The sequence below is a fragment of the Periophthalmus magnuspinnatus genome, chromosome 9 (genome assembly GCF_009829125.3).
Source record: "Periophthalmus magnuspinnatus isolate fPerMag1 chromosome 9, fPerMag1.2.pri, whole genome shotgun sequence".
NCBI classification, from domain to species: domain Eukaryota; kingdom Metazoa; phylum Chordata; class Actinopteri; order Gobiiformes; family Gobiidae; genus Periophthalmus; species Periophthalmus magnuspinnatus.
In genome coordinates, this window is record NC_047134.1 from 16,637,260 (window position 1) to 16,781,438 (window position 144,179).

Here is a 144,179-nt window from a genome sequence, read left to right on the forward strand (position 1 = left end):
GTCCTACAGGGGCAAGGCATCCTGCACAGAGACCTCAAACCCCAAAACATTTTGTTGTGCCATGGTGAAGGACGAAGAACAAGCTCTCTCAACACCTGCATCAAAATAGGTAAAAAAAACAAACAAACTAATGAACAAACTGTCTGATCCAGCTTTTTATATGTGCCTATGTTTCCATATAAGCCTTGCCATATTCTGATGCATTTTTTGTTTGATTTACAGCTGACTTTGGGTTTGCTAGGCACCTCCAGACAAACACTATGGCAGCCACATTGTGCGGCTCTCCCATGTACATGGTAACTATTATCATCATTTACTTTTCTTTGAGGGAATTAATATGTGCCTTATTTGGAATAATTGTGTTTTTGTGTACACAGGCGCCGGAAGTCCTCATGTCCCAGAACTATGATGCAAAAGCAGATCTGTGGAGTATTGGAACCATTGTTTACCAGTGTCTGACAGGAAAGGCCCCATTTTACGTAAGTTTTAAATTGTAAATAAATAAAAATAACATTAGATGTCTTCTACAAGAAAATATATGATAAACACAATTATCCAAAACTACAGGTAAATATGTTTGAGTGTTAAATATTTAACTATTGATCAGCATCTGTTATAGAAAGACTTGTTTTCCATCAACATGTCTCTGATTCAAGAGCATACTGTTGTGTCACAAGTTCACAACTGACAGTATCACCTTCTCCTGTTCATATGGCAGCCGCATCACACTACATTATTGCTGGAGATCTTCGAGTGGTATTTTTGTTTAGACAGGCCACACTGCGGAGCTGAACTGATCTCTTTTGGCCAGGCTAAATCCTCTTTATGTCTTGTCGACAGCTGAGGAAGTTCCTGGAATATGCTGTTGATTTGACCCTTTTCACCTAATTTATAGGCTATACCAGTACTTTGAACTCCTCTTCCCTGAAAAAGAAAGGGACTTTGTCCCCCCCCCCCCCCCCCCCCCCCCCCCCTTAATATGAGTATTAACATATCTACTGATCTAGGAATCATTCCCCTTTGCACATGTTTGTATGTTGTTTAGGCCAGCACACCACAGGAGCTCCGTCTTTTCTATGAAACCAACAGGACCCTCTTACCCAGGTTAGTGCTTTGCAACAACAAACATTCTAACACGTGCTACAGAGACAGATTTATTACAAGGAAGCTTACACATGTTGTAATGAGTGCCTCTGCCTATAGACTTCTCAGTTTACTGACGATCAGTTTACCATGAACTCTGTGACACAAGGAAATGGAAATCATTAGCTTGGTACATGAACACATGTGTCAAACATGCACACAACATGCATGCACAGCTAGGGTAACATACATGGTATCTAACACCTTATTGTTTGCATGCCTTTATTTTATCATAGTTTATATTTACTATTATTATTCATTGTTTCATGCTGCACCATATTGCTGAAGCAAATTCCTAGTTTGTGAATTGTGTCCACTGTCAATGGGAATAAAACTTATTCTGATAGCAACAAACAAATGGCATAACCTTGTTTACATTACCATCGGAAAAATGTGTAGGACCTCTGAACAGTGAATGCTTCTATAAAATATAGTTTGTATACATAAACCATTTATAGACAATACTGAAGCATTGCAGTATGATTTGCATACATTCCCAAAATGGTAGTAAAATCACTGTTTAATTAGACATTATATAAAGCAGCAAGTCTGAGAAATTTCTAGATTGCTTATTTACTCATACCTGTAGATGTTTTGCTTCGATGAAAACAAGTCTTATGATGTTTTAAAAAAGACCTGGAGGGTGTTCAGAGTGAAGCGTAGATTGGTTCCCTACTGTTGGTGGCTGCTGTCCAGACTTATCTTTGGAAGAGATAAAGTTTGTTGTATTCCCCTGTTTGTGCATGTGTTTGGCCAAGACCGTTGTTTCCTAATCATTTCTATTTATAACCTTTAAGAGCTGCATGTTAGAGGGTAGTGCGGCTATCATTTTCCACATGACCCACATAACACCACAGTTGTTGCTAATACATATACATGGTGCTAGCCATGCCAAGTGTAGCCATACATATACATAAAAATAATACAATTTTGCAAACTATGGAAATAAATGTGAATTTGTTTTATTCCTAGCATACCAAAGGAGACATCTAGTAACCTACGACATCTCTTGTTTGGACTGTTGCAGAGAAACCCTAAAGATCGCATGACCTTTGGTAAGTCCTGATATCGAAGGGTACTTTTTATATTTCTTGATCACCCAGGTCTCACATATTCTTTACCCTTACAGATGAGTTTTTCCACCATCCTTTCATAAAAATGGACTCATCATCCAGAAAATGTAGGTACAGTATCCTATAATTATCTTAGTATAAACCAATGCCTAATTCAGATATTTACATCTATACATACTGTATTATTCAACAGGTACACCAACTACAGTGATGTCATACCCAAGCAGTGGCTCTTCCAGTTATGGCTCCTTAGCCTCGCGTCCTGCCTCCTCTCCAGTTGGTTTCAGACAAATGCTTCTTTCCTACTTAAATAGTTGTTATTTGCAATAAAATGTGTTAAATGGAAATTCACAGGACCCTTCAGGATTCCCTGAACAGACAGGAGCTGAAGAAGATCATAATAGGAATGTTTCATCCTTCACAGACGAATATGTCATGGTGCCGACCCAATCTCCCAGTAAGATTGACCATAATGAATTATTTAATTTTAAAACCATCCCTATTTCACTTGCCCTTACTCATGTGCGTGTTGACAGTATGAATATGAATGTTGAGTGTGGGCAAGAATGGAAATTTGGCAATAGTTACAATGTATTGTCTTTACATGCAGGTGCCTCACGTAGATCAATTTGCATGCACTGTCCTGACCAAAGAAACTAATTATAGTAATAATTTACTACCACATATCAAGTCATATATTTAACTTCTCAGGTGAATACATAAGTGATGTGGAATCTGAATCACCCATTGCAAGTTGTCTGATCAATAGTGGGTGAGTTTCACATGTACTTTTCCCAATTCTATATAACTACTATATAACTTCTATATAAATATTATTACAGAGGCTCATTGGTGTTGGATGTCAATAAAACAACACTAGGTAGGACACCACCACGTTCTCCGCTCCTTTCCCATCCCTGTACTTCTGACAAGTAAGAAAACATCTAGTAACTACAACTGCTATTGGGTTGTCTTTTAATTATTTAAAGTACGTGCTCTTGATGGTCTACTCCCTGCTTCCATTTAATCAGCAAACCTTTGACTGCCACTCCTCGCAAGTGGAACCGTTCCTTGCCCATTCCTGTGCCCACTCAGATTCACAATTATCAGCGAATGGAACAGAACCTGCAGCCAGCAGGTTTGCATGGCTCTACCAGGCATGTGCCACCCCATCAGCTATACAGTGTATCCCTTATTGTAGTTGGTATGTATGTATATATGTAGCTATTTACCTTGTTTTCAAACTTTCAGAGTCAAGCTTTGTTGTGCTAAAAACAGCAGTCTGCCTTCAGAACCACAGCAATCTTCTCCTGAAGGTGTGTTAAACCTAGTAATGCCTTGCACAGATTAAGGGCTCAAAGAGTCTTGTCCCTTTTTTCTTTCAACTGTAACATAAAACATGTTCTGTGTATTTTAGATGGTGCTACACCACAAGTCCTTGAGCCGACATTACCGCTCGGCACCAGGACTTTGTTGCTACCTGATATAAAAGATGGTCTACTGGGGGTTTGTATTTATTATTTAATTAGTAGAACGTCTATGTAAAATTATTTCGTGAAACTAATTGCTTTTGAAAGAAAAGTTGTGTGTTGTTTCATTTCATTATTTTCATCAGGCCCCCAGTAACTTGCACAAAAGGAGAAGAACAGTTGGGGACTTGCCATCACTTCGCCAGTGTCTTCCCTGTAATAACAACGAAGGGCATATTAAAAGGTCAGGGCAAATACATCTAATGTACCTTATTTCTACAGGCCTTAAGTTTACACTAAACAACTGAAACATTTATAGAGCAATAAGCACTGCCAGATTATCTGACATGCTTCTGAAAGCAACATATGAAGCTACTGTTTTGGATGGAGGATCACAGGACAGCCTATTTGAGACTGATATGGGTAAGAAATTAATGAAGTACCAGCTGTTAAAAGGACTAGAAAATAAATGGCATGTTGCATTGTTTTAGCACCATCTTGTGGTTAAATTATGTTTCTTTTTTACTAGATGGCTCCCCTGTAACTGTCTTCACAATTGAGTCCCCAAGACGAGCAAGTGTTCCAGCTGACACAAGGCTGCTACATGGTATGTTCACTGTTAAGTTTTAGGTGTTCTTTATGCTGTTTTTTGCTTATTGTTTATTGTCATGAAACTGTAGCTGGCTCACCCAACTATAAGAGCTCTCCCTGGCTGAGCAGTCGCCCCCTTCAGAAAGGAAATCGTAGAAATAGTGAAACTGAAGATATGGATGACAGTCCACTGACCAATGTGGTGTTTCATCTTCCACAGCTTCCTGAAGATACACTGATGGAGGTATAAAATCATATTTATTGCCCTGAAAGTGTATTTCTGTACTGTAAATATTATATTGTTCATTCAAGTTCTGCTATTTAAACTGTACGTTGTTATTGTGCTTCTTTTCCAGCAATCCCATACAGATTCCCTGAACAATCTACGTTTTACTCTGGCTTTTGTCCACTGCATTATGGAATTGGCCATGTCAAAGGATCCAACTTTGAATACAACCAGCAGTCCTGATGTGTCTTTTTTGGAGCAGAGCATATTGACCGATCAAATCACCCTATTAAGTCGAGAGTGGAGGTATATATTATGGAAATAGATGCTGTTTTTTCCTGTTCTGTACTTTCATCATCTTGTCCATTTTGATATATCTTTGCAGTTATGCCAGTCAATTAGTGCTGTACATGAAGGCTGAAGATTTTCTTTCATCAGCCTTACATTCTGCCAAACAGGATATCAAACAAGGCCAACTCCTCCCCTCTGCAACAGTAAAACAAGGTAATGATGATGGCAATATTGAATATACCTCTTGATTAGGTCAACATTTATATTTTTGGGATATTATGTTTCTTCTAGTAATTCGGACACTCAATGACATGTACAAGTGCTGTGTGTCCTACTGTCGCTCACTCAATGATCAACTGCAAAACTTCCTTCTTGATAAACAGAAGCTCTTTGATCGCTTTAATGGACTAACAGCAGAGAAGCTAATTTATAGCCACACTGTTCACATGGTGAGCTCATAATATTTAAAAACGGCTACATACAACAGGTTATATGACTTGTTTTAACAATATGTGATGTGTTTAGGTACAGTCTGCTGCTCTTGATGAAATGTTTCATTATGGGCTAGCTTCGATACACAGATACCATAAGGCCCTTGTGCTTATGGAGGGCCTTTCAAGAATCCTCACAGAAAAAAATGACATTGACAGTGTGGAGAAATGTATGTATTACATTTATTGTCATAATATATACAATTTTACCTTTTTATTCTCGAGATTTGATTAGAACTGACTTTTTTTAACAGGTAAGCAGTGCATTGAGCGGCGCCTGTCAGCTCTTCACACCTGATGTTCTATGTGTATGTCCAGAAATATTTGCCGTTTTCAGTCCTTTTGCTGATTCAAGCACTTTATCACAGGAACTGACCGTGTAGCTTATGTTAATTTCCCTTGTATGGCTTTTGATTTATATTTTATTATGCAGGGCATACTTGAACTCAGTTGTTGTAGCCTAATTATTTAATTACTAAATATGAATCAAGTTAATAATATAATGTGTTAGATTTGTGTTTAGCATTTTGCACAGGCATACATCTGAGAAGGTTTTAAGTGGAGTTTACTTGAAACAAAATGTTTATTGTACAGTATTTATTTTTAACTGAACTGAGCAGTGGAATTGTACTTGATTATGTGTGTTGTCACTTTCAAGTTTGGTTAAATTCAGTCTCACACTAACTCTGGCGGTGTGCTGTTCCTTTTGCAATTATATTTTTTGTTTTATTGTGAAAATAAACATTTTACCCATATTTGTATATTTTCCAGTTGCTATGTTTGATTATGAGAGTTTAATATCTAGGCAGGTATTTACACGAACATACGTATTTGTCAAAAGGAAAAGTAAACACAAAAAACATCAGCATGCACACAGAACTACTTCCGGAGTTCACGAAAGGTTGTTGCGGTCGCCATGTTGCTGAATGAAATTAGCTTCAAAACATTAGGTAGCCGCTAGCAATATCTTTATTTTATTCAATCTCATAATGACGCTTGTTGCATCAAATACTCGTGTGTAAATATGACTTGGGACATAAAGAAAGACTAGAAAACTGCTTACTCTGTAAGTACGCCCCATTTGTATTTTCATATTGCCTTTATTACCCGTTAGCAAAAAAACAAGCTAACATCCAGGGCTCTAGTTAGCACGCGCCTGGATTAGGGTTATTGTTTGCAAAAAAGAGAAAATGGCCATTCGTGGTGCCCTGCCATTAATTTTAACTGTTTTTTAACATGAATCTAGGGATTGTGCTTGCATACAAATCTACCACTTGTTTTGAAATGCCTTTGGATCGTTTATGTAGCTGCGTTAGCTGATACACCCCGCGCTCATACAGAAAACGGTATTGCCGTATGATATTAGCAAATTTATCGGCTGCTGAATGCTTTTATGCACAAAATTCAGGATATTTATAAATTTTGAATGGAAAAACCCAATTAATGAAATCAACCATTTGCTCGGTTTGTACACACATCTACGGGGTTATTAATAATTAGTTGGTATTCCGTAAATTTTTGTCTCACAAAGCTTGTAATACACGATGAATAATCAAGAATACATAATTCCGTCAATACACATTTGACTGTTTTTGTTCGAGTATATCATTTAGGATAGCAGCGTTGTAAAATATTCGATATGCGGTCAATTATGTTATTAATTATGAAAGTGGGCTTTCGGTTTGTCAAATGCCACATAAGCCACGACAATTTGACATGATAAATGGCAACGTGTGTTTTAGCACATTTTATGTAGTGTTTGTACTAATCTATGTTGAAACCTAATGAGCATTTTACTTTTATTTCGCAGTTGTGAATAATCTTTACAGCACCAAGCAATGCACCATGGAAGTGGATCACAAAATATTCAACGACAACTTCAGAGATCAAAGTCAGCCAGCGGATCTGAGGCTGAGGAAGTGCTGCCGCAGCAGCAGCCTGCCCTGGCAGCTACACAACAGCAGGCTACAGCTAACCACCCTCAGTCCCCTGTGACCACATTTACCTCTGCTGCCAGCCCCTCTGCACCCCAATCGCCCAATTATCAGATAATCATGAGCCGAAGCCCAGTTACTGGCCAGAACATGAACATCACTTTACAAAATGTAGGACAGGTGGTGACTGGAAACCAACAAATTACTCTAACCCCTATGCCCCTTCAATCCCCTGCTTCCCCTGGTTTTCAGCACACAACACCACAGTGGAGGTTTGAGCCTGCTCCATCCTCGTACATCCAGGTCACTTCACCTGTGCCTCAGCCCATTCCTCCACAAAGTCCTACACAGCACAGCCCGGTCACAGCAGTGACACGCCCCGGGGCTCCAACAACAGCCTTAAATGTGTGTGCGCAAAGCCCCACTCGCTTTGTTGAAGCTGGTATGTTAGTGCGACAGATCAGTTTAGGCAGTCCTTCTGGAGGTAGTCACTTTGTTTATCAGGATGGGACTGGGCTGGCTCAGATCACATCGGCCACAGCGACTCAAGTGCAGCTGGCCACAGCAGCTACACCAGGCTCTGTGCGGGAACGTCGCCTCTCTCAACCACATTCACAGACTGGAGGCACCATCCATCATCTTGGACCTCAAAGCCCTGTGGCAACAGGGAGTGCTCTCCCCACTCTGAGCAGCCCTGGGCACATTACTACTTCCAATCTACCTCCACAGATCAGCAATATCATACAAGGAAAACTAGCTCGCCCTATGATGTTTGAGAAAACTCCACAGGGTGTGGTTGCTGGTGTAGGTTCCACAGTCACACCGTCTTTCAATATACCCACTTCTATTCCACCATCAAGCCCTTCCCTCACCAGTCCCCCACAAAGTATCCCCAGCAATCCTCTGGGATCCAGCAGCATGGCCGTGGGTGCAATAAAGAAGCAGGTTCCTAAGAAGTTGGAAGAGATTGCACCGTCTACTCCTGAAATTGCTCAGCTGAGGAAGCAGTGCTTGGAGCATCATACAAAGAAGATGGAGAACCTGAAGGATGTTTTTAAAGAATATCTGATAGAGTTATTTTTTCTCCAGCATCTGCAAGGAAACATGATGGACTACTTGGCTTTTAAGAAAAAACCTTGTGTTCCCTTGTATACATACTTAAGGCAGAATGACTTGGACCTTGAGGATGAGGAGGAAGATGAAGAGCAGTCTGAAGTCATAAATGATGAGGTAGTAGTTGTTTTGTTTTAGCTGATAAGTGTGTGTAAGTGTTCTACATGAGTTTTTTTCTTTCAGGTGAAGGTCGTCACTGGAAAGGACGGCCAAGCTGTGACACCAGTTGCCATAGCAACACAGCTTCCACCTAACGTTTCTGCAGCTTTCTCTACACAGCAGCAGTTCCAGGTGATAAAAATGTTTTGAATAAGAATCAATCATATGTTGTATAACTTTAAAATTCTTGCATCTAAACCATGTTTACATACAGGGAACTGCTGCTGGGGGCATTGCCAGTGCTGGAGACATGGAAGCCTTTAAGAGGCAGCAGGCGATGGTGCAAGCAGGTAGGGCAAGGGCTACTGACTCCTGTGTCTCTTTTGTTGCTCTGTTTCCTCCCCGTTTGCTTTTTTTGTTTCTTTTTTTCTCCCCTCTAATTGCTTCTGCTTTTAGAATTTTGGCATCATGTTCTAGCGTTCAATGTTCAAGTCTTAACTGGAGGAAGGAGAGGTGACCTATGTGGTCTTAAGCCGGTCATTGCCTTATGCCTAGTGCTTTTTTCCGTTTTGAGGGTATTGTGTGTTTTAAATCCCAGATCAGGCTAAGAGGTCCCGGATTGACGTTGGTCGCCATGGGCTGATTTTCCAGCATCCTGGTGTAGCTCCTTTAGGATCACCTGGCGTTCCACTCCAGCAGCTTATGCCAACTGCGCAAGGTAGGAGTGCTACAACCAGGCCGCTCTTTGTTCTGCCTGATGCTGCTGGACATATGCCCCTTAAAATCAAAGAAGATCACAAACTGAATTACAGTGTCCTCTTCTACAAACAAGCATCAACAGGCAGATCCCAACAACAGCTTGAAGTCCTCAGCAATTCAAATTCAGGTTTAGTTCTACCAACAGAGTAAATTGGGATGAAGATAATTCCAGTCTGAAGAAGAGTAGCCTCTCAATGGGAAGATGCCATGTCTTGTGATATTTTTTTACAGCCTTTTTGTTATTTTTTTTTTTTTTCTCTACTGATCATCAGTGTTATCCATTTCTTCTTTATAATGTCTTCTTTCTTAGTCTTCTTTTTTGGACAGACCTTCCATACTACTGGACTTTCATCTTTTTGTGGAGCCGGATCATTGAAATATTTGGAAGCTTTATGGAAAAAAATTAACTCAAATGGGTTAAACCTTTTTCCATTTTATGGAATCATACTGCACATACAATTCTTTTGGTTTTACATTGTCATCCATTCACTGATAATTTTTATTCCACTTATATTTTGTAATATTATCAAGGATACAAAATCCTCATTGTCATCATTTGTGTCTCCCATCCTGTGGATTTTTTTCATGTTCATATTTGGTTTCTTCCTCCATGTCGTTCATGGCATTTTGTTCTGACTTGGCTTCTTTCCCTCAGTCTAAGTAGGCGGGGAAACATGTGGAGGAGTTGTTCACGGCTCAGGGTTTTGGATTGTGGTGGTTGGGTGAGTCAGGGCTGTGTTGATGCCGTCTAGGCCAGGTGAAGTCACGTTCAGGGAGGTAAGGCAGGCGCTGCTTTAGTGTGCACAGCTCCGCTCAGGCCTGCTGTCTGCAAGACCCCATGTGTGTCTTTGCTCACCTCTGTGCTCTGTGGCTCTGTGAGGCATTTACATGCCTTTATATTGCTACATTCCTTCATGCATGCTGAACCATATGGTCTTTTAGTGTCTGCTTTGTATTTTATTTTCCCCTTTCTTCTCCCTGTCTGTTACTTGTGCCATTTTCCTATGAATCATTACTATTTTGTCCTCTTAAAATACCTTTATTATTGCATGTATAGTTTTTGATGTTGAATTACATTTCTCAACATTTAAAATGCAATATTTTGGTTTTCTGCATTAATCAAAGTAGTATTTTATTTGAAAATGTTTAGATGATCATATTAATTTAATTTCTTCTGTAATCATTGCTGTATGAGTTCCATTAATTTTTGCTCGGATCATCAGAAACTAGTACTTTGCTGTTTATTCATATAGTATTCATATCTATTTCATTAAAGCAACATCCTGAGGAGCTCTAAACAGTCAACAAAAATATTTTCAGCTATTTAAACCTAAAATTATATTAAGGGATCAGTCTGAAACATTGTAGTAAACCATTTTAGATAATCAGAAACACACAACAACTAAAGTGAATAATATTACTGATAACTGATTATTTCTCTTTGTGTTACTCTCTTTACCACCCCTATTCTGCCTATCATTTTATTACCTATATATAGGAGGGATGCCACCTATTCCTCAAGCAGTACAGATTGCAGGGCAGAAGCAGAATCAGCAGCAATATGATCCATCCAAAGGACCTCCAGTGCAAAATGCTGCAAGTCTGCATACCCCCCCACCACAGTTACCTGGCAGGTTACCGCAGGGGACCCTCCCTATGGCAAGCTTGCCTTTGGCCCTCTCCCAGCAGGCTCAATTGGTAGATGGGACTGGCCAGCCCGGGGCTCAGCTCCAGGCACAGGTGAAGGTGCAAGCCAGTGGGGCTGTCCTGGCACAGATGAATCCTCATGCTCAGCTCCAAGCTCAACTCCAGCAGCAAATGCATCTCCAGATGCAGCCTGGTCAACAACAGCCTCAGGCAATGCTCCAAACAGGACAAGCAGTAAGTTAAACAGCAAAGAACCTGTTAAAACTGTCATTGTTGTGGTTTGCGTTTTTTATGTATTAAATGTTCTTTCTTTCAGACTGTGGCACTTACTCGTCCAACGACAGAACCCAATCAAGTCCAGAGGTTTATGGCCAACTCAGTGGTCAATGTGTCTCCTGCTCCTCTGTCAAATGCTGTGTCTGCTGCTCATAACGCAGTTACTGCACGACCACTCGTCTCAAGCACAAACCCAAGTTCCCAGTCCAAACTCACTGGTACTAACGGCATTTCTTCAGTGAAAATGGGAGGTTTTTGTCAAGGTGGTTCTATGCAGACATCACAGGATGGTTCTCAAGACAAGCAAATTGAACAGGCCAAGTTGGTATGTTCAGAATCCGAGTTATTCTGTACCCTGAAGTATGGGTATGGATATGCTAATGTTGTTGTTTTATCATCCCTCAGGAAAGTCAGGTGCATCAGCGGATCTCTGAACTGAGGAAGGAGGGACAGTGGTCCTCTAGTAGGCTCCCCAAACTTATGGAGGCCTCACGACCCAAGTCCCAGTGGGACTACCTTTTAGAGGAAATGCAGTGGATGGCAGCAGATTTTGCACAGGAAAGACGATGGAAAGAAGCTACTGCTAAGAAGGTAGGACATTTTTATTTGTGTTCAGTAACGATAATGCACACATGGACTAATCAAATTATTTGTAATACCACAACAGCTGGTTCGCACTTGTGCAAGGTACCATCTGGAGCAAAAGAAAACCGAGGAGCGATCAAAGATCGATCAAGAAATTCACCTTCGTCATATTGCCAGTACAATTGCCAGAGAGGTGGAATTTTTCTGGTCTAACATTGAGCAAGTACGTTTTAAGTTAAAAGCTTAACTAAATAAATGTATCATAACTGAATTATTATTATTGGGTATGTGCCTTTGACTGCAGGTTGTGGAAATAAAACTCCAGTTTCAAATGTATGACAAAAGACTTAAAGCGTTAAAGTTACAAAATATGTCAGCAAAAGGTATGCTACATATTCTTGGTACTATTTCTATTTATACATGCACAAATAGACTTCACTGAATACTTTCCATTCTACAGTGTCTAGTCAACCAACAAGAGAAAATGCTGATAAAGAGGTGGGCAGTGCATTTTTTTTTTTGTATAAAGAAAAGCTATTGCATTAGAAGATCCTAAATGTCTTATTTCTTTAAGGATGTGGCCTCTTCATGCCGAAAAAGAAAGTCAAGTTTATCTTTGACAGATGAGGATGGTAAGGAAAATCATGTTTTATTCATTTGTCTTGCATTTGTTTATTAGTTTCTAATAACAATGTTTTGTTTTGTTTTTCAGTTGCTGATGAAGAGAGCACCATAGACGAACAGGAGGCGATGGAGGGCCAAGCAGACCACAAAATTGAGCTGGGTGACCTGGCCAAAGAAGGTTGTTTTTTTTGTTTTTTTAGACCCTTTACATATATATTTTTGTTGTACACATTGTATTTGCATTTACCTTCTACACAGTTTGTGTGGAATATTATGAAACACCCTGCATTTTCACGTTTCTAGCGGAGATGCCTTTAGATGCTTTGAAGAAGCAATATGCTGGTGCATATGCTGATGGCTTTGAGTGGCCAAAGCCAAGTCCTCCAAAGGATGATGAAGACACAGACTCTGAAGGTGTGTTTCTTCTCACCAATGTAACTTCTGCTCTTTTTGTACTTATTTTTTTACATTTTTCTGTAGACACAGAATGTGAAGAGGGCAGTCCGCCTGAGGCTGTAGTGATTGACTCCTTATTGAGTGTGGAGCAGTATAAAGGTGGTGATAAAGCCACCTCCTCAAGTTCTGATGGAAAGTCTGCGAAAGATATTGCTGAAGTAGCGGCTGCAACTGAACTTTTGCTTCCAAAAGGCAGTTTTAGAACCACTACTTCTGTAAGACATTAGGTTGTTTCAGTCATATGGTCTTCCAGATTATACAATTTGTTAATATATCTTTTTGCTTTAGACCCGCAGTCCGGCTCCCATTCTATTACATGGATCATTGCGAGAATATCAACAAATAGGTGTTGATTGGCTGGTTAGTCTATTCAAAAAACGCCTCAATGGGATCCTGGCTGATGAGACTGGCCTTGGCAAAACAGTACAAACTGTTGCCTACATGGCACACTTGGCCGGCCAAGAAGGTACAGAAAAGTTCAGTCGTTTACCCTCTTAAATATTAAGATATTGAAATGTAACATTCTGTTTTTGCATAGGCATATGGGGTCCTCATCTTGTTGTTGTAAGAACAAGCAAGTTACTAAATTGGGAAGTTGAGTTCAAGCGTTGGTGTCCTGGCCTCAAGATTCTCCTGTACCTTGGAAACAGACGAGAGCGTAGATCTTTAAGAGAGGTATCTCATTTGAGTTTAACTTGAGAGTTTAAATGACAAAATTGAAGACTTATGGCTTAAAGGTTTATAATATTGGTCTCTCTTGTACAGTGGTGGGGTGAGACTAACAGTTTCCACGTGTGCCTGACATCATACAAGCTTCTCATGGCTGACCACAACCATTTTCTAAGAAGAAAATGGAGACATGTTGTTTTAGATGAGGTTCCGCTGATTAAAGATATGACTCAGAAACACTGGGAAACCATATTTTCTATCAAAAGGTGGGTCTCCTGTAAAAGCTCACTAAAGCAACTAATGTATAGCCTTTTTGAATATTTTAAATGTTCTGTCTTTTATTAAAACAGTGATCAAAGGATACTCCTCATCAACACTCCTCTACAGAATACCTTGAAGGAGCTTTGGACCATGATCCATTTTCTTTTGCCAGGAATCACACGGCCCTACTCAGACTTCCCAGTGAAGGCAGGCACAGACCAAAACCAAGACTACTGCCACAAACTGGTTATTCGTTTACACAGGGTGGGTTTAGTTGCTAGAATTTAAATGGTACATTTTCGCACAACTTCACAGTAACAGGCATGCGTTGCTTTCAAATTTAGATGATCCAACCGTTTATACTGAGGCGCTCTAAAAGGGAAGTGGAGAAACAGCTACCCAAGAAATACGAACATATCCTGAAGTGTCGCCTTTCCAGCCGTCAGAAGAGCCTGTATGAAGATATCCTCACTCAGTCAGGGTAACATCGATCACATTTTTCCAACTGGGATTGTAAAATTATGTCATCATGCTGTCTATTGGTCTTCATACACACCTTATTTATGATTGATTTTATTTGACTAGGACCCAAGAAGCTCTCAAGACAGGTCATTTTGTTAGCGTCCTACAAGTGCTGATGCAGTTACAGCGAGTATGCAACCACCCTGAGTTGGTGTCTCCCAGAAATGCCAAAAGTTCATTTTTCTTCTCAAATCTGCAATTCAATGTTCCCTCTTTGGTTCTTGGAGCAACACAGAAAGATCCAGATATGGTAAAACACTTTGATTTTGGTATGTTAATACATTTACAAATAGAATTTTCCAACACTGTTTCTTTTCAGACTGCAGATATATCCATCTTTAATTTAGTCAACAATGAAAACAAACTGACTCGTTATCAGACTGAGGAGGCAGTACCTAAACTAAAGCTCTCACAGCCACTTATAGAAGAGCTCTACACTGGCCCAGACCAACCTTCACGACCCAAACCATGTCCCATAAAACCAATGAGGTCTGTTGTAACATAATTCATGGCAAAGTACTCTTTAACTTTAAAAATAAAATGAAATTTCCAATTCTTAAATTGTATGAACTGTGCTTAGATTGTTCCAGCCAGTTTCATATGGGACAAAGCCAGAGGGGCGCCTCGCCTCTTTTACAAGTACGGCCAGCCAACGTCCTGCCTTGAACTCTTCTGTCACTTCTATATCCACCTCCGTGGCAAACCTGGCAGCACAACCCAGGGGAAAGTCCCCTGTCACCACTGGAGCAACTGCCCCTACCTCACATGGTAAGGTTTTTTCAAACGAGGACACATGAATGAACAAGGACACACTTTTCCACTCTGCACTGTGTTCAATCTTAGGCTCAAACTAAACAACAAACTCATACTTTGCGTCCCTCATTCATAGATGCTTTCAGAAATTTGGGCTCCACCCATGGTCTTGAATGGTTGTTTGACTTTGTATGTTTTTTTTCCATTTGTAACAACCTCATTAGTGATCACAATTAACCCGGCTAATAATTACTTGCATAGCTCCAGGATGACAATGCTCAGGTTTCTTATGTAGTTTTAAAGATGTTCCATTGAACATTTGAAGATGAGTTTATGTTTCTCAAAATTATTCCTTGACACCACAGTTTAGACAGTTTTACAAAGTTTTATCAATTGCCAAAACTGTGGAGTCATATTTTTGGTGAAGTCAGTCTTTTTTGTGTGCTTGCTTTATACTGATATCGTTTACCCTGCGTGTATATTTTGACCCAGCATATGACCAGCATTGAAGTGGATTATTATGGAAACCTGATGATTTAATTGCCCTTACCCCTAACATGTAGTGGCGTGCCCAATTGCCTTGTACTTCACAGTGTTTGGAACAGCTACTCAGAGAGCCCAGACTACCTCTCCTGTCTGCAACAGCAACAACACTGCCGCCTCCACTGTGTCCACCTCTGTGACAAGTGGGCCTGGACAGCATGTGCTGGGGGCTACCCCTGTGCCTTTGGGCCAGACCTTGGCCAATACAGTTGTGGGATCCATGGCTTCAATGAGCCAGCCTGGGGTCTCACAGGTGGCCAGACCCACACTAGCCCCCAGTCACGCCCTCCAGCCCAACCTGTTGTCTCAGAGGCTGGTTCTTACATCTCAGGCCCAGGCACGGTTGCCTAGTAAGTGGCCTCCCCTTCATCCCTCTCAGCATTTCCCCTCTACCTCTGCACAGCAGTATGGGCTGCTCTGATCTGAGGTTTTATTCGGGGCACTGCTGATATGTTGTTTGGGTGCGTTTGTGGTTAAAGCAATAGCACAAACCGACATTTTACAATTTTACAGCAAAATAACTGCTGAAAGTCGAACTTCATGGAAACCCTAAAAATACAAAGTCATATCAGCAGCATCTCCACAGCCTCAGGAGTTCCCTGTTTCTTTCTCAAGACCTGCATGTTCACTATAAACTATTGTTTTACTGCACTTGGCACCTCAGTTTTTAACCTTGATGATTTTATCCTCCCTTTTAATAAAGCCTCTTCCCAAACTATTACTAATTATTTTTCTTGCTTTAGCCCATCTGCAGGAAGAAAGCAACCTGAAGCCTTGTCTTTCTTTGCTAATATTTAATTTGTTTTAAGCATGGGAAAATGGTCCCACATTTTGCGAGCCTTTTCTCCCACGAATGTGAACACAGAAGCCTTTTCAAGTTCTTGATTTGGAATCCCTGAAAAAAAAAGCCTTGTTATGCATTGATTTGTTTATTTATGTTTTATGTGTGATGGTATTTATTTTTTGTTATGGTTTTATTTTTGACCTAAAGATCTATTAAACCATTCTTATTAATCACTAGTAAGGAAATACCATGTTTTTCTTTTTGTTGCCAGTGTTTCAGATGACTTAATGCTTTTATTCATATGTGTATTCATCCTACTCTGTTTTACCTGAGGACATATGAAGCTGTTTCTTTACCCCTGAAGGTTCATAATATTAAGCTGCTGTACTTGTGGAGGAACTTTGCCTGTTACACATTTTAATACACCTTGGTTCTGCATGATATCCTTTTCACCCTTAAACTAACTTTTATGTTTATTTTACACATCTTTGTTTAATTTGCAGAGCTGCTATATTATACCCTTTGCTGTGGGTAAAGTTTAATGTTCTGTTTTGAAGGTGGTGATGTGGTGAAAATTGCCCAGCTGGCAAATATAGCTGGCAATCAGACTCGAATCTCTCAGCCCGAGACTCCAGTGACCCTCCAGTTTCAGGGTACCAAATTTACATTATCTCCAAGCCAGCTCCGCCAGCTAACCACTGGACAACCTTTGCAGCTTCAAGGTACACTCGGTAATGTACTTTCATCATGGCCACTTTTTTTTTTTAATTACATTTTCCAGTTTTTTACATTTTTCTTTCATACCATTGCATCAAATACTCCACTCCACCCATACCCTTTGAGTAGATTTCATTTTAAATAATAGATTTTCTTTCCCCCAGGCAATATCCTGCAAATAGTGTCTGCCCCTGGACAGCAAATCATCAGGCCACAAGGCTCGATGGTAATGCAAAGTGTGCCACAAACTGTAGCTGCGGCTAATGCTACATCCACACCTGGCACCCCTCAGCCCCCTGCTTCAGCACAGCAAGGTGATCTTTTAGATAAACTAAATTATACACTACTTGTGTTGTGTGCTATTTTACTGATGTGCTGTGTTGAATTGCACATTTTAAATTATTTGTATCCAACACGTTTGATTTTCCAGCAATGGGTGTTAATACAAATTCAAATGCAGTTTCCACCAAGGTCACTTCAATCAATTCAACTCCTCAGGTAAGTAGTTTTTCCATGTTGATCATGCCAACAACAACCGATAAACTAAACGGTAAATGTTTTCCCTCGTGTGCAGGAGTCGTCAGAAGAGAAAAGCCAACAGATGAAGGAGCGTTTGGGCCGCTTGTTTGAAGCCAATGAGCGCCGCTGTAGCCGCAGTGTGCTGTATGGCGCAGACCTGGTACAGGCCTGTACAATTAGTCCTGAACCAGGTCACTCTGCACTGACTGCTGGTGACTGGCGCTGGGTGGGACTGGAGAGCTGCGTCCGAGCAAAGACCTCCTCAAAGGGAGCAACATCTGCCTTGAAGTTATGTTTATTGTCTGTTGAGGACCGCTTGGATGCAACTAAAAATCTTACCACAAGGTAAAATGTTGCAGGCTCATTAATAAAACCCTGACAGTCAAAATAACTAAATGCACTTTTATGTTTTTAGGCTGGCATGTGTGGTACCTCCAGCTGTAGCCCCGCCCCCTCAAATATATGCAGTCAATCCAACAGTGCCATACCGACTCAAACAGAAGTCTTTTCACCATCAGCTGCTTGAGGCCACCTCTGCCCACAGAGCTGACATCCAGCGTTTTGCACCGACACAACTCGTGCAGTTTCCTGATCTGCACTTAATACAGATGGACTCAGGTGCGCTGACATTTTCAATTTCAGTTCCAAAATATGTAGTATTAAGACTATTAAAACATATTTTTGAAAAACATTCTATAACCTTGCTTGGCTTTTCTCTAGGTAAATTGGAAGCATTGGCCATTTTGCTGCAGAAGCTGAGGTCGGAGAATCGGCGTGTTCTCATCTTTACCCAGATGGTGAAGATGCTGGACATCCTGGAAGCATTTCTGGATTATAGGCAGTTGTCTTATGTACGAGTGGATGAAAGCTTTACTGCTGATGAAAGACAGGTAAAATGCCACATGTGAATTATTTACAGAGCACTGACATCATCATATTTCAGTATTCAATAATCTGTATATCAACAAAATTCAATCCCCATCTTACACTAGGGCTTCCTGTGAGTGGAAAGGTCTGGTTTTCAATGGGGTATAATAAATTACTTTCTTCCCTCCCTACTGGATACTGTTCCTTTCAGGGCCTACAGACGAGTGCACATTTATTATTATTATTAAATTTTTTTCAATTTTTATTTTTTTCCCCATTTCGTATCTTTCAAAAGTATGTCCTCTGTCTGTCTCTGCAGGAGAATATGAAGAGATTTAACAGGACCAGGCAACTGTTCTGCAGCATCTTGACCAATCGCTGCTGCTCCTCAGTTGGTACTGTGTTTGATGCAGACACCATCATCTTCTATGACACGGACCTCAATCCAAGCATAGACTCTCGCACCCAGGAGTGGTGTGATAAGATTGGCCGTTCGAAGGATGTGCACATTTACAGGTTTGTAAAGCCTCCTGCTAATTGGATGTGATGTAAATATCCACGGTGTATCCAACCCTGTCTGACCCTGTTTAGGTTGGAGAGTGGAAACTCAATTGAAGAGAAACTGCTGAAGAATGGCACCAAAGACCTGATACGAGAAGTGGCTGCGCAGGGCACAGACTATACTCTGGCTTTTCTCACACAGGTAAGAGCCCCTCCAAGACTACCAAAAATGTATAGGCCAGTAAAGTGGTAGAGATGCTCATGAACCTTGGTGGCACTTTGCTAATCTGGTATTGCATACTATGTTCTCTGGTGCGGTAATATTTTTAAATAGCGGACAATCCAGGATCTATTTGAAGTGGAGGCCGGATCGGGAGAGAAAGTTGAGGAGTTTGTAGTTCTTCATCAAGAGCCTTCTGCCTCTGAGGTCATCTCACCCAAAGTGGCTCGACCATACATCCAGGCGCTCCACAGCATAAACCTGGATGATCTACATGAGGAAAACCACCAACAGATTGAGCAGGAAATGATAGACAAAGAGTCAGCAGAAGAAGAAGCAAGTGCAGAGGATCAAGTGGAGCCTGCCCAGATAGAGGAGCTGAATGCAGTCATGGAGCAGGTCAGTGGTGACAAAACAATATGAAAGATGTCTACAGTAGTGATGCTGAAGTCTGTATTTGCTTCTTTTCATTCAGCTCACACCAATTGAAATGTATGCCCTCCATTACCTGGAATACATACATGTCACGGACGATGAGACTGTGGTTAAGGTAATGGTGTTTTTTTAGGGTTTTTTTCTGGCATCTGTACAGATATTTGTTGTTCATTTGCCCCAGGAGCGTTTGGAATCATGTAAAAGAAGTTGGGAATTGCACCAGCTTCAAAAATTCAAAGTGGATGAGGAGGAGAGACAGATGAGGGAAGATGATGAGGATCTCTTTACTTACACAAGAGAGGATGCATATAACATGGTCAGGATCTGTCAGCATTTAATACTCATGAAAGATGCATATAGTCCAACCAATATGTTTTCTTTCTGCTTTGGACAGGAGTATGTATTTGATGCGGAAGATGGTCATACAGAGATCATGCCAGTAAATACACTTTTTGTAGCTGTGCTTTGGCATAGTAGGTCTATGGTATTATGTCATGGTCTGAGTTTACATTTTTTGTACAGATTTGGACTCCTCCCACGCCACCACAGGATGATAATGACATTTATATAGACTCTGTAATGTGTCTTATGTATGACACAACGCCTATGCCAGAGTCCAAACTGCCTCCAATATATATCCGCAAAGAGCACAAGCGTCTCAAGATGGACCCTTCTGGTATGTTGGGATACCTCTTTGCATACTTATAATGTATTTTTAAAAAGTCTTAATGTCATGTGATATACTTTATTAGCAGCTGCTAGGAAAAAGAAAAAGGGCCATGGGGAGACAGTGATTCCTCCACGGTCTCTTTTTGAAAAGGCCAGCATGCTAAAAGTACGACGTGACAGCAAAGACCAGAAGAAGAACTTCTCTCTGAAACAGCAGGCTCCTTTTGCCAAACCCCTGCCCTCCTTGGCTAAACCTGCCATGGAGAGCAGCCAGGACAACCCGGAGTGGCTCATCAGTGAAGACTGGGCACTGCTTCAGGTACAAGATAGTAGTCACACCAGGCATTTAGAGCTCTACAAGCTACAGTGGAAGTTAGAAATGTACATGTTGTGTCTAACTACTGCAGGCTGTGAAGCAGCTTTTGGAGCTACCTCTGAACCTGACAATAGTTTCCCCCGCCCACACACCCAACTGGGACCTGGTCAGTGACGTGGTCAACTCATGCAGCCGAATCTACCGCTCTCCCAAACAGTGTCGCAACCGCTACGAGAATGTCATCATCCCCAGAGAAGAGGGCAAGGTGGGCACTGTCAGCTTGTTTTCAGTCAGGAGTAATGTCATGTATGTTTGATCTAACTTATAATTTCACAATTTCAGTTGATGTATGAAGCAAATCCCAAGAAGAAAACAAAAAGCATATATAAGGTGACTTTTATACACAGCTACTGACCCTTTATGCAGTAACTATACATATCTATCACTTGGTGCTATTGGTTATCTGTCTTGTTTTAGTCTAAGAACAGTCGTCCTCTGAGAACTTGTCAGATTTACACACAAGATGACAATTCAACACAAATTCAGCTCTATAACAGTCGATTTGAGCTCATGAAAATTATTGCCAGCAAAAGGAGCCCACCAATCAAACCACTGTGAGTACCTACCAGGATGAAGTTGACCTTAATATAATAGGTGCTGTTTTCTATAGTATGAATATGTTTTTGTTTTGTTTTTTCAGCCTGGGAATGAATCCTTTCCAGAAAAATCCCAAACACGCCTCCGTTCTGGCTGAGAGGTCTGTTCACATTGATGTTTTGTATGACTTGTCAAAATCCTCAACAATACCTCATGTCTTGTATGCTGTTGTTCCAGTGGGATCAGCTACGACAAGCCCTTGCCTCCTATTCAAGTCGCATCACAGCGTGCTGAAAGGATTGCAAAAGAGAAAAAGGTTACCTATCAACACACATAACATATATTTTGTTACTTAATATTTTAGTTTTATTTATTCTAAATTGGAGAATAGTTTTGTTTATTGATGTTGTCTAATATAAGTTTCTTCTTTATTGTATTTGCAGGCTCTTGCAGAGCAGCAGAAAGCCCAGCAGGTGGCGCAGCAGGCTGGAGGTCCTCAGGCCACAGTGGCAGCCCCAGGCCAGGCCCCAGTGACAGCTCAGGTGCCTCAGGCCGCGGCTGTGTCAGGAGCCGCTGCAGTGCCTAATGCTGTTCTGGTAATGACAACTACTGTTAACATGTTTGTTTTGTTTTTTTTATCATGATTCAATAATGTCCAGTCTGACTGATGCACATGTTTTTACAGGCTGGAGCCATAAAAACAACAATTCAGGCGGGTACGTTGTAACACATGGTTCTCATTACAGAGCTGCTCTAGTGCAGTGTATAATTTATTTATCCCTGTTGCATTCAGCCACTGTAGCGGGTAATGTGATTGTCAACACAGTAGCTGGAGTCCCTCCAAGTCCCTTCCAGGCCAACAAACGCCTGGCATCTCCAGTCATCCCTGGCACCCTGTCGGTGAGTTGTTGATAATAATACCACAGTCTGAAAAGTGCTTCTTGCTTGGCTCTTCGCAGACACTGGTATTATTAGCTTATTGTTGTGCTGTTGTTGCAGCCCGCTGGAGCCCAAGTCGTACATGCTCAGCAGAGACCTGCCACAGCAGCTGCTCCTGCCGAGGTGGTTGCCATTGCAACAGGGCAAGGTGTTCGAGCAGTTACACCGATGACAGCATCAGCTGTAGTGTCTACTACTCTGAGTCCAGTGCAAGCCCAGACCCGTCCACTAGTCCCCCAAGTTACTCCAAGTATGAGCAAGAATCTTTTCTTTTTTTTTTTTCTTGACTTGACTGAGATCTGATCAATGTGTGTTTTGTTTTCAGCCACAGGAATTGCACTGCAGCCGGGCAAAACGATGACTCAGGCTCAAATGCATATCCAGATGCTCAGGCAACAACAGCTTCAGCAGCAGCAACAGCAGCAGGCTGCTTCTCCTCAGATCAAAACGGTGGGGAAATCACAGGTACAGGCATCACCAGGGTCACACTCATACACTGTTGTGGTTAGGGCTGAGGATAGGGCTCTGGATGCTTCACTCCTCTCGGATGAAATGTTAATATTGTACATGTGTCATCCATAGGAGCTGCTGAAGATGCACAAACACAAGTTGCAGCTCCAGCAGCAGCAACATGTGGCAGCGGCAGTGGCGGCGGCACAGGGTCAGCAGGCGGCAGGGGCCCAACAGTCCACTCAGGTCCAACCAGCTCCCAATGCTCAGGCCAGTCCTCAGCTGACCGCTGTGGCTGCACCCAGGCCTGGAGCTGTGCTCACCGGGACTACTGTGGCCAACCTGCAAGTGGCCCGACTGGTAAGGACCATGAGACTGAACATAGAACAAGGTAATTATTGACTGTTATAGAGATCTGAAGTCCAGTGTGTTTTCTTTAGACTCGAGTCCCAGCTCAAGGCCAGGGACAAGCTGCTCAAACGGCCCAGGTGACCCTCACTAAGCCCCCAGTAGTGTCTGTCCCAGCTGTAGTGTCTTCTGCTGGAGTCACCACTCTCCCAGTCACTGTGGCAGGGATCAGTGTTGCTATTGGGCAAGCACAGAAGACAGGTGTGTGTTGCATGCATGTTAGCATCACTGTAACATATTGAATGATTTGTCCTGTGATTTAACATGTGACTGTGCTTTGTGTGTTAGGGGGCCCTGTGCTCACCCCACCCTTCCCACAGATGCAGGTGCAGCAGCTGCTGCAGATGAAGAAGCAGCAGGCGGCGGTTCAGGCTGCAGCCGCCGCACAGCAGAAACAGCCTCAACAAACACAAGCCACTGTCCAGCAAAAGGTCTGGCACTTCACCATGGCAACAAATGACACATTCTTTGTTGTGAAAGTTGGCCATGAAATATTTTTATTTCAATATGATATGGATTTATTAAAATATGTGAATAGAGTATTGCTAGCTTAAACATCATGAGTTGGACTAGTGGCCAGTCCATTAGTATTGCACACAATCACAATGAAGGCATTTTTAGATTGGTTGAAGTCAAGAAAGCAAAAAAGAGTGGGTGTAACTAAACATTTGGCTAATGCTAGCTTGTGACCAGATTAAAGTCTTGAGTAACAGTACAATAAATACCTCCAGTTACCTTTACCCCCAAGAAATATTGATGACATCACTTTGAAGATATCAGTATTGCACTGCTTCAAGGACCTTCCTCATATTCCTTTGAGTTTTTAAATAGAAATGGTCTTTGATCGAAGAATTCATTTCAGAATGTTCAGCCTGGAGCCTGGAGATGGCCTTCATTCATCCCCCCTTTTCTATTATTTTATGTTTTAATTGTTGGTGTAGTCATGGTTCTCTCTCGTCCTCACATTGCCACACAACAGGTGACCGTGCAAGCTGCCCCAGCAGGCCAGCAGACACAGCAGAAAGTAGCCTACGCCGCCACTACGCAGCACCCATCTGGGATAAAGACTCAGATCTTCACGACCTCAATCGCACAGGCCCAGAAACCTGCTGGAGCTCAGCAGATTCAGGTGTGTATGCTCCCCTTTTCCTGTAACACCAAACCCAAATCAGCTGTTCATGTGAGACTTTCTTGTTTACAAGGTTGCTAAACTCCCACAAATAGTGCAGCAACAGCCGACTGTGGCCAATATTCAACAAATAGTGTCTTCTCCTCAACAGGTAAAGGGAATCATAAATTTATCATTGGATTTGTTGTTTAGCTACATTGCAAAGTTTTTAGTAGATAAGTCTCATGTCATTGACAGCAGTTAGTGGCAGTTTGTGAGAGAAGAAAATGTGTTTTATAACCTCCCAAAAACAATATAAATTACAAATATTCAGTGTAGTAGTGTAAAATATAAAATGGGGTCACTAGGGAAAGAATTCTTGTTTTTTCCATAGTCTTTTTGAAAACAATTAAGAGTTTAAGGTTACCACAAAATAGTTGCTCAGCATCAGCAACTATTTTTGATTTTTCAAAATTGATTAGAACATTGTCAACCCTTTGTAAACTAAAACATTTCACCAATTCTAGGAATTAGCAGTGGGGGTCTTGTTTTTTGTTTGAAATTGTAGATTTTGTGAATGCATAAATCACAGAACCTTATTGAAGCATGTTTTAGTTTCATACTTGAATGTTGCTTTTGCAATAATATGTGCATACTAAGTAAAGTCAGTATTGTTTAGTAAGGTTTATGTGGAAGTGTTGCCTGTAGAAGATTCTTCACTTAGTAAAATGTTTGTTTTTGAATGTCATGGTCAGATCCAGCCACAGACCGTGGCTCTGACGCAGGCGCCCTCCTCAGCTCAGGCCCAGGTGCAAATGATCCCTGCAGGCACAGCATCAGCGCAGGTCGTGCAGCAGAAGATCATCCAGCAACAGGTCGTCACGGCAACGGCAGCATCCCCTCAATTTCAGACTCCACCCCCTCACAGTCCCGCCCAACAGCAAGCTGCACCCCCTGCCACCTCAGAGTCCCCAGCGCAGCAGCCTGCTCAACCACAACAAGCTACCAAGGGCCAGGCCAGGCAGGGAAACATCCGGGCCAAAACACCGGCCAAACCCAGTGGAGGAAATGCATAGGCAGGCATTTGATTCAAAAAGAAAACAAGAAAGAATGTTATTAAATTGTAGCCAGCTAAATTGCCGTATTGTTGGCAGAGGAATCGCAGCATTTATGCTCATTTACTGGGGTCTGATGTAATGAATCATCACTTTCAAATCTCAATCTTTTGATCAATGTGTGATTAACAAATGGTCTAAATATTGTTTCCACAGCTGTCAACATAAGAAAAGACTTTCATGCATTCAAAGGCATGAGAACTGAGACTGAGGCTGTCTGTTAGATTAAGTGTACCCATTCATAGTCCCTTTTATGTATAATTTCCTTGTTGTCTATAGATACCAAACCAGAATAGTGCACGTTCCTTTAGTCATTTGTTTTTTATTGCAGCAAACACACTGTAAACATGTACTTTAGTATTTTGTGTTTTCTCATTATTGTCTTTTTTATTAATGTCAAAAGAAATAACTGTAAATATCAATGAGAAACATTTGTACTTGTAAAGTAGTTGTGTTTTCATTGGGTTTTTCAGCCTAATTGTAATAAAGTGTTTTGTTTTTATACACGGAATACATCGTTTTTCATTAATATTTATTTTCAGCTTGCTCATTAAATCCCTTGTAAGTATTTTGGCTTGTTGATTTTTAATTACACATCGATACACTGGGTTAGAATGTGTTTTCAAACTGCAGTGAGGGTAACATTCATGAAACCCACAATGTTGCGCTGCATATACATCACTGCCTAGCTTCAGAAATTAGACCTACTTTATCAGTGAGTGCTATTTTTGCACACTTCTATTCCTGTACATTCCCAGCTGTATTGATTGCTCCGACTGCAGCTGTAGACTGATGATTTGACATGCAGCAGACGATGTATTTGATGGATCTTGCCCCTGGCTCCGAGGGAACATTAGGGACCAGAAAGACCCTCTCAGCACTGTCTGGGCTGGCTGCTGACACTGGCTTTTGAGTGATTGATTCTTCAACAGGCTTCACACACAAAAAAAAGATGGTGATGGGATGTTTGAGTCCACACTTTACCCTTTATTATTTTAGACTTTAAAATTCATATTACTTATTACTAAATAGGCAACAACAATTCCTTGTTTGTCCACACAGGGGCGCTATTGTATTGTATTGCCTACTGTGAAGGCTCACTTGAATTAGATTTTCCATCTCATTGAAATTTCCCATCTGCTCTTTGGTGCACACCCTGGTGTAAGTGTCCAATCCACATTCATGCAATAATATTTTGCAAATCCTGAATCGTAGAGTAATTTATCGGTGGCTACAGCTTCCTGTCCATGCCCTCTCTCGTCAGATCTCTGAAGCTAAGCAAGGCTGGCCCTGGTTAGTACTTCAGTGAGAGACCCCTGGGAATAGTAGGTGTTTCAGTGGGGTGCCAGTGGCAAAATTGTCCTTGTGTCCTTTAGCAACACACTTCAGCCACATTGCCTAGTATGAATGTGGTGTGTAGATTAGCACTGATGGTGACTGGCATCCTCTTCCATCAGGCTGCTTCAGGGATTCTGTGGCTACTGTAGCTAACCAAAACTGAATGAATAATCAGACTCAGATTTTGTTAGTTTTTCTTAATAGCAGAGCTTCAGACACAGCAGAGCAACCAGTTATCTTCACCCCTCTGTCTATGTACTGCATATTAGAATGATATAAACAAAACAATAACCTTGCTAATATCTATATCAAGACATCTCCTTTTCCATCATGATTTGGCACTGGGTGAAGCAGCAGCAGAATCAGAGAGCATTGCATTGCAGATGTCTGTGAATGAAGCAGCTCTTGGGGCCTCATCACTGTCCTCTTGCCTTGCTGAGTGTATTTAAAGCAAGAGCTGCAATGGGAATAGAAAATGTAAACACTTATCATTTCAGTGTATCATTCATGCTCTCACTCCAACCCGTGTTTGAGAGCGCAGCCTGGACAAGTATAAACACTGCACATCTCACCCTGATTCTTAATGAAACACACTTGGATGCAACTGAGTAGATTTACATGTATACGACAGCTGAAGAGTTCAGAGAGCCCCCATGGTAGAGATTTCGAGAGAGGCTCATAGTTTGATATCTTTATTTCTAATGTTGAAAATGTGAATCAGAAAACACAGACTGCCTGAGCCTGAGGGTTTCCTATGTACTAGGACCCTCAGCCCTCTCTTCAGTGAGAGCTTTACCCCAGGAGGGTCTTCAAAGCCTCTTAAAGTGTGTCAAATACATGATGTGGGCGACTGCTGCTGTTGTGTGTTTTCTTCCATTTGCACAGAACCATGAAGAGCCCAGAGCCCAGATCCAGAGCAGCAGGAGCAGTAGGAGCGTGAATGACAGGCTTTAGAGGGATGATACAATCACCATGTGTTGACACAACAGTGGGATCAGCGTGGGATGGCTTTGTTGCCTCAGAGCCAGCTGAAAGCAGCAGATACACAGGTGTGTGGTAACGGTGTTCAGTGCTCACTACACACAGGCCAAACCTGTCTGTCATTGTGTCCACACACTCTAATGTCCCAGCCAGGCACCTATCACAGCCCCAGGGGCCGCCCGCTAATGATGCTCCTCCAGTGATGCTCATGATCACTGCTGTTGGAAAAGAAACAGGCCATCTATACTGAAAGGTTACCATGGCAACCCACAGCGACCCCTTTAGTGGAAATCACAGAGCTGGTGAACAATGGTTTATGTAGCACACTGGCAGTAAAGGTCTTCAGACATGGTCTGCATCAAATGCTCTTAAATAGTGCAGCTCCCACAGCATTCACCATCACTGTGCTGCAGACACTCTGCTTTAAGCTCCTCAACATAATCGCACTCTCTCTCACCAGGCTAAATGCTCATGGTATTTCTACGGTGTCCTTGTCTAAAATCTCCCTCCTTTACTGAGGGTTAGAGCGAATGTGGAAAGAGAATGTAAAGACTTTTTCTGACATGAACCTCCTCCTCTCTCCAGGCTTGGAACCTTCTCTAAAACACTTGAGTCAGGATGGATATTATACAGTGGGATGGTGATGGCAGTGATTGCGGGATGGGGCAAGAGGGCACAGGAGCCCCCACACTCCACTTCTCACTGTGATCTGAAGTATCACTATGTACTTTAAAATGCACCATACTTTAAGTCTGCCCCTCTTTCATCTGCCCACTCATTCTCTATGGACATCTCCTCTTTCTTCTTCTGCTATTCTCTCCTGCTCACATGCCATAGTAACATGGTAGTTACAGTGGTGTTTGAGTTAGGCACACAGTCACTGATTTTGGCATCCGCAACTCTTTCATGCATATTGTCAGTGTGCCATGGCCAGTCACTATTATTAATGCAAGATAGTCATATGTATTGAGGACTAGGTTGCATTTTATTGATTTGTATTTATGGAGTCGTCTTGGCACATGAGTGGGAATGATATATTCTCATAATATAAGCAACAATTTAAATTAATATAGTTTTATCATTAAATACAACACAATAAAAAGCTAATTATGAACCTAATTATGGTTAATGGCGATCATCTCATCTGGTCCTGGTATGCCTAGCGTTCTCCTATTCAAGTACTAACCTGGCCCAACCATGCTTAGCTTCTAGGAGTTGAAGAGATCAGACAAGGGCCACAGACAGAGATGTATAATGCCAAATTGTGGAACATTCTCAGCAAAGCAATAACATCTCCTTGTCAAGTAGGTGACAGACCCCCCACCAGAAGTTACATAATGCACCTGTGTGTGGAAGTTCTGTCCTTATTTGAAACCCAGTGGTTCTAACATTAATTCCATTGGCTGTAGTTTTTGTAATGGAGACATTGCATTAGGCATATACCATTACAAGGATTCAGCTAATTACACATATTTCCCTTGCATAACATATTAACACACTTCAAATCTTAGACACAAAACTCTTCTCCAAACCATCATTGTAGCCTGTTGTTTAGCATTATTCCCACTTTTCGCCAAATACAGTCATCTGTAATTAAACAAATCCACTGCCTCAGCACCCTGCATAAATCATCATCTCATTTCAGACAATTACAACACTTCCAACGCTCATCTATACTTTGAAAATACGCAAATGCATTTCATCACTGACTCATCTTTTTCCAGGATGTAATCCATTTGAACTCTTTATCTCTTCAGCTCTCTCTGCACCAGGCTGTACCAATGTTCCATGCATTGGCACCTCCAGCACCTCCCGCACCTCCAGGCCCCTACCCCCAAAACAAACTGGCTCACATGCTGAAAGATGAATGTCCAACAAATGGAGGCAAGAGGTGAGTGAGGGCCCCATATGAGAGCTGTATTGTGCAGCTGGGACATCCCACCACTACCGCCCCCCCCCCCCTTGACAGTAATCAAGGGGGCTCCCACAGTCTGCGGGACAGGGGCCAGGGGGGGTCGCGGTTTGGGATAGGAGGAGGCCGTGGTTGTCTCCCTAGGATGTTATTTATTGGCTTACTTTGAATCTCAAGCTCCCGGGTGCACTCGCTGTCACCGCCATTGATCTTTTTTGAGGTCCGCCCCCTCAAGTCTGCTCCCCCCCTCCTCCCCTCCTCCCCTCCTCCCACACACACCAACATCCTGTCTCCTCTTCCTCTGCACTGAGTCAAATACGATCCTGTGCCTGGACAACATGTACTCACTTGGGATGTGGATTATTTTGTTAAGTGATAATTCAGGTCACACTTTAATTGCAATAACTAAAAATTTAAGTCATTTGAATTTGATTATGGCGAAACGTAAGGAAATGTTGAGAGCTTTCTTATCTGTTTATTTCACACTTACTGCACCTTTTACAGAATGTTGGATTTCATCACACTGATCATGTACTACAACATTTGTATTTTCCATCATGTGACCCTGCAGAATTCACTCACTGCAGCGTCCGCACTAGCACTAATTTGTGATTGTCTGCAGGTGCTGGGGTTAAGATAGTGACAATTCAGATCAGAAAAACTCCATTTAGTTCAACTTTATTTGGAGTATATTGAATTAATTGAGTCTGTACGATTACATTGTAACCTGAATGATCATGATTAGTGATTAACAGAACAATCTTGACATCCCTCTTCTGTACAGTCTATACTAGCAGCTAACCAGAATATTCATATAATACAGTAATATCAATCTTTTTATGTGTTCGAGGCCACAGATGTTGAATAGAATTGAGTTTGGAGCTTATCGTGACATTCTATTAATCACAGCCTTTCAAAGCAGCCCTGCCTTTTGTTGACTGTGGGTTCTATTACACCTTAAGTTCTTTCTCATAGATATTTTTGACTTAGGGATTCAAATTACCCCAGAAACCCCCCGAGCTCAAGATCCCATGTGTGAAACTGCCTTTGAGCATTATTCTTGAGTTTGATCTACAATTACTTCCATTGAGTGACACTAAGACATAGATATCAATTGAAGATAAAAATGGTTTTATGTAGGTTGTACAGTCATTTCACTCTTGTCTTACGTTTTAGCATATTTCTATTGAATAGGCATTATTTTTTCAGAGTATTATCATTAAATATAAATACTGTGGTATGTTGTTAATATTGCCCAGTTTACATAGTCTTCTTATAGCCTATGTAAACTGAGCTGTATTTCTTCTCAGGTTTGCTAAGCTATTCTACAGCTGCAAGTCTGAACAAAGATTTTCTGTCTTTAACTGAAATGATCCACAGTAAGGCATTAAACATATCCATCTCTACGCAGGTGACACCATAAGGCAAAGTTACAGGTAAGATCTTTAGAGAGGTAACCCCGTGCCCAGTAAAAATGCATGTTTTCCCAGGTGATTTTGCGCATTAAAAACACCTGTATTGAGTAAACACAAGATAAGTCTAATGCCATCTTGTGGAACATTCCAGACAAAGCAAACACCAGAAAAGTTACAGAGTGCAGCTTTAACAAAGTCATGTGATGCTTTGCTAATGAGGAACATAAAAGTAACATGACTAGCAATTATATATCATTAATGTAATATAAAATCATGAGTTAAAATATGTCATGTTGATTAAATTATTTTGTTTCCAGAGCTTAATTCTGTTACTATTACTGTTACTTTTTCCAGGTACAAAGGAGCAGCTATGAGTTTGTCTGCATGCCTTAGTTTTGAGTCCTTTGCCGTCCAAGGGGGAGGGGATTTGTGGTTAGACAATGTGGTTAGAATATCAGCGATCCCCCTACTTTTTTGTTATATACTTAGTTGCACTTTTTGGAGCAATCTGTGGCCCCTGAACTATTGTAAAAGAAAATGGTTGGAGGAGACAGAGGAGAAGTGTACACTGTCCAAGGGTTTAGGCCTTTTAATGCAGACCAAGCAGCTGACCAACTTGTACGATCCACGTGCTGTATTTGGGGGATTCTGTGACAGGGAATTCCATTATCTCCCACTGACCAGACTTCATCCCACACACATGGTTCCTATCAGGCACGGGATGGTTCAGGTGCCCAGCATTCCTCACAGGGAGAAAAAAAAGGGAAGGGAGGCTAAAGGGAGGGAGAGAGATAGTAAACATACAAGAAAACCTACTGGCATTAATGCTTATATTAGATAACATTGATGTGCTGTTGTGGACACAGTAAATAGAGAAATGCTTGGAGGTCACTATTTTTTCACTTTTCACTACATGAAGGTACAAAAAAGGAGGTAAAATGAGTGCCAAAGCAGCAAACTGTGGTCATAAAACTATTCAAATTGCATTAATTAAAAGCAAAATGTAAATTCCACCCTTCATTTATTATTTACATTTGATTCTGTTTTGTTTCATTTCACACATTAACCAATTAACTATTAAATATGTATGTGGTTGACAAATAGCAAAAATAGCTCTGTGAATTAATAAGGTTTCTATCCACAAATCTGATAAGGCTTTTTACCAGAGGGTGTCTCATTTGTAGAAATAGCCCACACTAAGCTATGGTCTTTACTGTGACAGCGCTCAGGAGATTTATTTCACTGTGATAATCTTAGATGAGTCTCTGGATGCCTGAAGGCACTGTAGGAGTATTGTGTAAGTGCTGCTTTTGTTCATTCTGGCTGGAGACTTGCACCAACACTTTGTAAATAGATATGTATTGAGTAATATCAGCCACATTCATACTCAAGGGAATTTTTTCCTTTAGTCATATTGTCTAATATATGTTACTCAGATATTATTAAAGGGGCAGTGTATTATTATATATTATATTAATAATTCTTGTCTGTGTCCCCAGGTAAGAATGAATGAATGAATCTCTGTGTTTTGTATACAGATTGATATCAGTCTGGTCCCCATTCCAAATATGATCATGCCATCAGATTTGTCTTTTTCAATGAAATGAAGGAGCTCATTGGTCAACTATCATTTACAAATAAAATCTAATTTATTTTACCTCAGATTAACACAGTTTAGTGCTTTGCTCAGACAGAAATCTGCGCAGATTTTCAGTCCCCTGTGATATTATTTTGCTTTATTTTTCTGATACAGATGGACCATGTGTGCTCATGTGTCCATCTGTATTGACCAAATGTGTTTTCTGGATCCCAAGTAGCAAGGAAGAGGTAAATATGTCCAAATCAAATATAGCTTTTACTAATAACAACTGTAATGCTGATTTATTTTTTATTACAAAAACATTGGACATCATGGCCAAGTTGTTTGTCAAGACCTTTATCCAATCCAAAAGCAGAATGAGCCTGAGATGTGTGTTGCCAGTTTCAGTACTGAAATCTAGTTGTTTTAAACCTAAGTGTCACTGTTCTTGGGTTGTGGTAATCATGAATAATCATTACAGGTGCTCTGACTTTTCTGGTAGAGGGTGTTTGTTTGTCTTCATGAAGATTTTTCCACAGCCCAAGTTACTGGTCAGATCTATGGATATGCAACCCCCCTGACAGTTAAAAGGCATGTTTTTCAAGGTATATTTGAGCAATAAAACACCCAAATAAATAAAACACTGGCACATTTAATGGCATACTGTGGAACATTCCAGGCAAAGCAATAACATCTCCATGGAGACAAGCAAGTGGGAGACTCCCCACCAAGTTACAGAGTGCACCTTTAAATCTTGATGCTTCTTCTCAGATTATTTGTAACACTAAAACTTCATATCATGTATTCTTAGTACAAAGATACCAACTCGACAAATATAAGACATTCAAATTAGCCTGATGAATATTCAGACCCACAGCTCATAATTATACATAGATTCATAATGCAGCTATTTTCTCCTCATATTAACCGCACTGCACATTTTACACTAAACTGCACTGTATAGATCTAGAGTGTGTCTGTAGTCATGATGCCCACTCCTCTCCTGTAGCCTGGGATTGTCGATAACAGCATTGGCATCTGACATAATCACTTAGAGCCTGGAGCGCCCCACACCAGAGAGGAGAGAGAGTGCAGCTCCTTTAACCCACTTAAGCACAAGTGATCATGAGCCTTCTGCCAGATCCCTCAGTACGACTATGTAACTGTGGGCCAATAGAATAAAATGGGACAAATGACAGAATACATTATACACATAAATATGACAGGTCAGGGTACAGGTGAGAAGCCATTTGAGACACACTGTATCAAATGTGTTCTGGTTAAATATGGTTCAGGGTATGAAGCAAATGTCACTTTTGCACGATTTTTTTAATTTTTTTGCATTTAAAGTTGCACCTTGTAATTTGTCTTGTAGAGGGTCTGCTATCTGTTTGTCTCCATGGAGATGCTATTGCTTTGCCTGGAATGTCCCATGGTATGGCCATCAATTTTGCATTCAATAGTTTTTAAGCCTCAAAAATACCTTGAAAAACTTTCCATAGGGATAAATGTTGTATGTTTAATGCCATAAGGAGCGTAGCAATAACATCTCCTTGGAGACAAGGATGTGGCAGAACCTCAAGAGAAAAATTATGATTCCTCATTAAACTTTTAAAATATTACTAAAATCTTTCAATGATGTTTACTTTTTTAAATATATGCAAAATATTAACATAGTGTGACCATCTGAGCATACTTCCACGTTTCACTGTGTATTTTGAAACCAATACATAAAACTGCTTCTGCAACTTTTTTCCTCTAATAATTAGTCACTTAAATGCAACAGAGTAATTGTAACTTATCACCTGAGGGATCGAGAAGGATGCTCTTGGGTGTGTTTGCTCATGTCAGCGTATGGGATTTAAAGCATAAAAGTGCATTCTCAGGTGGTGGGTCTCCAGAGTACCTGCCCAAATCAGGATGGAAGACAGCTCTGTGTGTATACAGCAGTGCAGACATGACAAATGAAAACAAGCCTGTTACTTTAAAAGGTAATGCTTTTAACTTTGGCTTGGGTGTGTGCTGTCAACTCAAGAGCTATAGCATGGTTCCACTGGCCACTGTTAATTCTGTTCAGATGTGGTCTATGAGTTATTCTTGCAAGAGTAACAGTATCAGCACTGCATGTTTAAATTTATGACACAAATCTATCACTTCTGCTTTTACACAAACTTATTTGAAGTATTGTTTCATTAGAAAAATCCTTTCTAGTGAATACCATATGCAATTGAAAGAATGATGCATTAGAAACTACGGTAAACTTATTCATGCTTCTTACTAAAACTGCCTTCTATCTGTTATCATCCTGTTGCTAATGGCTGTGCAGCTAATTAGTCACTTCATCATGCTTCAATCCTTTCAATTTCCAACAGAGGGCAACAATCTAAACGTTTTCTGCGCCACAGCAGGACCCACACCTCAAACAAAAATTTCTATACATTTTCTATTCATGACTTTCTCTCAAGTTATAAACCATGTAATAATAAAATGTCACGTCCCTATTTCAAAATATCTGAAAAAAACCTAAATTTAAGACCTTTGTACAAGTTTCCATGTTTTTCTGATTATTACTTTGTTTGTTGGGAGAGTGAGTGTACCTGTGCTAAATATCAACCCGTTTTGTAAGAGTCTCATGGCAGTTTGTGAGGAAACATTGACAGTACACGAAATTTTGTTCAAAATGCAGAGACCTTTTTCTGATAGTTTAAACATTCATGAAATTAAATTGTGTTGTAAATTTAAATAATATGTTCTTTTATTGGAAACGTTAACATTTGGCCCTTGGTTGCTAGGTAACAGTTATGGCATTACCTCTACAAGTGCTGAATCTGCTGCCTGTGTCCAACCAAGGAGTACAATTAAAAACATCACCAAATTTTATTTTGACAAAACCAGGCACAAACCCTAGCAATATCTTAAATATTTAATATAATTAAATATAATTTAATATATATTTATTTTATTTATCTTTATTTATACAGGGGGGACCCATGAGAGCACTTGGGCTCTCTTTTTCATGGGTGCCCTGTTTAAAATACAACACAAACCGAAAAACAATCAAAACAAATAAGTCCATAAAAAACATCAATAACAAGTGCAGGTGTGTGTATAAAAGTTTGTGATCATATCATTAAATTGCAATTGTGTCACCAACGTGTCCAGTTTTGCTTTTCCTTGGAGCATATTCCATTTCTGTGACGCAAAACAGCCAAAAGCCCTCTTTCCCATCTCAGTTCTGGTGTGGCTCGTCCTTAGCCTTATGCAGTCATGTTATCTGGTGTTAAATGTTCCGGTATTAATAATTAACAAGCAGGTGAGGTATTCTGGCAGTTTTTGAAGTAATCCCTTATAGATAAACTTAATGCAGTGCTGTTCTCTTCTAACAGACAGTGATGGCCAACCTACTTTTTCATAGAGCGTACAGTGATGAGTTTCAAATCCATCACCTGTAACAAAGCGAAGGGCTGAGTGAAATAGTGGATCCAGTGGTTTCAAAGCAGAGGCTGAAGTCTGCATATACACCACATCCCCATAATCCAGTACAGATAGGAAGGTTGCTTGCACTATTTCTTTTCTGTAACTCATTGGGATACAATATTTGTTTCTGTAATAAAATGATCATTTAGATTTTAAACTGTTACATAATTCTGAGATATGTTTTTTAAAGGACAAGTCTTCATCAAGCCAAAACCCAAGATATTTATACGTTTTGACTCTTTCAATGAATGTACCATTTAGTGTGTAAAGGTTTGTAGCTTGCATGTTACTGAAATGTTTTTTAGAAAAAATCATATACTTAGTTTTACTTGCATTCAAAAACAGCTTAAGATTTATGAGGGAGTTTTGGATTTCATTAAAATCTTGCTGCAGTATATGGGTTAATATATGATGTGAAGTATGTTCTACTCAAATGGGCATAGTCCAACCTGTTATATGCACTCCCCAGGGAACCCCCTGTTCCCCTTAGTACATTTTTAGACAGCTTTGTCGGCCTGCAGACTGGTGGTTCAAAAGTGGGGGTGGGGTGAGGGGGGTGTAGGGGGTATGGCTGTAACCCTTCTAGGCCTGGACAAGACACATAAATCACATACACACATACACCAGCACTGCTATGTCACATAGGCGATGGGGCTGGTATCTAGGACAGGGGCCTCTGCACCTTAAAAAAGTGCAGGGGGGGGGGGGGGGGGGGGGGGGGGGGGTCTAGGAGGCTAGGAGGCAGGAGACAGTGGAGGAAGGAAGAGGAATTGAGGAAGGAAAGGGGGAGGGTGATTCATGGTTATTGGGGATTTTCTGCTACGCATCATGTACCAGACTTAGCGCAGTGGTGGTTTCCTCTGGTGCTTTAGTTTGAGCCTCTGTTTACACGGGCCCCCTGGATTTGTGGCATAGGCTATATATATTCTTACTATTCTTATGTTCCGCAGACCATTCCTTACACAGTTGTCAGCCTATCGTCTGCTCCCTATTACATGCACTGATTTACATCAGATGCCCTGCCTGAGTGTAACTTGCATCCTGTTTTTTTAGTTACTGTATTATATTTTATTGTGCGACTATTAATGAACTACTGCCTAAAGAAAACAATTCTGCAGCTACAAGTGGCGTAGTAATACGGCTTGCTATGGCTACTTGCTGCCTGCTTAAAGGCAGTTTTATGCTAACATGACCTTTTGGAGATTTCTACTATGTTATAATGTTATTCTCTCACCCAAAACATGCCTGAAGTAGTTTTATGTGTCATTCATGCATGTTTGAGTAATCTTGCAATCTCTCCCGAGCACAATTCAAACTCTCCCAACAGTCATGAGTACAAGCTCACGACTCTTGTACAAGGTTCAACCCACAGGAACTTCTCTGCAGCACTCCAGCATGGCCTTTTTCATAAATGGCCAACAAGAGCAGGATACAAAACAACAAGTGGACAAATCTGATGTGATGTGCAATAGTTTGATTAGTGTGGACAATGTTCTCCCGTCTTGAAAGTGGCAGATACTGGTATTTAACATCATATTTAATTTCCTTAAATTCCAGCACATTTGGAACCACAAATGTGCTGACTCACTTTTCCTAGAATGTCAAATAAATAGGCTAATATATGTTTGAATTTGTTCAGCTGATATGCATTTTTTATGCTAGAGTTTCTGGTCACTGTCAGAGAAGAATCAAAATGACATCCTGGCTTGACTTCATAAATTATTTTACTTAATTTGTTCAGAACACTAGACCCATCTGCCTTATTTGCGGTTGCACAATAGTGACTTTATCTATTACGAGAAATTGCAAGTGACTGTAGTACTGTAGGGTTCATTCTGGGAAAAGGGTGGATTAAAGGGATTTTAGTCACTGCACGACCAAGTGATTTGAGACAAGCAGGAACTAAGTGTCATGTGCATCTAAATCTGTGTCATAGGCAGTAATACGGAGCTGTGCTATCATCAAACCAAAAACGTCAAAGGACATGTGGGAAATAAACTGTGAGTTATGAATATGCTCGGATACTGTAGTAATAGAGCTTTTGTCCAACCTTGAGATTTGTAGATTTCTAATGTGTTATTTTTGTGAGAAAGCATTTGCCCTCTGTCCAGAGAATAATAGTAATATTGAAATTCTGCTTTCATATATCACTGAAGCACTACTTTGTGGACGTCTTCCTAATTTAGAAAAAAACACATTGCTATGGATAGTACATAACCATTGCAAACATTGAAATATTAGCTTGTGCTTTCAGTTATTACCATATAATGGTGGTGCCACATATAGAAGCCAAATCCATGCATGTTTCACTTAAAAATAAAACAAGATAAAAAGCATGATTCAATTCAAAACAGACCTACATATTGGTTGTTACACTGAAGTCACTTTACCAATTTATGCTCTCTATATGCTGCACTCTACATGGCCATAGCCTCTTACTGTACAGTGTTGTAGCCACACAATCTATAGTTGTAGCCTTGTATTTTTGCACTACTTACATAGAGTTGTGTTAGATTTAAGTCTGTTTTTAATAGTTATTTATCTTTATTTTAGATTACATGTTTTTTCCCCCCCCCTGATGTGGAACTTTGCGTTGCAACCCACAAATTTCCCCATTGTGGGACAAATAAAGGTTCCTTATGTTACATATTTTTAAAGATTTTTGCATTGGTGCATAAATCAGAAGATGCAGATGACTCCTGAACTCAAAAGGGCATATGTGTGATATGTGTGTGGGGGATGTGCTCTGTGCTCCAGCCTGGCTGCCCTTAGAGACATTGATCTCCATAAATTCTGTCACCATTCCCAGACTGACAGGCCCTGCTCTGCACCCCTCTACTCTCCACGCTGCCTGACTCATCCTCTTCTTCACACCACTCTTTAAACATCCAACATTTTGACAGTGTAAATATGTCATCAAATATGCATAAGCAGGGCCTGCAGAGTCCTTGAGTGCATGGGTGTAGCTGACTGTGATGAAGGAGAGAAATGGTTGACATTTACCTGCTAAAACATGCATTCAGAGCAGGTATGCACGGCTCAAGACAAAGCCTATAAATCTTATGGTGACGCCACAAGCATTTCTAGCACTGATGAAACTCACTATACCAATGTTTTCTTACTCAAGAAAGGTGACATTTACTTCAATTCACCAAGTAAGACTCCACTGCAACTTACATTGTATTATTATTATTAGTGGTGTGCCTTTTACTATTGTAATTTCAATAAATATTAAATAAGTAACATTGCAGTTATAGCATGGATTTCAATAACTAACATTGCTTTGCTCATAGAATTCCAGACCTGATGCAGCCAACAATTCAGCAACATCACTAAAAAGACACAGTGCAGCTCTAAAGCTAAAACTGCCTATTGTTTTGGCCAAATTTAGATTTTTGTCTTATAATACTGTGCAGACCCCGCTGTCTCTGCAGGTTTCATTGACTCCATCCTCGGCCAATAAAAAAGATTTTTATAGCCAAAAAACATGGAGAACAGAACAGAAGTCAAATGGAAAACCACTAATTCAACAGAAAAAGATTTTTTTTGGGTCTTTTTTGTTATAAAATATAGTAGTTTTCTATAGAAATATTTATATTTTCCCAAAAACTTTGAAAAAATACTTAGGTAACTATGCTATGAGGCTAATGTTGTTAATACTAATACTACTTCTAGCATCACTATTTTTTCATATTAATTCTCAACTTATCTGTGAATGCAGTTTCACACTTAGTCTACAGTACTTTTGTGCAGTGGCTGTTTCTATTACCTTTAAATATATATATATTGCTGCATTTATTACTATACACATAGCTTTTCAGTCCCTGTTCAAATGTACTATTCAAGTATTTTCTTATTCAACAGAGACAACTTGTACTATCGAAGAGGCAGGATTCCTAAAAATCATCTTTTTTCTGTGTCTATTTGATATTTAAAGAACATTTGAAATGTATTAGCAGCAGCAGCACTTAAAGCCCCTAGTGATGACACCTCAAAAAGAGCGTCATTAATTCCAGTGCCATTATCGGAGCTGAATGGTGCTGAAGAGATGAATGCTGCAGGAGCTGTGAGTGAATGAAAGGTCACATCCTGGGTGTTAATCAGCCCACAGCCCTGACCGCTCAAGGAAACACACTCCAATGGGCACATTATTCCACCGGGACGTGCGCCAATCACTACCAACATCACCACGAGGACATCTGAGGGGAACACTTAGGATTATTGCTACAGAAAAGTGATGGGGGAAATTCTACACCAGATCTGTATTTTCAAATCAAAGTACACAACCAAATGAATTTACAGTTACTTTTAATATTGTTGTTGTCACTATGTTAATCAGAAAGATGTATTGCTGTGTTGTCAGTGAACAAATTCACAAACTAGGAAGTACTTTGCTGATATTGTGTAATGAAAAACAGGTAATAATAAGAAAATAGTATTCAGATAAACCATACTAGAGAAAACAATTGTTAATTAAATACAAAATATACAGCATGTACAGAATAACAGGGCAAAACAATACGACATTGCTACAATGCATTGTATTACTATTATGATTACTACTATTACTACAATACCATAATTTTAGTACGATTAGCCGAGTTCAACATGCTAACAAAGCGGCACTGTACATTCAACAAAGTATTTCATAATTCTCATCTTGTTCAAATCTTCTGTCAGTCTTATACTTTCAAACTAGTTGTCTCTCATTCATGTAGCAGCAGAATCATCATCCTCTCCATCTCCTCTTTACAACCACAACAATCTTGACTCAAACTGTTCTCGTCAACTGCAACCACTGGATACATTTGCATGGCCAGAAAAAAAAAATCAACTGCAGTTGTTGGTGTGTTTTTCAGGCCTGGGTCTACAGGGGTGCAGTGCAACCTCATTTTAAAATGTTTGCATCCTCAGTCAGTCCCAGACTGGACTGACTGAGGATGCCACTGGTGTGTTTACAAGGACAATAGAAATCTGATCATCAAAAACCCCTGGTGATGTGTATCAGTACATTAGTGGATTTTAGAATAACTGTTAAATTACAATGAATTTTAAAATAGCTTGAATGTCTTGAATGTTTTCTCCCTCATTTTGGTCTTTACCAGATTAGTTTACCTTTTTTGCATAATTTTCCTTGTTAAACTTGCACAGGTGTGAATAATCAGGAAGAAATAAGATTATTCAGATGAAATCAGATAATGATCAGATTTTTTGGTGTGCATGTAAACATAGACACTGTTGTTGCTAGGCTTTTCCACAGCTGAGATCTGGAGAAGGGTCCCCCAGCCTTTCCAACCGATCACTGCACCTAACTGGATATGCATCATGAGCTCAAAAGGAGGTCATTTGAGGAAACACAGAGGAGGAAACAACTCTGGATGGTAATGTTGAAAAGTGATGTTTTCTGTAATTGAAATGATTTGAAAAGTCATTGAGTGCAAAAGCCATGGCTCTGGGGCTGCAACTATAGCTGGTGCTGTCAGGTTTCTCTTTAGCACCTTTTTGTGACTATTCCGGACACGCGCACGCGCGCGCGCACACACACACACACGCACACACACACACACACACACACATGTACTAGCTGAGAATCACACATCGCAGTGGTGTGGTGTGAAAAGCCTGGAGGACTTTCCAAATAGGATGGGTTTGTTTCTATGTGTTGTGGAGAAAGCACTGGCAGAGGAGAGAATCTTTTCTGTATCATATTTCTATAGCAGCCCACACACCTCCTACAGCTCCACATCTGACACGAATCTGTGCGATCGGATGTGACTCACACACTTTGGCAGTCCAAGGCTACATTCTTCCTCTCTTAGTGCGCGTTATGACGACCACTGTGCTCTATCCAAACCACTTTAATGCATCTGATTCTCTCACACCAATAATGTTTGTGCTGTGAAAACTGTGCATTTTACAATATATTGCCTATAAAAGAGCAATATTGACCAATTCTTATCTATATTTGATTTGATTTCTTATCTATATTTGATATGAAAATATTGAAGTGAAAGTACCATGTGTAGAATTAAAGGCTGTATGAATTGAATAATTCACTGCTTGCGCTTCTCTCACTTCCATTACGGCAATCTGCATTGCGATTTTTATTAGTTCTACTACTATTACTACTACTACTACTACCACTATTACTATTCCTACAACTATGGCTGCTAATAGAATTGCATTACTCTTACTTGTGCTAGAACTATTATTTTAAAAGCTGCTGCCGCTACTACTGAAGGTTTTACTGAGACATAGTCCACTGGTACTAAGAAGCCAAAAGGTAAAGACATCAGCAATAAAATGAATGAATGAACATGACTGAATATAAATGATTATCTTCCCTGTGACTTGGACACTCGTGGTAGCGAAGAGTAGGAGAAGGAAAGGTTGTGGTGGCTGATGGCTCTGCTGCTCTGACACAGATAGGGACGAGCAGGCTTATTAGTATTTCTTATGTGGTTTCTAAGAAGATTACTACTATTGTCAGTAACAGTTGTCCCTAGCAACTCACACTATATTTGCTTTGAAAAAATACCTGAATAGACACTCTCCACTGCTATTGTACATTGCTTTCACTTGATTTTCTTTCTTCCTCAATGTCAGTGCTTTGTGTACACCCCGCCAGCTCAGCCAATGTAAAGTGTGTGAATGCTTACAGAGCGCCCTGTATTCTCAGAGGACCACAGCCCTGCGTCGATGCTTTTCAGGGAGCAGCCTCGTGCTCCGCTGCCTGCCTGATGGTCTATTCGCACTTCTCCCTGTGCACATTTTGACCTTGGTGTCAGCATGGCCAGACACAAGCTGCTGAATAGGATATCTCCCTCCTCCACAGCACAACCATCTCAACAACGCTGCCTTTTTGTTTGTTTGGGTGGCTATGAATGAATAAGCACTGGTGTGTATCATTCATTATCAGGGTTTAGCAGCTAGACGCATTACAGTAATCTTCTGGGAGCGACACTAAAGACAGCAGTTAACGCATGGAAGTGATTTCGATTAAAAATAGCCCATTCTCTGGTTTTCTCAGGCAGGGTGATTCACAGATGTGTTGGCTCTCTTACTTCTCATTTCCAAGGACAATCAAGTAAAGTAAAAATGTTGAGAAAAAATAAGAGGAAATGCCACGTTGCAGTACGCATACGCAGAAAATTTCCCAGTGAGTCGATTGTGCAAAATATGAAAATGCTGCATTTTTTATTTGTTCATAGGTTGTATTCATGCAACATTACCGTATTTTAGAATGGTTATATAGTTTAAAATCGAGCTGGAGCACAAGCCTGAATACTACTGTAGAATTTGTAACTTTCAGATTCACTATGATTATGATATCTCTGTCTCTCTCTTTTACAATATCTTCGACATAAAACATAATTGTTGTTAGCTGAAATTACTTAAAAGCCATAACATTAATATCACAAGTTTATTGAGGCTTCCTGTTAATGATAAGGTTCAATATTTGTGGGTCATTAGAGCGGAAACTTCTTTTAAAAACATGTAGATTTACACATGCCTCCGCCCTCCATGTGAAATGATATCATCAAATTGTAAAACTTGATGTGGACACTGCTCTGCTTTGGGTTTATACATTTTCTGATCACAGCATTCAATTTGGGAACATTATTTTACACAAATGGCAAACTGGCACTTGTCCATCAAGGGACTTTCAATCAAATCTAAGTGCATTATCATATACAACCTGCAGCTTCATGTACTTTGGATTATGACCAAAGTGAACTTAGTGTCAGTTGTTTCTAGAGTCTGTTTTCCACTGGTTTGTGTTACTTGGTCTAAGGACAAGCCTTTCTTCCAGTCCATTCTAACCTTCACTTTTACGATCAAAGTCTAGCACTGTGCTTATCTGACACGCAGAAAATGGCACTGGGAGATGTCTGGCGTGATTGATGGGGATTTGATTTTGTGTTACTCTGAAAAGGCCCTCTCCCTGCGGGCATCTCACTCTGCCCTGACACCGACGCCTCCAGTTCCTGCAGATTTGAGAGAAATGAGAGATACCAGCACACACACTCAGAGGATGACTTCAATCACACTATCAGCGCTTGCACTATTCTTATCGCTGTGTGCTTATCGGCTCCCTCTAGACTATAAACTCTGTTGACATTTCACCTTGTTCTGCGGTAAAGCGGTAAAAGCGGATCCTGCTCACATGACTTTTTTTCTTTTTTTCATTTATCTTTATTTATACAGGGAGAGCACAATGAGAATACCAGGCTCTCTTTTTCATGAGCACCCTGTTAAAATACAGAATGATACAAACAAAAACAAACAAAACAAATCACTACATATGTCCATTTAAAACATTAAAACAGGTGTGACAATAAATGTTTATCACCAGATTGTTAAAGTGCATCAGTGACACCAATGTACCGTATTTTCTGGACTATAAGCCACACTTTTTTTTAATAGTTTGGCCGGAACTGCAACTTGATGTGATTTATATGTGAAATATATGTTTTTTTCTTCATTATTATGCTTTTTTTTTGGCTGGTGCGACTTACACTCTAGTGCGACTTATACTCTAGTGCGACTTATTCCAGTGTGACTTATGCTCCGGAAAATATGGTATCTAGTTTGAAATGTCGATTTAGTGTGACCAGTTTCTAGACAGTCAGGAGATATTGTATTAAAATTTCCCGTATCAAAGCTCAACAATCAAGTGAGACATTCTGGCAATCTATCAAGTAGTCCCTTATACATACATTTTTTAGTGTTGTTCTTTTCTGATAAATAGGGATGGCCAACATACTTCTTCATCGAGTGTACAGTGATGGGCTTTAAATTTATCACCTGTCATGAAACAACAGGCTGAATGAAAGAGGCTGAAGTCTGCATGTACATTATGTCTCTTAAATTGCAATCAATGGAATTAATAAATATAGTCAAAAGTAGTGGGCCCAAAATTGAGCCTTGGGGCACTCCTTTGCTTACAGTTAAAACATTTGATTCAAAGCCATTGGTTACTATTGCTTGGATTCTGTTTGAAATATCATTTTGGGACCAATTACATGTAGTATTTTCAAATCCAACATGCTTCAGTTGCTTCAAGAGGATTATATGATCTACTGAATCAAAAGCTTTAGTTAAATTAATAAAGAGTGCTACACAATCTTGTTTGTCATCAAGGGCTGTAAAAATGTAATTTGAAACTTTTGTGGTCCCAGTGACAGTATCCATGTCCTTTCATGAAACCTGATTGATAAAACTTCAACACTGAGCCTTTATTTTAATAAATTGTAACTAGATTTGCAGTCAACTTCTCTCAAAGTTTTGCAAGACAAGGCAATTTAAACTATAGTCTTCTATTTCACAACTACTTCCTTATTTGAATGTCCCATTCCCACATGTCACAAAATACAAAAATAAAATAAAATAAATAATAATAATAATAAATCTGAATGGGGCAAAAGCTTGTAATCAAAAGTTACTGTAGCTTATGAAAATCTGGATATGTTTTTTGGGGAATACAACAGACTTACTGATCTTACAACATGAGCTAACCTTTGTACACACATACCAGCTGGTAAACCACAATGATGTCTGACAATATCATATTCTGATGCAGCAGTATTTATAATTTATTGTTTGAAAGCCAGATTAGGATTGTTAGTGTTAAAAGACATCATACACTTGTTGCGTGCCATGTTATTATCTTTATTTCAAAACAATGTCCTGAACTGATGCTATCGATCGGTTTGTTTCAGAATGATGAAACCTTAGGACTGTTGTCATGGCGATTAACAATTTAAAATAAAACATCCTATTATTTAACTGAATGTCCTCAAAATGTTGCCTTGCGCAGGATGTTTCAATTAATATGAGACCCCTGTATAGGCTAAATAGCAGAGGACTCACAGTGAATTATAACTACGCTTCCGTTTAATAATAATTCTTGATGATAATTGGATCTGTCATCTGACTCGGCATCTTTTAACCTGATACAAAATACCCTATACCCACACAGATAGCAGGTGAGTCTCCATTGGTCCCTTCACGCCTGATCAAATTCATATGATACTACAATGTGCATTATGCTGCTCTATATGTTGAGCTATACCCATGCCTGCACCTCCCCCACTCCCATCAGCCAAGACATTTCTGCTCTCTCTCCACTTCGATATGTGTGTTAGCGGCTACATTATGTTAGCCACCCCTCCCCCATACATTGACTGCACCCCGTGAGCTCGCAGGTCCCTGGGGTGGGGTGTCAGAGCCTTTCCCCCTGTCCTGTCCATGGGATGTTATTGATGAGGTGAGGTAATGGATCTCCCTGCTGTGCATGCAGGGACATCAGGGATAAATCAGACAGTGGCTAAGACCCAACCAGCCATTCCAGCTCTCTCCAGACTCAACTGCCATTTCATTAGCTTTATTTATGGGGGTGCTGCACTCGGCCGGACCCCTCCCCTTCTGTCCTCCCACTGAAAATGCCACTATTCTTCTTCTTCCTCCCTTATATAGTGCTATAGCAACACACATACACCCACCACACTATATCCTCCCTTTTTTCCTGGAAACACTCCTATCCCTCCCTCGCACACAGATCAGCAGCACTGCTCTACCGTTCACGGGTTGATCACTGGATTTAAGATATATGAGGAAGAAGTATTAAAACCAATGATATTTTGTTCACGACTGACGAATGAAACATGGCACAGAAATCTAGGTCATGAGCAACTTGAGAAGAGTACAAATGCTGTGATGATTATTTGAAGTCCAAATATTGTTTTAATTAAACAGATAAAAATCTCTCTGGCTTTTCCTATCCAGTGTTGCTACCTCAGCATGTCCTCTTTGACCCAAACCTCCAATGTGTTTTAACTATGCAAAAATGATGGTATAAATTTGTTATTACCTATTTACAATAAAAGTGAAAGATTTTTCACCTAGTGTTGTTAACAATACTCTCTCTGAACAGTACATATCACAAATCTAATCTCAATACAATAAAATGCATTTGATTTTTTTTTTTCTTACAAAATTGCGAAGGTTTTAGTTAAATAAGCAACATAAGTCATTTTAGGACACACGCCTTTTAACTGAGAAATTGAAGTCCTTGAAAAGAGAGAGAGTTTTGAGTTTAGTCCTTGGATACGTTAATGAGACCTTTATCCTCATGTGCGGTCAAACATGTCACATTTGACTGTGCAACATGAAAAATGTCTACACTGATGATGATTAAGTGGCTTAAATGTTCTCATATAAATGAAGGCTGTCCATCCAGCAACGAATAACCTTCAGTCACAGGTTAATAATCCTGGTGGTTACAAAGTGCAAACAATATTTTTAAAAGGGTAACTAAATATTTTGCAAATAGGTGTTAGGTGAGGTTCAGCCTGGATAATGCATGGCTACTATTAATATTTGCACATGCACAGAGCTGCGGTACACTTTGTAGCAATCACAATTTTAAAGCATTAACAAAGACATTAACAAATAGTTTAATAACAAAGATTCGGGTTTAGTACCTACTTAATACCCCTTAGTTAAGTTGTCATTAAGTGTGAATAGTTGTTAATTATATATTTCTTCATTATGAGTTACATATTTGTTGATGATTCATGAAGGCTAGTGAAGGTGTAGTTTGATATGAAAGTTGTACTCAGAGCTGCTGCTATCATTTGTAATTAGCAAATTGTCTTGTCAGCAAATTGCAATGTGACATCTTCTTTATTGACTTCTACACAGTTTAGAAACAAAATCACCATTCAGAAGTCCCAGATTGCCTCTGTTTTTGCATTTGCTTCTCTGGGTGACATGAATGTAGCGTGCATGTGTGCTGCGCTATTTACTCAAAGGCTTGGCACATGCATTAGTCACAACATGCGGAGAACAGTCCCCCTCGCTTTCATTCTACATCAGAAAGAACCAGGAATCGTCTCCCTTTGGTTAATTTCATGGTAATCATTGATGTCACGACCACCTCACTGGAACGCATCCATAGCGTCCACTGTGCTGTACTCCTGTAGTGTTCGCCACATGAATGCTGCTGACAGATGGAGGAGTGAGAGGAGCTCAGCCAGTCTCTTGGATATGGCACCAGTGAGAATATGTCTGTCACACCCACAGCCATCACATTCACCCATCATAACAACATGTTTCTATCTTCAGTCATTCTATATATTTCAGTGCATTATATTTTCTTCCTTTTGAACTGAAAGTGGAGTAGATGATACTAAAATTTCAAATGCTGGATACTCCATTTTTACACAAAATGAGAGACATTTCAGTACCCCGTTGTCTTCCAGTAGTTCTGACAGTGATCAAGATAATTCTTAAAGTATTCAGGAAAGGTCAAATTTTGTTCTATTTATGTCAGTCTTTTCCAGTACTGTATTCATACTTACTTAAATGACTATCTAGTTTTGATATAAATTTTACTAGCAATTGGTATTTTTTTATATATATTTTTGTCTTAAAATAGAGCAAACATCTTTTAAATTTAAAGTAATCTAAATATGATATGTAAAATAAAATTGTACTCAATGTGCTTACATTGCCCCTCGGGGACAAATAAAGTGATATTGATTGAAAACATTGTTGTCTGTTGTCATGTAAGCGTGCCTTCTCAGTTATTTCTATTGCACGTTTTCATCCACAAGCTCCAGGTGTAGTATAGACATGTGCTGTGAATTAGAATTAGGCCAGTGTTCGAGGCAAGAGAAGGTTCAAAATCCCCTTTCTAAGCATTTTCCACTCAGGCCAAAAACACAGTAAAAACAATATCAATGATAAAATAACTCATTCCCAAATATTGATATTACATTAAACATGGGCGAGTGGACTGGCCCTGTATTATGTCTGTGCAGAAAAATTTAGTCTACATGTGATCTTGATAAAAAGGAGGAGGAGAGGGGGAACAGAGGGAGAGGAGCGTGCGTTGGCCGCGGTCCAGCTGCAGACAGACTCAGGAAGTTAAGCCGGAATTCCAGCAATGCGGCCAGTCGTTAGGATCCTTCTCTGAGATACAGCCATTTTCACTCTCACTGCTGTCTTTGTTGTGGCGCGGAGGTGGCTGTGTGAAGTCCCATGGACACCAATACCCACATTACAATACAGAGAAAATAGCGTTGTGGATATGAGGGCTAAAATGATCCTCTCTTCTCCATCGCCGCCTCTCTCGCTGATATAAAAGATGATTTCCCAGGCTGTTTGGTCCTGACAGTAATAAATGCTGGCAGAGGTAGAATGAAATATGATTCGGCTAAAAATGTATTCAAAAGACGAGCCTGGTGTCTAATTATACCGACATTATAGAAAGCAGAATATCTATCAGCGAGATGACATGCATACATGGAACACATGATTTCAATTATAGATACCATGCAAAATGTGTAATTGTATTTTGACTTACTTAATGACATGCTGCTGAGGTGAATCTGCCACACAGTGACAAAAACTGATTGTACTCTTTGGATCAGTCACAAGCCTGGATAAATAATGAGATTTGCATTAGAAAGGATATCCTGAACAAGTAACATACTGCAGAAAGGAGATGAATCACCATAGCAACCCAGAGGGTAAATGTACAGGAAGAATATGAGCTGTTGTGGAAAATATTGGTAAATCATTTTCAGTGGTACCACTTAAAGTCCCCACCCCCCAAATTTAGAACAAAACATTACACAATGTGTGACAGTGTGTTTAACTGTTGAACCATTGCTTATTTCCTCTTTTTTGCTGCAAATCTTTAGAACCATTTTGCAATTTGATGTTTTATAGCCTAAATGAGAATACAGCCTAATGGTGCTGTTTTAAAACTTAAATTGTAGTGCTGTTATTTTTTCAAGCCTGTGGACCATGTGACCCATGATTCCAACTGATGAAAGTTGAAAAGCTTCTGCTCAGGAACATTCTGTATATTTCAACTGGTATATTATTTCTTGCAATTAAATGTATAAATTTTTTTTTTTTTTTTTTTTTACAACAATGCTAAAAATGAGACTTGAGACTCCTCATAGAGCTCTACATTCTAGTTAGTTAATCTTGTCTTTCTTGCATTTCCAACTGATATGGTCTATCTCTTCTTCTATTTATGTGGACATTATGGGTCCTCCTGCTGCAGATGAGATGCAGCTGTTGGCATCGAAACTGACAAGTGCGAAACATTTGTGCTCTGTTGGGGAGTTGACAAATTGGGCATAGCTGCGATGGGATAGATTAATTCTACATGTGTGTGTCCACTGAGCCCAGCTGAAGTAAACACACTCTTTCCTGCCACGGCTGATTGCAGACAAGGTGGTTACTAATGGTCGGTTCTCTCCCAAACCACAAAAGCAGAAAGAAAAACACTAGTTGAAAACAAAGTCTTTTAACATAATGTATCATCCCTGACTCGTAAAAGTGCCGTCTGGGTGGCTGTTATGGAAAGTGGTAGGGTAGTAGAGGTTTCAGCTCATTTAAAGGGCACTGGCTTCAGCACAGAGCCATGAACTGAGCGCAGCATGCATTGTTATGATCTCTCAGATACTATCCTTCAATGTTCAGAGTGTATTCACAGCTTGTACTTCTCTGTGGGCTTCAAGCTGCTCACACATGGAGGCTTCCTGGAGAGATAATGCTCGTTCTGACCCTTTTTGGAACCTCTGTGATTTGGGCCGTAGCAAAATGGAGGATACATGAAGAAAAATAGGCATAGTCTCTGTTAGTGGTATGTTTTTATATGGGGCCCCATCTATTAACTGTATACTAGATGTTTAGGCCAACAACACACAGCATAATGTTAGCTATGTTTCGTTGTGGTTCTTTGCTACTTTTTTCATTAAGAGCTGCATAATGAAAGATAGGCGTATGGAGCTGTGAGCTACAGACAAAAGCAGGTCATAATGATTTATAACAGTGGTTCGAGACTGACTGTTGTCTGTCAAAACTGAGATTATGATATGTAGACTCACAATCATCAAAAAATTAATTGTTATACTTATTGTTCATTTAAATGCAAAGGGAAATTTAGTTAGATAAGCAGATTTCACAGCAGAAGCCCCACACTACTTTTCAGAGCTTGGGACACTCCCCTGTTTTCTGGCCCAAGGGTTATCAACAAAATAAAAATAATTGAAACCACTTGTCTACAAGTTATGTTGTGCTAGAATTAATCTCTGCAGGTTTAACAGTAGGCTACACATTTTTGCAGAATAGTGCCTTTCTCACTGCATGTGTAAAGCAGTTATGTGTTGTGGCATGGGAAATGTGCAGTCTATGAGTAAGTGAAGAGGAGGGGCGAGTGAGCATGCGGACCTATTGAGAGAGAGGCGGTTCAGCTCTGCTATGGTCTCACAGTCTGAGCGGCTCGGAGTTGCACCAGAGCGCTGTGTATGCAGGAACAGTCTCTGCACAGCGTCTAAGCGAACAAATGAAAACCAAAACTACGTTTTCGTGTGGATTTATTTTGGGGCAACACGCTGAGTCGAAGTAGAAGGACTATTGGTGGATTTTTAGCGCCTGGCTTGGCTTTGGATTGTACCTTTTCTACCATAACACCACCGAATGATTTCTGTGGCTTCGCCGCTGAGGTTAGTTAGCCTCCATTGCTGCTGTCCGCTGTTTAGGGGCGGGGGGGTTTGTCTGCTCTGTTGTTGAACGGTAGGGTGTCACTACCCGATTTGTGCCAGGCAAGCTATACTCTCGGACAAACAACATCATTGTTTTTGCAGCTAATCGTGCTTTAACATGTATACAGGTATACAGTGGTAGCTTTGTCATAGCTGTCCGTTGCCAATGGTACACTACCACATAATGGTAATGCAGTAGCCAAGTTAATTTGAACAAAACTGAACACAGACTAATGTTTTACTGAATATTTCAGTGGATTCTCCAACAATAAACATCGTGCTTGAAGGCAGCAAAATGATAATATTTTATTAAATATACATGCATGTACAACTGCAATGAAGCTCGACACGCGAGAAAGTACAATTAACGCTGAATGTTGTTTGTCAAAGTAGAGTAGCCGTAACAGACATGGCAGACCGGCACACGCATGCGCAAAACTGTAGTGAAGCAAATCTGGAGGTGAGGCAAATCGGGTAGTGACTCGGGGTCCGGCTAATCTTTGGAGAAGAAACATAGCAGTATTGACCTTTTCAAGCTAGGAATTACAGTAACGCGGGTTATCGATATTCAAGGAGATGAAATTCCCACCAAACCATTCAACCATCTGGTACCTCCGCTTTACACCTCACATCACATCTGTCTAACAATTAGCTATTGTCTGCTGGTTAATGTTTTAAATTACTAACACGTGCTATATAGATGAGCTAACTGCTAACAGCGACAGCTAACCAGGCTAGCTGTCAGAGCAAAGGGATATCCTTGGTGATTCTGCCTAAAATCTGTAAATACAATTCATATCTTCACTTCGAGATAAACCGAAGTGCTTGATACCCTCGTCTGTTAGGATCTGCTTTGCTGATGCTGCTCCAATGTGATTTATGTTTATGGTGCACGACATAGTAGCTTACCTAGGCACAAAGATACATTTGCTTACGATGATATAGTGCTTTTATTGTATGTGTATATATATATATATATATATATATATATATATATATATATATATATATGTTAATTATACAGTTTGGCTTTGGATGTATTTTCACATACCTAAACTAAACGCTTAAACAGCATAACTGCTTAATAATGATTAAGCATTATGGCATTATGGCAAACAAAACAATCGGATGTTTGTTCGACTATGAGTAACAGTCTGGCCAGGTTTGTTTGTCAGTGAGCAATTAGCCATCTGTCTGTACTTACATTTCTGTAAGTACAGAAATATTTATTATATATTTATTATATAATGTTTACTTTAGTCTCCCCTGCATCATTCTGTTTACAAACACTTGCTTCACTATTAGTCTAAGCCATGTTTTAGAGTGTTTGGCTGGTGCATTACCTTATTTGACCAATGAAAGAAATAACAAACCTTTCGAATTAAATTATGAAATCTAATTAATGGACTAATTAAATAAAGCTTTGTTTTCAATCACCAGTTTCCTCTTGGTGATTGAAGATACAAAGTGGAAGTTGGCCAAATGAATCACTTGAATGTCTTTGGTGTCTTTTGTCTCTCTTGCTACTTGCTCTCTTGCTACTTGCACTTTTTGTAGCCACTTGATCACTCTTTGAGACTCAAAATGACTAAATAAACCAAAGGCACTCACATGATTGAATGTTCTATAAGTATAGTGTTACCCTATTAGAGTCAAACATCACTAGCCAATTAAGGTAAAACTCTAAGGGCTGTAATTACTGTAATTGTATTCACACATTGTGAGTGTTACAGGTACTTATAGGACTGTCACGGTGAAAGAATTTCCCTTGTGGTAACTTCATGTACCGCAGCACCGTGGTGTGCAGTGTATGCGTTATAGGACATAGGCCCATAATAATACATATAATTTGGGGTTGTACTTGAAAAATAGCTATATAAACTAACAACTGGGCATGAGTGACAGACCTGTGCGTGATCCTGCGTCACAAAAAGTCAATTGTGTTCACTAAATGTAGTTTTACAGATGAGTTACGAGTATATATTATTATGTTATGTTATAACGCTGTCTAGCACTAAACTTGTGGACACTTGTCGGCTCCGTGGGCAGAGCCAGGTTATCCAGGACTGGGCCAAACTTCACGCGGTTTTAGCGCTGCATGATGAGTGTGTCTGCCACTCCTCCAGTAAGGAACACATAAAGCCGGTACCCCAATGGTAAACCCATGTCTGCTCAATACCCTCTGATCAGGTTTGCCAGGATTCATTGACCCAACCCACACAAGAGGGTATAAACGGCCCAAATCCTGCGGAATATATGCGCGGATGTATTTTCCATTGTATTTATGAAAGTAGCACTCTTCCGGGTTCACAGACCCGCCCCTTCCCCTCTCTCTTGCACATATAAAAGTTCCACAGACTGCTGATGGCTTTGGATATGAAGACTTGTCACCAAATTTCAGGACTATCATTATTATTTTATTCTAAAATAAGTATGTTTTACATGGAAAATAGCTTTGGCCAAACCCACAGACAATATTTTTCAACCGCGCTAGCCCATATCTGCAGGAAAACCGCATACCTGGCAACACTGCCTGTGATTGAAGGGATGCACTAGCGTTCAGCTTTAGCACCTACACGTTTTTTTTTAATGTGGTGGAGGCACCTTTTCCTCTCTCACTGCTGTCCTCAGATACATATTCCCAGCGTCCCTGCATTTTAGAGTCACATAAACATGAATTGGTTCATAGTTAAATAGTAAAATTATGCTGGGCATGTGCATGAAGCCTCATTAAAATGCAATATGTGCTTAACGCAGTCACTTGAGCCCTTTTGCAGTTGATCATACCGCGGTATTGCAATACAGGGGTTACCTCAACAGCCTTGTCCTGATCATTTATTTGTGTTAAATAACTACTGAGAATCACATGTGGTTTTGTGCGGTAGTAATTTGTGCCCTTTTTTCTCAAGGAAATGGATGCTGGATTGTGTGAGTCACTCCACTGTTATGTAGGCAGTCTTTCATGAGCAAATTATTGTTTGACTTCTTATGTAATTATAAGATAATGCTGTAATTTGTGATGCCATATATAAAATGAATATGACAAATTGATTTGGAGAAAAATAACTGAAACATTTTAGGAAATTTGTATTTAAATCTCACCTAAACAAGAACACATTACTTGAATGGAAGTGTTGATGACTTGTGTGTACTAGCTCACTAAGTAACTGATAAACATTGTGCAAGGTGGCCAGGTTGTGCTGATATACTACTGATCTGCTGGTGTAAATGTTTTAAATCACATTATTTTGTATCTCAGTTGCAGATGAAACTCTTGTGAGATTTGTCTGTATAATAGCTGGACATAAAGCTTTGAGCTGCATTATGTGTTATGTGAATGGAGAGCTGTGTATCGGTGGGACTGAGCTTAGCCGAAGGATGGGAGTGGAGCTGAGGGAGAGTGAGGAGATGTCTCCCCTTATCCTGAAGCGAGTGGGGCCAAAGATAATCCGCCTCAGGGAGACATTTCAGTGCTCTCATTATGAAACACCACAGTTATGAAACAAAGCGCTCCCTTGAACTGTGTGTGAGACAAGTGTGTTCGGTCATCACTAAATACAAACACTATGACGTGGTATTTCTGCCAAATCTAATGCAGCCATCTGTGGAGAGATACCCAGCTTCATTTGGACCGTCAGTGAAATTCTCTCATAGTGTTGAAAATGGTGATCTGATGTTCAGATGAATTATAACACTAAGGTTTTGCACTATTGATTTTAGTTTTAGAACTTAGCTCCACTTACGTGTCTTTAATATTTGTGTGCCAAGCTGAAGGGAAAAGCTTTAAAGAAAAAGTGTACTTAATAAACAGCCACTATTATGTAAACTGAAAACCTTTATCACATGCAATGCTGTAATATTGTTATGGGTCATGCAGTTCCTCTTAATGACTTTTATTTTTGATTTCTTTACATTATGCTGTATTTTTTATTTGTCTTTACCCAAAATAATACATGTGCTTATCTGTACTATTGTTTTTAATAGGTCCCCAGAGGAAATACTTGATCCTTTTTGAATCTAGTCAACCAAAATGAAAACACTGAACACACTGAAGGTATGCAGGAATTAATCATCGATTGACACCAAACATAGCCTACAGCAGCATAGTACTTTTCAGGGTATTTGATAATAGTTCATTGAAGATCTTAGAAACTGTGTAAGGACACGAAAATGCATTGCTCTTGAAGTTTTTCATTCAAATGTGAGCAGTGTTTTTTTAAGTCACATGAACAGCCTGTAAATTCCCGGAAAGACCAGTATGAACCGACTTCACTTTGTTTGGCAGTTGTTCCACTAAAGGACTGCAGGAGAAATGGGAGGCAGTAACAACAGCTGTCCACTGTTATTAAGACACTGGACCTCATCTGGATGGCTTTATGCGTTTGGCCACCGATGGGTGACCCCTGAGTAAATTGACCTTTTTGTTTGATTTGTTTCTTGAATGCAAGTTTTTGCAGTGACATCAGTTTAGAATTCATTTACCAGGACTTGGGCCCGGACTCGGGGCCCGGACTCGGGGCCCGGACTCGGGGCCCGGACTCGGGGCCCGGACTCGGGGCCCGGACTCGGGGCCCGGACTCGGGGCCCGGACTCGGGGCCCGGACTCCACTTACATCAGACAAATCTACTTTAATCTAAAAGAAATCTGCACAATAGATAGGTTATTTTGTTCTTCTCAGCGTTATTATTGCAAAAGTATAGTATCATCACAGTGATGGCAACATGTTATGTGCTGTTACTGAGTGCACGTAGCGTCATATGTATCTGACAACTTTCAGCTGTGAACATCCAAGTAAAACAGGTTTGCATCTGCAGCAAGAGGCCCAAGGCAGATGATCTGACGTTACAAAGACTGTGACATGTCACAGGGAAAGGTACCAGGTTAAGTGTGTGTAATTACACGCTACAGAGAGCTGGCTGACAGTTAGGCCATGCGTTGTAGAGTCACAATGCACATTTACCAGGACGCTGTAATTAAAAAGTGATAATGGATATGTGTGTTGTTTAGAAAGCACATATTGTCAAAAGTCTTAATCACTAAGAGACAATGCAATGAGATTTTTTCATTAATCCAGACTTGAATGACTTTTGCCAGGATTAGGAGAGACAATCATCTGGACCCTGGAATGGTTATACCTTTTTGAAATAAATGAATAGTGTCTTTGAGAGTAAACACTTTATTGTATTATTTGGCTTAGTGTCACTGCAATTTTTATTTGCACTAAATAGGGATATCAAGATTTTAATCAGTTAATTTGATTAATCTAATTAATTAATTATTCAGGAACTAAAACAACATTTTAGAAGCAAAATTAAGTCATACTACACTTGTTTATGTCACATTACCTTTATTATTCAGAAAGTTTGATTTTAGTGGTCACACACTAATGGGACAGATAATATGGAAAAAAAACAAAACAAAAAACAGCTGTATTAGGCGTAACTGTTAAATCATGAAACTTCTTGATATGATTATAATAATAATTGTAATTAAATTTTTGGTAACGCAACATCCCTAGCACTAAACATATTACAGGTATTTAGTGCTAGTCGTATATTGCATAACACGTTTAAATTCTTCTGTTGAAACATGTGACTTATGGGATTTATACACATTTGAGAATAGATTTTCCTATATCTAAAATCTTCCCCTGTATTTTTGATGTTTCATGTAGTGTTTTGTAATGATCCACTGTATGCTCCAACAGGATTGCTCTCATCCATAATGTGCAGCGCTGTGAGGCTACTGTCATGAGGCTGTGCGGACACACTCGGGTTGCTCGCTGCATTTACACAGGAACATTTCAGAGCTGCTGAATTATTAAGAGGCAGTAAGAACAAGTAGGTCAGCCCTGGGCCCAGCACACAGGACGCCTATGCACAGGAAGCATATCATGTGAATTATATACATCCATGTACATAGAAGTCTACTAATGCTCTTTGAATGCTCTAAGCATGCACTGTAAATGATTAGGTCTGGACAATAAGCTAGAAGAGCAAATCTTATTGATGATATGCAGTACAGTATTTGCTTGATAATAATATTTTTTGTGTAAAAGGGGGATGCAAGAAGGTGCTGTGTAAAGTCACTCCAACTCGTTTCATCTTTTTGTGAGCCCACATGTAAAAATTAAGGCTAATGTGTTTTTAGTAAGGCTGTAGTCCTATTCATGGGTTTAGGATAATGATTCCTTCCTGATTTGAAGGATTTTCTGGCAACCTTTACCCATTCAAAAGATATATTTTGAATAGTCATTTATCTGATTAATCGGTTGATTTGTTAGTCGACTAATTATTTTAGAATTATTAGGATTTATATGGATCACAGCAGAAAGGACAATACATGGAGTGGGTTTTCCAGGAGTTATGGGAGCAACTGGACAGTTTAATCTGCCTTTTCACTTACAATTCTTTACTAGTACTTTTGATACATTGTAGTTTTTGCCCAGGTTTATAATAATTTCAGAGCCTTTCACTACACCCTTGTTTAGTTGCTCAATTGACAACACAGGAGAGAGGATACAGGTGCTGTAGCTTGACATAGATGCTATTGGGTTGACAGGCTTGGACTAGGCCTTGATTTATTTGTATTTTCTCAATCAAACAAGAGGACACGTAGTGCAGTGAGAGGAGTTTGCCTGTTCGAGCGGCTGCTGTGACTGTGTGATCTGTGTGCTCCATGTGCATTAAAATAATCCTTAAAATGCTTTTACAATTTTAAACAAAGCCTTTTTTTAACCTGATGTCTGTGACATGGAATGTTAGTGTACGCTATTCGAAGAGGAAACTGTTCTTTATTCCAAGAAAAACATAGTTGTGTGAAGTGTGAAGATGGCAGTCTTTTGCTGTTGCTGCCCTATTTTCCTTTATGTTATCTGCTGATTCTGTGAGTGAAAGGTTGCAATAAACACTAGTGACTGTGGCCAAGACAAATCCTTCTCATGTTCAATCATTTGAAATATTTTTTGTGAGGGTGTTCTTGTGTAAAGTGTGACATAGTTGAACTCATGTGACCTGTCTTGCCAAGATTCTTTTAAAATATTGCTCAGAAACAATTGAATTGGAAAATTGGAAATGTGAGACATGATTTTGTCCAACAAAAATTGGCCCACACATTTGTCACAACTGTATAGAAAACACATCAAACATCTATTGGTTTTGGAATCCTATTTTATAGGCAAGAAACCAATTATCTTCACATAGGTTAAGGAACATTGTATCGACCCCCTATGGGAAATTTATTTTCAGCATTTGACCCGTCCTTGCACTGAGAGGCGAGCCCTGGTACTTTCTGTTCAAATGCATGAGGGTCTGGAACCAGACCATATAAAGCAGGAGGCAACAGTTTAGTTTTGAGACCTTCTAATCACAGCCACTTATTTTTAGTGTCTTTCAAATGCAAAAGTCAAGGCAAATCTCTAGCTTATTTTACCACAGATTTATAAGGTTTAGTGATTTGCTCATTCATTCTGCAGAAATCTGTGCGGTTTCTCAGCCCTCTGTGTTTTGACATTAGCATACAATATGTTTATCTGGTTGCTTAAGCTAGACTGATAATCAGAAATGGAGCAGAGGGAGTACAATACAGTTCCAAACCATGTCTTTGTTACATATGGTAAAAGCAAGTGTTTTTTGCTGGCCAGGCCTGGGTCTCAGTGACTGCATTAAATTTGCAGAGAAAACCATTCAGAAATGCCTCTGACCTTTGCAAGGCAATACAAAAACACAAATCCTGTCTCAGTATTTGATCATATTCAGAAATGAATTTTGTGCATGGCTTGCCAGGTTATGGTAACCCATCGGGTGTATGTTGTAAAAATGGTGTGTTTGGTGGTGCTGGTGCCTCCAGTGACTTGAGTGTTAACTGGAGCAGTCTGTGAGAGGACTGTCAGACTGCATAGAGGGAGAGGGCCTTATGTCATTTCACACACAGTCGCTACTGAGGCAAGTGCACACGAAAGCCAATCTCACTGCTTTACTCTGGAGTATGTATCCAGCTGCACTGCACGACCACATCTGGAGGGAGTGAGGACTCAAGGCCACCAAATAGATATACTGTTTTTTTAATATAAAAAATTAAACATGCAGTATTGTGTGTGGTGTTCACCAGAATGCCACATATTTTCTACGGTCTTGATTTTGGAAATAATATTTATCCCAGGAGCTTCTAACCTTTTTTCCTCAGTGAGCCAATGGCAGAGGGCTACTCCTTTAGAGGCTGCATGAATGGGGTGCAGTTAGATGCCTATAAACATAAAATAAAGATAGACCTCTAAATTATACACAATAAATAGGGATGTAATGAATTAAGTTTGAATTATTTTGCATCATATTTGTAATTCCTAAATCCTTTGGGAAGCTGCTTGGAATAGAGTGAAGAGCTCGATTTATCCAATACCACAATCATATAAGATGTATTTATTCCAAGAAAATAAAGGTGGCAAGTTTGTTCAGGTTCTTTAGTGTCACTGAATCTGATTTATTTTGGCACACTCCATCATGAAAGCACAGACTTGGTTTAGAAGAGTATTGGCTACAGACATTACAATTTTTCACTTAGATCTGATGCTTGTGTTTTAGAAATCGGATGGTTACATTGTATTATGTCAGCCGTGATGAGGAAACAGTTGGGAGCAGTTTAGTCAGTAGTGGTTGTACTATCTGTCAAAGGAGGCCTGACTCTGGTTTATGCAGGCCTAATTATGACCGGTCACTATTCAAAAATGCAGTACACTCTGCTATGCTGTTTTTATTTTGTGCCTACTGTGTTTGCAGAAAATGTATGGCATTGTGAATATTTGCTTTAAAAATATCTGTTCCCTCTAACTGCTTAGAATACTGTCAGAGAGCTGTAGACGTCATGTGTAATTTTGTGTAAAGGTTTGTTCTGGGTTATAGTTCAGATTTTTTTTGTTTGTTGATTGGCAATTTATACAAGGCCACATTCCAGTATTGGGTATCTGCTCGATACCAGGTGCTTGTACTCATACTGGTCCCGATTCCAGGAGCCGATACCACTAACCACGTATGTACTTACTGTGTTGCATCTTCTCCTGACGCTCACAGCTCATCTCTCAACTGAGCAGTGAGTATAAGACCATAACTTGCCTAGAGAGATAAAAGCCAGCTGCACAACTTAGCTCAGTTTCCATGGCAAGGTGGGTCAAGTTTCTAGCTTAAGGACACAACAACATAAATTACTTTAAAATATGCAGTATATTAATATATTACAATATGTATTATTTTGTATTGATATTGCAGTACTTCCAGTTCAACATATGCAGCCGTAGTACAAATGTAAGAGTCCTTAAAAGCTCATATAAAGAGCATTGAAAGAACTGCATGTAGCCTGCACTTTTACTAGTTTAAAAAAGTATTATAATCACAGCTGAACCCGGGTTACCAGAGCCTTAACCTGCAAACAGAAGATATATTTGCTTTCTCATTCTCCGTAATGACAGGCCATGCATCATGAAAGCCCAGAACCTCCAGAAATCACTCATCAGTGCTAGTGCAGCCTCTGCAGCTCAGTAATGATTGGCTGCAGGTGCTGGGGTTTAAGTAGTGAGGATTCAGGTCAGGGAGTCTTTTTAGGTTTTAACTAACTGCATTTCAGCATTGAAACTGGCAACCCAAATGAGGCCCCCTTCGCTTTTTGACTGGATAGTCAGGAGAATCAAAACGCCAGCTTATCACACAAACAACTTGGCCATCATGTCCAATGTATTTGTAAATAAATTAGCATTATAATTGTTATCTATAAGATAAGTATTTGATTGGAACTACTTCGTGTCTAAGAACGTAGATGTCATGTTTATGGAACTGGTGATCATGGTTGGATGCACAAGCACAGCTGGGTGGGGTTGGTACAACATATTTACAGGTGCACTCTTGGCTGACTGCAGAGAATACCTAAAGAAAAAGTTAGAGATCACAATCAAGCAGATTGTGGAAATGTGAGACTGTAAGACTGTGTTCCAAGTTTATCTAAATTTCCTGATAAATTTAGGTTATGTCTGCAGAAAATAGAGTCCTCCCTCAGTGGAGATCTATCACCTGCATGAAAACTGCTGTTGGCCCACTGCTTAATCAGGAGGAGCTGATATTAATGAAGACACATTGTGCTTGTGTCTGCTATATAGTTATAATCTATGACACCCTTGGATCATAGATTATTTTCAATCTATGATCGTTATTGTTATTTTTTGCTCATTTTAAATCACAATATTCATCTAAAACAACGTAATAAAAGAAACAAGTTAGCTGACTTCCATGTTAGAAAACTGTGGTGCCCAATGGGAGTAAACGTCATCACAACAAAAAGCCATGTAGTTGTCAGTCCCTCCTATGGATAGCTGGACACACTAGCGAGCAATGGATTTTTGTTTTTCATTTGTAACAAAATGACTGCATGGCCCTAACAAATCGTATGTATATCATCAATTAAGACAATAAAATTGAAGAACAAAGTAAGTACAGAGCAGTGGGCCAGTGGTGGTGGAAAAAAAAAGATATTGATTGGCAATATGGCATCTTGGAAATAAGTGATTAAAGATTACTCAAACATGCACAGATTACTCCAAATACAACTTTGAGAATGTAAATGAGTAGAGGAACTGACTTTAACATGGTTAAATGCTCCACAAAGTCAATTTAAGACCTATAGAGACAGCAGTATAGCCGTTTGTAGAGGTCATGCTGTTGTTGTGATTTTTAATAAGATATGCCTTTATTAGTCCCACGGTGAGGAAATTCCAAATTGAATGAACATTGAATTAGTTGAACATTGAATTTGTTTTCATTGCAATTTATCTTTGTCTAGTTTATATGTGTTTGGAAGCCCAATTGGGTTGACGATGTGTCAGTAAAAATCTGCTGATCCAAAAGGAAATGTTTTCAGCTCTCTCAAACTTTGAGCAAACTATTGTTGGTGTAAAACAGCCTGGGGCTCAGAGCCAGAGCTGATGCAACAGAGGAGCTGTGGCTGGATTTCTCATCTGCTCAAAGGGAAACATTTTGAGTTATTTTCAACAATCTATTTTTTACTCTTCTTGCATCATACAAGCATCAGTCATTCTAATTTTCCAGGACACCTGTTTTTTTCTCTTGTTTATAATGTGTCTGTATATTCCTCAGAAACAGGACCAATTTCTCTGAATGTTCAGTTTTGCATAATTTCTGCTTTTGTCATGAAAGTCCTGTTTAATTTAGCTCTCCCTAGTAGTATTCTCTGCAAAGTACTTGGCTTTGTGTCAAGCTATATACAGTGTTTTTTGTATTTAGTTATAATCTCCCAGATATCAGGATTGGTCCAATATCGAATATGCTGCCGATATTTGGCACTGATATATTTTTTAAAATTGTCTCCTAGTTCTCATGTGTCATTTCCAGTTTGTCCTCAGTAGATTCAATTTGTGATTTTTGAATAGAGTATTGAGTGAGATATTATGGCTGTATGCAATAACTGATTTTATATCCCATATGGACAGAATTTATTATTACAAAAGCAAAAAGTAAATTTGTGAACTTTACTATAGCTTAATAATTTATTGTCCTTGCCATAGATAAAAGCTTAATGTCAGTATTGGCAAATATAGCAAGAGAATTATTGGTTATTTGGTTGGGACCATCCCTGCCTGCACTCGTGGTGCTGATACAAAGAACTAATACTACTTAATCATGATACGAGTTATTTGACGCTCATGGCTCACATGAAGAGTACTCATTACCTCTTCTGCACATTAAGCTCAGCTTTCTGACCCAGAGTTAATCACCTAAATCAGATCTGACTGTCATAAATGTTTTGTAGATAACACACAGATAAAGTTTGAATTGAATAGTTTACCAGTGATATCAGCCCTTGGCTTGTGTTTGCGATAGCAACAGGCTAACGTCGCTAGGTAGTGCTGACAATTCTTTGCTCATGCATGCAGTGCAACTTATTGTGAGTGAACACCTGAACAGATCTAAGAGATGAGCTTTTAAAAGGGTATTCATGTGTTTACATTGGTCAAAGTGTGATTAAAAATATGAAAATTCCTTGTTTATGTTAAAGTGTCCCCTTAGCAGTTAGCGCAGTTTCCAGATTCCCGAAGTCTGGTGTCCTGCAACCTCACAATCGATCACCCAGGGCCCCTCTAATAATATTTTGGCACTACATGTAAAATAATATGCAATGTGTTCTCCTTAGATTTATGTTAAAATAATATTCCAATGCCTGTGGGCTTCATATTAATATAAAGAAATACAAGCAAATATCTTATGTAAAGTTGATTTAAAACTCAATGTTCTTTTTTGCTTGTTGTGTGAACAATCTTTGGGTGCCCCCTGCAACGATTCCAAGGCCCCCAGGGCTTCCCGGACCCTACTTTGGGGAGTTGTGTTAATTATCTACTACAGTGGTTCCCAAAGAACCATTCTAAGTAGAAAAAAGTTGGCTACATTATGAAAATCCTATGAAATGAATGAGATTTACTTCTTTATTAGAACCCCTGTAAAAAATAATGCATGGTGACAGTAGTACTTACACTTGTGCATGTATCAGTTCAGAAAAACGTGGCATCAGTGCATCCCTACATTTAATTTTGAATTATGCTTATGTTTTGTGCCTGTGTGCTGTTAGGTGCTTGGGTCTCCTTGTCCCGGGCCCTTGGGTAATGAGGCTCCAGGGAGATAAATCCTTATGGGAGCTGACAGGGTGTCACATTCCTCGGGGCTGAGTCCTAGCAGCCCCCCCCCTCCCTCCTCCTCCCATCATCCAGGGCGCTTTATACTCGTCTATTGCCAAAGTTTACAGTGTACTCATCTGCCTTTTTCACATCTGCTTCAGAGGAACTGTCATCAAACTTTCAAAATGAACCAGCACTGTTGAATTTTCATTTATGAACTGTGTTGTCATAAAGGTTAAGATTTACTTTAGTTAAATAATTTCTATGACAAGCTTTACAGCACACAATTGTGAAATGTTTCTTGGTAGCGTTGGTTTGTTTAGTTGAGAGATATTTGGCAGTGATGGACCAAATGATGCAGATAATGAACATTGTTGATGTGGATCTGAACAACGTCTGAATCTGCTTTCTGATCTGAACAGGATTGCCAGATGTACAATATTGTATTTGTACAATAATATTGACCCCTGTGTGATCAATAATTCCAAAAAGGGTCAAATGCTCGATCATTTCAGTAAGCCAGATGCAATCATCTTTAATGATTGATTTCATTTATGCTATGCTTTGCTGCTTGTCTTCTCTGGAGTCAGACACTCCCTCCGTTTTTATACTAGACTTAATTTCTCCTGTTAAACAGAGAAATTGACCCAGGATCAATAGAAAACGGCCCTGTGAGCAGAGTGTGTGGTGGATCTCTGACACTGATGTGCTCTCTGTGATCCCCAAAACAGTTCAAAATAATGGCTCTTACAGTTGGACAAGTGTGTTTGTCTCGTTTATAAATGAGCCATCTGAAAGGCAGCGCAGAAGTTTCCAAAGGAGTTCAAACATTGAATGTGTTCTGTGATTTGTATTTGTGGACGAAATGGGGTGTCAAACTACTAAACAAAGAAACAACTCCATGACAAGACAGACAAACAACACTGTAAGTGCCAGTGCGGTTCAATGCTGGTGGTTAAGTTCTAAAGTGTAAGTCCTGCATGAGTCCTTTATGAAGGGCTGAGCACCAAAACTGTTTGTTCTGCACCAACTTTCGGTTCCTTGGCTTTAAATGCCAGCGTCAATTAGACAATTAATACACTGCACCGATTTATCAGCAGCGCAGGTGCTTTCACTCTACACAAACAAATGGCCCAAACAGCACTTATGTTTTAGCATAGGCCTACATGTGTTCAAACAAAGTACAGTGTATCATCTTACCAGTAAAACATAAGAGCTGAAGAAACGACATGTACAGAGTTGTTACATATACACTCAAAACATCAAGTATCCAGTGCGGGACCTTTATAATGTCTGAAAGTCAAATTGCATAATAATAAAGCCACATCCAGTCACAGTCTGCAGTGGGCACCGTAAAGCTGAAGCCAAACGGATAATATGAACAAAACTCTTCCAAAATCATCCCCCTCATCCTTCCTGGTAAAAGCATAATTCTCAAGTAAATGCAGTGTAGTAAATACATCCAGCGTGAAGCAGGCCTCTGTAAAGATGTATCAAAAGTACTCCATGTACAGCTCGCCATAATTCCCCTCATCTGATCATGTACTGCATAGAAAATGCATAAACAAAGAGCATGAGCTCCGCCTCTGATCTCAAATGCCACATACTAGAAAACTAAATTGAAGCTTAAGCATGTATAAGTTCATGTGAGGATCAGCTGTGCACTCTGGTTCAGTTGCATGTGGATTTGTTTTGAGTTATCATCATCATAACGCCTAGTACTATGTTTTAAAAATATGGATTGGGGGCAAACATATTTTAGCACTTTATTGTCAATATTTGTCTACAATACGATCATTTGGGACAAAATACTATCATTTTGGGCACTCTACGGTTTTATGACTTTGAGGATCTGGCAACACTGTATCCGAGTTACTTAATTATCGCAAGATATCCAGAATATACACTTCTTCAATACTTGACGAAGATGTGAGTGAATGTGAATTAGCTAGTCCAGGATGTGCATGGTATGTCTGTATCAAAATAAATGACAGTTTAAAGAAAGAAAAAATAATAAGGGAATGAAACATATTGAATATGTCTGTGAAGTTAATTAGTGAAGCACTAAACTCTGTTAATCTGGGGTGAGAGAAGTTAGATTTTTTATTTATTTATTTTTTTTTGTAAAGGATAGATGACCAATGCACTCTTTCATTTAACATGGGCCATTGACAGAAAAAGGTTTGATTGCATGGTCATGTTTGATTTGGCTCAAGACGTAACAGACCAGACTGATATCTGTAAAAAAAAACCACACAAAAATATTCTCAATTTGCCAGGCAAAGAATCGATGCCTTGTTAGATGTCTGTACCCTTCAAGTGTTTTTATAAGTTGAAATTGGCATGAGTTATCTTAATAATCAGATTTCAGGTTGGATTGTTTTCATTTATTAACTCAAGGTTCAAACTATTTTCTGTATTTTTTGCTGTTCTTACTATTGCATTGGAACAGCCACAACGCCTCCACTAACTGTCTAAGAAAACCCTCGTCAGGTTTGATTGAATGTTTATTTCAGTCAAATTTAGCCGTTGTTAGAAGTCTCCTGCTTTGGCATGCACTGAGCTCTCAGTCTCTGTGTACACTGCTCTGCTAGTATTTCCACAACCCAGCCTAAAATGGAGTGAAGAAGGGGTGGGGGTCTTCTAGAGAATGAAATATTGGCTCGGTGTGCTTTAAGCTGAGGCCCGCTTTTGGAGACGTCCCTATAAGCTCGCAAAGGAGAGGGAGAGGGGGGAGAGAGAGGTGAATGAGTTCGTGGATTGTTGGCAGTGGGCCATGGACTTGCCTGTGTTGCCTGTGGGTGTCTGTAGCAGTGCCAGCGCATGTGTTTAAGGCCTCATGCGCCTCAGAGCTCATGTCAAAGCTGCCTCATTGTGCTGGCCTTCTCATCTTGATTCAGGTTTTTGTCCTAAGCAGATCTTATGACTGCCTTCAGACTTGTTTTTCTCCCTCCCCTAGGACACTCTCCGGTCCCTGGATGCTTATCAAAGAGGATCTCTCATTCTTCGTTTCTGTGCTGTTTTGGTTGGACACCAATATGACATCATTGTATGGCCTGCTTAATAAAGTGCAGCCAAAGATGGGTTTTAGCAGGTCCTTGACATTTACAACCATGGGCAGGGTTGTTTTTTTTTTCTGTAAATGTTTATACTTAACACTGTGATACTAAGGTAAAGTGCTCATTGCATAACCGTCATATCAAGTGACTAGTTGCGTTTGTGTTAGTGGAAATAGAATACAGTATTAAGGGAATTTTGAGCTACTATGATGGGAATGTTTACTTGTGATTCAGTATTCTAAGCTACTGAAAGTCTAGGCTTTCTAGGGTTGGGAATCACAGAGTCCATTCCAATTGAATACAATATACAATACATGGCTCACTGTATAATAATGTGACAGTATTTTGATGATGTGACAATCATTACATTGCACATTCTGTGATATATAATTTTTAATGGGGAAAATGTCTTTGTTAAACTGCTACATACACATTCTGTTTCAAAAATACACTTAATGAAATCATCTAAACCGTGAATATGCCACCTGCATTACTGTACTTTCTTTAAATAAGGAATAAAATTGTTGCACACACAATAGATGCACACATAATATATCAATATGTTGTTTAATATTTTGTTTTCTTATATCTTGTTTTTTAACCTTTATACCATTCCCCTTCTGTTGCTGCTTTATCACATGTTTAACTTGCATATGGCTCACACAACCTGAGCTGTCTCAGAACAGTGTTTTGCCAAAGGCCTGTGGAAAATCTGTTTAAACTTTCTTTCCATTGGTTCACTTTGGGGTGGATCAGTACGGTCCAAAAGTGTCTCCACTATCTAAAATAAATCGTACTGGCCCGTTTCAATCCCTGAAGGGTATGAGCTCCAGAGCAGTCTAGCCTGGTATGGCTCCTGGATTGATTTAGTGAAGGCATGACTACACAACAAAATGAGATGATTGGACAAAAGAGAATGAAGAAAAAGATAATTTCTCACCAAACACTGACTTGATTTTATGATTATTTGCTGTATTTTCAGCGATGGCAGCTTATATGTTGAGCTGACATGTTCGACTAAACAAAAACTAGAATGAAGTTGCAGTTAAATGAAACGAGTAATTGAAAAAGCTGCAGATAAACCGGTAGTTTATCGCCAGCAGAAGTTTTGTGTTTACTTTACCTTTAGCCACGTCTCACAGCGCAACGAACTTTGAATTACTAAACGTAATTTTGGAAATTGCTGATGTCAGCCTTATGATTAATTCTGGTTACAATTTTGATTTTATTTGATAAAATGTTTGTAATGTTTGGGTGACGTCAGTTGCTCATGTAGCAGCCCTTTGCCCGGTGTATGGAGATAACTTGGCTGGTGCTAGTCCTACCTAATTGAGCTGTGCCAAGGTGGCCCCAAGCTAACCATGGCAATGAAATGATGCTTTAATTTTAGCAGTTGCACTGAAAATCATTATTGCAAGTTTTCTTTGAGTCATTTATGCCAGACCTTTCTAGTAACAGTGTAAAGGTAATCTATAATGGCTGGTTTTCATTTCATAAACCTACTGTGGGAACTGGAAAGGTACTGGGAAGGCATTTTTGACTAAAAAAATCAAATTGAAGAGAGGTATATGACTGGATATTTACACAAACGTGTAACAAATCATTTTATATCCCAGTAAATACAATTTGTTATTAAGTTTATCTGTGATTGTAACTTTAACTAGATTTGTGGGCCTTGCTATGGATTTTAAAAGCAAAATATTGGTATTGGCAAATATTGGTTTTCAGCCACAGCAGCAGACAAAATATCAGCTCATATCGGTATCAGCTCAGAAAATCCATATCGGCCCATCCCTAAACTAGGCTATATAGATGTGTTAATCTTGCTCTACTTAATCTTCATTCTCTCTCTACACAGTTTGTTGGCTAAGAGAAACAGCCGATAATGTGCGGCGCCTCCTCCGAAGCCACTCCCACTTCCTGTCTGTAGAGGAAGCGGCTGGGCCAGCATGTCCTCTCACCAGTCCGTGCCACCGAGCCGGAGGACTGTGGACACCAGGCACCTGCCCAACCCTGCCTCTCTACCGCTTCAACTCCAACGAGCGCATACGGTGAGTCCAGGAACAGATCAGCGACTAATATTACCATGATTGGAGTTCAGCATCACTCTGTACAACTGGAGTACTCCAGATGTGTTCATGCGGTTTGGGAGATTCAGTTCATGTCCTCCTTATTGAAGTTTTGCGTTTATATATGTATTAAAGATGCTCTTCAAACTGAACTAGAGTGAAAATTCAACTAGAATTTTGTCACAATACTCATTTCAAACTCATGTTTGCTACTGAGAAAAAAAGCTTATCTTTACTAATTTTGATACCACACTTAATAAATGAATACGTGTATTGATATACTAGTCTCATACATTGACCTCCTGGCTGCTAGACCATCCCCAGTGTTTCCCCTAAGTTTACTGATTTGGTAGGGCATGTTTGGCTGCAAACATGTGCACGTGCTGCAGAAGAAAAATACATACTTATAGATTATATAGATTTATAATTATTATCATTGGTAATATTATTATTATTAATTTTTTTTTTTTAAATCCCCATGTTATTTAATATTATTTTTAACAGTTAAGTTGGTGTAAAACACTTTATAAACATATTTTAGGAATTTAAGTAGGTGACCTTAGTCTGTTCAATTTTATATTCAGACCTTATTATTTGCTGTTATGAATCCTGTTTGATATGATCTAATAGGCTACAGTTATTTATGATGTGCTTCTAAAATAAAACAGTTGCAGACAAAATCAGCAGTCACACAGCAGCAAACAGCACCTCCATTCACTGCTTTACACAGCCTAACCATCCATGAGCCTAACCCATGTGCAACTCAATATATCTGTGAAACAAATTATGCTAACCGCTTTATGTAAACTGCTAGGTTTGGCTTGACCTTTCGTCTACTTGCAAAGTATAGTATGGATCGGACCTGGATGACTAAGGGATTACACAGACATACTTGCAAAGATCCACTAAGCTTTGATATGGATTTTTATCATCTACAAACTCTTGTATAACTTACTCCTGAGCTAGAACAGTTTCTGCATCTGTCTCTTTTGTGTTTTCTTTAGAAGCAACATCGTTACCATAGCTGGTGTTCCAAATAGGAAGTGATCATGGGCGCGCTTCCAGCTCCATCGACTCTCTAATTTACTTTACATTGAAAAATTGGTATACGTCTCTCTGAAACTGCTGCAGTGAGCCTAGTCATTTGAGCCTTAAAATGTTTGTATTAATCCGCTCTACATGATCCTGGTATTTTTATTTTGCGGACATTAATAACAGACAAATCAGGCGCCTTCATTCCCCAAAGTTGCTTCCACTAGCGTTAGTAACAGATTTGATTTACAAAGTCATGCTCCAGATTGGCTCTTTGGTTATTATGATACTCGTGGTTGGAATTCCAAATATGGAACTTGGCTCCAAAGTCGCTCTTATAAACGCTAGTCTCAATGAGCTTGATATGTCTTAAGCTGAACACTGTAGGTGACATCATACTCCCTTAGTCCACTAAGCCTAACCCTAGTATAAAGTCTATGGTTGCGACCGCTGCTGATAGCAGAGCGGTGCCGACTACGGCATAGTGCAAAACCCAGCCCGGATCACTTTGAATGGCAGGCTGGGTTATACAAGCAAAGTATGACAGAAAATACGGACTGGAATTCTACGAATACACTAGTTTTTATTGGAGCAGTGGAACAAATTTGGTGAAGACATTGCATTTTGACGATCGGTAAATAGCGCCACATAATTTGATTGACAGGGCAGGGGCCGGTGGCAATATAACTCTTACAATCTCCAGTATTTGTAATTCTGTACAAGATTTTGACCTTTCATAACAGAATTATGTGCTTGCTGAGAATGATCAAGATCTTTTCTGTAATCAGTACCTGCTCAAATTATCAAGTTTACAACCATACATTATAATTTATATTTTGACACCATGTTAGGGCAGAAAGGTGTTTTTTTTATACTAGTTATGTCACATTGGAATACCCCAGGGTTTTTCAGTTTAGTGCATGCATGTTTTAGAATATTGTGAAATCGTTAATAGGATGAACATCTTCCTAAATACGATATAGTGTTTTTATTAAGCGCTTACTAAAATTACAAAGTGTGCATAGTTTGTGAAATGAAAACCTTACAAACCTCACACAGAAAGTGTTAATAAATCAGTTGCTAGAGTCTGGCACTGTCTTCTGTAGTATTTTGTAAACATAGCATTATTCCTGACCCCTGACCCCACAGCCTCCTGCTGGGCCCCGGCAGAAATATTCCTAGGTCACTGTGTTGTGCACACAGTAGCTCCCCCTCATTAGATGTTGAAGTAGAAAGTTCATGTTGTCAGTGCAGGCCCATAATGGTGCTTTTCCATTGTTTCCAGTCACATCTACTAATTATCCAGATTATTTTGAGTCCGAGGAGAAGCAGCGCTGTCTGGACTTGAAGCAGGAATCACCCCCTGACCTCAAGTCTTTCTCTGTTATGTTCTTGTGGTGAAAATAAAATTCCCCAAAGTTGCACAAAATTCTTTTGCTGACATTTGAGGCTCAATTGGCAGGTCACATCACACTTCTTGGTGTTGGCTGCTATTGTTATTACTAAAAAATGACCATGTACTACACAAATAAGGCAGGCACTTCTTCAATCCCTGAAAAATGTGATGTCAGCATATTTTACACATTTTGTTGTTTGCTTTTCAGGAAGTGGGGCTGGTGGATTATCATGGTCATCATGCCCGGGATTACAGCTCCCACCTGGGGCAACCTCATCGCCGTCGACCCTCGCTGCTGTCGGAGTTTCAACCTGGGATTGAGAGGTATGCGCTATTAGAGCCTCTATGGACGTGGACATGCGTATGCATTTAAGAGTGGTCTGAAATATAGGGTTAGCCAACTTTACACACCAGACTCCATGAATATGGTATTCGCTTTTTAAGAGAACATTGCATTGCTTGCGGCGTTTGAGATTTACTAATTATGACCATTAAAAATCTTGTAGTGTTATATTGTCTTATGGCTATGTTTATATGAAAGCTTTAAGTGTGGCCCTTCTCACCAGCTGTATTTCTCTGACATAATCCCAGTGCAGTCCTTATGTAATTGGTGCCTGTGAGCCCTCTCTATGTGATGTTGCATTTAAAAGCTTTGTGGGCCAAAGGAGCTGTTTTCAATATAGGAAGATGCTGAAGCAACATATTGTGCGCTTTATACTCCTGCAGACTCAGGTCGTGTACTTTCTCAAGTGGTTTATTATTTATACAGCCTTTCTTTTTTGAGGATAGGTCTTTATAAGTACTTATGAATATTTTATTTGTATGACATGCATTTTGTATGATTCTCAGAAGAAACTATTTTCTGAGGCTGAAGGCAGATATGGATTTGGTTTTACTGACACTGATTTGGAAGTCTCGCTGTCTAAATGCTTAACTAACACAAATATGATTTCAGATGGCTTTAGTGTCAGACATACATTGACTCCAATGCACTGTGTATGAATTTTCAGTCATGGGTTTCTGACTTCTGCCCACATGCTCTTGATTTAATACATTTTGTTCAATTAAGGCAGTGTCTGTTGGTACTTTGCATTTTGAAGACTTTGTCTGACAAACTTTAAAATCAAAGTGTTTAACAAGCAAAAGACATTCACACCTTGTTAAGTGAAAAAGGAAGGAAAGGAACAATAGAGTAAATTCAAAGTAATTGAAGGTCAGGCAGCCACAACAGTGTAATCAGTGGTGAGCCACTGTGCTGTAGTTATTGGCCCCGTCCTCTTCCTCCTTTCTCCAGGCAAACTCCCAAGCACTCCGCCTTCTCCCATCTGTCTGAAATCACCAGGGCTACTCCAGAAAAGAGAGACCAAGCTACAAAGCAAAACAAGACACTCAGGGACTAGTAAACAGGGTTTTTTCACTTGAGTGGGAACATTTTATGTGCGACACAAATGATAATTTTACAAAATCTGTCATTTATCTCCTCTGCTCTGCTCAAGAAAATGTAAAATACTTGTAGCATTTTTTAAAGGGTTTGTGATAAAATAGGTTTCAAAAGAAAGCCTGTGTTTAGACAGTTTGACTATTGTTATTAGTCTAGTTTGTCAAATACCTCTAATCTGTGTCAAAGACATCGTAGCTGTTGCAGCTGTAGTTGAAAATAAATCCTCGGCCAACCAAAGCCAGGCCCTGCAGAGCGATTAGTCAGTTTTAAGGGGGTTTATGGGTGTGCACCGTGTGGCGCTGGCAAAAGCGCCCAAAAGATTCACATCTCTCAATGACCTGACTGAATATATGACCCAAACTGCACTCTCACAACCGCAAAATCACAGCAGTTCATGCAATAACTATGAATACAGAGAGCGTAGTACCAGATTCAACTTGCCAGTTACTCACTCCAAGGTTTCCTTTTTACTGTCCTTGTTTCAGTAACAGGCGAGTAGTCCTACTTTTCTAGCCTAACCCCCTTATAGGCTATGGACTCCAATACCCTCCATGATGCTCTGACAAATTTATCTGGTCACAAGTCCCTTGTCTTGACTTCATAATTTTTAATTTACCAGTTGTGGCGCAGAAGGAGAAGCACACTTCCAATACTTTTTTCCATAGATACTGAAGTTGCCAGACTGACATGCGTACAAAATATTTTTTGTTGAATCATGTTTACAGCAGATTAACAGACCCGTGCATTTGAAAAGGAAAGTTACATGGAGCCTCAGAACTGTCTGTGGAGGAGGGCTCCTTCACACAACTCCTTGGATCTTCTGCTTTTAACAAGTATTCAAGGAATTCTTAAAAGTGCAGCTCAGATAGGTTACATGTTTTATATTGAATCTGGCTCAATCTGTCCAATACAGACATACAGATATATTGATATTTGTCTTCATATTGATATTTTACAATCAATGACAATGTCTTATCTTACTGTCTGATACATTTTGCACTTCTTATGATTATGTAAACATTCAGCCACTTCTCATGCTTTATTGCTCTTCTTTTTGGAATCACTAAAATGGTGGAATAAATACTGGCTCTATATCAGGAAATTTTACAGATATTGACTGATATTAAAACCTCATAGGTATTTTCATCAATATATTGCACATCCCTAATCATTTAACTGAAGATCATAAGTATGAGCTATATTTAGTTTCTTGCAAACCAAAGTACACAAAATATTTGTGGTGTTTTGTGAAGTATTTGTGATATTTTGTGCTGCTCCAATATGTTTTATAAGGCAGGTTCTTAATAGCAGTCCCATCTCTGTGCAGTACAGCCCTGTCTTTTGGCTTGCGTGCAAGTCAGCCATATAAAGAGATGTAAAGGTGCGCCGCGTACATTTTCAATTATATGTTTGGCCTGTCTCCAGTTCCTCTTCTCATCAGTCCCAGTCACTCCAGCTGTAGTGCACTGCGCCGGGCTTCTCTTTCTGTTATTGGTCCCTGAGGTCCACACAGCTGTTAGAGGAGATTGGCAGAATCATAACCAGTGTATTTCTCCCACAATAATCACCATATATGCTTTCCGTTCTGTTGTCACGGAGCTCAAGCCAATGACAAACTACTGTTGTTGTAGTGGGGTGCTCTGCCTGTCCTCTTGTCCTAGTTGCTTCACCCTTTTACACACATCTTTCTCATCCTCTAGACAAATCCTCCCGAGGGACTAGATTATTCAGCAGGCTCACCACAGAGAGAGAGAGAGGGAGAGAGAGCGAAAGTCTGAGAGAGGGAGAGGGGGGAGGGGTGTAGTAGTTGATTATGTAAGCACAAACACTCAATGAAGATGAGGAAGTGAACTGAATCAATGAGGGGAAAAAGGTTTGAGAGCAGCAGTTACACACAGCCTACTTTTTGAGGTTATTTCCAGACAATTACACAAATTAAACCCCTACCGCCCACACTAGAGCTTCACACTATTAGAAGAAACGTTAAAGATGGACTTGCTGCATAGTCTACATGTCTGATGAAGAAGAATAGAGTTGGGCTGTGTGCCAATCTATCTCCACAGAAGGAGCCTCCACACTCCCTGGCACTCCACACACAAGGCCTTTGTGGCTCTGAGTTTGCAATTGTGGTTGTGTTTCCCACTTCTTTCCTCAAGCCACTTCCATGTGAACATTGGCAGCAGCAAAAGTGACGGACAGAGATTGTCTCCAGAGAAGACCTAAGAAGTCAGTTCCCCTGGGAAGAACAGAGGACTATTCACAAGTGGGCTAATGTAGTTTCCACATCTGATAGCCATGCCCAGTTAAGCTTTGAAAGGTGTCGTTTGACTACACATCAAGACTACAGTACATTCATAATTACTGTTGGCTCTTTTTCTTGCACTGGGCTATTGGGCCAATGAATGTGATGAGCACATGCTAGCTCTGCAGCTTGTGTTTCTTAGCAGTGTAACATTAACCATCCAGGTTACCATATATCTCCCCTGTTTGTAGTAGGTCAGCAGCATTTAAACAAATATACAGTGCCTTAAAATCAAGAGAACATCACATTTATTAAACTAATAGACTACTTATTATTAGCAGTATTCTTATTAGTGTTATTATTACTAGTACACAATTAGTATAATTTTGTTTTAGCTGACAGCATTATCTAAGTAACAAAATGCATTATAACATATAAAATCTATTTGAAATTGTAATCGGGATTCAGTTCACATTTTAAATCTGCCCATGAGCATTTGAGAGAAGGCTGAGAGGCTTTAAACTGCTAAACCAGTGCTTCTCAATTATTTTCTGTCATGCCCCCCCTATAAAGTATAAAAAATTTCGCGCCCCCCCTGAAAAAATAAAATAAATGAAATGATATAATGAAATTTAATTAAATATCAAATAAAAAATAAAATAAACATTAAATGACTAAATTAAAACTAAATAAATATCAAAATAATACATTAAAATTAAATAAATATCAAATTAAAACAAGTAATTTAGCAATTTGGTACACCACCTTACATGATGCTCGGTGCTTTCTGCTTTAAGTGACATTCACAAAGTGGATGATTGTTGTTAATATCTGGCACGTTTACACTGAAAAAACTCCAGCGTCTTATCAGCGTGACTGAGGTGTAATGAGGCGTCTTATTTGGCTTCACACTGTCCATTGCCACAGCAGACACCGGTCTGTCCTCGTGTCCCACCGGAGTCACGGTGAAGCCAAGTGCTAAATACGCTTCATCAGACTGCCTCGTCTTATTTTTCAGGTGACTTTACCTCTGTCTATATCCGCCTTTCTTCATCCCTTCATCCCTTTCATCCCTGTTAAAATGTTTTCCATAGTGTCTCTTTAGCAAAAGTGTTTCTTGTTCACTGCCCTGTGTCACGATCTGTTCGCTCTCTCCTGCTCTTTGCTGTGCGCGCACTGCGTACAGTACTACAGAGTACACTATTGAGAACCACTGTGCTAAACTAATACAAGAATCTCATGCATTTCAGAACAGGTTTATAGAGGTCTATACTTGAGGGTTAACACGTTTTTCAATTTAAAAATTACATATTGTCGGCAGAGAACATTCAGTTGCCTAAATAACTACAGCTTTTGAGATTTGAAAATGGTGTTGATTCAAATAGCAATTTGATTGTGATATATTTGACATCTACATTATTTTATGCACTTGACATACTGAGCCCAGTTTTGCCTTAGAATACTGAAGTATAGTTTGAAGCATAATAACATCTTGACAAAATTAGCCTGCTATCAAATTCAAGGTTTGCCCTTTCTTGCTGAATTCAAAATTGACTCTGGAAATGTCAATGATATAACAGTATTTACACCAATATGCTCTGTAATAGCTATTTCTCTGCTGCCTCTAATGAGTTTGTCTTGAAATGTTGCAGGGGACAAGAACAGCATATACGGTATGAGCACATCTACCTGCCTGAGCACAGCGGCCAATCAGAGGTGGAGTATGCCGAAATCAAACGCCCGCGGTTAGAGATGGCCCCGGAAACTCTGATACGCCCCACATCCCACCGGCCGTCACTGCCTCTGGGAGGGGCAGAGGACCTGGCAAAGGTGAGAGCTTCTGTTACTCTGCACATAAAGCACTGTTGAACAGTTGGACATGTGGCTAGTTGTGCTTTAATCTATGTTGAAATGTAGAACAGTCACCTGTCCAAACACCATAAGTAGGTACAGAGGCACTATGACTAATTTCTAACTGAAATGCATGCTGACTTCTTCTTTTCCATGGTTCATCCAACTATAAGAACTTGAAATCTGAGTCCAGGTTTGGCTCGCAAAAACCTACTCCTGCTCTGATCTCAAAAGATGCATTGCTGAGGTTATTAAAACTTAAATGCTGTTTTGAAGATCTGTAAAGTTCAAATATCGAGTATAATATAATAATATAATATGAGAAGTTTACAGGGTAAAGGTATGAAGTGATATTTCGGCACTTTTGTGAGGTATTTTACAGTCAGTGTACAGTTGTTTGATACCTAAACCTGTATTAATATTAAGAAACATTTCTATATATAGTCAATATGATATAAGACCTTCTTTCAGTAAATCATTTATTGGCATATAGTTCACTAGAACTGAGTGGCATTGGTTGAAAGATAGCAGTATTTGAAAGAGTAAACAGTCTTTGAAAAGGACTCACAGATTGAGTCATTTCCACAAAAAACTCTCTTTCCAAGGTCCCTGTCAATGCCACATAAAAAGATATTGTTTGATAAAAGACATCAGAAGAGGAAGAGGCTAAAGGCAAGTGAGTCTCGTGAGCTGCAGCGGGAGAGAGTTGTGAAACAAATTAATATATTATGGAGTTGGCCTAGATTTCAAAAGACTGGATCAAAGTGTATGAACTGCAGATGAATGCCTGGCTGTGCACAGTAGACCTGCTTCTGCTGCTGCTTCTGCTGCTTCTGCTCACTGGCCACTCTGTTATAAATGCCTGAAACTGACAGAGGAGGTCAGCTGAGGAATGATACAAAGATTATCCAATAATGGCAGGGGTACAGTTGCAGAATTACTTTAAAAGAAACTCTAAAATATTTAGGAATGCCAGTAACCCCCCTGCCCTGCACCAAGAGGCATGATCCATTATATAAGTTGTGTCAGATGAAATCACTGACAACAGATTTGACTAAAAGGAGGCAAAGGGCGAAAGTGTGGAGTAGCACAGATAAAGAGCGCGGGGGAGGAGCTACGCACAAAGGCTAACAGGAAAAGAGGGAGTCGGCTCGTAGTAGGCAACGCATGAGTCATTGTGAATCAGCCAAGAACAAAAGCGCATTTCACCAGTCTATTTGTACTTGCCAAATCTATGCATTCTCAAATCCAGCAGGCACATAGCGATGTTTGCTCTCAAATAGGACACACCAACTATCTATGACTTAAATATGAGGCTGGACAAACACAGATTACATTTGATCCCGTTTGGTCTGTCTGAGTTGGCTGACCTTTGTGACAAAAAAAACAAACTGATACTGAAAGCGAGTTGGTGATAAGAGCCCTGACTAATGCAGCAATAATGTCAGTCATAACGATTATTATGGTGGTCAAATAAAGACATAATTAACCATGCGAGCATTCTTAAAGAGGACATATTATCCTTTTCTCTGCTGTATAGCTATGACACTTACGATATTGATCTAAAATGACTGAATAAAAGAAACAAGTCCGCTGACCTCTGGTTAAAATACATCACCTTAAACCATGCTGATGTCCCTTTTTTTTGGATAGCTGCAGTTCATGGTAGAGAGCAGTGGATGTTTAAATTGGTGCTAAATAGGTGCTAAATCTTGTGTGTATCACTGTTTATTCTTGAGGTATTTTTTCTTAAAGTTAAGTACAGAGCGCTGACAGCAGTGGGTGTGTATGGGGGGTAGAGGAGACTATGAATTTTCTAACCAATGGCAATTTGAATGCAGGAGAATAAAGATTACTCAAACATGCATGAATCACTTGAGTGGGTACATTAAAAAAACAAAACATCTGTAACATCTTTCTAGTTACATCTATCTGGTTCAAAGCTCTTAAAAGTCTGTTTAACAAAATATGTCTCCGCATTAAAAGTATGTGTTAGTATTAGTGTTAGAAATAAAGCCAAATAATGGGTAATTATCAGTAATCCTCTTTGTTGTCTAACCAGTAATGTGTAACCGTGAAGTGGGAAGTAGGCTAATAACCATCAGGGATTAGCCATTTTACACAAGTGATGTGACTAGAATAGTTACAACTTGTGTGATTATTTGACCTGTCTGAGTTGACAATAAATTAGTACTGTGGAGTGAGTGCATTAGAGTATTTGTATCAAATATATCAACTTTGTTATTGTTAAGATGCTGACTTTTTGGAATAATTAACTGTGATTAAGAGATAACTATAAAAAATGTTGTAATTTGTTTAAGCTGTTGCTTATGGTTCAACTTTTGCCTACAGTCTCATGCAAGACCCTGTATGGAGATTTAGAAAGGGAAGAGCCCTCATCTTTAGCCCAATTCTTATCTTCTTTCTCATGCTGCTGTGTGTATCTTTGGTTGAATGGCTATAAAAACAAATGATTTCCTTCCTTCTGTTGGTCTGGTATGCTCATGCTGCTGCGGTTGGTGCTCTTTAAATAGAAAGCGTTTGCATTGACACACTACAACACCGACGCTAATAAAAACATGCATAGCTCTAGACATCATGTTGAGGAATGTTCTAAATGTGGCTGGGGTTGTTGAGGGCGCTGTAAGCTCACTGCACTGGGATAACAGCTTAACTGCGGGGCATTGACCTCTTTCTGTGCTACAGGTGTACAGGCTGTTGATGTGCAGACAACAAGACAACAGTGTCTTTTACATAGAGCTGAGACTTTGACTAGAGATGTGCACATCTTTTATGCCCGATTTTGCTAACCCTTGAGTTTCCTTAAAATGCTTCCCCTAAAATGTGCCTCTGTATATTTGTTTTCAGTAATTGGTTTTAGATGTCAGTAAGAAATTACAGATGAAATAATTATTATGATGAAATAAGAACACTTTTTGTCTAGTTGGGTGAGAAATACGCTTTCTAGTCAGATTGAAGTGTATATTTATCTCACATTGATAAATCATCTTACTAAAAGAGGCATCCTGCAATATCAGATCATTAAATCACTGAGGAAATATTCATATTATGTGAATATTGCAGATTTCATTCATTAATTTTATTTTAAACCATATTAATTCCTGGACCAGTAGTCTTATGTATTTCTAGTAAGCATAGAGCCACCTGCCTGTGCTCTTGTCCAGTCTGCAGCAGCTGTGAGCTCATATTCATTAGTCTGGTTTAGCACTGCTGAGGCTCAGCTGATAGCTCTGCCCACAGGACTTCATTATTGCTCAGCAATACCTGCCCTGGAATTACATAGTCCCACATTAGATTTTTTTGCACAATAGTAAAGATGCTGTATGATAGACTAACAGCTTGTGGTGTGTCAGAAGTTGGAGCTAAAATTGTATCTCTTAATCTTGTTACATCATTCTAATCTTGGCATTTTGCCCTGGGTTCTGTGTCTTCAGGAGCGTGGAGGTGGTATGGGGAAGCTGGAGCCCATCTCTCCTGTAAGTCCAGTCACCATGGACCCAGACTTGGACCTGTTGCCGGCCCGCTTTTCCAAAGAGGAGCTGATTCAGAACATGGACCGTGTGGACCGAGAGATCACAATGGTGGAGCAGCAGATCTGCAAGCTCCGAAAGAAACAGGTTGGTCTCATTATGAAGGCATCTACCCAACTAAGAAATTAATACTGTGGTGTATGCATTTAATGATTTTATGCATTCTATGTCAGTTTACAATAGCCCTCCTCTTGACTTTTAGTGCCATCAGTGCAGGACACTACACACTTTGTTATGACTGCATTTAAAGTGCAAGCGATTTTCCTTTCAGTGTAGCAGCTTAAAATGTCTAATCCAGCTGTGTCAGACAGCTGCTTTTGGTCGTGGCTTTGCCTTTTTATTTAGATGGAAAGTAAGTTGAAAATAAAAAAGAACTATAAATAAGATTCCCCTGGGAGGACATTATGACGGAGATTTTGTGACTGTTAAAGCAAACTATGACCATAGTTGTCTATTCCACAATAGACAATTAGACAATAACATTTAGTTTTGCACTTGTAATGAAGTGACTTTCATTGTTTTTTTTGTTTTTTTTTTGTATTGTTTAGATAGAAATAGGAATTACTGATGGCTACATGCTTGCAGCTGTTTGGTTGGGTTGCTGTCCGAATTCTGTCTATGGCAACAATGTGATCTTGCGTTTATTTAATTTGATGAGCTGTGGTAAGACTGGAAATTGACAGGGGTCTGAAAATGGTGGTTATCCCTGACCTGATACTTATCCAAGCCAGTAATAACATGTTGTGGTGGATCTCTGCTCTTGTGGGAAGTTTGGAGAGACTGCATCCAAACAATCACAGCATATCCACTGTAGGCTGTCAGGCCAACAGTAACCAACTAACCCAGAGGCTGGCTGTTCAGTCTCTGCTCTGACACTTTGAGAAGACCATTTTGCCGAGGAAAACACTTTCTTCACCTTGAATACGACATGGCAGCTGTGGCTCTCTAGACTAGAGTATTTAGAAAAGTGTGGCACTGTGAAATGCATAATGTTTTAGTTGTAGTGGTAAACTAATTTGACCTTGGCTCTGGAAAACTAAGGATGTCCCCCTTTTTTTCTCTCATCAACGCCTCTCTTATTGTGTTAAATATTCAGTCTCACTGCTGGCAATGAGTTTGTTTACAGCCTGTTGTGGTAAGCATTTGATTAACTAGACCCTAGGGAGTTAATAGCTATTAAAAGCTAATAGGGCAGTTCATCTGCTTCCAGCTGGGTTGTGGGGAAATGGTGGATCACTTTAACACAAGCCTCACAACATGGAGTGGTGATTGACGGGCTCTTCATGGAAAACCTGTGCAATTTGGAGTTCAGATAAATGTACTTAAGTTAAAATAATGCTTAATTTGGTTTGGTTTGTTGCAGCAACAGCTGGAGGAGGAGGCAGCGAAGCCCCATGAGCCAGAGCGGCCCATTTCCCCACCCCCGAGCGAGGCCAAGCACCGCAGCCTGGTGCAGATCATCTATGACGAGAACAGGGTGAGTCAAGCACACGTGTCCTAGCACTACAGTAGTCCTGTAGTCATGGTGACAAGATTGGGTTTCTGATTTTTATAAGACAGATTAAACTGATAATTATGTAGATAAAAAGAGTATGTGAATGATTAATATTCCCCCTTTTCTTATACCCTGACCTCTACCAGAATTTGTGATGTTGATTCTCTGTGCTCTCAGTCCACCTGGTGGTCAAAATCATGTTCATTCTTGTCAATTGTACTAATCAATTAGTTTCTTGAATAAAATGATGAATTGATGTCTAAAAAAAAAAAAAGAAAAATTAATTCAAATAACTTTTGACAAAGTGTCCCAATTAATTCACTCTAATTTTATTTAATTTCACACATTTGTTTTTTTTTTTATTACCTGTAATTTTTCCATATCCAACTAAACTACTAGACACAACTAGCCCGGGTTTGTTTTGTTTAGTCTTTGTTTAGTTATAGTCCACCTTTAAGTTAAATACGACACATATGCATGTTACTTTAAACATTTTATTTGGTTAAACTTATTCATTTTAGTTATGCAATTCAGTTAAACACATCCATTCACTACTTACCTGAGTCTTCACATGGTGTAAACAAAGAGAGGCCGTGCCCAGTGTTGGCCATTTTTAAAGCCTTGGGGGTGAGGTCGTGGACAGGACCATATAGAGGGGAGAACTGATTTAAGTTCCTTTTTGCTGCAGTGTCTTTGGGTCTTTTGGTTTCCTTCCTGCTGGGGAGAGTATAGAACTTGTCATATTTTGTCCATCAGGGTATTTCAGTGTAGTTGGGTGCACATGGTTGTGATGCAGATTTAATTTGCGGTGATTATTTTCTGTTTAGTTGTGTAAACAGTTTATTTGTTTTCTTTTTTTTTCAATTTTGCATTGCAACTGGTGTGTTTATTTATTTATTTATTTATTATTAAAGTCCATCTATTAAAAGCCACTTTTTATTTAAGTCTGCCTCCTGCTTTGACCACATTGGGCCAGCTTCCCTTCATAACTCTGCATCACTTTGTCCTTTAGTGAAGCATTATTGAAGTATAGTTAACTTGCACTCATTGCCCTTGGTAGCCATTCAAAAGTGAAAAGTAGCTATTTAATGAAAACACCTTCTCAGATGCTACATGCCTCAAGGCCCCTGCTCTACTGTGGTCATTGTTCTTCTCCAGCACAAAGATGGCTCCACTGAGTGATTGCCCAAGATTCAAAAGCTGGAAGTTTAGAATGACTCACTGCTTACTTCACAATGTAGCCTGACCTCTGTAACACTTTCCATTCCCCTCTCACTCTGAGGATGTGCTTTAGCCTGATGCCCCTCTATACCACTGCAGAACTCATGACTTATTGTAACAAAACACATGCATTGACGTCACATCATATCTTATTTACAACTGGAAGTTCAGGTCAATGTTGTGCTTATGCATATGACCATAATCTCACATTTTCACTGATTGGTCTAACATTTTTGTTTTATTAAAAATAGCTCCCTTTGTCCTGTAAATGTTTTTTTTTTATTGCTGTTTGAAAAGCACATGTCTGTCAGCCACCACAAGAGGGCGGTGGTTTTGTCTATGTTGGTCCTTTCTAAAATGAGTCAGATTAGGCTTATATAATATGTTCCATTTATACTAATTATTCATGTTTAAGAGACGCTGCCATTTAGAGACATCTTTGGCAATAAAATAAGAGAAATCCTTGACCCTCCCTAAGGACAAGGACTGCTTTTGATAGTTGCTGCTCATTAGCTGCTTTGAATGAGGCAGTAGTCTGCAGCCTTCTACACCTACACGTAAGGATACAAGGCGTGACATCTCTGACTGCAATTAAAATGTGTTCTGCAAGTACAAATAGCAAAGCAGCAGAATTTTTCAAAATAGTTCTCAGTATAGCAGCATGTAATATTCAGCTAAAATAGTTCTTACTGTGTACCTTTTGCTTTATTTTATATCTCTTTAAGGCTATACACATGTGGCATTTTTGTAGTTTGAAAGATGCACTCAGGTCCAAATTGGCTGAAGCAGTAACTGTGCTGCACCCCTCTGGTGTGTCCTGGTGCTGCTGCAGAGGTCACCCCTAGGTGCTGATGGATAAAGGTTGACAACTTGTGTCTGTGCTGTCACCTCCGAAATGCCCTGCACCTTTTCTATACACTTCCTAACACTCTGTCTGTCTGCTGCGTAAGTCCCTCAGCTGGCACTGTCAAAAACAACAAGGCATCTGTCAGAACATGCAGAGAATAAGGAAGAGTAATGTAGTATCAGCACAGAGGAGGAGCTGAGGTACATAAAGTATTGATGACTAACACTGAGAGGACATTCACATCACTGCAGCACAAATTAAACACATCTTGACAAAGGCATCAGCCCAGGTTGCGTTGTTTTTTCACCCACTCCTTCTGATAGCGTACCTCTGGAAGTGAGTAACCGCTGTAGTGAAAGCGGGGGCCTGGAGCAGTGGCTGGAGCTAAAAGGTCTAATAATAGACAGCTCTCAGCTCTCATCCATCCTTACATCCCAGTCCACACACTCCAGGTCCGGAGCGGTGTGTGCGCGCTGCCTGTTGCCGTGGAGACAGCAGAGGTGCAACTCTAATGCTCTGCTCCTGTTTGTGCTCCACAGAAAAAAGCAGAAGAGGCTCACAGGATACTGGAGGGACTGGGACCCCGAGTTGAACTGGTGAGTAGCTTATATTGTTATAGTTTAAGATCTTAATGAAATGCTACATAGATCTATACGTTTGTTTAGTGTAAGGGTACCATTTTCATGTTGTTTACTTTTTCTAGCCTCTGTACAATCAACCCTCGGATACTAAACAGTACCATGAGAACATTAAAATGTAAGTTTGACCAATTAATTCTTTGCTTTTGAAAGTATTATTTGTGTACCATTTAGTTTAAACACTGCTCTGCAGTCTGGGCTACTACAATTTGTGTATAAATATCTTCTATTTCTGTTGGACATTGATGCTTTCCAAATTACTCCACACTACTGCATTATGTTGTGTATTTCATGTACAAGCTAATAATATAATGTGCATTTTAGTTTTACTAACCTATCCATCTCATAAGTGGCGACTAGTGAATGTGCGTGTTACTAAATATATTGATATTATTTTTGATTGACATAAGGAGCTGGAGGCAGGTTATAAAAACCTGTTCTGTCTGAAGTCTGACCACTTGATGTGTCTGACCTCTCTGTCCCACATTGCTCTGTCTTCAGTTCTTTTGATCCTAGCTGTTGGATCAGTATTATTGCCTCAAAGCTGTTACTGAAAACTCTCCCTCTCGCCTGCTCTGGGCTTGTTATTAAATAGCACTGTCGCTCTAACTAAACACAAATGCCTTCTTTGTTTCTGTAATTGATGTGAGAACACTTGTCCTGTCTGTGAGAAGAGTACAACTATCTCACTGAAGCTCTAGGTTAGGCAACTCAAATTAGCCAACTCAAATAAATCAAGCATTAGAAATGGCACAGATAAGCCACATCCACTTGGATATTTTTACTATACTGTTCCGGCTTCTGTAAGTTGTGTGTTGTAACACACAGAACATATGCTCTTTGCCTTTTTGACAAAAGTTCCTATGTTGTGTTATAAATGTCTTTCCAAAACTTTGCAACTCTCCCAGTTTCATGCTTTGGCAGATATTATGCTAAATGAGTGTGTACTCTGATATCTCAGAAATGGCACAGGCTTACAGCAACACAAAGGGAACCTTTAGTTGAGTTCAGGGCCACTAATCTTTCCCATTGCCATCTGGTGCCCAGCACACAATACCATCTCTGTCTTAAACTGTCAGTGCGACTTTGCCAGCAACAAGTTAGATCTGACCCATTATATGCCAGTCAAATTTAGACCATATTATATTTCTACTGCAGTCACCAGAGTGTGTTCTGTTTCCCTCTGAGATCTTTGTTATATGACTGTTTGTGCATATTTTTTGATAACTTTGTCTGTATGTGTCCATTTAAGTCCAACATTAACTTACTTCCCAGTCCAGTGTCCTTGACCCGAGTGACCTTGTGTCACAGCTGAGGTGACTAATGTAGAATAAGATTACATTACTCAGTGCAGAACGTGCCCTCACAACTGACAGATTAAGTGTACGAAATAAAACTGTGTCTTGCAGCAAAGAAAGGGACAAACAGAGCGGCCGCCTAAGGAGATTACTGGCCCTGACCTTTATTTGAAGCGCTGATGATTGCTGTTCCCAGACCAGACTAGTTTTATAACATTGGCTGCCTCGCTATCCCCCAGCCTGCAGCAAGTTTGACTGATGTCATCTAAGGACAGACATTTATTCATGATGGAGAATACTTCTTCCTTTCTTTCTTTTCTTCCTTTCTTTTTATTTATTTTTTCACACAAAAAGTGGCAAACCTTAAACAAACTTGTCAAATGAAGTTATGTTTTGTATTCCATTTGTCCAGCATAATCTCTTGATGTCTTTTTTTAGTAACCAGGCCATGAGAAAGAAGCTCATTTTGTACTTCAAGAGAAGAAATCATGCTCGTAAGCAGTGGGTAAGGACAATCTATACCATGTCAATTGTTAATCCCAATTAAATTAAAGAACCTGCTTAACTTTTCTGATACAAGGTACAGCACTTGCTTCTCTCGATGGTAATGTTTTTGGCTTAGCCCTAAATGTTCCCCAAACAAGCAGGTTACACTTCCAAGTTTTAAGCCAGATCTGTGGAGAAGTCACTGTAAGAATGCATGTTTTACAAGGTATTTTTGAAAAGTAAAAACACATGCAATAATAATGGATGGATCTACTCAATGCCATGCTATGGAACTTTCCATGCAAAGCAGTAACCATGGAGACATGATGTAGGTGGTGTGCCCTCCATCAGAAAAGTTAGAATGTGCAGCTTTTAGCCATTTTTTGTAATATAACAATAAAACGTACAAAAGCTTCAAAAAATGAAAGCTTAGAGACCTTGATTTGGTCTGATTTGACTGCCAGACCAGGTGAAAACTAGACCATATGTGTAATGGCACTGTAACACTAGTTATTACTAGTATTGGTTTAGTGGGGTTGGGGGTGGGGGGGTGGAGGGTTGTGTCTGGACCTGGGTTAATAGTTTGCATCACAATATCTCTGTTAAGGAAGTTAGGTTTAACAGGGAGACTCATCTTTCACAGCAACAAAGATTTTGTTGCAGCTTGTGTCAACCTCAATCAGCAATAAATGCAGCAGACTATTTGGCTGAGTATATGGGAAAAGGCTGAAATAATTCTTATCTCCTGTAGGAGCAAAAATTCTGCCAACGTTATGACCAGCTGATGGAGGCCTGGGAGAAGAAAGTGGAGCGCATTGAGAACAATCCGCGTCGTCGGGCCAAAGAGAGCAAGGTGCGCGAGTATTACGAAAAACAGTTCCCTGAGATCCGTAAGCAGAGGGAGCTGCAGGAGCGCATGCAAAAGTGAGTTATATATTAATACCATTAGACATTTATTTTTATGCTTTACCCTAATTTAGATGTTTTTGTCTGGTAAAGTGGGAGGACATCTTGTAAAATGTTTTTTTTGTTCTGTAGTCGAGTTGGGCAGCGAGGAGGTGGACTGGCATCTGCTGCTCGAAGTGAACATGAGGTCTCTGAGATCATTGATGGGATTTCTGAACATGAGGTATGTCATCATTGAGAAATATATTTTGTCTCCAAGTGAAATAATTACTTTCATAGTTGATTCAGGACACTTCCACTGAGAGAATACATAGGTTTTACAGTCTGTTTCCTGTCAAAGACCAACCCACTTAATTCAGGATGTTGTTTTTGTGTGGCGTGCGGCATGTGTGAACCTCAGAATACAGAGAAACAAATGCGGCAGTTGGCAGTTATCCCTCCCATGCTGTTTGATGCTGAACAGCAACGAATCAAGTTTATCAACATGAATGGACTGATGGATGACCCCATGAAAGTGTACAAGGACCGCCAAGTCATGAACATGTGGAGTGAGCAAGAAAAGGACACTTTTAGGGAGAAGTGAGTAAAACTTGTATTATATTTATTTGGATATTTAGCTTCATTATGATTACAATAATAATCTTTTTTTTTTTCTGTCCGGGTGAGATTTACAAAAATGTTTGCTTTGTTCTAACATGTGTTTTGGAAAATACACAATTCATTTCATGGGTCAGTATGAGGAACGGAAGTGGTGCTTCCTCTTTCATGAGAAATAACTGGCATTTAGAGCTGCCAGACTCATTCAAAGCCACACAGAGACGAGCGACGTAAGTGTACCACTTGTGCACAGAAAATGCAGAGCTCAGGTTTCTTGTCTAGAAAGAAACGATAGTTGTTGAAGAAATTGCTCTGTGTGTTTTTGTTGCATCAGATTTGTTAATGTTCAGCTCAGAAACATGTAAGACATTTTCATTTTTGGTGTTTCCTCAGTCATTCACTTTGGATTATTCTGTGATCGGCTTTGGTATTACTTCAGCAAATGCCTCTGATTTTAGCCAATCCAGAGCTCAGCTGGATAACTTTTCTCTGCCTCCACAGATTCATTCAGCACCCCAAAAACTTTGGCTTGATTGCATCGTTTCTTGAGAGAAAGGTATTGACATAAAAAAAAAAAACTAATAGTTTTTCCTGTTCATTTTGGATATAACCCTTTTTGTTTTTCAGACTGTGGCAGAGTGTGTGCTTTTTTACTATCTTACCAAAAAGAATGAGAACTACAAAAACATTGTACGGCGAAACTACAGACGCCGTGGAAGAAGCCAGGTATGATGTTATACATTTTTCCTGTCAAAAATGAAGGAATTAGTTTTGCTCTTTGGACGACAGCTAATTTTTCAAAAGTCATTTTGTTGATATTTAATAGACAATATGAGTTCTTTTCCTTTAGGCATGATCTAATAAATCATATAAATAGGATTTCACCACTTCATTGGGAAATGCTACTTAATGTTTTTGACCAGACTGTGTCTTTGCCACTCTGAACTCTAACCTCAAAAGCCCAGACAGGCAGGAAATTGGTAAGGAAGTGGTTGTCCAACCATGAAGACCAAAAGTTACACAGCAAAAACAGACATATTATCAGTGTTGGGCATCTTACTTCAAAAATGTAATTAGTTATAGTTACAAGTTACTAGGCAAAGTAACTATGCCGTTACTTATTATGTTAAAACAATAAAAACACAACAGATGTGAACCTTTAACATTTATTTCACTTTAACAGATTGCCACTATATTGTATTTGTTTACAAGTAAATTATAGAATGTATCAAAAATAAAAAAAATATATAAAAAATGTTATTTGAAGTGCAAATAAATCAACATGTCACGCAATTTCAGACAACTGTACTTCAAATATTTTCTTCATTATAATACTGACAAAAATCAGTGCAATGTATTGCAAAACTAAGGCATTCAAATGTAAACCATGTAAAATAAGACAAAACCTTTAAGCTTTTCTGGCCACACACTGTAATTCTCTGCCCAGTATTCAAATATTAATCACTCTCATTTCAACATAAACTGAACTTTATCCAACTCTTTAACATTCATTAAAAGATTCACACAATCCCTCTAACACGTTTCTATTCCTTTATTTATCTATCTATCCATCCAATAAGCTGTCGATGCACGTGTGGACAGGACATCATTTCCCATCATGCATTACGCGTTTGTAGTCCATGCAGGCGGCCGCAGTCGGTGGAGAGCTGCTGCGCTTGCCTTGCTCAAAAACTTCCCGTTACCGGCGCACAGGTTATGTCAGCGCAAGTCGGTGGCATCATGGACACAAAACTAACCGGCATGCACCGCGCACCGATCGACGGCGATAGTATCTGCGCCCGCCTCATCTCAAACAAGCCTTTTATCTCACCCCGAGCCGCGTTGCAGCTCCTTGGCTGAGAGACTCTGATGAAAAGAAGAGTGAACTGAATTAAAAGTAACGCGCCACATTTTATAGTCAGTAACGGTAACGGCGTTAGGATGCTGGGAAAAGTAATTAGTTAGATTACTCCGTTACTGAAAAAGTAATGCAGTTAGTAACGCCGTTATAATGTAACTCCGTTATTCCCAACACTGCATATTATTGAAATGTTTTTGAATCAAAAAATTTTAATTGATATTTTAAGCTTAAGCTATACTGAAATGAGCAAAGCTATTGCGACACATTTATCTTGATGGGAAGGCAGCCAAATAGTTTAAGCTGGCTGCAAAAACTAGTGAGTCATCAAACCACATGCAGTGCCACATCACAGAAGGTTTGCCAATGATTTTATGATTCTAATGCATAGAATGTTAGAGAAACCTTTACAGTAGATCTGAAGAAACTATTTAAATGGCTACACTATATGACTAATTTGATCACCCCACTGAAGCTTGCTCTGGAGGCAGTGTCTGGCTGTTTTTACTTGACCGCTGTTCTTGCCCCATTGTACAATAAACGCCTGAATAATTTAACAGTCAATTATCTATCCATTCAAGTGTGTTGAAGTATACAGGTCAAAGCCGAGGACTGGTTGTCAGTTGTACATATCCTATTACCTGCAATTATCTTCGTAATAGAGTGCATGTCTTTCCTTTTGCAGCATGGACAGCAACAGCAACAGCAGCAACAAGTGAACCGTAACAGCCAGGAGGAAAAAGAAGCTGAGAGGGAGGAGGACAAGAATGAAGTGGAGGACAAGGATGATGGAATAAAGTAAGTTTATTATCTGTAAAGTTGCATTAAAAGTACAAGAGCTAAATTATTGTGACGCCATGGTAATATAACTATAGAGAGTTTAGTAAGGGCACCATCACTGTTTATGTTTACATGCATGCTGCAAAGACCAACTTTCTTTCTGAAAACTGCATGCAAACCAGAGAAAATGAGTATGATCTATGCAGTTTATACACAGTACGACTGCATGTAATTGTACTCCTACTCTGCACGAAGACTTGAATTGTTGAGTTTGAGGAAGTTTGTCTCTTATATGTATACTTCCTTTGTTAATTCCTTTAAATTTTTAGATTCCCCAGTTCTCTGGAGAAATCTTACTGTAACTGTAATCATTTGTAACCGAATGATAACCCATGAAAAAAGCAGCTTTTAAATGGTTGTCAGGTGTGCTGTCATAAATCTAACAAATATGACTGTGATAGCTGACAGTAAGAGTCAAAGCAGAACACAAAGTTTAAAAGGAGTTGTGACTGAAGACTTCGGCTCTATTGTCCTATCATCCCTGGCACAGCTGGCCTGGCTTGCCTATATTTAGTGTGCTACCAGAGCTTCCCTTAACAAGATTAATGAAGCTCTATAAAGATGAATGGAGGAGCAGTGGGTTCAACTGTAGTGGCGATCTCCCGGCATGTTCTGTTGACATCCAATGAATTATAGAGTAAAGAAAAGTAGTCAAATATGTTGATATAAATTCACTAGTTTGTTCGTGGATCTAATACTTGAGTCGACCGTTTAGTGCTTTTGTCTTGTGGCTCTCTATTAATCACTTTCATTTTGTCCACGTGCAGGGATGACACCTCTGGAGAGGATGCGGAGGACAAGGAGCCCGCAGTGGCTTTTAAGGGTCGACGTACAGCTAACAGCCAGGGCCGTCGTAAGGGCCGCATTACCCGCTCCATGACCAGTGAAGTAGAGGAGACGTCCACACCACCAGTCAACAATGAACTTGGTGAGTCTATGTTATAGGTTTTAAAGACACAAAACTTGCTTCTATAGGAAAATGCATTTTAAAACATTTAAAATTGAGTGTTATTTGCCTGCTATGTTTATCCTTGTATCACTAATAACTTTCAAATATGGGCCAACAAGCAAAACAATATGTCAAAGCTGTACAAAGTTGCTCAGTATTTATAATTACTAATATTATTGTAATATAATATTTTTAAGGTAGTTTGATCCAGCACAATTAATTTTGATAGGGTCACACCACAAGAGTGCAGTATTGTGCCTTGTTTTTTGACACATCTATAAAGGCATCATTTTTTATTCTTAAAAAAATGGGAATTCATTTTTTTCAAATGGATATTGTTTTTTTACATATTTTATTTTGTTAATGGTTACCTAAATGCAATGATTTATATTGACAGCACTTTGTACCGTTGTAGGTCATAGTATCATTGCAGTTAGGTCAGACATGTACATTGACTCTCTGCTGCAGGCACTTAGCTCTTTTCACCTGTTTCAGCAGTTTTATGAATAGGCTAGAGTTGTTCTGCTGTGCTCCGTCACTGAAATCCCAGGTGACCTAATCTAAAGGCCTCTTATCTGACAGGCTCGTCCCCCTTTGCCCTTCATGGTCCCGATAGAGGACACACAGAGTTGTAGATTGGCAGACAGGGGCAGGGTCTGGCTTTTGGCCCAAGTGAGGAAACAAGCCAGTTGTTATGTCTATAATAATTAACTGAATCCTCTTCTCGGATTTCCTGCTTCTTCTGTGTAAAAGGTGGTCAGATATGTTGATATTTACACAAAAGATACTATCAGTATCAGTTTCAATTACTTTTTTTATGTTTTATGTAATGTAATTGTTATTGTATGAGTTCTAAAAGTGTAATATTGCTCATCAGTATCTCATACTTGTCAGTCACTTCTCAACTGACTTTTTAACCTCAGACCCACCCTTTACATTTTCAAAATGAGTTATTTCTTTTTCTCTAGCCAATCTGGAAATGAATGAGAGCTCACGATGGACTGAAGAAGAGATGGAGACTGCTAAAAAAGGTAAGACAATGCAGAACAATGTAAGCATGCTCATTTCAAATAAAAACTGCTGCACTGTGGTTGCTACTAATAATAAACTGAAAATGTAGAGTAATTTGGTAAAAGAGCATTTCCGCGGGACAAGACATGCAGCAAGTTATATGTGTCAATCGGCCTAAACTTGGCTTGTTGCTCTCGAAGCAGTTCCCATTCACTCTGGGTCAAGGCAGCCTGTTTCTTTATCAAACCTGTTGTAAACTCTGCCTCTTCGTCAGTCATTAACGCAGTCTGTTAATTGTCTCAATGAAGATTATACAGATTTCTGCTCACGTTTCTTGCTGCAACAATACAAGCATTTGCCACATGCAGAGCACAAGTGTCCACTTCACTCAACGACTTTCTTTCCATCACAGTTTTTTCATTTCATATTTTTTCAAAAGGGATTCCCCTCCTTTCCCCTTTGTTCACACTATCTTACACTAACAGGATGTACATTTTTTTTTTGTTTTTTTTAAATCTACTCATGGCCCTTTGTAATACAAACCGGCTGCATCATTGACATTTCGACATGGTGCCACAATATTATTATGTGGTTATTTTCGTCTTATGCACTCTGCAACGATTACACAGCTAGTTGAATATTAACATAATAACTAATAGTAATAAACTGCACGAGACATTCAAGTCAAATAAATAATTTGTGTGTTAAGGGGTTATTTTGTGATAAGTGGCAGTGGCCTAACTCAAACATGGTCCTGTGTAGTAATCCCGGTTAATGTCTTCAGTTCCATTCTCCTGCAGTGGGATTAGTGGGGCACTCCATCCCAGAGGATTTGCCTGGCAGCTTGGTGGGAGCAGGGCTTCTATAAAGGGCTTATGTAACCTCTAACACACAGCCCTGGTTACAGTACCAATGGCTGCAAAGAGGGAGCTGCTTTTGCCATATTTCATCACTTTTAACTACTACACCCAAATCTGCCAAAAGGGATTTCCCTTCTAAACAATCTCCACCCCCATGTTGTCAGGGCAGTGAATGAGTTTGACATTGTGCTTAAAACTACAATCCTTTTGCCTTTTGAGATTTTTTTGTTAATTACATACTTACGGTATGTGGTATATCTGCAAATGGAGAAGTGTTAAGAAAACAGTGATTTGATTTCATTATTGAGTGCCTTCTGAGCACTACTAGCTCTACTTTGTCACTCAGCCTGTGTATAAGAGGAGTCTGTTTACTTTTGCATCCTTCTAGGTTGGCATTTATGTACATGTGCATTAATCTGTCAGACTTTGCTTGAGTGCACCCAGGCAGCTTGATAATGGCTCCTGCTCAGCTTCCTAGAAGAACTCATTTTAAGAAGCAGCAGGTAGACAATGCTAGATTTTTCCCCCTCCTTTCTTCTAGTTTTGGTCTATCACTCACTCCTCTGTTAGCTTCTTTTGGGTGGGATATGGCTGTGGCCCAGTTTGGCAGGCGCTATGGAAGATTTGGCAAGCGACTTCCCCACTTACTCTGGCTGCCCACACTGTGTTGTTATGGACTTGGGAGAGGTCACATTCAAGATGAAAACCAGGTCAGTCAGGAAAAATGTGAGAGCTTTTCTGCTTTCTCATGGTATCAACATCAGCGCTGTTCCCCGTCTGCTGGTTTACACTATGCTTAATCGTCACTTCTATATCCTCTCCATTGTCTGTGTGGCTGAGAGCCTTTGTGATCTGTATCCCTCCTGTGTTTACTCTTGGACTGCCTGAGACTCTGTTTGCGTCTGTGTGCTGGAGTATTAACAAGAGACCAGAGCGTCTACTCACTCATGCGTACGGTTTGTGTGTGCACTGGTTAAAGTGTGTGCATGCTGCTGGCAGAGTAAAGCTGGGGGAGGGACAGAGCGGCTGAGCAAGCGAGTGAGGGAGGGAGGAGGGAAAAGGAGAGATAGGAGAGATCAGATGAGGGTAGAGCAAGGCTGAGCACAGAGCACCGCCCCACAGTTCCACTTTCCTGTGGAAGTCTTCCCAGACAAGCGCCATTGGGGAAAGACACGGCACAGAAGAAGAGAGCAACCCTGACTAAACACAAGAGTTTGGAGAGCGAGACGGGGAGGGGAAAAGCCAGGAGCATGTGCTGCTTTGGAGCATGTCAACCTGACACCAGCTCAAGTATCAGGCCAGCTGGCAGGAAGAGCTCAGAGTGGATCGGAAGGCCCAGCCCTGAAGAGTGTCCCGACTGGGCCTCCAGAGATTGGTCTGTCTGATAGTCAAGTCCAGAAAAAGGCCAGAGACGACGGTTGGACTGACAGGCATGTGACAAACAGGAACAACCACGTTCTAGCTGCACAAGGTGTTTATTGGACTTACTCTGGGAGGAGCTACTACAGAGCATGTTTCCTATTGGCTGAAAGGAAGCACCTGCTTCAGTAATGTTGCTTCTGATTGGATGATTGTCCCATGTGTGTTTCTTGGTCAACTGAGGAAACTAGAGCTGCTTTGGATTATGCTGCATGTACTCTCTTACAGTGGAACAAACTGGGCATAGTTAGAGGTCATAACAATGTAACCTTTGGCTGTGGTAAATGAATGCAGTGTGTAATAGGTTCAGTGGGTGCAGCTCAGTGCTTGTTGATAGAATGTGTGTTATGTCTCTGCATGGACTCTTGGGTATGTTGTTTTTGTACACATGTGTGATTGGGTTAGGGGTGATTACCTCCTCTGTCAGTTTGATTAGTAGGTCACGAATGCTTTATATTTCAGCAGAAACTATGTTTACATATTTTATTTCCCTTTTTTCTCCTTTTTTTCTTATTAGGTTTCCTTGTAAAGCTTTCACTGGCAAGAATGAATATTTTAGGTGAAATAAGCACTTCCATTTCAGTTATATGTGGATGCAGTAGTGTTTGGATACATCAGCTCTGATAAGAATAATACTTGTTGTGGAACTCATTTTTCAATATAATTACAAATTCAGCCTTACTGATGGATACATTTGATTCGAATTCTTATTGCCAAGTTAAAAATGTCAATATGTATATGTAATCACAATTTAATCATTGTTTTAGTTTGATAGCTTTGTTGTTTTAAACATATTTCAATTGGTGAGCTAGAGATGAGACTTGGTAGTAAACTGGCTTGCTTGTCTATTGCTTTGCTGCCATTCTACTGCTATTAAGTGATGAGGTGCGTGGACCTCTGAATCCTTATCCAAGGTTGTCCCTGGAAGTGTTGGCTGGTTGCCTGTTAATAACCACTACACATACACTCCATGTGAAAGGCTGTCCTGCTGCCAGGGCCTGTCAGGCTGGCACAGGAAACAAGTGGGTGGTGTAAGCTAAGCCTCTTACAGCACACAGTTAATGAGCTGCTTTTAGCTAACAGCAGACTCCAGGGGGAAACACCGGAGTGCACTTGCACTTGCACATACACACTGACTGCCCTCTACATGTCTTCTTTTAGCACACACACACACACAGCGCGGTGACAGGTTGATCTATCACAGCTCAGGCCCAGCGGGCGTATGCAGACTCTTGTGTAAGCCACAGTCATGTGCTCGGCTGGGTACAGGACCACAGCTTCTTAGAACTGGGTCACATCAAAGTCAGTCCAAATATGACACTGAATGACCTTAGAAAGAGTCACTGATGTCATTGCTCTGACTGACAGCCACAGGCAAAGATGTGCTTACTATTTAACCTTTCTTTGTGTATTTAGCTGAAGCTAAATGTGCTTTGGAGCAGTGCTGTTACACCGTTGTGTTGGGTTTTTTGAAAGTAGAATTTATTGTTCCATCTTTTAATTTCAGGCCTTCTCCAATATGGTAGGAATTGGTCCGCCATCGCCAAGATGGTGGGATCCAAAACTGTGTCACAGTGCAAGAATTTCTACTTCAACTACAAGAAAAGGCAGAAATTGGATGAGATTCTGCAGCAGCATAAAATGAAATCAGTAAGAACTCTGATCAGTAATCTAAAACATGATTCTTGACTGCTACTAGACAGCCTTCACTGGTATTTAATTGAATTTTTCTGTTTCAGGAAAAGGAGCGGAAGGCTCGCCGTAGGGGCAAGACTTCACAGAGCGAGGAAGCCAATGTCCAGTTTGCAGCTGAAGAGGAGGAGATGGAGGGTTCAGGGGGCAGCGGCAATGAAGAGGAGGCCCCCGAGGATGGAGAAGGTATGACATTTGCTGGATTACTTTCACATTTTACTTAATACTTAAATGCTTAATGCCTAAAAACTCAAGATAACTGATCCCTTGAGCTGGAAGTGCCATAGACACCATGTGTCTTCTCTTTGCTCGTTGTTGAGGCTGTACCCTGAATGTTCTGAATATACATCTGTTGCTAGTCTATAGTGTGTTGTCTTTACCTTGACAAAGAGCGTTAAAGCCCCAGGGGATGCCATCCATCATCACAATTGGTTTTGTGTTCCTTTTTGTTGTACAGTGAAACCTGATTAGGAAGAGTGGCACTGTGGAGAATACTGTTTAGCAGAAACCAACAGGGAAAGTGTATAGCTAAAGACGTGAAGATATAAAAATGCTTTGTTTTTATGTTGTGTTTTTCTTTGTGGCTTATCTTAATGTATTTTTTGCAGGTGGAGCTAACAATAGCTCTGACACTGAAAGTTTGCCTTCCCCACATTCATCAGAGGACAGCAAGGCAAAGGAAGAGGGCGCAAGCAAGTCAAAGCCCAACGCCAACACTGGGGACAAGGATGGGGCCGGGTCAGACTCCGCTCAGACAGAGGACGAGAAGCCTGTGGTTAAAGAGGATGCTGATGCCTCTGTCAAATTGGAGATAAAGACTGAGACTGGAGAAGGCAGTAAGGAGCCTCCAGCAGCAGTGAGTGCTGACACGCAGGACAAGAAACCCCCCACCACAGAGCCTGAGGAGGCCAAGCCCTCCACAAAGAGCTCTAAGAAGGACCACAGCGCCAAAGCAGGCTCTCATGGAGACAGTGACTCTAGTGCCACATGCAGTGCTGATGAAGTTGAGGAGACTGACAACAATGATAAGTCCAGGTAAGGTCATTAAACAATACGATAATCTAAAGAATAGTTGATTTTCTTTTCTTTCTCGCCCTCCAACGTTTTGTTTCCTAGATATTTGTTTGCTTGCAAGGTTTGTAAGTCAGGTAGTAAAATTGCAGATTTTGACTAAATTGGCCATATTTCCCCAAAAATTGTTTGGGTTGTTCTTTTGGTTTACCTTTGTGAGAAGTGCCCAGCAATTTTTGTGAAGGTAAACGCATGGGAGGCAATGATGGTTTCCTCACCATTCTCACAATTCTATACATATCTTGATGGATCACAAGATTGATATTGATCTTGCCCTGAGCATGCCTCAGAAGAACAAAATGAATCTTCCCTCTATTTTAATGCAACATTTTACAGCATTACTACATTCTCTCTCTGTATATAGCAGAGTTGGGTATATGGGGCAGTTTTCTTCTTGTATCTGCGGAAGTATGCCACGTTTAACCCCCTTTTCTTTCCCTAGTAAACACAAACATCTTACCTATTTTGTATTTTCAAAAGGAGTGTATAAAGCAAGACTATTTTTATAATACACAGTGAGTTTTCTATTCTATGTTTAAATGCACCAAGGCAAGAAGAGAGGACAAACTATTAGTTCTGTTGTATTTTTACCTTTGTCTTAAACCTGCTTTTGAACTGAGAAGTAATAACTGAAGTTGATCACTTGTTAAACCCCAGGATCACATAAAGCGGAGCTGTAAATGAATTTGTCTACTTATTGTTCACCACATTTATAAACTAGATGATTGTTACTGTGTCAAAGGTCCTATGATTTTGAAATGGCTTTTTCTGTAATATTTGCCAGGTCTACCACAGCTGAAGGAGGATTTTAAAGTGTTTTTGTTGCCTAGCTACAGACTATAGCAGTGAAGCACTATTTGCCAAGACATTTGTACTCTACGCAATGCTTTTCAAACTGAAATTGTATTTGTTTGATATGATATGATGTTGTCTATCTTTTTTACATGCTCAGGCTGCATGTGTCTGTTAAATGAGGGCACACAAATGGGTGTTTAAGTGTGTGGAAGAAGCGATTAGTCTTGTTTGCATGGTATTTGTTCAATTTTTTCCATGACAGCAGACTGCGTGTACTGGCAGAGCTGAGGGAAAGCTGCCCTCTCTGCCAAAGCAAACAAAGGCAGTGAGTGTGTATCTGAGAGTAGCTGTGATACTGTTTTTGTGACAGATGTGTGAGCCATGTAGCACTCTTTCCACCCTCTGGGGCTGTTTACACCTCATCCCCATATGTATTTATTATTATTATTGTGGCCTTAAATCATTACTTTATTTGGCATTTTGGCATTCGGTCGCTTGTAATTATTTTTTGTTTTGTTTTAAATATATTGAGTTTAATAGTACATTAACAGCAGCGTGTTTATAATAACTAATACTGAAAGATATAATACTGATGAATTCTTTTTTCTACTGTTATTTTATATTGAAGATGCACTGTTCAACTTTTTGTTGGAGTTTTCATCACCTGCTTCTCTCTGTGGAGATGTTATTACTTTGTCTGAAATATTCCATTGTATTGCTTTAAATGTGTCTATGCATTTATGCAATAAAAGGTGCTTTTATTGCTTGAAAAATACCTTGTGAAAAAATTAAAAACTGACTATGTCATATGTAGTGAAGAATATTTTTATTTCTTAGTCTTATCCTAATTATAAATTTAGATTTGTATGCTAAACTTTTTTCCATCTTTACAGAATAACATCACCAAGACCAAGCTTACTCAACTATTCTCATGATGGGGTCATATCGTCACCACTACAGAAACCAATGGACTTGAAGCAGCTGAAACAGAGAGCCGCAGCTATCCCACCCATTGTAAGTCTTTACACCCGAGTTTGATTTTTCTAATAATTCTTTGTAAATCGGATACTGATGGTATATAATCAGTCAGATTGTTTGCCTTCATATGGAGTAGGATAACCTTAATTTTCTTTATGGTAAAGTAAAGTGAGATGGCACGCTGTAAGGATGATTACTTAGAAACAGGAGCTGTTTTGGCTATCACTGTGATCAGACACTGCTTGCGGCTAACCATATGTCAAATGCTGGACAGGGCTGTGCTTGTGGCTCTGTCTACACTGTATACAATACTCTTGTCTTTGGTCCTGTCTGTAGATGCCAGAGGCTTCAGTACAAGGTAATCAACGCAGTGGTGCTGGAAAGTCAGCCCTCCCTCCCCACGCGTATGAACTGTTCCAGCGACAGATCACCAGAGCTCACGGGGAGTCTTCTCAGGAGGTCAAAGCCCAGCAGCAGGCCCTGAGCACCCCAGGCAAAGGGCAGCCGTACCCCCCACAGGCCGAGCACGACAGCAGTCCTCGTGTTCGCCCACGCAGCCCCTCCAGTTGCGACAAGGATGGTAGGAATACTCCCCCTCCACCCTCCCCATTCCTTGTCAGACTTTGCTGAGTTTATTTCAGATCAATGCACCATGGCCGGGATAGGATTATATAGTAGAAAAGGCTTAAGACTGTTTGTAAATGTAACTAATCTCCTTTAATAGTCAACGTTTGTTTTACTGTTTAACAAAAGACAGGTTTAATAATAAATTTGTCATTTTTAACTGCTGTAAATTGTTTCAAACCGTTACTCATGTCAGCTAAAATATTACATTGTTGATGGGATTTGTTCAGAGACTAAACAATAATCAACATCTTCCTTTCACATTTCAATATGGTGGTAGTTCTGTGGATGGCACCATGGTGTTAATGTTGTGTATTCTGCCATAACATGAAATGGCTGAAATCGTCATAATTATTTACATTGACTAGTGTTTAATGTTATCTGTCATTGCATCATTAGGGGAGATCTCAGGTTAGTAACATTGCAGGGGGTGAGAAGTGTAAAGCAGCATGGAAATTTGAAAATTGACCATCATGTTTTTTTAGTGTAAAAAGGATATATTTAGTACCTTATGATCCACTTTACTTTAACCTTGAATAGGTGCTTAGTGTTGAGTATTCAGGTGTTTCTGGGACACTCCTGGAGAGGCGGGCTGATGAATGATCTGGTATTGCTATTGACCCAGAAGGGAAAATAGTTCACTTTGAGCCATTGGAATGTCAATACGTAAAAGCACTTTTAAGACTTTGAGCTTAGTCCATGTAAGCTATTTATTTCTGTAGAGAATTTGTGGTCTGCTTTTGTATGTTTTCTGCTTTTTCATTTTGTCAGCAACTATTCTGAGAGATTATTTGATTTCTGTTCTAATTTGTCTGGGATTTTCTCCATAGAAATTAATTTCTATGCATGCAAGTTCATATGTTAATGTTTTAATTTGTTTTCTGTGTAACAGGGATGTTGCCAGAATCTGAACAGAACACATAGCAGAAGTAGTCAAGTACTCCTTTGACCTGATTTTGTTTGTTTGGGTTTTTTTTCTTTGTTGCAGAGAAGTCCAGACCTTATTCCCCTCACAGTGAAGCTAAGAAACAGGCACTTGGCCCCGATGACCTCAGGACGTCCTCTTTAGGTCGTCCTGTAATGTCCCCATACCCAGTGTCTCCTCGTGACATGTCCAAGATCGGCCATGACCAGCACCTGCTCCACTACAACTGTGAGCATGTTTCTGTGTTTTTGCCAGACAGACACAGATTTTGATTACTGGAAAGACCATCTGACTTTGGGCATCTCTTTTCTTTCAGCATTTCAACAGTCCGGCCACGCTGCACTTGGTCTGCCCCAAGAAAGCAGCAGGTTAGCAACAGTAAGACCTATGTCAATGCCAGAGCCGCCACCTCTTATTTCATCCAGCAAGCCAGGAGGTTCAATAACTGAGGTGAGTAAACGGACACTCTAGTTAATGCATACAAAACAAACAAATTATCTTCTTTATATGACTTTCATCTTGATTTACTCAGGGCACACCAGTACAACTCCACAGTCCGGCTCACAATTTGGACCACAGTAAAGCAACTTCTTCGCAGATGTCTTGGGTTGATCCAAGGAAAACTGGTGAGTGAAGTTTTTTTAAAATGTTTTTATTATGTTTTAACCATTTTGGTATTTTTCAAATACACAATGATCACTTAGCTTCAAATTAATTCCTGCCTTGCTCTTACCTCAGGAGCTTATCCGGTTGTGAAGCAGGAGCAGCTGTCCCCACGTAGCACCTCGTCCCAAGCTGAACCATCCCAGGGAGTGCCCCATGATGGTGCAAGAGGTGAGGGACTTGATGCTTGCAAATCCTTGTATTTAGACTTTGGGCTATGTGTATGTGATGTACGTGAATGTAGTGTATGTAAATTTATGTGAGCTTAACTAAAACTAAAACCCCACTTTTATTATTATAAAAATGTATGCCAGATCAATGATGTAATTTTATTGCATGTTTTTAGCTTCCCATGCAGCTGTGCAGGGCGGTAGTATTACCAAGGGCATCCCTGGGACCAGAATGCATCCAGAACCAATTTCCTATAGAGGCGGGTCCATCACTAAGGTGTGTTTTTAAAGTTCTGTCTTATTACTTATTTTACTACTGACTTTTTGACTGTTTACTATTTAAATTTTATTACAATTTGAAGACTGTGATGTAGACGCTGTACCGAACACCCTGTTTTTCCACCACACTAACGTTGTAATAAACTTGTGACTATATGTGCTGCATTATACAGTGTAATAGAATAGAAAAATAGCTTTTCCTATTTTGGGTGAAAATTTATTGGGTTAAAAGGTTTTGTATTAAGTGTACCAGGAAGCCTGGGATGATTTACTCGATGTTATATTCATTTTATGCATTTCCCTGATGATGCAGTATACCTTACTTGACCTTACAGCTTTACTGTATGATACATTACAAACATTATAGAAAATGTTGTGTCGCTGTGAATTCTTCAAAGTCCCAGTTATGTCAGAGCAGTGGTGTCCTACTTCTTTCTGACATAACCGCAGCTCATATCGATCCCCGTCACTATGGCAACAGGTACACACTGTACCACATCTGTTCCTCCTTTTTTATCCCTTTACTCTTGGTGCACTAAGCCTACTCACTGATGATATGCCTACTGCAATAACACATCCATCTGGTACCAGATAAATCAGGCTTTGTACACATTTGCTGCACTTTGTATTTGGCGTAGAATTATATTGGTTGCAAACTGTACTTCTGGGTGATGCTTATTATTGTACCCATAAAAAATATGACATATTAAAACCTTGAGCACTAGATGCTGAACTCTATTGATATTTACTTTCAAGTATTTTTGCACTACCAGTTCTGTTCCCATCTTTTCCCACCCATATCTTAAAAAACCATAACCAGAATTTGCATAGTTTTTATTACTGTAAGTGTAGGGGTAAGTATATCATTATGCAATAATGGTACAATAAGATTGATACTATTCTTGTTAAAGGCTTTGACCCTGTCTCTTTGTCATAGGGCACACCAGCTGATGTGCTGTATAAAGGAACCATCACTCGTCTGATCACAGAGGATAGTGCCAACCGGGTGGAGAGAGAGCGGGATGAGGCACTGTCCAAAGGTCATGTGCTGTACGAGGGTCTCAGCGGGCACATTCTCACTTATGACCGTGAGTGCATCTGCTTTGGAAGGTTTCAATTATGCAGATTTTAAAACTAATGGGAAAATTGTAAAATGTCTCAGGCTGTCATGAGTTTTTTATTGGTACGGAATATTCAATTTGCATAACTTTTGTATATTTTGTCATTTCATAAATATTTGTTGTCAATTAGAAAATACTCTTTCTCTGCAGAGCTTTCTATAAATAATTAAAAATGTTCAACATCAATTGCAACTATTATCCATTGTCATTTGCAGGCCCACCTTCTCAGCTGCCTAAAGATGAGAGCAGAGGTGCAGCTGAAGGCCCGGGGCTCAAGCGCCCCTATGATGTCATGGAGGGAGGCATTAGCAGAGGGCTGCCTATGAGGGACTCGCTGTCTGCTGCCAACTGTGAGGGTAAGAGACAATGTTGCCTAATGCTGCATCACCACTTGCCTGTGCTCACCATAGCCTCACATGTCATTGTACTGTACCTCATCTCTGTTCTAGGCCTGATTGGTCGAGCTCTGCCCCATGACCGAGATGGTGTACACCACACACCTTATAAGGATGCTCATCATAACCGGGGGTCCATTTCTCAAGGTAAGTGACAATTGACATCCAAGATAATTTATTTTACACCATGTTATGAAGCCAGATTAATGTTGTTCAAAGATTTAATTGTTGACTCATGCAATGAGAAATAAATGTACTTTTGTTTTCAGGCATACCTCGCCATCTGGACCCTCAGGATGGTTACCTGAGGAGAGAGGCTAAACAGATGAAGCGGGAGGGTTCCCCGCCTCGTGCTCCTGGATCCCTGTCAGATCCGCTGAAGGGCAGGGACCCAATGGTGCCCACTGTGAAAGAACCCGGGCGCTCCATCCATCTTATTCCCAAGGAAGGCATTATATCTCAGGTATCCATTTTGTTTTATTTTAACTCAATTAATAATATTGAATATTTCACATCTGAATTTTACATAAATCTACACATTATTTTCAGGTGGCTCCAATGAAGCAAGACTCCCCTGCTTCAGGAAAGCGTCATGATGTTCGTTCTATCATGGCTAGTTCACCACGCTCCTATCATAATACTCCCTCGCACATGGATGTCCGTGGGGAGAGGGCTCGGTATGAAGAGCCTAAAAGCCGTCCCAGCGCTGTGGTTAGCACAGCCAGTCCAATGGCCCGATCCTCACCACTCACTCTGGGGGCGGAGCAAGGCAAGGCCCACCACAGTCCTGTTGGCTATGACGAGAAAGGCTCTTTAAGGAGCTCCTATCCTGGGCCCTCACACCGTGGTTCACCACTCTCTAGAGAGCAAGGACAGAGGCAGCATGATGGTAGATGTACATATTACAGTTTATTGGCAAGGAAAAAAGCATGTTTATCAAAAATCTTCCATCTAAACCATAAAAATGCTTATTTCTTACTCTAGGTTCAAGTAAGAATCCTTCTCAGGAGAGGAAGGCCACACCCACTCCCAGAGAGATGAGTGCTACAAAGTCTCCTCTCCCAGGCGTCCCAGACCAGCAGACCTACGAGCGTCTACTTCAGGGGCTTGGAGCTGCTGAGGTGTACCGCCAAATCCCTCTACCTTTCGATCCAGCGACACTTCCCCGTGGCATCTCCATTGACCCAGGTACTGCCAGTAGAAATACATTAGGGCTTTATTGAGTTTCTATTGTTGCACAGCAAGAAGTGTGCCCAGAAAACTGCAGCCTGCGAAATGCATCCCATTTTAAATTTATTTTAGTCAAACTATTTATTTTAGAAAAACAAGTACCATTTACGTGGTCTTTTTACTGTGTAATTTGTACAAATAATGTTTTTGATCATCTGACCCTGTGAACCAGACAAAGCTCCGGGGACCCCTCTATAATCTCTATAACAAACAATTGCAAAAGGCCTAGTTAGGCCAAATTCAGTCAAATAAACAATTTTATACATCAGGCTAATACACGGCTTCCTCTATAAAGTCTCCATATTGAAACCCATGCTATGCTGTCCTAAAGAAGAGTATGTGTTCATTATTTTTTTCTTAATAGCTGCCTACTATTTGCCTCGCCACCTCGCACCAAACCCAGCATACCCTCACCCTTACCCCTACCTCATCCGAGGTTTCCCGGACACTGCAGCTTTGGAGAATCGTCAAACCTTGTTCAACGACTACATCACCTCTCAGCAAATGCACCAGTGGCCTGCGGCGGCTGCAATGGCTGCCCAGCGCTCAGATCTCCTTAGAGGCCTTGCTCCACGAGACCAGCTGCCCTTACCCTACACCACACCACCTCGTGGTAAGATTGAAGCTGACAATATGAGACACTTTATTAGTCCAAGCTCCATGCAAGCTCTGTTCATAGTGACATATGTGTTTAGTTTTTCAAACTGCTGTCTTTAGTCTACTCTAGATTTGGACATTTACACTTTTGCCTTTATCTCCCCACAGCAATCCTTGATCTGTCTCAGGTGACCTCACACTTGCCTGTCCTGGTCCCTCCACCTGCAGGGGCAGGAGGCTCCCCTATGGAGCGCATTACATACCTGCCTGGGACTAGTGCCTCATTCCCAGGCAGGCCTTATACCACCTCTCCCATCTCACCAGGTATTACTGATTAATTTGTGTTATTTATATATTGTATTTTATATATAAATATATACAATGTAACATTATTTTGTCATCCATCTTGACAGTTGGTTCATCCCACATAAACAAGATGCAAAGTTCATCATCTGAACGCGAGCGTGAAAGGGAACGTGAGCGTGAAAGAGAGCGTGAACGGGATAGAGAGAGGGATCGGGACAGAGAAAGAGAGAGAGAACGAGAGAGGGAGAGAGAAAGGGATCGAGACCGAGAGAAGAGCTCTCATGGAGTCGTGGAACATGCACCAATTTGGCGACCTGGTATTTACTTCACATTTTGTTTGAGTTGTTCTTAAACAATTATTGCATATTTTATACACAAATTAACATGTAATAACTTGGGATATCATTAAGTAACACACAATGTAACTCTGTTTCTTGGCCATTTTCAGGTACCGAGCACTCTGCAGGCAGTAGCAGTAGTGGAGCCAGGGCGTCCTCTCAGCCCTACAGCCACCAGCACTCTCCAGTATCTCCTCGAAACCAGGACAATGTGCAGCAGCGGCCAAGTGTCTTACACAACACAGGGGGCAAGAGTCTGTCTGTCAGTGAACATGCCAGTTCATCTGTTCTGCGGTTGGTTTTATTTGTACAAAAACCTTTATTAATTTCTTAAATGCATATTCCCTTAACAAATTTTGCTCTACCATTCTAGATCCATGCCCCCAGGCTCAGGGCGTTACCAGAATTACCCTGGCCTTATGAGAACAGGATTGCCACCTGAGGCCTTCCCACCTGGTATTGACTCTGCCAAAGAGCAGAGCCGTGATGGCAGCAAAAGCAGAGGAATTCCCAAGCACGTCCCAGAGCAGCATGGACCCTCAAGTAAATCTGAGTCCAAGTTGTCGAGCCATAGCCCAGCAGGAATGTACCCTGTTTCGTATTCCTCTGCGTCGGGCCGACTCCCACTGCCTCCCCAGGTGGAGAACCCTCCGGGTCGTGGAGACAGTGGTACTCCAAGTAGGGAAAAGACTCAAAACAAACCGATGTCCATTCAGGAACAAGAGCTCCGAGCACTCGGTAAGACCACCATGACTGCGGCCAACTTCATAAACGCAATTATTATGCGTCAAATTTCATGTGAAACGGGGATGCCAGAGACGAGTTCGCTTGTTGCCAGCAGTGCCAGTGATGGTAAGATGCTCTGGATCCCAGGGTTCCCTCATCACCAGCCCTTCCCCCGTCAGTCTGTGGCCTATTGCACGTTGTGGTGGTTGGCATTTTCAAATCAGCCCAATTCATTTACATTTTTCTTTCTGTGCTAATCTTTTTTGCTTTTTCCCTCAATTTATTATATTTTTTCTTAAAGTCCACCGAGGGTTTGCACTGAAAATTTTAATTTTATTCAGAAAATATACACTTTTAATTAACTATAGCACAATTTTATTCAAGACATTTTAAAACAATCCTAGGTGTCCTTTAAGGCATCATTTAAGTTGGTAAAACTGGTGGCACATCAAATATTCCTATGCTGCTTATTTTCTTTTTTTTTAGATGTTACTTAAATTGTGGGACCCCTCCTCCCTCACATTCGGCTGTTTGAATCTGAACATTTTACCATATACAAGTGGGCATTACCAGTATATTTTATTTAGACTTCTAGTTTGAACGGCATGTGACTGCGGGAGGAATTTTTAACCCCTGTTAAACTGTGGTTCTGAACAGTTTTCTATGCAGTGAATATACTGTTGTCGTTTGTTGTTTAAAAAAAAATTCACAAAGACTATGGACAACAATAAGCAATAGCTTTACCATTCCAATGTGTTACCAGCCACCAAACTGACTCCCTGGGTCCCAGAGCACCAGGGAAAGGTGGTGAAGCGGCCCGCAGGGGAGGGGGGTACTGCAACTTCTGCCCCCCAGATCTCTGCATGTTCTTTTTTATAGCTCACTGCTGATTCTTACACAAAATTCTCCACACATGTCTGTAAATCAAACAAAAACTGTCTATTTTAAGTCATTTTAATGGTATGCTTCTTGTTTTGTATGTAATGTGCTGTACTTTTATTTGTTTTTTTAGGAAAACAATGCATGTCATGTTAAAGTCATCTCTATTGGACTGGACAATAACTGTAAAATGTAGTATATTGCTGGGGAATAAGGGACATAAATTCCTTGTAAAAAATAATAATAATAAGACACCTATAACAGCAGGTGACCAATGGGGAAAATTCTAATAACTAATAACTACAATAGGTCCCATGCTGCCTAACACCCAGTGTGCTGGGAGTCCCAATGTGTTTCACTGTTATTCAGCTTGAATCGTCCAGTGAGGAACAAAATAGATGTTGTGTAGTAAACAAAAAAATAAATACATTAATGGATCCTTCCCACTGATACGTTGACATCAGAGGACGAAATAAAGCTATCTTCCATTGTTTGAAGTATATTGTACAAGGTGTAGGAACTCATAGCACACTTATTCTCTCAATATGAGTAACTGGCAAATAGGTCTATTCAAGATGAATGAATGTAAATCTGTTTTGATTACAACAGGTCAGAAAATGGATCCTCACAATATGTACCGTCCTCCATCAGTGGAGAGGATGTCTCCAGGCCAACAGCCTCCATCTCCCTGTGTAAAAGGCAGTCAGAGAGTTGTGACTCTGGCCCAGCACATCAGTGTAAGCAATCCCCAACCACTGAATTTACAACATATACATGAAGTTTATTATATTCAGCTCTGAAGAGATGGTACTTTTTAAACAGGAGGTAATAACTAAAGACTACACAAGGCAGAGCCAGCAGCAGCAGAGCTACCATGGTTCTCCGGTCTTGGATCTAACCCGTCCACCCAGTGCCTCACAACCCCCTGCAACCCAACAGGACACTGTCCCGGGAGGGCGGTACTCAGACAGCCTTGGAGGAGAGAGAAACCGAGACAGGTACAAATCACAATTGACATGAAAATTCAAACACAATTGTGTATTTGTGGGTAAAGGTTTGACCTGTCATTTTCTCACAGGTCCCCATCTCAACCCAAGTCGTCCCCTGTCAGTGTTTCAAATGATGGCATTGAGCCCGTTTCTCCAGCTGGAGTCAACTCAGATCCTGATGCCCAGGGAAGCGCTGCCTACCCCAATGAGCAGGCGGAACAAGGGTAAGGATGGAGCACTGGAGCACTGATATTAATATAAGTACAAACATTGTTGTTAAAATGTTTCTTTACATTGTCTATGTTTATAAAGAAACAAATACAATTTTAAAGAAAATTTTCAAGCCAATCCTATAAAACTGTTGTCCTGTTTTATAGTATTGGCTCCCGGTCCCCACCCAATGCCTCTCAACCACCAGCTTTCTTTAGTAAACTCACGGAGAACACCTCAGCAATCGTCCGGTCAAAGAAACAAGAGATGACCAAGAAGATGACAGTTGTGGGAAATGAAAATGATTTCAGTAAGTCTGCCTAACAACACACACTAGATGCTGCATGTATATACATTTTTCAGTCTGAATGCAAAAAAAAAAAATCTATACATTAACAACATTTCTTTACTTAGATGCTGGTCAGCCGGGGACTGAGATTTTTAATATGCCAGCATCCACTGGTGCAGGTAATCGATGATCTGTTCACACGAGACATGGGAGTGAATGTTATGCTCATACTGTTTGTTTTGTGCCTTGTTTGATGTATCGTCTTGTTGCAGGACCAGTGAATGTGCGCAGCCACCCTACCCCAGAAGCCCCTGGGAACTCCATTGGTCTGGAGGCCATCATCCGAAAGGCTTTGATGGGCAAATATGACGACCAGTCTGAGGATCGCTCCCCATCCAACCCTGGCTCCAGTGGCCCAGTGGCTGGTGTGGATGGACGTGCTGAAGATGGTTTTGCGCAAGGTGGGACAAACATTTCTAAAATCAAGCTTCCCTTAATATGTAGGCTATTCACGCTTCATTTCTTAACTTTTTGTTTGGTAGGAGGAGCAAAGTCCTCAAAAGGCAATGGACGCTCCAACGGTCGCAAAACCAAGTCCCCAGGACCGGGCTTGTCCGGAGGGGAGCGTCCCTCCTCTGTGTCCTCTGTCCACTCTGAGGGAGATTACAACAGGAGGACCCCACTCAGCAACAGGGTGCTAGAGGAAAGGCCATCATCTACAGGTACTAAATACAAAAAAAATGTTACATCAGTATCTGACAAATGTAGGGCTGGGATCGTTAACGTGTTTAACTCAATCAATTATGTCTTCGCACATTAACACTGGTCATATGTATCAGTCAATAAACCAGTATCTGGGCTGCTGCACTCGCCTTTTTCTTCCTCTCTCTTTGCTCAGCACATACACACACAGGGAGCTGTCTGCACTGGACATGAGGAAGACAGTCCTGCTGTACAGAGAACACAACAGAGACAAGTCCAAGCTCTGAGTTTTTAAACTAAAAAGAGTCAGTGATCACGTAGAAACAGGCCTTTAAGTCTTCAAAGTGATGCTCATGTCAATCATGTTTACTTTGAAAACTGGTTTGAACTAGAACTGAGAACTGAACCAGGATCAAACAAGAACTAAATAGGAGCACTGACCTTTACCATAGCTGAATCAGGGCCAAAGCAAGACAAAGCCAGGACTCTGCCAGCCTTCTATTAGTCTCATAGTGAGCAGAAAGGCGCAGCAGACTACACAGGACAACCACAGAATTAGAGACTTTTATGTGAAAAATAATTTCAGCTTCAAAAGGTTAAATGACATACCAATCCTACATTTCAATGCAGACATTAGAAAATAATAAAATAGGCTAATACTGAGCCTTCTGCTATTTATTTTTAAATAACTTGGTCAGATACATTGAAAAATCATATCCAAGTATGTGTGTGTGTGTGTTATATATATATATATATATATATATATATATATATATATATATGTTTTTAAAAATTATTATTATATTATGTTTTGTTTTTGTTTGTTTTTTTCGTTTTGACAGGTTCCACTCCTACGCCTTTTGCCTATAACACTCTGACCATGCGGTTTCCCAGTGGGACAGTGTCTGCTCCTTCGCCCTCTCCAGGACAGGGCGCTTCAGGTCCTGGAGCACAGGGTCGCTGGGAGGAGGAGCCTAAGCCTCTGCTCATGTCCCAATATGAGACCCTTTCGGACAGCGAGTGACCTGGACATCACTACAGTCACCATGTCGACACTACCAGTGCCACACCATTCCTTCACTGTCCACATTCAGTCATCAGTCGCCTGCCTCTTGTCCTCACACAAAACACCACAGGGGCAGAACTGGAGCTCCTCGTGTTTTGCGCTTTCACCTCCTGCTCCCACTCCACCACAGGTCTCAAGGACGCATCACTGTTTAAACTGCTTCTCGGGCCTTACCTCGACAGATTCACTGAGCTGCTCCTCTGGTTGCTGGCTGCTGGACTCTGTGGGTAGGGTGTTGGTTTGGCCAGAGGCGCATGATGAATTGCTACCACTACACAAGTGTCAGAGATGTAGGAGGGCCAAAGTGGCTTTGCTTATTTGTGTTCTCCTTTTCTTCAGTTGAGTCTGTAGACATTGAGCTGAACCTCAGTACATTTTGATGGTGGACATTTGATTGTGTCATTTGTCGTCTGATATCTGCAGTGATGTATCTTGTTTTTGCAGGGTCTGGGGTACAGGTTTGTGGGAGGGTCATATCATAGGTTTACAGGGTAACATACTGTTATTGCTGATGTCATATATCTGAGAGGTCCCAGAGAATAGGCCTGTTGACTTCAGGCCTCTAAATGTGCAGAGATAATGGCACCGACACAAGTGACACTTTCTCACTGTTTTTATAATAACCATTTCTGTGTTTGTTTTGGATGTTAAGCACTTAGCTGTAAGTCTCCTCGGTGTTTCTTTATTAATCATATTTCCAAGGCGGATGAAAAATGGATTCAACAACAGCGTAGACAGTTCTTTCTGGAACTTTCCTTACACAACAGTTTTTGATGTTGCCACTGAAACCTTGAGTGCCCCCACACTCAAAGCGACAATCACACTGTTGACCAATGAGTACGCTGCTCGGAGCAAGTGCATCCCAACCCTAAAGCTGCTCAGAGACAAACCTCTCAGACGCATCACATGGATTTTGTGTGATTTAAAGATGTGACAAAGAAGCCATCTTTTTCCTGACCCTGGACTGATGCAGCATGACTTTTACTTTGCTTCAGATGTGACAGTCATTGTCTGGCGGTGGTGAAACTGAACACAATTCCTCTTTCACTTTGTACAGTTATAGTTTTAAGTGCCATTTATTTTACATAAACAGTACTGAAATTACAGAGTGACGCACAAACTCTTTGGTTCAACCCAGATACACGGGGTTACAGGGATATTGCAAACTCCAACAAATCTTTATTTTTTTGTGTTTTCTTTTTTCTCAAATCTTCACAGCCCTAGTTTTTATTTGAAGGTGATGCCTAATATCACAGGACCATTATTACAACTGTTAAGATCTCTCCACTTGACACACTTGGTTCAAAGAAATGAAGGGGGAAGCTCTTAAAAGCTTTCCGGCAGTCTTCTGTAACCACACATGAATCAAGTTGTTTTTACTCCCAGTATTTTTTTTTTAATTTGCTGAGTTTGTCACAGTGGAGATTCACAACACATGACTGTTATAGGACTACCTCCTCTCCCTCCTTTGTGCTACCTGCGGACAGTGGTGGTTAAGCATGCCACATCTCAGCTCTTATGTTTTTGGCTGGACTGATGGAGATTTTGTTTATTTGTTGGTAAAAATATAGGCAGGTTTTGTATATATAAGCCTGCTTTGGTATGCTATGTGTATCCACAAATGTTAAGAATGTGACAGCAAACTGAAAAAAAAACAAAAACAAAGCCATATCCATATTCCCTCAAACAAGAGATTGACTTTTGTTTTTAAAGGTATATTGAAAAAAAAAAAACACACATCATTTTTCATAGTTTGTTTGAATTAACATGTTTTTGTTTGTTTCCATAAAAATGAATTGACTAAGTCTACAGTAGATTGTTCCCTACACTGTCCAGCGGTGAATAGGTGGGTGAATGGGGGGATTGACAAAACAGTACAACCATGTTCAACCATTTTGTGCATACAGATTTTTTAAAAAAATAAAACCCACTGTATAATAGCAAGGATTGTATATAAAACTGAAGAGATGTAAATATTTATGTGGCTTGCTTTAAGGTTGGTATTACAGAAAAAATGTTCACATGGTTAAATTCTACATGCCCACCAGCAAGCTTTGTGGATAGCAGTGTAAAAATGAAAACAAAAGACACTGCCTTAATGTTTAAATAAAAAGCTTATTGCCATTCATGTCTTGTGAGTGACATTATTACCATTATCTTATCCATTCCTTTCAGACCTGAAATTACACGCATTAGAATAATAATCGTCATCTGTTATCTATGTTTTAATGAAGAATTGTGTAACTTTTATTTTTGCCACTATTACTTCACTACTTTCTGATTCAACTTTCTTTTACAACATTTGCTTGATTTTTTTTTGTTTTTAAATACAGTAATTTCAGTTGTTAAAGACTGCCTATATGCAGTGATGTGAGACAGTGAGTACGGCTGCCAGATTTGTTCTTAAGTAAAAGTAAAAAGTACAGTTCTTAAAATGGGATTCTGCTGATTTTTTTTATATATATTTTTTTAACATACTATCATGAAATTAGTAATAAGTATCGTGTAATTTTGTGATACTATCTCAAACTTACGTGATGCTTTCATGAAATGATGTGATAGTTTCATGTTAAAATGCGATACAAAGTCATTGTGAAAGAACTATGGCATTAGTGGAGGATCTATCCACTTGCTATGCTACTGATGTTGGCGAGTTTATTTGTATAGCACAATTCGTACACAAAGTAATTCAAACTGCTTTACAGAATAAGAAAGACATAAAAATCACAATACAACAAATCAAAACAAATAATCATAAATGACCATCATAAAATTAACATTAAAAGAGAAGAGTGAAGAATAAAAACCTTTCAGTCATATGCACAGCTAAACAGAACTGTTTTGAGCCTGGATTTAAACATTGTCAAAGTAGAGGCCTGTCTCACATCTTCAGGAAGATTGTTCCAGGTTTTAGCTACATAAAACTGAAACGCTGATTCCCCATGTTTAGTCCTGACTCTGGGCCCCAGCAGGAGGCCGGTCCCTGAAGTCCTCAGAGTGTGAGATGATTCATATGGCACTAACATGTCAGAGATGCACTTTAGTGCTCGACCATGGAGAAACTTGTTCACAAGCAGAGCTGCTTTAAAGTCTATTCTCTGAGCCACAGGAGCCAGAGACCTGAGCACGGGACTTACAGTATGTCCTTGTACTTCCTAGTTTTAGTCAGGACTACTGCAGCTGTCTTAACACTCGTTTGGAGAATCCAGTGAGCAGGCTGTTACAGTAGTCTAACCTGCTGGAGACAAATGCATGGACAAGTCTCTCCAAGTCTGGTTTTGACAGTATACCTTTGATTTTTGCAATGTTTTTTAGATGGTAAAAAGCCGCAAATGATATTAATTTGATGTGGCTGTTAAAGTTCAAGTCTGAGTCCATTATTACCCCCAGATTTCTAGCCTGATTTGAAGATTTTAGAGAGAGAGACTGGAGGTGACTGCTGACACTTTCTCTGTTTCTGTGGGCCAAAGACTGTGACATCAGTCTTGTCTGAGTTTAGCTGGAGAAAGTAATTTTGCATCCACGCACTGATCTGTTGGATCCAGTAGCGGAGTGAATCCACTGGTCCATATTCACCTGCTGCTAGTGAATGTCATCTGCATAGTTGTGGTAGGACACATTATTGCTGCGTATTAACTGGCCTAATGGCATCATGAAGAGATTGAACAACAGGGGTCCCAGGATTCACTCCTGGGGCACACAAGCAGGTTAGGGCCATTTCTTCCGATTTCAACAAAGTACTCCCTGTCTTCTAGATAGACTTGAACCAGTTTAGTGCAGTACCAGAGATGCTCACCCAGTCCTCTAGTCTCTGTAAGAGGATCCCAAGATCCACAGTGTCAAAGGCAGCACTCAGATCTAACTGGATCAAGACGGAGACTTTGCCTGCATCAGTGTTTAGGTGGATGTAATTTGTCTCCTTGATAAAAACAGTCTCAGTGTTGTGGTCTAAAACCTGATTTGAAAACATCAAAGGAGTTGTTCATTTGGAGAAAGTGAATAAGCTGTTGGTAAACAACGTTTTCAAGGACTTTGCATAAAAACAGCAATTGTTCAGTATTATGGCACCAAGACTGCTCTTCTTTGGGAGAAGATTGATAACTAGAGTTTTCAAAGCTCTTGGGATTGTTCCAGATTGATGTGACATGTTAACTGTCCAAGCGAGTGGTGATAGCAAACTGTTGAACACAGGCTTAAGAAATCTAGTGGGTAACACATCGAGGCAGCATGTAGATGAACTCAAACTGGTGATGATCTCTTGGACAGTTTTGTCAGTTACAGTTGCAAAGTGAGTCAGCTCTAAGTGTCTAGGTAACCTGACTTTTCCTACCCGTAGTAGTGGTAGTAGGAGTATTAGTACTTGTACTACTAGTAGTACTAGTACTACTAGTGGTAGTAGTACTAGAATTTCTACTAGTACTAGTACTAGTACTACTACTAGTACTAGTAGAAGTGGTGGTAGCACTACCAGTAGTACTACCAGTAGTAGTACTAATAGTAGTAGTACTAGTAGTATTACTAATAGTAGTAGTAGTACCAGTATTACTAGTAGTACTGGCAGTAGTAGTAGTAGTACCCCGCCCCTCAGTGCCCCACCCCTCAGTGGGCCGCCCGGTGTACTTGTTTCTTTGTGCAGATGGAGAGAGGCGGGCACACACAACTTGAACCTGAGCTATAACCAACTAAATCTGAATACATCAACATTGAATCGAGAGACCAGAGGACCCTGCAGCCAGTGTGGATTTGAATCAACTTGGTGAGAGCAAACAAAGCGCTAACTAAGGACCTAACATGCTAATGTTAAATTACAAGCTATACACAAATTGATTGTTTTAGATGTGCAGGTAACTGTACTGAAGGACCTGGACTAATAATAATAAAGCATCGAAGCATCTCGGTGAGTTACTCAGTGTGGAGCTGGAGTGTGCGCTATTTAGCGGCTAACTTAGCAGTAAAGCTAAGCTATCTGTTTTAGCCATGGGTATAAATGCACGGGGTTTCCCTACGAGCTGTTATCGCACGGGCACGTCTAAAATGTGTGTTTATGGACAGTTTAGTATTATTAGATGGCAATAAACCATGAGAACAATAAAGTCCACTATTGAAGCTAAGCTATTCCAAGAATTTTATTTTTGTGCTTAATACGTGCACGTACTGTGATTTGAGTATGTGACGTCACCGCACAAATACACACATACGCGCACACACATTAGGTCAGTTTAGAAAGAAAGATCTCTCTTTGAGTAAAGATGGTTTATTATACAGTCACATGGAACTTCTGGAAATACTTTGTCAGTAATCGTTAAACATTAAACCCGTTACACACATTATCAAGTTAGTACAAAAAAAAAGTTTTAGTCAGTAAACTCTCAGACGGTATCCTTTTTTTTCCTGAAAACAAACTTATTATCTTATCTAACACTTATCTAAATAAGTGTCACATCTCACAGTGAATCTAAAGTGAGTGCAGACAGAAACATCATTAAAACAAACTAATCATCTAGGGGTCATTATGGACAAATTGTGTTTTGGTCTTTAAACGTTCTGCTTCATGTCACACACTTCAAATGTGAAGTACAATGCTATTTCCACTTCCTCAGTCATAAAACTGTTTAGGTGTACTTCAGCTAAGTTTAAAATAAAGTACATTTACTCTACATTTAAATGACATATTTTTAACATCTGCAAGAAATAAAGTTACACCTAAATTTAACGCACACTCTGCACTATTAGGGCACACAAGGGACAGCAGCACACAACATGGGCCTTGATGGAACCATAGATGCCCGACAGGTCTTCTGCAGGACCACCCCCTCCTCTGAGACGCGACAGAGGCGACACTGAAGTGTGGATTATATACAAATGTAATCCATTGCTTACTTTCTTACAAAGGTGCAAAACATTCTGTTTCCCATGCAGTAGTGGCCATATATCACACTAAGGGTAGATAACAGCTGTGTTCTGGTCATTTTGGTTGAAGCCACATCTCAGGAATGTGTGACCCCCCACTCTGGGAGGGTTATAAAACACTCACCTTGTTCGACTTCGCTTTAAATTTCTCATCTACAGAATGTTTTACCACCACTCTTCTAGTAGTATAAAAACCCTGGTACAATCTCAGCCTGTTAGACTCTACTAGACTCTGCACAAGGCTCTAACGGACTCTGCACAAGGCTCTACTAGACTTTGCACAAGGCTCTAACGGACTCTGCACAAGGCTCTACTAGACTCTGCACAAGGCTCTAACGGACTCTGCACAAGGCTCTACTAGACTCTGCACAAGGCTGTACTAGACTTTACATAAGACTCTACTAGACTCTGTCTGCACAAGACTGAAAGTCCTGCAAAGTCAAAACCTGTAATGACAACACATTAAGAAAGTTTCAAAACTATTACAGGTTCAAAAATATTATTCAGATCCACTGGCCATTTATATAAATACAAAAAGCTACATGAAGTCAGCAATAGTACACATTTGAGAAATGCTTTTTTTTTTTTCAACATTTAAATTGTGATTTCAATTTGATCATGATTCAACTTGCAGTCCTCATTATTAGTACAGATTTCAATAGGCAATGCAATATGTCAGCACCTCTCCAGCGTAGTGTTAGGTTCACGTTGTCATCTGCATTTGACGCATTTCATACATCACCTGCATCATCACCTGCATCTGTAAATTATTTAAATTTGCAAGGAGCCATCTGTACATCATGGCAACGGACAACAGATGAAAACTAGCCTCTTGGCTAATTCTGGCATGTTAAACAGTTACTGTTGGTCAACATGCACTGTCTGCTATAAATAAATAAATAAATCTTATCAGCCACCAGTTCTATGACCCCAGCAGTGTTTCTGTCCTACACGAAAATTTATATCAAACATTTTAAACAGTTTCCTCATTATTATATGATTAGGTCTGATGGGCATAACAGACAGTCACAGGTCTCTAGTCTCTACATCAGTGTGAGCACAGATCTGTTAAATGTCCTTCATAAATCTAACTAGTCCAAGGAGTGTTTTTTACTCTTTCATGTAAAAACATTCATGGGATTGTAAAAAGTAGATAAATCACAGAATTACATGCATAAATTGGAAGCTTTTATTGCATAATTTGCACGTAAATATAAGTTTGACATAATTAAACTGTGGCTTTTAGGATTAACACATAAAATAAATGTTATCGAACATCCAGGCTCCACTGGCCAAATGTTTAGTCCCATATCCATGAAAACATAGTCTTTTTCTCCTCGTAGCTTTTCTGAATTACTCTGAGGGCTTTTTTTCTCCTAACAGTAAATGATCAGTTTGTTGGCAATCTGTCTAAATATGAAAGTTTGAGCACACTTTTCACTGTGTTAGCTGGAGATTAGTCAAACCTTTAGCTCAAATCTCCAAGGCTTATGAGGTTAATACTAAACTTCTTTAACAGTTTTGTGAGCGTTATGGCCTTATGTCACATTTACAGTTGTGTTAGTAATGATTTCATAAAGTTAAAAGCGTGTACTTACATTTTTTCGAACATATAATAATAATGGCTTACACTTGTAATGCGCTTTACAGGCTTGTCAAAGCCTCTCAAAGCGCTACACTATAGTCATTATTCATTCATTCAACCACCACCTATCATTCGAGCACACACCACTTTCATACTAGGCAATGTGGGTGAAGTGTCTTGCCTATGGACACAATGACAGAACTTGGTCCGAGGGGGACTCAATCCTCCAACCTTCGGGTTGGGGGACCAACACTCTAACCACTGAGCCACTGTCGCCCCCAATATAAGTGGCTGCGATGGATGCTCGGATGTCTCCTTCATTCACGGCTGATCTCCATGGAAAGGCTGCGTGAAATGTGCCTTGTTGCACGGGAAGTGACGCAAGTGCCCTTCAGATATAGGTGAGGAAGGCTGCAGGCTCAGGATCCCCCAGCAGGACTGGAGAAAGTGTGGGTGGAGAGGGACAATAACAGTCAACAGTGGCTGCAAGAGAGACTGAACCAACATAAATCTAATCTTAAAAAGGTTTATGCATAACTGCAAGCCTCTGGAGGATTCTACACCTTGATGTTCGCAGGACTCCAGAGGCATATATTATGATGTAGATGGATATAAATAGCAGGATAATGTAGATCGACTATCAAAGTGGCTTAACAAATCCAGGTTAATCCTGAAATTCAGATCTAAAACTAGGAACATTGAAACAGTTTTCACATCTGCCATCTACTGGTGAAAAAATGAAAAACTTGCAGATGGTAACTTTAAGCCTCGAGTCCATGACAGAAATAATCCTGAGTCTGACCAGTACCGACTCAGCACCTTAAACCTCAGGCCTGTTTGTGTGTGCTTCCAGTGAGAACATCAGTGCAATGGATCACTGAGTCGTGAGCTTAACCCTTTTTGAGCTTAACACTTTATAATATCTGCACTAAACTGGACACTTTATAATACCAGTCACTTTAATAAGCCACTTGCACTGTTGTTCTGATGCTGCTGTTGTATATATTTTTCTCCCTTTAAGTATTTCACTTGATTTTTTTTTAAGCATATCTTTTTTAACTTTGTGCATGCCCTTATTTGTATTTGTATTTATTCAGTGTGTTTATGTTGCACTTTTTCACCGAAGCAAGTTCCTAGTTTGTGAACTGTGTTCACAGACTATGGCAATAAAAGTCTTCTGATTCTGATTCTGATTTAAGATCAGAGTCAATGAGAGGAGCGCCTCGTGGATGCTCTCCATCTCCATCCCACACTTCGACCCCCTCCTCCTCTTCCTCCTCTTTCACTTTCACTGGCTTAGCCTCTGCATTCGGGTCACTGCTCAAGAACAGGAGACAGTTCAGATAAGACTTTAGGTAAACCTAAAACAAACACATTTTCAAATATAAAAGTTAAAACAAAGATGTAAAAAGTCTATTTTACTGGACAAGAGCAGTTCTGATTGTGTGACTGAGAAGCACAGAGGGGCTGTTACCTGTTGGCCGTTCTCTTCTGTGGGCGGAGCTTATACTTAAGTTAAAGAGATAAGTTTTTGATAAGGCAAATTCTGACCACTTTGGATTGATTGCTCAGGCCTGGGTATCTTGGATCTTTTTTCACTGCAAATTTTAAACTCAAAATTTGAGGACCTGGAAATATATATGTGCTGAATATTTAAAAGGAGAATTTTATATTTTATAAACACATTGAAAATGTAAACTTACAAACTGAGCCAATTCTAACTGAAAATATTTCAAACATTCGAGTTTAAAAATTCAGCAGCATTTAAAATTCAAGATATAGGAGGATGGGAGGGCATCTAAACCAGGACTAAACCAGGATTAAACCAGGACTCCCTGGGATGAAGGCCATGTCTCTGACCCAGAGGGGCTGCCTTTGGTCGAGCCTGGAGTCGTGCAGGTTTTTGGCATTGAACATGTGTTTGGATTATCTAGGTCCCAGATCTTCACAGGAGTCTCCTTCCACCCGGCGGCAGGAGCAGCAGGACTGCAATGCTTCCTGAGGGAAGATATCGTGAACCTGTAACATTTAACCTGTAATAGATACAGTGAGGACATCCTGAACATCATCAAAAACATAGCAAAAGACGAAGTTTAAATCTGTTAACTGGACAAAATTGTTGTAGAAGTGAAGACGTTTCGCTGCTCATCCACGCCGCTTCTTCAGTTCCATCAGAACTATATAAGCTCATACCCCTCATGCTCCAATAGATTTGTAATGGTATTAAAAGATCCACTATGTAACTTTTCTGGAGAAGGGTTCACACCTTCTTGTCTCCCTGGAGATATTATTGTCTAGTGGAATGTTTTGCTATGTGACTTTAAACTCCTTACAGGAGTTTACACTACAGGATACCTTAAACATTCTGAATGTGAGCAGAGCCAGGGTCACCTCTCTGCAGATCTGACCTGTAATGTCACCTGATTGAGTAATTCTGGTCTCAGGGGGAAATAACATTAATTATCCGTTAATGCCATGCTGTGGATCATTCCAGGCAAAGAAATGACATCTTCATGGAAACCAGCAGGTGGTGAACCCTCCATCAAACAGTTAAACCAGTCTGTGAGCGGTCAGTCTGTTTGTGAGGGGTCAGTGTGTCTGTGAGGGGTCAGTCTGTCTGTGAGGGGGTCAGTCTGTGAGGGATCAGTCTGTTTGTGAGGGGTCAATGTGTCTGTGAGGGATCAGTGTGTCTGTGAGGGGTCAGTCTGTTTGTGAGGGGTCAGTGTGTCTGTGAGGGGTCAGTCTGTCTGTGAGGGGGTCAGTCTGTGAGGGATCAGTCTGTTTGTGAGGGGTCAATGTGTCTGTGAGGGATCAGTGTGTCTGTGAGGGGTCAGTCTGTTTGTGAGGGGTCAGTGTGTCTGTGAGGGGTCAGTCTGTCTGTGAGGGGGTCAGTCTGTGAGGGATCAGTGTGTCTGTGAGGGGGTCAGTCTGTGAGGGATCAGTGTGTCTGTGAGCGGTCAGTCTGTTTGTGAGGGGTCAGTGTGTCTGTGAGGGGTCAGTTTGTCTGTGAGGGGGTCAGTCTGTGAGGGATCAGTGTGTCTGTGAGCGGTCAGTCTGTTTGTGAGGGGTCAGTCTGTCTGTGGGGGGGTCAGTGTGTCTGTGAGGGACCAGTGTGTCTGTGAGGGGTCAGTTTGTCTGTGAGGGATCAGTCTGTGAGGCTGATGGACCAAAGGTTAGTCCAGAATAGATCTATCACATACCCACACCTGGATCCACACCCACACGCAAACCCGGACCCAGACCCACACCCACAGAATGTGTCCCATCTCGCCACATTTTGATGACCTGCACAACAGCCTCCACTATTAACCTTGTAATTTTTCAAGTTGCCAGTGGTGACATCAACACGATCATTCAGGCACTGGTACAGGTAAATGGAAATTAACCTTTTTATTTTTAAATCTATAACAATGTGCATATATGGTTGCAGTTTTAGTTGTTTAGTTGAGTAATTGGTGGATGGTATGTAGACCAATTTGCCTCCAACGGTAATTAGTTTGTTAGGATTATAAACATTAAATTGGAGTTAGGTCAAGTTTTGAGAGTGACTGGACTGTTTTAATCTGCCTTTTTAAGTAATCAAGATGCTATTAGCTAGTACGTCTGTGTAATTGTAGTAACACCCTAATACATTTTTGATTTTGCCAGCACCTTTCAGTCAACTTAGCAATGCACAGGCCAAGTCTTTACTAAAGGTTCTTGTTTGACTAGGCTACAGCCCTTTTTATAATTCCACAGTAAATTTTATTTTTATTTTTAAATCATTTGTTTCAGATAAATCACTAAATTGGGATTATGCACAGAAAATGTTTCAGTTTTAATGAAAACCAATGTTCCAACCAGCTGTAGTTCTATGTAGACACCAGAAGATGTCAGTAATGGCACAGGTCATACCAGTATTGCACTGAAACCATGGTCTGTGGTGGTCTGTCCAGATTGAAGAGGTGCTGTGTCAGGAGGACAAAGCAGAGGTGATTTCGGGACACATTGGCCAGTTCTTGATTGCCACCTTTGTGCAACTTAGACTTACCTACAACACTCACATAACTGATGACAAGCTGGACAAACCAGACATCTTCAAACTGTACAACTGCATCATAGGAAACATGGTGTCTGTAAGTTTAGTTTTAGTTGGTAAAATTGTTCTTGTTATATTGGGGCTTGATAGTGACACTTGCCTGTCTCTTCAGCTTTTTTTCAGTGGAGTTCTTGGCCAGAGAAGCTTCTATGAGAGTGCTTAAGGACCTAATGTATGGCTCATTACACCGATACTGCGTTGTAGATTAGAGGACCTAGAGGGGCAGCTGATTTGCTCTGTCAATCTCTTGATGGTGAAAGTACTTGCAAAGTCTGACCAGACCAATATTCTCAAGTATTTGTAATGCCTCAGTTAAACATGAACTGTGTCATTTTTCAAGGATTCACAACCTTCATTCCTTGGAGATGTTATTGCTTTACCTGGAATGTTTCACAGTATGTCATTATAGGGACATAGAGGTATAGATGGAGAGCCTGCTCACTGTAAGGATACATGTATTTACTGCTCAAAATCAGCTTGGAACAATACCTGTAATTGAATAAATGTGAGATTCATAAGTTGGTGTGAAACATTCCAGGCAACGCAACATGGAGACAAGTAGGTAGAGGACACCCCTGCCAGAAAAGTTACAATGTGCACCTTTTTAACTATTGCATTTGATTTGTTTATACTGTATATGAACTAATATTGTTGTGTTGGGACAGTGCTCTGCTGGTGCCGCTGTAGGACAGTTTAGTCAGGTCATCGATGTTTTCAGTGGTGGTCATGAAGGTAAGTGATGTCCCAGCTTAAGCTCAATTATGCAGTGAGAAAAGTAGGTAGTTATAATAACTTGTGATTTGTTTGTCTAGTGCCTGTGGAGGATGATCTGCATCCTCCCAGAGACCATCAACAGCATTAACCTTGACCGCATCTTACTTGACACCCACAACTTCATGAAGGTTTTTTCCACAATGTAACATCCTCTGACCCAAAAACATGTAACCTAAATACTTCCACTATGATGGTAATATTACTATTGCAATGATCTTTACGATTTTCAACCAATTAGTTGAAAATTTTGTAATGTTCAGGGAAATATTGAGAATTTATTTCACAACTTTATTCTATAGATGGATCAGACCTGGTCGACTGAGGGATTAAACAGACATCTCCTTAAGGACTGCGGGCCTACCGCCACCAAACATCCAAGTGGAGGAAGGCATCTGAACCAGTGGACCGGGCCAGTTTAACTCAGCATTACCTTAGGAAAATGCTCGGCAAGCAATATAAGAAATGAATTATATTTGTATATTGTTCACTTTGTAACACTGAGACATCCTTTTATTAGCCTTTACATAGGAACACCTGGGTACACCTAGTAAGACCAAACAGGAAATACAGTAACACACAGTGGTGGTGCAAAAAAGGCCTCAAAATGGCTCTTACATATATGATTCACATACACTTCTGCATAGCATTTATTTTAGTTTTTTTGCTTTGTGTGGTTGGGGCATAGATTTGGTAATTGGTCTGACTCTTTAACATGTCTTTGAGTGCATATGAGAAGTATGCTGTAAAACTTGATCGTATTATGTTGGGGTTTTTGCAGGGCATCGGACGAGATGAGGAGCCTCAGCAGGGCTCCCTCCTGTCCAAACCCTGTGTAGCCTCCACCACCTCTGACCTCTGTGATCTCTGTGACCCCACAACTTAAAGGCAGATGAGACCGCAGCAACAGGAAGCGGCATCCAAATAAAAAACGTAGGAACTGCGGGTTACACATCTCTGTGGACATTTTGCTCATGCTGTCAATACCGTTAATTTGAAATTTAATTTGGGCACACTATGAAACTTTTCTGATGGAGGGTCTGCCACACATTTGTCTCCAGGGAGATGATATTGCTTTGTCTGATATGTTTCACAGTATGGCTTTAAACTTATCTGTAGCCAGACTCAGATGCAGGCACATTTAATGCCATAATGTGGAACTTTCCACATGTCTCTCTCTCTAATCCTCACTTAGCGCCTCATGAATAAACATCACACTTGAGCACAAACAAACTCATAATTAACCTGCATAATTAACTAAACAGATTTGTCTTCAAAGGCTTCACAAGTGGAATTTCATTAGTGCAGCAGTTAAGAGAGAAATAGGTCACGGCCAACGAGTTTTATGGCAAATTATAATTTCGTAATTAAAGGTGGGAAAAAGTATATAAAGCTAGAGTGTCAGTAATCAGAAAACCATTCATGACACATTTTTAGAGCGTATAGTTACCATAGACTGTAGATAAATGGACCTAGCTAACCTGCTAGCCGCTGCGTTCCAAATAGGAAGTGATCATGGGTGCACTTCCATCTCCATCAACTGTGGTTTCAATTCACTTTACATTGAAAAACGGTGCCCCTTCTCTCTGTAACTGTTGCTGTCAGACTCGTCATGTTGGTCTTAAAATGTTCATATTAATCAGCTCTATGTACATGATAATAACACCTGTTATTTTGGTGGACAAACAGACCTGATGCCCCGCTAATAAACTCAACCCTCAACCTTCACAGAGTTCTATGGCGGGTTTTAAGCACTCCATCTGAATCAGACCACCCCACGAGACACTACGGTTTGAGCAGCTGAGAACACCACTCAGCACGCGGTAAACACCAACCACTTCCCGCAAATGAAAACAGACAGGTGAATCCAAAAGAGCAGCGCCTTTGTGCCTAACCTGGACACCACCCTGTAGAGGAGGGATGCACGTAGGTCAAACACTTCACTCTCCTTGATTTACTGATGACAGGTTGGGCTCACTCCCTACCCTACCCTAAACCCATCAATCTCATTCTACGGTCAAATCGTGTTCATTGTGTTATGGAAATGGAGTGTACTGTATTTTTTCAAAATGTAAACATTATTTTAAGTAAAAAAAATGTGAAATGCTTATCCCAAGGTCAGATTTTTAAAAGGGAATTAAGGGGAGGCAGGTGATTCACTGAGCTGCCAAAAGACTAAAGAAAATATCAAATTCGGGTGCATCAGCGACATGTGAAATAATGTCTATTGTTTACTCTAACAGTAAATGTCCTTGGTCACATTTCACAATTTCTCCTTTCCTCCTATTTCACTGGAACATCCATCCATCCATTTTCTTACGCTTATCCGGGGCCAGGTCGCGGTCACTGGAACAAATTTGTATTAATATAAACTAATCATAATTAGTCACTCCAACTCAGTTAATAACTTGACATTTGCATTGCTACAAAATGTATTGCATCGACTTGAAAATGATCATTTAAAATCCATATAGGTCGCATTCATGTTTTAGAATTGAACAATATCATAATTTCAGATGGAGGGAAGGGGTCTGTATGACTCTTTCAGAGATTCACTGTTTTTGAAAGAAATATCCAAAGTAAAGATCCACAAATGCTGACCCTTTCATCATTAGTTTGGGGTTCGCTCCACAAAATTCCTAAACTGCTTTTATTATACAGTACTGTCATACAACTACATTATAGTTGTACTTCTGGTGCCTTGGCCTTGCTGAATACACTTTCAACTTAATACATTTTCAAGATGTTCTATCCTGTCTTTATTTGAACCAAGGCCGCCTGGTGAGCACAGGACCAGTAACTGTAATAGTACATTCTCTTCACAAATACAGTGAGTCTTGTTACAATGTACCATGGCTGTTGTTAAGCACATATTGATTTCAAATAATACAGCAACTTAACAATGGAACTTCTATGAGTTGACAAATCTGTCCTATCACCTCTGCCCTCCTTACCTTCTGTCTCACAATACATGTACTTTCTTTTCTTCAGGCTCACTTAACCCAAGGTCGACCACTGTTGTGAAGTTTAGGGCCACGTGACAAGAAAACGTGGACTTGTAATTCTTAAAGCAAAATGTACAACCCTCTAGTGTCCAGCTGACTTAACGTGTCCAGAACATTGCCCAAGCTGATACTGAGTGTCAATAAACTCAACAAGAAATATCCTGCTCAAACTGCTCTTTCCCAGTGCGTGGGAAGTGTAAATCGATCCTCTCTCCTCACAGAGTGAGCTTTTTTGTCACAGATTTTGGCACAAGTTGAGCCCAGAGGGAGGTTGGATTGGTAGGGAAAACAACTGAGGATTTCTTTGCAAAATAAACATCCTGCCAAAATACAACCCCCCAGACCCATTTTTCTTGGCGCTCAGGCTTTCGGGTTAATTGGCCCATATAACCTACTATTACCTACTTTTTTAACCTACCTTGATAAAGCCTATATCAAATATTTAGTGTGTGCTTTTGAGATCTAAACTTGAGCAAAGGACTTATGGCTCATTCTAAGCTGTTTTAAATGCACATATTTCAATTATTCACTCTATTGACCAAGAGCCTATGGCCCTTGATCTGCCCTTTGCTTCGTCTGTGTTTTAATATGGGCCCTGGATGAAAAAAGTTTGGACAGTACAGTACAGTTTTTCCATCCATCCATCCATCTTCTTCCGCTTATCCGGGGCCGGGTCGCGGGGGCAGCAGTCTAAGCAGGGACTCCCAGACTTCCCTCACCCCGGACACGTCCTCCAGCTCCTCCGGTGGGACCCCAAGGCGTTCCCAGGCCAGCCGAGAGACATAGTCCCTCCAGCGTGTCCTGGGTCTTCCCCGGGGCCTCCTCCCGGTGGGACATGCCCAGAACACCTCCCTAGGGAGGCGTCCAGGAGGCATCCTGAGCAGATGCCCGAGCCACCTCAGCTGGTTCCTCTCAACGTGTAGGAGCAGCAGCTCTACTCTGAGCTCCTCCCGTGTGACCGAGCTCCTCACCCTATCCCTAAGGGTGCGCCCGGCCACTCTGCGGAGGAAGCCCATTTCAGCCGCTTGTATCCGCGATCTTGTCCTTTCGGTCATTACCCAGAGCCAGTGACGTGCGGTGAGGTTCATGGTTGGTGAGGCACTGACTCCTTTAGTGTCAGATTTACAAATATATAAACCAAAAAGGGTCGCTTATTGAATTGGCTGCTGGGTATTTCATATCTCATCAGCATTCACAAAACACGCACGCACACACACGGTACATATTACAGATATGTAAAGGTAAAAAAACGTGCATTTGCTCTACACCCTTATCACATCACCGATTGCTTCAATTAAATCGTTCTGTATTCTATTTGACAAGCCAGAAAAGACAGCGGATGAGTCCAAATGTCTAGCTAACCTCTCATCCTTCTCAGCAAAAGCATGTAAAAGTTCTACATAATTGCCACGATTAGAAGAGCCTGCCCTCTCGTCATTACCACGAAATGCCAACCCCTGTTTAGCTAAAAAGCAGGTCGCATAAATGAGGTCTTTCAAAATCTGCCGGTTTTCCTTTACCTTGGCATTGTGGATGCTAACGTTGAGCCTCCGCTGTTCGTTTAAAGCCAAATCGATCCTTGAGTTTCCAAACGTTTTTAAAGCAATTTGGCTTTGGATGTGAGTGGTCGATCTCTCATGTTTGCTGAGGCTTCGTGGTAAATTTTTCATGTCACAATATCCCGTGTTAGTCCAGACATTGTCACAAGTTGAGAACAGAAGGCAGTAAAGACGTTTTTTCGAAGGACAGCCACACAGCCACTCTTTTCGGGTGTACCACTCCGTTTGAAAAGAGCGCGTTATCTTCTGTCCCGAAGTTTGAAGCAAACCTTTTAGCTCCGGTGTTGGTCTACCCGTGTTAATCACGTCCACTTTTGACTGAAAGTCCAGTTTTGAGAAATTTTTAAGCTTCGATATATAATCCTCTTCCATTTTGGCAGTCCGGCGTAGCTAGCAAAATATAAAAGGGATCGCACTTGACTCGCCTGGGCCTGGCGCCTCTGCGTAGAAGAACAGCACACGTACCCGTTGGCTCACGTACGCCCTCTTCAGTGCGGCAGAGAACTATCTGCCTCACCCTGCGCCTTTTCACCGCGGTTTTATTTTCCATCAGCAAAACCAAATATGTCACTAACAAACATTAAACTTTAATGGTTAATAAAGACATTAGCCAGAGTGGAAAATCAGGTCAAATAAACGTATCTGCAAACATTATATTGGAAACATGCAGATATATGGCAAGCAGCACGGGCCAATTGCATGTATCAACCCAGTTTGTAATGGATGGCGCATTCAGAGGTGAGGCTTGACTCGTTGCTGCCGCACCTCTCGTTTCATCCCTGTATTTAAACAGGTAATAGGGAAATTCGGCGATTTTGACAGTAAAAAATGTTCGAAATGAGTTGTACATAAAAATCAGTGGACAAATATTAATATAAATTTGATGTTATAAGTATTTATTATTTTTACTTGTCATGATGACAGGTGAGGCTCTGCCTCCCCTGCCTCCCCTGACCGCACGTCCCTGCCCAGAGCTCATGACCATAGGTGAGGGTAGGAACGTAGATTGACCGGTAAATCGAGAGCTTCGCCTTCCGGCTCAGCTCCTTCTTTACCACAACGGACCGATACAGCGACCGCATCACTGCAGCGTCTGCAGTACAGTTTTTGTTACTATGTATTTATGGGAAGATATTTAGCCTGACCTTTGACTGTATAAATAGTGTGTGGTATTTTTCTTTAAAATTTTACTGTAATTATGTAATTTTATATGCTAGCGGAATAAGAAAACAGTACACAAAATCTCTGAAAATGTTTTAAAATGTGTAGAATTCAGAGGCTCTTCTGCATTATATTATATAATAATCCCACGGAAAATTGGGCAGTGATGAGAGAAGGTGAAAACATTTTAGAGCATTCAAGCCTTGAATACAGAATACAGGATTACTCAAAGATGAATGAATCAATCAAAATACAACTTTGAATAAGATTATGTTAAGGGAACACTGTGGAAACATGTTTAAATGTCATTTCACATAATATCTATTGTAAAATATATTGCAGTAGCCCAAGAGTTTAAGAGAAGAGGCATGAAGCAGGAGAATTATATTTGCATAAACATTTTTAATTTGAAAAGTAGAACCATAAGTGTAAAATAAAACCAAATCCCTCTCTATTTGTCATCATGCAAGCAAAACTTGTCTAAACAAATGAGTCCAAAATATTACTGAATGTCAAAAATGTAACCAGAAGTATCCAGCCCTTTTGCTCTTTTTGGCCTGACAGTTCATTGATTCTCTCTCCTCCAGAGTCAGGGTTTGTTTTTCAGATTTTGGCACAAGTTGAGCCCAGAGGGAGTTTAAATTGGTGAGAAAAAAAATCTTTGCAAAATAAACATCCCAGAAAAAAATACTGGCACAGTGTAAGCAGAGCAGAAAAATAAGCCTCAATATAAAACACTCACATTTCAAAATCTGAATCTTGAATGAAGAGGTTTTTGTGACTCAGACTGTATTTATGAGAAGAATTAGTCTGACCTTTTGACCTGCATTAACTATGTGGTTTTTTAAAACTACAGTATTTATCTATCCACTTTTATCTGCCAGTGGAGGAAGAAAACAAAACTCACAAATCTTTGTAATAGATAATTTAGCTGGAAAGGTTTTTTGTCTTTAAAGCAGAACTAAGTGCCTTTTATCGATAGAGCTCCCTCTGCAGCTCCATTCAGGGAATAAAGCGTTTTTTTTCTTCTCTTTTGTTTTTTATTGAAATAAGGTAGGATAATCGCACAAAAAATATAACGTTGCCAAATATTTTTAAAAAGAGCCAGGATTTCTCAGGAGAACTCTCTTCGTGTCGTGTCGCCATATTGGAAGGCTGGTTTTCCACACGTGGAGACAGCAGAGACAAGAGAGACGCTTCAAACATCCCAAAAATACATATTTAACTCCCAAAGAGACTTACAAAGATGTTTAATGGGGTAAAATGTAACACATACTTAAGCAGCCTCTGTATCCTCATTCTGACCCAGCAATCTTCATTCATCCTACCGCTGCTACTCGCACGAGGGTCCAGCTGACCTTTACGCACGGGGACAGATTACTGACAATGACAGCATCAAAAAGATTAATAATAATAATAATAATAATAATAATAATAATAATAATAATAATAATAATAATAATAAAAATGCATTATTCCCACACTGAGCCTAAGGGTGTTAGAGGGGAAGTTACATGGCTAATTGAACAATGACAGGAGTCTGGACAAAGCTAAAGATCCTTTTCGGTGCAGTGGCCTCATATGATCAGTCAGAGTCAGAAGACTTTTATTGCCATAGTCTGTGAACACAGTTCACAAACTAGGAACTTGCTTCGGTGATCATAGCCTATCTGACAGATACCATGCCTGAACAAACATCCTCATGCAGGTGAAGGCACGCAGGCTCTTGGGAAACAGGATGAAGCCGGGAGGGAACCAGTGGCAGTATGGGACATCCTCAGATTGGAATATTCAGGCACACACGCATGCTCCAAACAGAGGAAATGTGGTTACGCACAGACAGATGCGCTCAGGGTGCGTGCTCTGGATTTGCGGCCTGGTCTCCAGGTGCATTGACACGCCTAAACGGCCCTGAACTTATCGCAGAAGGCCTATGCCTCCACGTCGGTGGAGCAGGAGTGTCACGCAGTCATGCAGCCTGTCATTAAACTTAAGCAAAATGGCTCGATCTTTCCCTGCGCATTGCCGCATAATATATAGGCTGCAACTCGGACCTGCTTCAGGTGACTTGCCCATAACGATTAGATTGGGTATGAGCTTAATATCATAATATCATCATGTCATTATAACCTGTAATGATTACATTTTAACAAAAGTTATTTAAAAGTAACTTTTTAAAATTACTTTTATTTAAAAAAAAAACAACAAAAAAAAACAACTTTCTCGTAATAACGAAAAAGCCGGTAAAAATGTTTAATAGACGTCTGTCTGTTTTACCCTTCCGTTCATTTCCACCCCTACTGTACACAGAAACACACTTGTCTTTTGAGATGGTGGGGCTGTTCTGCTGCTTCACCGCTGGAGGGCACTAAACCCGAGGCAGGAGCGAGTGACGAGGCGCTGAAGGCTGAGAGGGGCGTGAGGGCCTCCGTGGAAACACCAGGCACCGCTCCAATGGCTCCTGCCCAGAGCCACTGCTGTTATTTTAGCAGCTGTGCGATATTTAAAGACGGTAAAGAATACTCTGCAACACGCATGGTTACTTTTTTAAACTACTGACTATGAAGAGATGTTGAATGTAGCCCACCCTGCTGTCCCACAGGGCCCATATGATCCTCACTGAATATTTACAATCAGACCAGGTGATGCAGTGCTGTTTTGTGTTTATAGGCGAACAAAGGAGCAGAGACAACAGAGAGAGACAGCTGTGCTTGGAGTCAATTGGGACTTAAGTAAGTCCTATGATTTTAAACATTGCCAATTACGATAACTATAATAAATTACCCCATATTACACTCCCCTACAAGTACAGGTTTAAACATCAAGTACCACACCACAAGAGTAGGATTGGGGAATTATTTTTATTCAATGAGGATAAACATCTTTTTAAATTATCTTCTTTGAACAGAATAGGAACAAGGATCAGCGTACAAAAATAAAAAGAAAATTATGAAGTGCCACATATACAGTACAACAGGAGAATATTTTACAGTAACAAAAGTGTTAGGAAAACAAATACAACAATCTCACCAACATCAACTCCACATCCGCTGGCTTTCTCTCATCTTCCTCTAACCATCAGCACATAACAAGGCTTTCTGCTATCTCACCTACAATAACGGTTACATACAAATGCTAACTTGTTACACATCCCAATGTAATTAGACTTTACAAAGAACTTTTCTCACCTATTTTTGCAAACCCACTTTAATGTTCTATCCACAGTTCATTTACAATGCTCAGAATCACACAAAAATTGCAAGGTTGCATATTGAAGACTATACAATTGCAATGAATCAAAAGATATGGAAAGATTTGAGGTAAAGTTTTGATCTGCCACCATAACTCTTTGAAAGCTTTTGTAGTGTTTTGTAAAAACTAGATTAGCCTGTGTCCCTTTTTTATCATTAAAAACAATGATGTGAAAAAGAGGTGTAAGAAATAGCTATGTAATTGTTTGCTTTATCTCACAAAAAACAAAAACAGAGTAAAATACCTAGAAAAAACACATTTACAAAATCTTCCCTAAATAAATCTTTTCATCAATCGTAATCTTAATTTAAAGAGCCTGGTCATACTTGACGAGCAGCTGGTGTTGTTGACATCGTCTTCTTGTCCTACTTCTCTCCAACTTTCTTTGGTCCATTTTAAAAAGCATTGCTGAAACTCAAAACTGCAATGCGGGAAAATCCAAAATTGCAAGTGCAAGAAAGAAGTCAATTAGAAAGAGTTGGTGCGACAGGGCAATCCTATATCACACTGAAAGAGCCAAAGTCACCAATTTGTTGTATTAAATAAGATGTTTAACCAAAACGTAGCCTCCGTACATCTCTTTATAAGTAAAAAGTCCTTATAAAATAAACGCTCCCTTGTTTCAAATGTACAGGTTTGCAGGGCTCCAGTCTTGTCACTTCAGAGTACTCCCTTTGGCCTTTCTGATCAGGCATCCTTCAGAATTTCTAAGTCCGGATTTCCCTCTCCACACAGGTGCCTACAAGTCCTCCGTGTAGATGATGCAGGGACTCGAGTCTTCACTGGACTCGAGTTGGACCGTGGACACGAACCAGCGGCGGGACCCCATGGCATTGTATTTGAGCGTGGTGCGGTAAGTGTTTTTGGCGTGTTTGGGGTAGATGATGGTCGTGCTCCGGTAGCTCAGGGGTTTCTGGCGAGGCTCGAGGTAGACCTGGGACTTGTAGCTCCTCCATGTGCAGTTTCGGACAGCCACCACAGTCTCGCTAAAGCTGGTGGGGGTCGGGACGGGGGCGCAGTAAACCTGGTCCTGGTAGTGCCGATCTGAGTCGTACTTGACCTCCGAGGTGCACCTGGGTTGGGGTGAGAGAATGGTATTACAGTGACCACTAGGAGGCATTGCAAGTTGACAACAATTACAAGTACTGACAGATTTATTAATTAACAATGGAATGCGTATTTGTTGGTTTGTTTGTAGATCTTGTATAAAAAACTACAGTTGTTTCCCTATATAAGAATGTGTAAAAAAGTAATTCACTTACTAAAAAACAGATAACAATCTTCTGCTAGAGAGTGTACGCATCCTGGTTGTCTCCATGGAAATGCTAAGGTATAGTCTGTAATGTCCCACAGTATTGCACAAAAGGTAAAGCTATCTCTATGAAAGAAAAAGAAAAAATAAATTCTCTCAGCTTTTGAATTAAGATGTTTTTCTGCTCATCCATTCTTCAGTTCCGGTCAGATCGCTGGTGGACACTGCTTTATATCCATCTGACGAGAGGAGCTAACTACACTGAAACTAACACACCTGTTGTTTACAGTTTCTATTCCAGCGTCCACCAGCAATCTGACCAGAACTGAAAAAGTGGCTTGGATGAGCGGTGAAATGTCTTCACTCAAAAATTTATGTCCAGTTGAATTAAATTTTTCATACTTGGATAACTGAGGGATTACACAGACATCTATGTTTACGAAGAGAAATAGGTGACACAACCAGGCCATGTTACAGTTTATATTTGTAGAGCAATAAAAATGACTCTACGAATATCTGCTAAATCATAGATAATAACGTACTGTGTAACATTTTCAACAACAATGCAACAAAATCACAATGGAGACAAGCAGGACGTGGACCCTCTACCAGAAAAGTTACTTAGTGCACCATTAAAAACTGGACATGATTGGAATTATTTTCAAAAGCACTGACAGCAAACATGTAATGAGTGTAACAGGTTAGTATCAGTAAAAAAAAATTGTTGAATCGCCTTGCTTAATTTCACATGGATTAATTTATTTGCTATACTTTCAGACTCTCTTTCTTAGTTCACTTTATTGCATTGAATATTTTAGTCTGATTGTAATCCATGCGCTAGTATTACATATCCAGTGTAGAGCGCTTACTTGATTTCTTGCTCTGACGTAGGGTTGACCTCAATGCTCTCTCCATAAAACACAGGGTGCATGCGGGTCCTGGCGTCGGTACCTGTGGAGTTGAGCAGCAGGTAGGGCAGCTGTGGACAGAAAACACAAACATAAGAAAAAACACACAACAGCTATTTGACCCATTTAAGGAATTCCTGTTAAAAAGCATACTTATGAAAAATGCACTCCTTGATCCACCCATGTGACCGTCTTGGCACAGCTATTACTACAAGTACAGATTTAGACTGGAGACTTCTTGGCAGACAGACACGCTTATTCTAATGTAGGTAACTGTATTTACAAATGAAGTGTTGGTGGTATATCATATTCATAGTTTTGTCTACTAACAGGCATGTGTGACCCAGACGCTGTCTCTGTGCCGTGAGTGGGTGAAAACAAGCTAACAGATGCAGTGAGCCAAAGTTGCTTATAAATGAGAAATATGCAGCCATCGACAAGATAGGTGAAAGGGTAACAGGGAACGGGCCACTGCAAATGGACTGTATTGAATAATATCGTATAAACGCAATACTGAACTAACAGTAAGACAAAGTTATACTCATATTGATAAAACTATCTGCATTGTTACTTTCAGTCACATACTAAGGCCAACTTGAGTTTTCAGAAAACTACACGCCTTTCACTATGATTATTTTATTTTCACTTTACTTTACTATTTACCAGGACTAAGGCTGAACAATTTTATGGAAAATATCAAATATGAACTGTAGAGTTATTCATTTTTTTCATGCAGAGGACAGGATATTTTACTTCTGGAGGAAATTTTTGTTATTATTATCCATTGAAATTGGGATTTTAAATAATCTTGCAGCCCTGAACGGGAAGATAGTCCCATTGTGATTAAGACAATGCTTTCCAGTCCTTCCTGCTTGCATAGAAGGACCTTGTTTGTCTCTCTACAAAGATATGAATAACTGTTTGTCTATCTAAACTGCACACTACCCAAAACAGCATCCTCATCAAACATTGACTCATATTTTGTGCCAAATGCAACCTTCTGTATCTAGATCATTTCATGTAAAGGTGTTAAAAAGTCCCAGTCTTATTTAAATCTATTAAATCTATCTAACAGTCTTTTCTTTGTGGTACCATGTGAGATCTGGGCACTATTCCTCTCTGTTGTGATGTTTAACAGTCTTATCACTGCATGTGCGTACAGTGATTGTAAGTGTCCTCTCTCCAGTGTGCGTTGTGATTAGCACAGGTCACACTGGGCTGTCTGGACTGTAGCCCTGGTTTAGCTGTACACTACAGGACCTGATCTGACCAAAGCGAATCCCCTGGCAGCAGTACAGCAGCCTGGCACCTCTCATGTTACACTGAGGCAGTCACATGCTATGGTTTGGACGAGCCAAGGATCACTGTGGGGCTCGGCTTTTCTTCTGCAGTCTACAATCATCTTCACACTATCCCAATGGGAGGAACAAGCTACAGACGCACAGCTGCTAGTTCTGACATGCACACATTTAAGGGGAAAAGTCTGTTCCCGTTACTAGTGGTTAATGGTCCTAAATAATATGAAAGTGCTTGTCCTGTATCTGTGGCGCGGACAGCATTCCAAGTATTTATTCGCGGAGTGCTTTGGCAACTTGTGCAGAGCAAACAGTTGTGAATGGAGGGGGGTTAAATTCCCCTGTACAACCCCCTGGAAGCATATTTCAACTCAGAGCTGCAGCTGAGCAACACTCAAGCTGAATACTGAAGTCAACAGACCAATAAAAAAATCTGTACAGTATCATACATCATATACACAGATATATCTTTTTTTATGTGCATGATCATTGCCAAAACTCTATCTACAAGCTTTAGTTGAAAGTCCTACACAGATGCATACAGTCAGTTATATCAGTGTTCACAGACTATTGGGCTATTGAGAGCTATTGTTTTTGTATTCAGTGAAAGGTCAACAAGAAATGTGATGGCTTTCAGTATTCCTCAGTCTTGCAACTAATTAACAATAAAAGCAAATATTGATTTTCGTGAGAATCCTGATCTGATACACCAATGCACTGTCCCATTCTGAATAGTTCAGTTCAATTTGTTTATTTGAGCTATATGCAAGTTTCACTATCCATTATTATTGAATAGTGCATTTGTGCGCACAGGGAATAGGAAGAAGCTGTTTGAGATGGGTCAAAGGGCACACTTGGGGTCAGATAACACCTTTTAGTCTCAATAGATGTAGCAATTATCCTTTAACTTTAGCTCTCTGGTTTAAGGCTAAGTCTGGACAGTGGGCGCAGCATCTGATTGCAATTGATGTACAGAGCTAATACATCTCCGCCATATGCTATTAAACCTTATAATACACTTCCACCATGGAAATAAATTTTGCAAACATAAAAGTGGGGTGAAAAGGGTAAAAGTCATGCGACATTCTGCTTGTCCTCGTGGTTAATCCTCTGATAGTTGATCTGCCACCTTAGATGTTACCAATACTGCGTGAAAACAAGTGTTGATGTGCCTTTCATTTAAGAGTGAGAGGGTCATCGCATTCACTTATGCAACAGGCTGCAACTGCCCTAACAAGCCCCACAGCTCAAAATAGGCCTGGCAGGATTGTTCTTGGATTGACATACAAAAACATGCAAACAGGACATCTATGCAAAACAACGCAGCCATATTGAATTCTGTAGTGCCACTAAGCAACAGGTTCTTAACAAAATTCTACTAGAGAATGTACTTGATATAATTGAGAGATTCCTATGAACTGATAAACTAATGCAAGAATCCCATGCTTTTCAGAATATGTTTGGTAGAAATATTGGTACAAAATGTTTCTATAAAAAGATAGTTTGTTTTGTTCTTTGCAGAGACCATTCTATTATCTAAAAAATACAGTCTTTGCAATCTGGGGTGTAGGAGTTAGATTGTACTTTCCCTCCCACTGAGTTGATGCTATACAGATGAGAAACTCGTGCAGGATTAGAAGATTTCTCTCCTTTTTTCTGTCTGTCAGCAAAGCCCAATGTCACGCAACTCCCACGATGCACTGCTGCATTTCTGAGGCCGCCTTAAAGCCACCATTAACCTGTGTGGGCTTGTTGGTAAAATGAAGACAGTTACACTAAAACCAGGAGTGATCTGGAAATGTGTTTTCAGACAAATGATTCATATCTATGTCACAGTGTTGGTTGTGTCTATTGAGTCGGGCTCTTCCAAAATTTCAATTCCAATTTCTTTTTGTTTGCACGTTGCATTTTTGAGAAAGGGATTTTTGAACAAATATTGGAGGTCAACACAAACACACAATAAGGATCTCACTTTGTAGTTGTTGAAAATGCAGATTTAAGAACGTTAACATTTACTTTCAAGCACTCACTGGAAACTAATCCCAAAGGCAATTGCAAAACCAGCTTTTTGCCAACTTCCAGGAGGAACATACAGTGTAAATCAAAGTGAAACATACTAGACTACTTTCTGTGTGATTGTGGAGCTTTTGCCAAGTTGGCATCTGAAATAGCTTCTTTCTTTCTTTTTTGTCCAAACAGTCTTTCAGTAGCATACCTTAGTGCTTTGATTATGACATATATATGACATATGGTTAACATATATATGACATATTTAATTGTCTGGTATAAGTACTAATAGGGCTTCTGCATTGTTATTCACACAGAAGTCACTTGAGCCCGGCCATTGACTGTTACGGGCCCCCGGGAGTCCCCGGACCACCAGTTTGGAAACCCAAGCGGTTTCTAAACTGGTGACACAAAACTGTGATCCAAAAGTACTAACCTACGTAAATAAAACGGACATTCACGTGAGCGGCTGAAGAATGCTGGGAAATGGAGTAAGAGCTTCCAGATGGCACAAGTCGGACTGTGATTTGAAAATGTGTTTGACTTGAAAATGACTTAATAAAGGCTTGCTGTATAGAAATGAAGATAGATGGAGCATTTTCTCACCAGTTTGCCCTCTTTTCTGTTGTATGAGTTCTGGTGGTGTTGGTGGTGGTCAGGCGTCGTGCAGCTGCCGGAGCGCGACTCGATGAGCCCCGGAGAAAGGGAGCAGAAAGGCGGACTGGGACTCGGAGGTAAACCCGAATCCGGACTGTCGAGCAGCCCTTCCCGGTTCTTTCCTTTTAGACTTTCATCCATCGCTTGTAAATGCAAATGCCCCACCATTTCTGGAAAGGCTCAATGCAAAGTGGAGTAAAAACAACCCAGGGATAATTTGAAGTGGAGGTGTCTTTGTGTCGATAAAAATCAATCCAAAGAGATGCGTAAAAATGAGAAATGACAGAACCTGGAGCTGTGGACGCTGACAGGAGTCCGTGGAGAGCGATCAACTCAAAGTTTTCTTAAGCCTACCTGCGCAAAGAGACACGTCCTTTTGTGTTAAGTATAATCCAAACCAGAAACCGCTTTAAGTTCCACTAAGGTAATAAAGAAATGTCTTCAATCACCGTAAAGTCGAGCAGGCTACAAAGTGTCCGCGCGTCTGGCACCGGTGTAGAAGAGCGCTCCTCTGCTCTGCTCTCTTTGACTGACTGTGTAGGACTGTGTATGTGTCTCTACTGGAGAGCTCCCTCCTAATGATCCTGCCAGGCTTTCTTCTGCCGCTGGCCCCGCTCCAGCCCTCGGGAGCTGGGACACTTCCACACTTGGCCGCCAGGGGAGTGTACGGCGCGCTCTGCTCTGCCCCCGCTGGGATCCGAGCTGCTCCTATAGCCTCCGACAGAGAGTTCCCACAAGAGGAGACTGACAGTACAGTAAATACAGAGCCCAGTGCCCTGAGCTACTGGATGGTTAAGATGTTTGATTGAGACACGTTTACTGCAAGAAAAAACACATTTGTCTACACTGTTGAACACTACCTCTAATGGTAAAGGATATTTAGTTTAAAATATATATATATATATATATATATATATATATATATATATATATATATATATATATATATATATATATATATATATATATATACAAGACCAAGTAGCCTACTGCAATGTGGCTGTACCATAGGTAGGACTAAAAGTATATAGCATATAGACTACTTTACAGATCAAAGTCAGTAAGAGTAAGGTCCATCTTATTACAGCTGAGCTCATAGTAACATAACAGAATACACAATTGTATACACATTTTATTGATATTGATTAAGTTCTTTAAAAATGTTAAAAGAATCATGTTTCTTTGTATTATTATAAAAAAAACATTAATATTCAAGATTCATGTTTTCATTGAATTATTATTATAAAATATTAATAATTATAAAATTCAAGTGAAAATAAAACTCATTAAGACATTGATGAAAGATACCACTTCATATGTCTAAATATTTTGCAAATGTGCCTCTAAAACAATTTCACTTTGATGTGTTTGTTTTATTTTAAGTGTTTAGTTGCTGACAGGATTATTAAAGGATTACTCTGACTATTTTTCATTTTGTCTTTATAAATATATGTAATAGTTGTGTGTATGTATATTTCAGGAGTGGGTGGAGATGGGTGGGGACTTTTGCATCCACAAGTTCTTAAATAAGTTAACACCCATCCCAGCAGCAGCAGCAGGCCCGGGCAGAAGAATAGGATCCTTGTTGTTGGTTCCCAGTGTATAACTTACACCCATTGCTTTGCCAAAACTCAAATGAGAGCAGTGCATACAGACTTGATTAGACTAAATCTTTGATGGTCCAGCAGTTCTTCATGATTACCACTCAAACGTGTCTTTTAAGATAACGGTGCATTGTCTATATGCTTCTCCTAATATATTCCTAACACTAACCCTGTGCTTTTCAATCTTTACAGTTGCTATCCCCACTGCTCCCGGGACTTGGAAACACGAAGTAGACTGCTGGCACTGAATACAGGTAGGTATGTCTTTGCTTTTGTTACATAAAAAGCACACAAGTGATCCAGAGTAATTTAGGGATTAGATATGACAGAAAGGGATATAGATTTGTTTAATGGAAAGTTTTAGACTTTATACACATATTCCCAGAGATAAGCAGCCTAAAAATCATCAGCAATAGTTATAATATATTAATATAACTAATATTGTTTGTCTGTTTGTTAAGCTAACTCTTGTTAATTTTAGACACTGTTATTGCTTTTCGCTCTCACATAATGATATGGTTTTGCACTATTTCTGTATCACTTAATCACACTTAATGGAGGTGCAAAAGCAATGCCATAAAACAGTTATGTACTTTCTTATACATAACGGAGGTGTAAAAAGAGGTATTAATACTTACAATAAACTATATTTCTCTGGCATTAATGAATCTTAAAAAATGATATAACATCCAATCAAAAGCCCCATGTATAGCCCATTTATCTATATTTTCCTGCTTAATTCAACCCTTTTGATTCAGTCTGCCTGCATCTCAGTTAATGCATTCTCCTTGTGCTCTGTGCTATCAATCACAGTTACTTTAGCGTGCACTTGTTGACATACCTGCTCCCTCCCACTCACTCTATATGTAAAGATACTTTGATAACAAACTCTTGACCTTTCTATTGTAAATGCCAGCACTGGAACATTATGGACCAGACAGACACTTTCACCTTTTGGCCAAAACCTCTGAAACCACAATGTGGGAGTTGAATGAAGACTTCTGCTACTATGATCACGTTCGTGCAAGCTTCAGTCCAGACGTACAGACGGGAGGACAGCCAGCACAGGCCAATGTCGGCCTGTCCTTCCCGGTGATTCATTTTTTTAGTGCATGACCATCCCTTTCTCATGTAGGGCAATGCCTCATATCCTGAGAGTTTGTTTACGCTCAAACTTACTCCATATGCACAAAATAAGATGGCGCTGAATCAGACTACAGCAATCTAGAAAACAGGTGTGTGTTTATTTGGACTGCAGAAAAATAGATCAACAAATGTGGTCATATTTCTCTGCACATAGTTAAAATAGATCAATCAACACAAATCAATGTAAAATTTGTGCCTCAAATGATTGGGCCTTTACACCTGAATAAGGAGCGACAGTTGGTAGAGTGCTCATCCTCCATCCTCCCACCATTAACATTATTGGTACCCACAGGTTGGCAGTGCAATTCCAGCTGACCTTTAGCAAGACACTTAACCCGCCTGTTCCCCAGTGTGTGCGTATACTGTTTTTGAATGGTTAAGCAGTACCTTGATGTAAAGCGTTTTGAGTGGCTTGAAGGTAGAAAAGCACCATTACGATTTAAGTATCGACAGTCTATGCACTTATATAATGTGTCTTGATACTTGGTAACTCAGATGTGGCTCTCTTACTGCTGATAACTTAAAATTGTGTCTAAAACTTAAGATGCACCATTGATATTGTGACTGCACATAGCTTGTTGTGTGCTCTAGCTTTGTGTGTGTGTGTGTGTGTGGGGGGGGGGGGGCGTGTGTGTGGTGTATGGGAGGCCTCTCAGTATAAACGGATACAGGAGTATCAGATCATTTTGAGATTTTAGGGGACGTCTCTGTGGTTTGTACACATCTGCACTCCCTTCCAGACTCTCCCTGTATGGATCCTCTCCGGCTCACAGAAAGGTGGAAACCCTATATACACATAAACACATACACGCTTGTCTATGTGAAAGCAGGACTTAATAAGCATGGCCCAATGATGCAAAAGTTTGTGCTTTTACATTAAACATTAATCAAAACACATGAGATCACACTCACATATATTTAGTAGTATTTCTTTAGCAACTATGGGACAGATGATCCTGATGAAAACAATGTTGAGGAGCACATTAGAGATGCTCTATGTAAATTATCTGGTGGGGAAGGGTCTGGTACTTGCATGTTTTACCTAGAATGTTCCGCAATATGGCTTTAAATGTAATCCCATACTCTGTTTATTCAATTGTAGGTGTTTTATTGCTCAAAATACATTGAAAAACATGCATTCTTACTGCGTATAGGGTCACCTCTACACAGTCTCTGTAACCTGGCCTAGTGATGCCAACTGCTTATTTCTAACGGGATGAAGTTAAATTTAATGCCATGCTGTGGAACTTTGTAGGCAAATCAATAGCATCTCCGTGGAAACAAGCAGGTGGCAAACCCTCAACCGAAAAGTTGCATAGTGCACCTTTAAAGATGTAGAAGATATTCCACTTGATACAACAATAATAATTCAAGGGGTTTGTATTGATTTTTTTTTTTTTTTTTTTTTTTTTGGGAGAATCTAGATCAGTGTATAGATGTTTGTTTTCTTAAATGTTGTGAGATAAACAGTTTGGCTCAATTGATAATCTGTTGCTTAAGGTGAGGATTAGATTGTAAGACATAGACTTGAAGAATATGGTCAAATATTACTCCAAATGTCTTGGTCTTGCTTTTTACTTTAGTTTAGGGTGTAACCTCTTGAGTATGATTTGAACTTTAATAGATTTGTTACCGCCTACTAATGTAATGTCAACACACTCTGTCCCACATATATCCCTTGTAATGGCCTATATATTATGCTCATGTCGAGTGCCTGTGGACATCTGGATTTATTTAGTGAAGATCCCGGGACAATCACACCCTATATCTCTATCTCTCCTCCTCCTTCGCTCTGTACACTGGCTGGACATGGCCACCAATAACATCAGTGTAGCATGTTCCCTTACAAAAGCATGCCCTAATGACTGTCCATAAAACAGCTCACCTGCTAAAAATGTCTCTTGTAAAGTCTTGTAAAGTCAGGCACAGCACCTGCCTATAAATCCTCTGTATCGCTTTGAAATTGGTAATAGTACACATCCTCAGATTCCAAGCTCTGAATATTTCCTCTCTAAAATATATTTCCTACTAGTCTTACATAGTGGCTATTGCACCAGCAAAAATATATATATATATTAAAAAAACGTGCTGATTTTAATTCATCTACATAACCTTTTGTTTGACATTTTAGTTGTGTTTGCATTGACGTCTTAACACATTTTTTAAAGGTCCTATATTACGTGAAATTGTGAGCTTTAAGCCATTGTTTTGTTTGAGCAACCCTTTGTTATTAGTCTGAGAATGCTCTGTTCTACTGAGTGATGTCTTGAAGCGGTATTTAACACATACCTTTTACCTTTAGTTCAGTAGAGATTAGCAACTGCTGGGCTGAAATGATCCTAATGATTCCAGTGAAGGTGTATGGAGTTTAAAAACCCAGTGGAGCACTTACTGTAAAACAAATGTTATCTAAACGCTGCACCCAACATGATCTTGACAGTCTACATTTACTGTCTCCTCGTCTGACCCGCAGACTGTTTGAGATCTTCATTGGAGCTGATGTTTTGCAGTCGTGTCCCGTGACCTGCTTATTGCTTCCCTCTGGCACCACAGCTGTTAGCATTGCATGTTAGCGCCTCATCCAGTGTGTCTGTAATCAGTGATTCACCTGCACCTCCTCACTTCCTCTGTGCGACCGCTCAATAAGCAAACACTAGATATAGGCCTTTGTTTGACGTACAACACTGGGATATCTGTGCATATAAACCTCAATCAATATCTGCCACAGCTGAATGGACAAAAACATATTTTGCGTAGATAGCGTTAAAA

At 40.1% G+C, this 144,179-nt stretch overlaps 4 protein-coding genes and 1 non-coding gene across 7 annotated transcripts in view; 4 read left to right on the plus strand and 1 right to left on the minus strand.

The window, feature by feature from the left end:
• ulk1a (unc-51 like autophagy activating kinase 1a) overlaps window positions 1-6,045 on the plus strand; it is an 8,323-nt gene extending 2,278 nt beyond the window's left edge. Inside the window, exons 6-27 of the mRNA XM_055224311.1 lie at window positions 1-109; window positions 223-296; window positions 378-479; window positions 1,046-1,104; window positions 2,116-2,198; window positions 2,273-2,323; window positions 2,410-2,492; window positions 2,571-2,673; window positions 2,928-2,988; window positions 3,059-3,148; window positions 3,248-3,373; window positions 3,468-3,532; window positions 3,634-3,722; window positions 3,832-3,929; window positions 4,005-4,108; window positions 4,215-4,292; window positions 4,366-4,520; window positions 4,633-4,808; window positions 4,888-5,006; window positions 5,085-5,242; window positions 5,319-5,454; window positions 5,539-6,045. The exon at window positions 1-109 is cut by the window's left edge and continues 65 nt beyond it. Of these exons, the coding sequence (XP_055080286.1) occupies window positions 1-109; window positions 223-296; window positions 378-479; window positions 1,046-1,104; window positions 2,116-2,198; window positions 2,273-2,323; window positions 2,410-2,492; window positions 2,571-2,673; window positions 2,928-2,988; window positions 3,059-3,148; window positions 3,248-3,373; window positions 3,468-3,532; window positions 3,634-3,722; window positions 3,832-3,929; window positions 4,005-4,108; window positions 4,215-4,292; window positions 4,366-4,520; window positions 4,633-4,808; window positions 4,888-5,006; window positions 5,085-5,242; window positions 5,319-5,454; window positions 5,539-5,582 (2,163 nt within the window). The 3' untranslated portion in view covers window positions 5,583-6,045. The remainder of the gene's footprint in view (window positions 110-222; window positions 297-377; window positions 480-1,045; window positions 1,105-2,115; window positions 2,199-2,272; window positions 2,324-2,409; window positions 2,493-2,570; window positions 2,674-2,927; window positions 2,989-3,058; window positions 3,149-3,247; window positions 3,374-3,467; window positions 3,533-3,633; window positions 3,723-3,831; window positions 3,930-4,004; window positions 4,109-4,214; window positions 4,293-4,365; window positions 4,521-4,632; window positions 4,809-4,887; window positions 5,007-5,084; window positions 5,243-5,318; window positions 5,455-5,538) is intronic.
• A 128-nt stretch (window positions 6,046-6,173) lies between these two features.
• Window positions 6,174-25,674, plus strand: ep400 (E1A binding protein p400). 3 transcript variants are annotated; one of them, XM_033973340.2, is made up of 53 exons: window positions 6,174-6,350; window positions 7,095-8,448; window positions 8,515-8,622; window positions 8,705-8,780; window positions 10,688-11,070; window positions 11,153-11,437; window positions 11,518-11,703; window positions 11,780-11,920; window positions 12,002-12,080; window positions 12,158-12,195; window positions 12,272-12,329; window positions 12,410-12,499; window positions 12,625-12,735; window positions 12,802-12,992; window positions 13,066-13,243; window positions 13,316-13,452; window positions 13,543-13,712; window positions 13,797-13,971; window positions 14,052-14,188; window positions 14,293-14,479; window positions 14,549-14,718; window positions 14,810-14,997; window positions 15,576-15,875; window positions 16,867-17,040; window positions 17,191-17,340; window positions 17,457-17,524; window positions 17,601-17,890; window positions 17,961-18,163; window positions 18,266-18,435; window positions 18,732-18,928; window positions 19,004-19,115; window positions 19,248-19,532; window positions 19,609-19,683; window positions 19,750-19,884; window positions 19,963-20,007; window positions 20,091-20,244; window positions 20,321-20,556; window positions 20,645-20,818; window positions 20,896-20,943; window positions 21,031-21,167; window positions 21,254-21,310; window positions 21,388-21,466; window positions 21,594-21,746; window positions 21,836-21,866; window positions 21,944-22,050; window positions 22,150-22,339; window positions 22,415-22,554; window positions 22,672-22,899; window positions 22,980-23,148; window positions 23,236-23,378; window positions 23,927-24,076; window positions 24,150-24,227; window positions 24,811-25,674. In XM_033973340.2, the coding sequence occupies exons 2-53, from the start codon at window positions 7,123-7,125 to the stop codon at window positions 25,129-25,131; spliced, it is 9,213 nt and encodes a 3,070-aa protein (XP_033829231.1). In that variant the 5' UTR covers window positions 6,174-6,350; window positions 7,095-7,122; the 3' UTR covers window positions 25,132-25,674. The 3 variants fall into 3 exon arrangements, with proteins under 3 accessions (XP_033829231.1, XP_055080284.1, XP_055080283.1); XM_055224309.1 differs by having other exon boundaries at window positions 20,324-20,556; XM_055224308.1 differs by lacking the exon at window positions 15,576-15,875 and having other exon boundaries at window positions 16,867-17,031.
• Window positions 18,520-18,645, plus strand: LOC117377008 (small nucleolar RNA SNORA49). Its single transcript, XR_004541914.1, has one exon. It is a non-coding gene; the product is annotated as a small nucleolar RNA SNORA49 (small nucleolar RNA).
• Window positions 25,675-51,159: 25,485 nt separating the features above from the next.
• ncor2 (nuclear receptor corepressor 2) lies at window positions 51,160-113,348 on the plus strand. The gene is made up of 46 exons (XM_033972802.2): window positions 51,160-51,402; window positions 69,027-69,219; window positions 71,874-71,989; window positions 77,001-77,178; window positions 80,655-80,837; window positions 82,114-82,227; window positions 84,853-84,909; window positions 85,017-85,069; window positions 86,688-86,754; window positions 87,487-87,659; window positions 87,774-87,864; window positions 88,042-88,220; window positions 88,740-88,794; window positions 88,866-88,964; window positions 90,782-90,894; window positions 91,704-91,864; window positions 92,854-92,916; window positions 96,683-96,825; window positions 96,915-97,053; window positions 97,476-97,902; window positions 99,627-99,747; window positions 100,048-100,291; window positions 101,324-101,488; window positions 101,577-101,710; window positions 101,793-101,886; window positions 101,999-102,094; window positions 102,270-102,370; window positions 103,310-103,460; window positions 103,709-103,849; window positions 103,943-104,035; window positions 104,158-104,351; window positions 104,438-104,777; window positions 104,873-105,076; window positions 105,483-105,731; window positions 105,884-106,039; window positions 106,129-106,338; window positions 106,470-106,653; window positions 106,733-107,097; window positions 108,574-108,701; window positions 108,787-108,962; window positions 109,043-109,177; window positions 109,331-109,473; window positions 109,578-109,631; window positions 109,725-109,913; window positions 109,995-110,174; window positions 110,997-113,348. The coding sequence occupies exons 2-46, from the start codon at window positions 69,118-69,120 to the stop codon at window positions 111,176-111,178; spliced, it is 6,942 nt and encodes a 2,313-aa protein (XP_033828693.1). The 5' UTR covers window positions 51,160-51,402; window positions 69,027-69,117; the 3' UTR covers window positions 111,179-113,348.
• Window positions 113,349-132,132: 18,784 nt separating this feature from the next.
• Window positions 132,133-139,276, minus strand: rflna (refilin A). Its single transcript, XM_033973373.2, has 3 exons — window positions 138,610-139,276; window positions 134,663-134,772; window positions 132,133-133,614 (listed from the first exon to the last, which is right to left on the minus strand). Exons 1-3 carry the CDS (start codon window positions 138,826-138,828, stop codon window positions 133,281-133,283), a joined length of 663 nt encoding a protein of 220 aa, XP_033829264.1. The 5' UTR covers window positions 138,829-139,276; the 3' UTR covers window positions 132,133-133,280.
• Window positions 139,277-144,179: the final 4,903 nt, after the last annotated feature.

What these genes read in the sequence shown, in the direction of transcription:
- ep400 (XM_033973340.2), top strand. Translation starts at nt 7,123, where the DNA reads ATGCACCATGGAAGTGGATCACAAAATATTCAACGACAACTTCAGAGA. An exon ending in AAACGGTGGGGAAATCACAG is followed by an intron (nt 22,555 to 22,671) that starts GTACAGGCATCA and finishes TGTCATCCATAG; the next exon opens with GAGCTGCTGAAGATGCACAA. An exon ending in TGGGCAAGCACAGAAGACAG is followed by an intron (nt 23,149 to 23,235) that starts GTGTGTGTTGCA and finishes TTTGTGTGTTAG; the next exon opens with GGGGCCCTGTGCTCACCCCA.
- ncor2 (XM_033972802.2), top strand. Translation starts at nt 69,118, where the DNA reads ATGTCCTCTCACCAGTCCGTGCCACCGAGCCGGAGGACTGTGGACACC. An exon ending in GGTTGATCCAAGGAAAACTG is followed by an intron (nt 101,887 to 101,998) that starts GTGAGTGAAGTT and finishes CTCTTACCTCAG; the next exon opens with GAGCTTATCCGGTTGTGAAG. An exon ending in CTACACCACACCACCTCGTG is followed by an intron (nt 105,732 to 105,883) that starts GTAAGATTGAAG and finishes ATCTCCCCACAG; the next exon opens with CAATCCTTGATCTGTCTCAG.
- rflna (XM_033973373.2), bottom strand. Translation starts at nt 138,828, where the DNA reads ATGGTGGGGCATTTGCATTTACAAGCGATGGATGAAAGTCTAAAAGGA. An exon ending in ACAGAAAAGAGGGCAAACTG is followed by an intron (nt 134,773 to 138,609) that starts GTGAGAAAATGC and finishes TTCTGTCCACAG; the next exon opens with CTGCCCTACCTGCTGCTCAA. An exon ending in ACGTCAGAGCAAGAAATCAA is followed by an intron (nt 133,615 to 134,662) that starts GTAAGCGCTCTA and finishes ACCCCAACCCAG; the next exon opens with GTGCACCTCGGAGGTCAAGT.